The sequence below is a fragment of the Mustelus asterias genome, chromosome 16, assembly GCF_964213995.1.
Source record: "Mustelus asterias chromosome 16, sMusAst1.hap1.1, whole genome shotgun sequence".
Taxonomy (NCBI): Eukaryota; Metazoa; Chordata; class Chondrichthyes; order Carcharhiniformes; family Triakidae; genus Mustelus; species Mustelus asterias.
The window spans coordinates 64,884,129-65,028,307 of NC_135816.1; the positions used below are offsets into that span (position 1 = coordinate 64,884,129).

Here is a 144,179-nt window from a genome sequence, read left to right on the forward strand (position 1 = left end):
CACATCTCAATCTCCCCTGGAAATATTTCAATGTTTCTATTTAAAACATAGATACTTTGGTTAGATTTAAGTTTTTTTCTAATTCACAATTAACAGATTTTTGAGTGAGAAAATTACAAAACATACAACATCCCCAGTTCCAGACACAATTCATAAGCTGTGCAACCTTTTCAAACACCATGAACCTATTTCATATTGAGAGGTCACACCACACCAGGTGTCTGTCAAAAACCTGTTGGACAGGTTTTTTCAAATAAACCAGTCCAACAGGTTTATTTGAAATCTCAAGCTTTTGGAGCGCTGCCCCTTTTTTCCTGTCAGGTGAAGTGGAGTGAGGTGCGTAGGCACAGAATATATAGGCAGAGTGACGACAGCCTGACACTAGTGTATTTTTTTCCCCATCCAAGCTCCTTAGTTTAATATATGATCTTTCAACTTCACCACATTTTGTGCCGACACTTAGTCGTAGAGTTTCACAGCACAGGAAGAGGTCCTTCAGCTCTTTGTGTGTGCCGGCCATCAAACACCTGTCTATGCTAATCTCATTTTCCATCAATTGTCCATAGTCTTGTATGCTCTGGCGTTTCAAGTCATCTAAATGCTTCTTAAATGTTGTGAGGGTTCCCGCCTCTACCATCCTTTTCAGGCAGAGAGTTCCAGATGCCCACCACCCTCTGGCGAAAAAGCTTTTCCTCAACCGAATGGCCTCTTTCTGTACTGTAGGGTTTCTATGATTTCAAATCCCCTCTAAATCTCCTGCTCGTTACGTTAAATCTATGTCCCCTGGTTATTGACCCCTCTGCTGAGGGGAAAGATTTCTTCCTTTCTACCCTGGTTATATCCCTCATAATTTTGTGCACCGTAAAGCGATCTCCACTCAACCTTCTCTGCTCTAAGGAAAACAACCCCAGCCTATCCAGCCACTCTTCATAGCTGAAACGCTCCAGCCCAGGCAACGTCCTGGGGAATCTCCTCCTCGCACTTTCTAGTGCAAACACACCCTTCCCATAGTGTGGTGACTGGAACTGCACACAATACACTGCTGTGCTTTCTCTGCTTTGTTTTGGCTTAGTGGCAGGAGGCAGAGGGTGATGGTCGAAAGTTGTTTTTGTGACTAGAAGTCTGTGTCCAGTGGTATACCACAGCGATCGGTGCTGGATCCCTGCTGTGCAGATGAGTAGTAAATGGAATTTAACCCTGAAATTTGTGAGGTGATGCATTTTGGAGGACTAACAATTTATCAAATTGCGCTGGATCCCATGGGCTCTTACCTTCTTGATCAGTCTCCCATGTGGGATCTTGTCAAAAGCCTTACTGAAATCCATGAAGACTATATCAACTGCACTGCCTCTCCTACACTGCATTCTTCCCCAGTTCATACCCAGACTTGCTTTCCTTATCTTAGTTAATACTGAACCAGCCCAATCTCTGTCTTTGTTCTTACTTCTGAAAGGATACTTCCATTCCCAGCCATCTCGAGCATTTTATACACCTCCATAATAACTTCTCTGTTCTTATATTCTATGCTTCGGCAAATCAAAGCAAGTATCCCATATACCTTCTTAACCACCTCATCTATCTGTCCTTCAGGGATCTTTGGACCTACATCCCAAGGTCATCCTGGTCCTCTGTACTTCCTCGCGTCCTACCATTCATTGTGTATTCTCTTGCCTTGTTACTCCTCCAAAATGCATCACCTCACACATTTCAGGGTTAAATTCCATTTACCACTGTTCTGCCCATCTGACCAGCCTATCTGTATCATCCTGTAATCTAAGGCTTTCCTCCTCACTATTTACCACACCACCAATTTTTGTGTCATCTGCAAACTTACCGATCATACCCCCCACATTCATGTCTAGATCATTAATGTACACTACAAACAGCAAGGGATCCAACTCCAATCGCTGTGGTACACCACTGGACACAGACTTCCAGTCACAAAAACAACTTTCGACCATCACTCCCTGCCTCCTGCCACTAAGCCAATTTTAGATCCAATTTGCCAAATTGCACTGGATCCCATAGGCTCTCACCTTCTTGATCAATCTCCCATGTGGGATCTTGTCAAAAGCCTTACTGAAATCCATGAAGACTATATCAACTGCACTGCCCCTCCTACACTGCATTCTTCCCCAGTTCATACCCAGACTTGCTTTCCCTATCTTAGTTAATACTGAACGAGCCCAATCTCTGTCTTTGTTCATGATTGAACTCTTACTTCTGAAAGGCTAATTCCAGTCCCAGCCAACCCTCATCCTGCTAAAGCACCACTCCCAACTTGTGTAACCTCTCTTCTCCCTTCCTTCCCTCCTTTGTTTCTGTCTTCTTTTGTCCTTGCCTATCTTTGTAATCTCTTCCAGCCCCACAAAACTCCGAGATATCAACGCTTCTCTAATCCTGGCCTTTAGCACAAATACCTTGAGCCAAGACACATATGTTTCAAGTTGACCATCCTGGATATAAAACAACAGGTGATGTGTAAACTGCATTTTTTCTGGTTTTAAAAGAGTCACCTCATTTATTAAGTAAACAATGAAAATTCTTGGGAGAATTCCTTTATCTATCTCCTTGAAGGAAAATTAACAACATTTTTAAAATTAATGTCAACCTGCTATGGGACTCAGTTTGAAAATAAAGGCTTTAGCTCCCACGTAAGATAGAGATGTGGAGGAATTACTTCTCTCAGAGGGTTGTTTCTTATTGGAGTTCTCTTTCGCAGAGAGCAGTAGAGGTTGGACCATTGGATATATTAAAAACTGAGTTAGATTGCTGATCGACAAGTCAAGGGTTATGGAGGATAGGCGGAAAACTGGAGTTAGAACCACAATCAGATCAGCAATGATCTTACCGAATGGCAGAGCAGCTTGAGCTGCTGAATAGCGTATCCCTGTGCCTGTTTCTCATGATCTTATAACCTGCTTTTCTACAAATAATTAATAGAAAGTGGCACAATGAAAATAACACAATAGGGGCAAGAATAGGCCATTCAGCCCTTTGACTCCACTTTACCATTCAATGCAATAATGGCTAACCTACTACTTCAACATCATTTTCCTACACTATACCCACATCCCCTGATGTTTTTAATATATAGACATCTATTCATCACTGTCTTGAAAAGATCCAACAACTGAACATCCACAGACCTCTGGGGCAGAACATTCCAAAGATCCACCACCCCCTGAGTGAAGCCATTCCTCCTCATTTCAGTTCTACATGGTTTACCCCCTTATTCTGAGCCTGTGTCCCCGGTTCTTGATCCCTGTCCAGCCAGGGAAACATCCTTCCTCAACCTACCCTTTCCAGCCTCATAATTAAAATGCCTGGCGCTGGAACTGCGCATGCGCTGATTGCAGAGCCGAGGCGGGCAGCCTCTGGGTGAAGGAGCCGTGGAACCCGCGCAGCCGCAGAAGTCATCCCTTTTTGCCCGAACAAAATATGGCGGCGCTGGAAACAGTCACAGCCTGGCGGCGCGCATGCGGAGTGAGGTCACTGGTACGTGGATGGCGATTGGAAGGTGTTCGCGGCGCGCTATTTGAAAGCGGGGAGTCGTTAGTGAGCGGCGCGGGTGTATTTGTGAATTGAGGCAGTCTCGAGTAATCCTCAATTCAGAGCAGACAGGAGAGGCTGCGGCTACAGGTTAGTGCGGATACCCCGGGGGGAGCGGGTAGCTGTCGTTAACCGGACTAGATCGCACTCCCCTCCCCTCACGCACAGACACACAATGTACCCCGATTACTGCCAGAGGCTTTACTGTTTGAGCTACCAGGCTGGGCCCGGTCCCTGGTGCAGCACCCACCTTCCCATAGCAGTCAGTGTTGCTGCAGGTTCACATGATGGTCTATCACAGCATTCCTCCCCCAACCCCCACACCACCATTTCTCCTGAGGAGAAAAATAAATGACCTTCCTGGAAAAGAGCAGCTTGATCAACACCCGCAGAAAGAACAAGCTGCATTTGTTTATTTTCGGAAGGGATGGGGGTTTGCCCTCGCCCAACCTGGCATGTTTGCCCATTCGACATTGGGGATCATCATACAGACTCTGCACAGATAGTGACCCCAAGCTGGAAATTGAACCTGGGTCCCTGGTGCTGTGAGGCAGCAGTGCTTGCCACTCTGCTGCCTGATGTGTTCAAGGCTGGCATTTATGCCCATGCCTATTATCCATCATTATTTTCTGAGGTGGCAGTGGATCTGAATGAGCCATGAGGGGGGTGTTTTGATTTGATTGGGTGCCAGGCTAGTCCCTTTGGAGAGTAATTAACAACCAAAAGTGTTGTTGCTTTGGGACTGGAAGCATGTATAAGCCAGATAAGGTGAGGGCAGCAGGTTTCCTAAAAGGCAGCTGACAATCTGATTGCTTATTTTGTTTCCACTTTTTGAAAACAAGTCAAATCTTAATGTGGCATGGTGGGATCACTGATTGCATCCTGCTGATCAGCTGTCTTGCTCTCTTGTTCACCAGTTCAGTAATATAACTACTGTGTTGTTTGATAAGTTGCCTAACCGTTTGGTGATTTTGGGGTATATTTAAAATTTATTTTATCACTGTAGGTGATACTTCCAGGGATTCTAGTTTTTAAAACCTTCAAAATTAGTAACTGCAAGCCCCCAGTGGAGGTGATCTTGCACAGTATAGGCAAACAATTTAATGAAGAGGGGCCACCACAGGAAAAAGGGAAGGAAGTAATCTATAATAGAATTCATTTGACTTTAACCACTCTGCCCTGAGGCAGTGTTTTTATTTGTGCTAAGATATAAAGAGGCACTTGAGCTGGTTTTCTGAATTTGTGTTCCTCAGGATTCGCCAGCAGGCAAGACTCTCTATCAGCAAATCTTGGGCATGCTGCCTATGTTTTTTCTGAATGTTCATTGTAATTGTGTTGAAAATTATGGGCAGCATGCCTAAAATTTTCTGCTATATACAAATTGATGGTTTACACTTGTAATGTTGACTCTTAAATAATGAAATTTTGCTCCTTTTTGTGCCTGGCCACACTGCAAAATAGCTTTAGTTTTGGCATCCAAAAGATGCTTTTACAGATGAGGACTTTGGGTGACTACAGGACCTGCAGAGCAAATCAACTAATATGCTGTTAAGTGAAGACCCCCCCCCCCCAGCTAGTACATGGTGTGTGTGGGTGTGTCAGCATGATGAGACTGGCATCTGATGCCCATCTTTAAAAATAAAGGACAGGATGGCACATGAGGTCAATCTCCTGACACTTCTGAAAGGAAAATGAAGTGCAACAGTTTCTAAAATCCAATATTGCTTAGTTTTGGTCTGAATTAATTAGTTTTAAGTAATAAAATTATGCAATTTTTTGGTGTTTGGTTGTTTGAGATTAATCAAAACAAGTATGTATGGTCCCTTGGTGTTCCTAGCATGTTTGCAATTTGTGATTTAAAGTTACCTTTTCCTGGTTTAAATCTATGGTATCTTTTCAAACTTTTATAACTGAAGAGTTCACCAGATATTTCAGATTTTGTGTACAGCAATTATTATTGAATGAAGATCATTCACATACAAATTCTTTTATGTACATAGTTTTGTTTTCAAGAATGCAAGCCATCTACCAGGAATGAACTTTGTCAGCATTTATTTTGTGTGCAAATCCAGTTTATGTGCTGCTAATGTAGCTTCAGAATATAGCTGATTTATGCAATCTGATATCCTTTGTGGAATTTTGTATTTTCCTGCTGTGCCTTTCATGCTGTCTGGTGGAGATGTGCAATCTTGCAGCAACTTTTGCCAAGAAGAGGGTGATCGAAAGGCAGCTTACAAATGGTGGTAATACATTCAGTAACTACCAAGACACACATTTTGCTTTTGAAGGAAAGAAGAAAGACTAGCTTCCTGTTTTTCCCCCCCTACGAACTGATGATTTTTGATGGTTTAATTTGATAATTATTAGCTTGGATCTATTATTAAATATTAACGCTGTTAAATTGGCTCAGTGATCAGCTGAGCGATGCAGTCCAGGAACATCCCAAGTCAGAGTTGGCTAACATCAGCTGGGGGTGACCGTACAGGCCTGTAATTGGCTTCAGTGTCCCTAGTTTATGAGGGGGATTCCCTCTCCTGGTTGCTATCTTTTGTGGATTTGGGTGTCTTTATTTGGGGGCGGAGGGGGGAGGCATTTAGTCCCTTGAACTTTTCCACCATTTTAATTAAACTGTTCTGTATTTTGACTCAATTTGCCTGAAGTTCCATTTTCCTAAAAACTCTGATTTTGGAGGAGAAAGTTTGAGATTTCTGCTACATTTCAAAGGATCAGAATGCCTTCATTTTTGAATTTTTTTTTACGCCATCCTTAAAGCCAATGCTCAGAATGGACTGGACAAACCCAAATCCATTCCATGCTTACTCCGAAAAGCAAATTCAAAATCCAATCCAAGATCCCCACATGTGAGACAAACCAGATCCAAGCTAACAAGTTGAGGCATTGCACCACATCTTGGGCTTGATCTCAGCCAAAAGGCTGAGAGTGCCTTCATTGTTAGTTTGGTTCGCCTGACTTGAGTTGAGTTATAGAACTGTAGCTCAACCTAGGCAATCAGTGTTGTCAGTTGAGACTTGGAGACTGTTAGTTTTGGTAGCTCAGCTGAATGTAAAATATCACATTTGAATGGCACTATTTAAAGATGAGCAAGAAATTTCTTGTCTTTGTCACCATTCCTCCCTAAAGCAACATACAAAACGCGTTATCTGATTAGTCAGTTCATTAGTCAGTAGGGCGGCACGGTAGCACAGTGGTTAGCACTGCTGCTTCACAGCTCCAGGGTCCTGGGTTCGATTCCCGGCTCGGGTCACTGTCTGTGTGGAGTTTGCACATTCTCCTCGTGTCTGCGTGGGTTTCCTCCGGGTGCTCCGGTTTCCTCCCACAGTCCAAAGATGTGCGGGTTAGGTTGATTGGCCAGGTTATAAATTGCCCCTTAGAGTCCTGAGATGCGTAGGTTAGAGGGATTAGTGGGTAAATATGTGGGGGTAGGGCCTGGGTGGGATTGTGGTCGGTGCAGACTCGATGGGCCGAATGGCCTCCTTCTGCACTGTAGGGTTTCTATGATTTCTATGATCTATTATTTTGACAATTCGTCATCAACCTGGAACATTAACCTTACTTTTCTCCTCCACAGATGCTACCTGACCTTGAGCATTTACTATTTTTGAATTTGTGTTGTTTGTGAGGTCTTGCCTGTGATAACTAGCTACTCAATAGTGGTTGTGTTTTGGAAAAATAATACATTGCTTGTAAAGCATGGGATATTGAGGAGGAGGCAGCTCACATATCTTTGGGTATAAATAAAGCTTACGATGAGAAAATGTTAAAATATTAAAAACTAATCGTGTGATTAAATGTAAACTAAACTAATGTAGATAAATAGGGATAATGGTGATTTGGATAATGAAAGTCCACTGGATTTTGAAAGCCCTGAAGGATGTTTTTGTAATCTTTGTTTTTACTTCATATGTCATTTGTATTTTCAGTTGTAGCTGAGAAAACGAGCAGTAATTTTGTCAATTGTGAATGGTTTGTTTTCCTGTGGCAGCATATTTCTGTGCTGTAGCTTTGGCATGAGTTAAAACCAGTGTCAAAGTCGATGTTTGCTCGTTAGCTGGGGCAGCCCTTTACTGCACTGGAGAGATCATTAGCTGGAAGTTAATGACTACCTTACACTGTGGACAAGGGGCAAAAAACTTCAAACGTCCAAAGCTTTTTTTTGTGTGCAGTCACAGCAGGCAGTGTTAGAGGCCCTAGTGATAGAATTCTCCTAACGATCACTTCGCACGACATCAAATTACTGCTTCCTCTTTGAAACCTTTTCATTGTGTGGATAAAGTGAAATTTGTGATGGGGGCTGTTTGCTGGAGTAGTGTTCAGTATGTCAGCTATTGTCTGCCGCCTGCTCCTTTTCACAGTAAATGTAAATCTACTTGTGACTAATAAATAAACTTTAACTTTTAATCCCTTGCATTGTGTGATGGTTGATGTAAACAAACCAAACAACATCTGGTTTCGCTCCAAAGAAGTCACTATGTTTAACATCTGGAGTAAATGAGAGCATTCTTTATGTGGGTCGGAATTTGAATTTGGTTGTTTGGATCACTGGCAAATGGGAAGCCTGGTCCAGCCCACTGAAATCCAATGAGTCGGTTAAACGTGTTTATGAAGAATGCAGATCAGTTCCATCGTTTCCCTTTGTCTCATTCTGGCTGAGAACTGTAAAATTTTTACAAACATATCTGAAAATCATTTGGAAATTATTCTGCTGACCCCAGTAGCCTCTTGCACTTTAATGTTAATGTATCTCTACTTTTTGCGATAATTGTCATTTAAATAGAGTTCAGTATATCTGGAATGATGAGTGAAGCAGGACCTGAGATTGAGAGGGTTTAGACTTTGCTTAACCCTTGCAATTCATTGGTATTATCCAGTCCCTGGAAGTGTTCTTTGTTAACAATGCACATCAGTCTGATTTCCAGTTTTATCCCCCTGGCATTTTTCCAGCCTCTCTAAAGAACAAAGAGCAGAACAGTACTTTGCTGAGATTTGAACTCATGTTCTTGGGATTATCAGTCTAGGCTTCTGGTAACATAGTCACAGTGCCACAGTAGCACCTATGGGATTACAATTCCACAGATGCCAGCAGTCCTCTGGTAACTCACTATTTTTCTTGTGAATCAGACAGTGGATGATCAATACCATAGCCAAACTCCATCCAGTGTTTACAGCAGTTAATATCATAGCATCTTACAGCATTCAGCCAGTTGTGCCCGTATTACCTCTAAAGAGCTGCTTAGTTTAGTTCTCCAGATGCACCATCGAAAGCATTCTTTCTGGTTGTATCACAGCTTGGTATGGCTTCTGCTCGGTCCAAGACCGCAAGAAACTACAAAGGGTCATGAATGAAGCCCAGTCCATCACTCAAACAAGCCTCCTGTCCATTGACTGTCTACAGTTCCCGCTGCCTCGGAAAAGCAGCCAGCATAATCAAGGGCCCCACGCACCCCGGACATTCTCTGTTCTGTCAGGGAAAAAGATACAAAAGTCTCAGATCACGTACCACTTGACTCAAAAATAGCTTCTTCCCTGCTGCCATCAGACTTTTTAATAGACCTACCTCGCATGAAGTTGATCTTTCTCTACACCCTAGCTATGACTGTAACACTACATTCTGCACTCTCTCCTTTCCTTCTCTATGTATGGTATGCTTTGTCTGTATAGCGCGCAAGATACAATACTTTTAAATGTATACTAATTAATGTGACAAATCAAATCAAAACATTCCTGCTTTCTCCCTCAGCCCTGCCTTTTGAAAGTTCCTGTGTAATTTGCTTCCATTATCATTTCAGACAGTCTGTCCCATTTCTTAACTGTCTGTGAAAAATACCATTTCTCCTTCTCGCTTTATTTTTTGGCCAATTACTTTAAATCTCTCTATGACAGCTGGGTACTGACCCACTTGCCCGAGGAAACTGGTTTTCTACTTGCTCCATCATAATCCTGAATACCTCTATTTGGATCTCCCCTTAACCTTCTCTGTTATTAAAAAGAAAAAAAATCCTGATGTCTCCAGTCTCTGCATTCCTGCAGTCTCTCATCCTGGTAAACTGTCTCTATACCTTCTCCTTCCTAAAGTGTGTTGCCTATGGTTGTATACAGTATTCCAGCTGAGGTTCAGTCTGTGATTTGTAAAGGTTAGAATGACTTGTTTTTGTATTTGAAGCCCAAATATCTGGTAACATTTCCTTAGCCACTTCATTAATTTGCTCTGCCACCTTCAAACATTTATGAATGTTTCCCTCTGCTCTCTCAAAATTGTTATACTACCTTGCTACGAATTACATTTTTATTGTATTGAGTGTGTCTGCCCATTTCACCAGTCTGTCTTCCCAAGATCTGCTACAAAGCTCCTCTATATTTATTTTATTGCCATTTGTTATATCTTCCTGAAACTTCAAAATTGTACTCCCTAAGCCCAAGTCAAGGTCATTTAGAACAATGAAGTAGTAATCTTAGGGGGAACAGTCATGTATTTTTCTCTTTGGTCAAGGCAAGCTTCTGTTCACCAGTCCTCTCCACCTCCTGTTCCTTAGTCAATTCCATACTCAATTCACTTCAGTGCCTTTCATCACGTGAGTAGTGTTTTAATCGGGTTAGTCAGATGCAATGTCTTTAACAGTTCTGTCCGGTTTGCATCTTATTAATTCATGCTCTTCCAAGTGAGAATTAATCTTGTCCTTGACAATAGCCGTACGTGATTATCCCACCCCTGGCATTAGGTTGAATGGCCTGTAGTCACCAGGTTTATCCCCTCATTATTTTATTTAATGGGGATATAACCAGTCCTCCTGCACTCTGGCACTACCCCCATATCCACTGATATCAGATTGAAAGATTGTGATCAAAAGTTTCTGCTATCACCACCCTTGCTTTTTTTAAAAACAATTTAGGATGCATTCCATCTTGACTCAATGATTTGTTAACTATGAGCAATGCCAAGCTATTCCTCACCACCTCTTAGCTATTTTTATCCTATCAAATCTGCTCTTCCCTGCTGTGGTATTAACTTCATCCTTTTCTTTGGTGAAGGCTGGTGCAAAGTACTTATTCAATACCTCTCATAACGATAGTCAGCATGGTTTTGTGAGAGGGAGGTCATGCCTCACTAACCTGGTGGAGTTTTTTGAAGAAGTGACTAGAATGGTTGACGAGGGAAGGGCCGTGGATGTCGTCTATATGGACTTTAGTAAAGCGTTTGACAAAGTCCCTCATGGTAGGCTGGTGAAAAAGGTTGGATCTCGTGGGATAAAGGGGGAGGTGGCTAGATGGCTTGGTCACAGAAGACAGAGGGTGGTAGTGGAAGGGTCTTTTTCCGGCTGGAGGCCTGTGACTAGTGGTGTTCCGCAGGGCTCTGTATTGGGACCTCTGCTATTTGTGATTCATATAAGATCTGGAAGAAGGTGTAACTGGGGTGATCAGTAAGTTTGCGGACGACACAAAATTGGCAGGACTTGCAGATAGTGAGGAGCATTGTCAGAGGCTACAGAAGGATATAGATAGGCTGGAAATTTGGGCAAAGAAATGGCAGATGGAGTTCAATCCTGATAAATGCGAAGTGATGCATTTTGGTAGAAATAATGTAGGGAGGAGCTATACGATAAATGGCAGAACCATAAAGGGTGTAGATACGCAGAGGGACCTGGGTGTGCAAGACCACAGATCCCTGAAGGTGACGTCACAGGTGGAGAAGGTGGTGAAGAAGGCATATGGCATGCTTGCCTTTATAGGACGGGGCATAGAGTATAAAAGTTGGGGTCTGATGTTGCAGATGTATAGAACGTTGGTTCGGCCCCATTTGAAATACTGCATCCAGTTCTGGTCGCCACACTACCAGAAAGACGTGGAGGCTTTGGAGAGAGTACAGAGGAGGTTTACCAGGATGTTGCCTGGTATGGAGGGGCTTAGTTATGAGGAGAGATTGGGTAAACTGGGGTTGTTCTCCCTGGAAAGACGGAGGATGAGGGGAGACTTAATAGAGGTGTATAAAATTATGAAAGGCATAGATAGGGTGAACGGTGGGAAGCTTTTCCCCAGGTCGGTGGTGACGTTCACGAGGGGTCATAGGTTCAAGGTGAAGGGGGGAGGTTTACCACAGATATCAGAAGGACATATTTTACACAGAGAGTGGTGGGGGCCTGGAATGCGCTGCCAGGCAAGGTGGTGGAGGCGGACACACTGGGAACGTTTAAGACTTATCTAGATAGCCATATGAACGGAGTGGGAATGGAGGGATACAAAAGAATGGTCTAGTTTGGACCAGGGAGCGGCGAGGGCCGAAGGGCCTGTTCCTGTGCTGTATTGTTCTTTGTTCCTCTCCCTTATCAGGATTTTTGGGAATATGGAAGTGTAATGGTTATGCTACTGAGCTATTAATCTTGAGGTCTGGACTAATGCTCCAGAAAGGCGAGTTTAAATATCACCATGGCAGCTGAGGATTTTACATTTGATTTGATTTATTGTCACATGTGTTAACATACAGTGAAAAGCACACCATTCATAGAGAAGGAAACGAGAGAGTGCAGAATGTAGTGTTACAGACATAGCTAGGGTTCAGAGAAAGATCAACTTAATGCAAGGTAAGTCCATTTAAAGTCTGACAGCAGCAGAGAAGAAGCTGTTCTTGAATCTGGTACGTGACTCCAGACTTTTGCATCTTTTTCCCGATGGAAGAAGGTGGAAGAGAGAATGTCCAGGGTGCGTGGGGTCCTTAATTATGCTAGCTGCTTTGCCGAGGCAGCGGGAAGTGTAGACAGAGTCAATGGATGGGAGGCTGGTTTGCGTGATGGATTGGGTTACATTCATGACCTTTTGTCGTTCCTTGCGGTCTTGGGCAGAGCAGGATCCATACCAGGCTGTGATACAACCAGAAAGAATGCTCTCTGTAAAAGTTGGTGAGAGTCGTAGCTGACATGCCAAATTTCCTTTAGTCTTCTGAGAAAGTAGTTGGTGGGCTTTCTTAACTATAGTGTCAGCCCGGGGGGGACCAGGACTGGTTGTTGTTGATCTGGACACCTAAAAACTTGAAGCTCTTGACCCTTTCTACTTCGTCCCTGTTGATGTAGACAGAGGCATGTTCTCCTTTACGCTTCCTGAAGTTGATGACAATCTCCTTCGTTTTGTTGACATTGAGGGAGAGATTATTGTTGTCACACCAGTTCACCCGATTCTCTATCTCATTCCTGTACTCTCTCATCACTGTTTGAGACCTGACCCACTACGGTGGTGTCGTCAGCAAACTTGAAAATCGCATTGGAGGGGAATTTGGCCACAGTCATAGGTATATAAGGAGTATATTCGGGGGCTGAGAACACAACCTTGTGGGACATCGGTGTTGAGGATGATTGTGGAGGAGCTGTTGTTGCCTATCCTTACTGATTGTGGTCTGTGAGTTCGGAAGTTCAGGATCTAGTCGCAGAGGGAGGTTCCGAGGCCCAGGTCACGGAGTTTGGAGATGAGTTTCGTGGGAATAATAGTGTTGAAGGCTGAGCTGTAGTCAATAAATAGGAGTCTGACATAGGTGGCAAATTAAATAAATATAGAATAAAAAAGAAACTAATAATGACAAATGGTGACTGAAACTCACAGGTTGTTGTTAAAATTCACCTGGTTCATTAGTGTCGCTCTGGGGAAGACTATCTGCTATGTTTGCCTGCTTTGACCAAAGGTGACTCTAGACTTCAGCAATGTTGTTGACATTTCACCATGGTCTGGATAGCCACTCAGTTGTACAGTGATGGGCAATTGATCCTGGCTTTGCCAGTGACATCCACATCCTTTGAATGAATATAATATTGTACAAAGCTACTTTATAATCCATCATTCATGGATTACGGTTAAATTTTCCAAAGCTATTTTCTGCACCTTCGAACTTGCTAAGAAAAAGCATGAAATGTTGTGAGGCAGGATTTTGATTGTACTATTTATATTTCAGTGCAGGGACAAAGCTGTAAAAGAAATGGCTACAGGACTGATTTCTCCAAATGGACTCTCCGATGATGAGGAGGTTGGTGTTTGGGAATCGACTGCTGTCGATGCAGTGAACGTTGTGAACAAGCAATTGTTGCCAGAACTCTCTGTCATCTCACCAGGAACCAACACACCAAATTGCCATGATGCGGGGAAAAACCCTGTGGAGACGTCTCCAGAAGATAGAGTGAAGGTTTACCTTCGGGTTAGACCATTCACTGAGAACGAGCTTGAGAAAGGAGAATCACAGGTCAGTGGTAGACTACAGAAAGGTTTCATTTTATAGCATTCTTTTCGATTCCATTCAATGATCACAGCTTTAATTTCATTAGATGAGACATTAAACTGAGGCCCCATCTACCTTCTCAGGTAGACATAAAGAATAAAGTCCAAAGATGTGTGGGTTAGGTTGATTGGCCATGCTAAAATTGCCCCTTAGTGTCCTGGGATGCGTAGGTTAGAGGGATTAGTGGGTAAAATATGTAGGGATATGGGGGTAGGGCCTGGGTAGGATTGTGGTCAGTGCAGACTCGATGGGCCGAATGGCCTCTTTCTGTACTGTACGGTTTCTATGATCCCATACCAGTACTTTAAGATGAACACGAGTGTATTGGTCAACATTTATCCCTGAAAGAACGCCATTAAAACTGACCGTCTAGTCATTTGCATTGATCTTTGTGGGACCTTGCTGTGTGCAATATGGCTGTTGCATTTCCTACATTACAACAGTAGCAACACATCAAATGTACTTTATTAGCTGTAAAGCTAATTGCTGGTTGGCTTGTGGTTGTGAATATGTAAGTTTTTCCCAATATAATTTCCTCTGTCAATCTTTCCTATATCTCTTTTTCAAATTAGAAATACTGTAACTATTTTCTTCCAATCTGTTTTTAAGACTCCGTTTCACGTGAACTTAGTACAGTCTGTTTCTGTCTTGTGACTTCTATTTGGCCAATTGGGCAGTATCGGCATTAATCCTCTACACGAGAAAATAGTTGTGATCACATTTTGCCTACCCTGTTTTCACCTATTACTTCAGCTCCTTTTGTCTAATCATCTACCCTCTACCCATCCAACCTAATCTGGGAACATGAGTTAAAATGGTGGAATTTAAATTCCATTAATAAATGTGAACTATAAAGCTAGTAATGGTGACCATTAAACTATCATCAATTGTCAGAAAAGCCCATGTGGTTCACTAATGTCCTTTAAGGAAGGGAATCTACTGTCCTTCCCCTGTCTGGCCTACATGTGACTTCAGACCCACAGCAATGTAATTGACTCTTAACTGCACTCTGAAATGGACTCTCAAGCCACGCCGTTCAAGGGTGATTAGGGATGGGCAATAAATGCTGCCATTGTCGGCGATCCCATGAGTTTTTTTAAAAAAACAAGAAACTGCATTTTTCCTGTAGTATCCAGATATTGTGCAGCCATGTACAACATCTACCCCCCAAATAGTCTTGGAAGCTCCTTCAAGAAGCAAATAACCTGAAGCCAATTCAGGAAACAATGCTGGGAAATTTCACTCAGTTGTGCATGGCCTGTTCATCTGAATGTTGTAACTAATATTTGTGTGCAATCATGCAAACATAGTAATTTGAAGGGGACAACTCGAGTGGCCTGCTTGGTACATCTTGGTTGCTGTGCTATCATGTATGTAGCTTGCAGAGAATAATGATGTTAACCCCCAAGTCAATCTAGCTTTGGGAGACCACCAGAATATCTTACTATTCTTATCTGAAAAGAAATCCCTGTAGGCATTTAACAATTCATATGTATTCTCCCTGCTTCTCCCATAGAATCAAATTCTATCGTCATTTTAAAAATGTCTTATTTTCTCCTTTTTTTATTTTTCTAATAAGATATCCCTAACTTAATGATCACATCTGGACAGTTTTAAAAACCACAAGCCTCTATATGCTTTTAGTTATCTAGCTCTGCATCATTTCTAGAGCCTTGATTATCCCATTCCATGCCTGGGGGTGAGCACTGAACTTTATTTACTTAATGATGAATATATGCTTTGTGATGAAATGATTGAAGCACTTTGTATTCGATCAATGTGGCCTTATACAAGGAAGCTAATGTGGAACATGAACATCAACAGTTGTCAAATGGCCTGTTTCTATGCTATAAAGTTCTTTATAATATTCCAAGTGTGGCTGTAGAAGGTTCTTGTGCAGCGTGAGTATAGTGTTTTAAGTCATTGTCTTAGCAGTGTAACCTCAAACTCTATTTGTTTTTGGATAGATTCGTCATACTCATTGTGCACCTCGAATTATTTACTTGGCTCTGACTTTCCGGTTGCTTTCCTGCTCTGTATCCTCCTGCAGGAGCCTCTGCATTACATTTTCCAGAAACAAGTCTGTGTTGATGGGCCCTCTGCCATGTATGGGCTCATTCTCCCAATTTATCTAAATGAACTTGGAACCTGTTTGATCTAAAATCCCAACTCCCATGCACACCTTTTGTCATCTGTAAGTTTGTGAATGGATCAGTTTAATGTCTTCCTCAAAATCGATCGCCATCGGTAACCACCCTCTAGTGCTTGCCACTAAATAAGAGGATTCAATATAAATTAAGTCTGGGGCTATCACTAGTCAGGTACTTGGGGAAGTAACCTTACAGAATGCACCTAGCTATATTTTGACAATCCAGAGGACAGTTTGTCTTATTGGCCCATAATTAATTGTTCCCTTTATACAAAGTTTTGGGTTTAGTCCCTGCAAGTTGTATATTTCATTCATTGTACTGTTAATGAGGTTCTGTTTGTGCACAGTAGCATTTCTTTGAGTGCCATGCTATCTGGCATTACTAAATTATTTCATCAAATGTGAAGCATGAAGGTCAGTGCTTACCATAGCACCAAGCCATTTAAATGAGGCATTGTTATCCCAAGGGAAACCAACTGGAACTGTTTTCTTCCTACCCTTTCACATTTGCCCTGAATGTCAGTTGTGCTGAGATATTGAAGCATTACAATTAGTGAGCCCAATCTAATTGAATCTCTAATACTCCTAGCTTTAAATTCTGGAAACAGTTGATTAATTATGAATATTTCTGAATTCTCCACAGGGTTGTATTCACATTGAGGATTCTGAAACACTTGTGCTGCAAGCTCCAAAGGACTCATTTGCCATGCGGAGCTCTGAGCGGGGGATTGGCCAGGCTGTGCATAAATTCACCTTCTCTCAGGTTTGAAATAGAAATTAGATATTTTAATCAGCTGCGCCAAAGTCATCGGAAGTGAGCCAAGTTTTCAGTATTTTGTTACATTTAAATTGTAATTAACTCGCATGTTCTCTTTTTCCCTGTCCTCTGTTTTTGACACAAGGGAACCTCATTTAAAAGACAGCGCGGGGGGGGGGGGGAAGAGAGAAACTGTATCCAGTATATTCATTAATGCGGATTATCATCTGTATCATTCACTGTGTTCTGACCTCCCCGGAGTCAGCAAATTACCAACGACATTTTGATAGAATTAGTGTCTTTCCAGTTGTCGAGTGACAAAGAGCCGGCATCCCTAATGCAACTGCCATTCGTCCCAACCCAAAAGCCAAGCAAGAGTTCATGCTCTGAGGTTTCCCTACGGTAAATCCCACCAACAGAGTCAATCACTTTGCAGAGGGTTAATTTTCAAGCTTGTTCAAACGCTCCATCTCTATTTTTATTTCAAAACGTCTCCACTCCATGCTTCTTGCCAATTGTTTGAAGGCCAGCGGAACTTCCAGATCTTCAATTTGTTAAGTTCCAGGTGCAATACCCCAAATTGTTATGCCCCTGGTGAGGTGGGATGAACTGGTTCCCTTTCTTCATTCAACCCCCCTTGGTCACAACAAGATAGCTTCAACAGGATCCCTTCCTTTGTGGACACAGTGCCAATACATTTTTGTCTTAAAAGAAGGCAATTTAAACAGGCTTTCTTGAGTTAAAACATGAGTTTATTAGCTACTAAATATGGAAAATATTAAAACACAAGGATATACGTTCACACAGATTACAAATGAGGAGTGAGTCCAAAAGTAAATTTAAAAGAAATACAAATCTGTCTTTGACTTGTCCATGAGTAGACGGTGAAACATTTCACTGTTTGAGATTTGTGATTTCAGTAGCACTGACTTCAACAGTTGAATAGTTAGCTTTGAGATTCCAGGGTTCTACAGTCTAGCTGAGAAATTGTCCTGCTTCCTTTTCAGCAGTGACTTCGCAGACTTGACTTGTTTCAACAATCAGAGAGAGCAAGATCTTTTTTTTAAATCTGCCAAAGTTGCTGTTGCATTTCTTCTTTCTATGTCACACACTCTGACACACCCAGCACTGGTCCACAGACCAAGTTTTTCAGCTGGCTTTTTATTCCAGATCTTGTGTATTTCTGGAAGGGGAAAACCCACAAAACAGGGACATAATTTGCAGAATGTAATTCCTGCTGAGATCATAATTAGCTTTCATTATCATCACAGGTGATGGCAGTTCACTTTTGCGTGGGTTCTTCCTTTGAAATGCCTGTCGGAGAAGGAGTGTGACATTCCATTGGGTCTCTCCCACACACAAGTCTCAGACAGTCCCTGAATTTTACATTCTCAGAATTTACATCCTCAGCCACCCTTGGCTTCCATGTCCATTTTAAAAAATGTGTGTCTTATTTAAAAGTCCAATATGTCTTTATGTAATTTGGGGTTTGGTCCATCATTATGACTGTATAAGGCAAGGGCGGGGGTGGAAACCTTAGTATATTTGAATTTTCCAAGTTTGATAAGGTATGAGACGAGTACGACAATGGGACTAATAGCATGGATTGATTGGTTAACTGGCAGAAAATAGCATAAGAATAAAGAGTACTGATGAAAAGTCATATTGGACTTGAAAAGTTAACTCTGTTACCGTCTCCACATGTGCTACCAGATCTACTTTGTTTTTCCAACATTTTTTTTTATTTCAAAAATTTAAGGATTATTTTTGGGGTGGCAGGGCATAATTAATGGGACATCGTGAAGGGCCTCAGCTATGTGACCTTATCGATGACCTGGATGAAGAGATCAAGTGTTTTCTAAAGATACAAAGTTGGGTTGGAAAGTAAGCTTGTGAAGAGGTTGCAGATAAGTGACTTGGGCAAGGTGCCAAATAGAATATAATGTGGGTAAGTGTGAAATTGCCCACTTCAGTAGAAATGTTTTTTTTATAAAAGGTAACGAGCTCAAAAATGTGCTCAGGTGCCCTTGTACATGAATCACGAAGTTAACATGCAGGTACAGCTGAGATTAGGAAGACCTATGGAATAGTAACCTTTGTTGGAAGCGCTGTGATTATATAGTACTTTGGTGAGACCACTATTACAGTTTTAGTTTCCTTACCTAAGGAAGGATATATTTCTCTTAGAGAGGATGTAACAAAGATTCAATTTATTGACTGATTGATTCCTGGGATAAAAGGCTTGTGTTATGAGAAGTGATTGAATAGAATGGGCCTATATTCTCTGGAGTTTAGAAGAATAAAGGGTAATTTAATTGAAACCTATGAAATTCCTGAATGTTTGAAAGGGTAGATGCTGAATGGCTGTTTCTCATTTCTATTTAGAATTAGGAATAAGTGGTCGGTCATTTAGTGATGATATTTCACCTCAGCCCTAAGGGCTGTGAATCTCTGGGGATAGGTCTATACTCGATTGAAAATGGCCATTTCCAACTGGCTCATCTTCCTTCTGATACTTAGCCCTGTCTATCAAGCACTTGTACCTTTATGACACTATTAACATTTAATAATTTCTTCTGCTTCATGTTACTTTGCTTCAAGTTAAGCATAGGAACAGGATTTAGGCCAGTCAGCCTATTGAACTTGTTCCACTATCCATGGCTGATCATCCACTTCAATGCCTTGCCCACAGTATCCCTATATCCTTTTGTCATTGGTATTTGGAAATCTTGTCAATCTCTACTTTAAGCACATTCAGTCACTGAGCTTCCGCATTCTCTTGGAACGGAGAATCCAAAGATTCACAACTTTAGAGTAAAAAGCAAAAATCTCCTCGTCTAAGTCCTCAGTGGCTTCCCCTTTTGAAATTGTGTCCTGTGGTTCTAGACGTTCCAACCAGAGGAAACATCTTGCCTGCATCTACCCTTTTAATTATTTTGTGCATTTCAATCAGATCACATCTCATTCTTCAAAACTCTCGACAGTTACCCCAATTTCTCTTCATAGGACAGTCCTGCCATCCTGGGAATCAGTCCAATGAATCTTCACTGCATTCCCTCTATGTCAATAATATCCTTCCTCCGGTAAGGGGATCAAAACTGCACACACTACGACAAGTGCAGTCTAACTAAGGTTCTGAAACAAGACTTTGCTATTTCTGCTCTCAAATCCTCTTGCGTAAAGGCTAATTGCTTGTGTCCATATTTATCATGAGTTCACTTTTTTTTTTCATTAGAAGTATGTCCTTTCGCCCTGAAGAATTTTTTTTTGAGGTTGAAGGTCCATTAGGAGTGTCCATACATCACTTATTATAAATTACATCACATTTTTGCCTTTCACTAGTCCAGTAGTAAAACTCTCATAATTGGCAATTCCAAGAATGCTGTCAAAGTGCCTGAATTTTTTCACCACCTCATTTTTAAAGGCCATGAAAATACTTGTGTGTGTATATGTTAGATCTCATTAACTACTTTGCTCTTCAAAGCCCGATGCCTTTCGGGGAAGGCATGAGGGGCATAAATTGCTAGATTCCTCCGAGTGAGGTGGGGAGCCTTGAAAACCATAAATTCACAATCTCATGTTCCTCTAAAGCATGCTATACCATCTGTGTATCATGTCTCATATTCTGTGTCTCATGTACTGTATTTTAAAATATTACCTAATGAAGGGAATCTAATGCAAACTAAGAAATTCTGATGTAATAAGGTACTATCAACACAAGCTGTACATTTTTATTATTTTCACAGGGGTGCTTAATACAACATTCACTGTTAAAATTAAACCATTCATAACCATGAATCATTTGAAACAAAATCTTGCTGTTGTTCTGATTAACATATAATTCCATATAACATCTATTTTGTTTGTTCCTTCAGATATTTGGCCCTGAGACAAGCCAGAAAGTGGTCTTTGATGTTGGTATGAAGAACTTAGTAAAGGATGCATTGGAGGGACAGAATTGCTTAGTTTATACCTATGGTGTCTCAAACTCTGGAAAAACCTATACCATTCAAGGTCAAATACAATTAGTCTGCTTTTATATACTTGGTTTATCACACTAACATGCTTGGGTGCGCTGCACAAAGGGTATGATTTATTGGATCCTTTTTCATTTGTAGGCAGCAGGCGTGATAATGGAATTCTCCCTCGATCATTGGCAGTGGTATTCAGCAGCATCCAGGGAAAACTATATCCCAGGATGGACCTGAAGCCTCACCTCTGTAACGATGTAATTAAGCTGGATAACAAAATGGTGAGACAAGAGGAACTGAAGAAACTCTCATTACTGGGTGTTGTCAGAGAGGTCAGTGCTGAATTTCTACTGAAAGCATGTGATTATGGTGCCTAAGGTATGAATATGCCAATAGTATGGCCTTGTATGTGAGCTGTTTGGTATTCCATGTTAAACACAATATGCAGACTCATTATCAATCATGTTCTATGATTATATAAATGCAGAAAATCTTGTACAAGAAACTGTATTTTGGGTTTTCATGATGTTTGTCACCATCAAAACATCTAAAGCATTGAATGTGTTTATTACGCTGAATCTACATTCGCTTCTTTTGTAGCACAATATATTGCTTGTAATTATATGAAGTAGTTTGAACTGGCCTTTGTATTTGTGAAACTTCTAAAATAGGATTTACCTGTCTGTCGATGTCTATTCTCCATATGAGCAATAGTCCCATTCCCATGTGTCTTCTCTGACTGTATATCCTATTCTCCTTTTATCCAAGCACCTATGCAACCTAATCTGAAATGTATGGTCAATTTTGTTCGGTGTAAAGAGATGTTAAATTTTGAGGCTTTTTAATAATTGTTACTTAGGTCACAGATTTATTGAACAATGAAGTTTGATGGAGGAAAATTAGTTTTTAATGGTTTGTAAAAACTAACTGACTTCTAGTAGAATGTGTGTTAAAAGATACTGACATTGAATGCACATCTGTCATGTCCTATTCATAACTTCAAACAAGGACTGTGCTCCTGTGGAAGCTACTGAAACTGTCTGTTTTAAAATGGACACGGCTGGATTTTACTATCGCTTTGCACCCATTTCGGGTGCAAAAAATAACCGCGCCCGAAACAGACACGACAACCATTTAAATGCATTTAAATTGACTTAATGGGCTACACGCCCAACTTTGCCAGCACTTCCCCCTTTACCACCGCGTTTGCCCATCGGAATCGGCGCGAAACAGACATGCTCCATAGAAGTCTGATTCGGCTCCATCAGTGAGGAGGTGGGGGAGGGGGGGGGCGGTAAATGAAAGGGGGTCCAATGCCACTCTGCCTGTGATCAGTGGAGGGGGGAAAGGGATCAGCCATCACTCTGCCTGAGCGGTGGAGGGGAGGAGGGGGAGGGTGAATCACTTTGCCTGAGATCAGTGGGGAAGAAGGGAGATCCGCTTGCACTCTGCCTGAGATCGGTGGGGGGGAAGGGGGAGGGACCTGTGATTGGACTGGATGGCTGGAATGTGGGGAGATAAGGGGGTCAGTAATGTTGTGGGGGTGGGGCAATCTGTGTGGGCGTGAGGGGGGGGGCATTATCCGGCCTGGGAGGGATGTGGCAGTGGAGCAACTGCATGTGCGCAGCTGGAGGTGCCGATCAGAACTGCAAGGTTTTGGGCGTGTTAAGCACCACCCACAGGCTTGTGCAGCACAATTCAGACTCGCTGATATTTTTGCAGGCAGAGTGTGTATGGGGGCGCCTGAGAACGGGTCGAAAAGTCAGATCTGAAACACTCCCAGTTTCAAGTTCGCCCAGCACTAAGAATCAAAATGGTAAAATAGGACCCTCAAAGCGACTAAGGTAGCCGCCAAGAGTTAGATGACCATTGCTTACTCTACACAGACTTTCATAAGTTTCCAGGAGGCTAAGTCACCTGGGTGAATCATAGAATCCCTACAGTGCAGAAGGAGGCCATTCACCCAACTGGAGAGGCCAACAACTTAATGCTGAGTGGGTCACTGAGCATGCACCGAGCTGTCAGTGGGGAGATTGGCACATGCGCCCAGGCCCCCCATCGCCGACCACCCGATTGCTGACCTTCCTGATTGTTTTCCCCTTCCCCACCAATCCAAATGCAGAATGCTCCGCAGGCCCCTGTTTTGCCCACCACTCCAATCGGCCCCCAGCAGTGCCCAAGGAGGGCCTCATTGGGCTCTGTCCCCACCAACGGGGTGAACGTGCCTGGTCCCCGTTGGTGGGGAGCAGTTGTCAACCCAGGGTTTTTTTTGGGGCGGGGGGGGGGGGGGGGGGTGGGGGGTGTGGATAGACAATAGCGGACCTGGAGACTACCGTCCCAGGCTCACTGATCATATGGAAGTGGCAATTTCCATATAAGACTAAGACATAGGAGCAGAGCTAGGCCACTCGGCCCATCGAGTCTGCTCCGCCATCCAATCATGGCTGATATTTTTCTCATATGGTGATCAGCCCTATGCCGATTTCTGGTGTAAGGCTGGTTATGAGGGGGGGAAAGAGCCTGGGAGACTCGATCAGCAGGATGCCAGTCGCTGATGTGTCTTGGTCCACTGTGCTACTCGAGCAGCGCTGGGAGAATCCTGGCCATTGTGTAGAATAGCAGAAATAATGTTGATTACAGTTCCAAAAGGCTAACCTTTAATCCACCTTCTAGAGGCTGGTTACAGTGACAATAAGTGGATTGTTTATATCCCTGCAGCTGAAGATTCACAATGGAATAATTTTGGACTTGAATACAGATATGCATTGCACCTTTGGTTTCTCTCTCTCCCCTGCTTGTGCATGCATTATGTTGCAATGTTTTGCCCATACATGGGATGCTGATGTTGTTAACAAGGGTAGCATTTATTGCTCAACCCTATCTGTCCTTAAGTGTTGGTGAGCCTCCATCTTGAATTCCTGCAATCTCTGATTAATCTGATTTCAATGTATTGTGTAAGCTTTCCTTAAACCGGGTGAAATTTGGCTCACTTTTTTTGTTTCTTTTATAATGTACTAGGACTGAAATGGCTTAAATGTTTGTGCCGAACTGAACATTTTATTTGTGATATTATTCTTATTCCTCTATTATTGACTTTAATTAGGAGGATCTGCAAACTCCATTGAAGAAAAACATCAGCACAGAATTTACACCTAGGGCAGGTCTTAGCTGTGATTCTGATAGTGGCCTTGGGGGCATGTCCTCTGTCAGTAACCTGGAAGGTAAGATGGTCATTCATTTGGGTGTTGGGCTCAAATTGAGATTTGTGATCAGTGTTCAGTTCTGGAGCAATTTCACCTATTTTTATCTTTTGTAAAGTGGTCATGTGGGCAATCTATGTGTAAAGTAACAAAGGAGCTTGCAGCATGCAGTGTCTTTTATATCCTTGTGGACTTTGCAAAATGCTTCACAGCTTAAATAACTACCTTTTTGAAGTGTAGTCACATTTTTGTGGTATCCAATTTAAAACCACAGAACAATGACATAAAAGACTGATTAATTGGATTTGATGGTACAGGGATAAATATTGACCAGTACACTGGGGAGCCTTTCCCAGTTACCAAATCAGGCCTCTGTATTTAGTCTCCAGAACAGATCCATTAAATGGAGACAACATAGATGAATATTTTGTGTTGCTTAAAATGTCTGCATACTTGAAATTACTTGTGTGTAATGCTATGCAATTGAAACTTCCATGATTGTTTGCTTAAGATTTCACTGGTTTCTGCCATCTTTTTCTCTCCTTTGCCCGCTCAGAATCTGCATCCCGCTGGGCTGAAAATGATACAGTTATTCTCCGCCAGGAACAGCGCACACATTACTCCATTTGGGTCTCCTTCTTTGAGATTTACAACGAACTCACCTATGACTTGCTGGACATTGCTCCTGCGGTAAATCGCAAACGACAAACCTTAAAACTGTGTGAGGATAAGAATGGAAATTCCTATGTGAAAGGTACTAGCCCTAATCTGCAAATGGCTCTTTGCTTGCATTTTTGAAAGAATAATGTGTTGATTTGGGTATTTTTGTGTTTTGCATTATGAAAATAGATTGTGCTATAATTTACTAAAAGCTGAAAATGTAGCTTGATGAGAGAGCAAATGAGTGCCATGTGCAGATCAGTTCATATGTCCATATAATTCTGTCCTTGGCTTTGAGATTGACTTGTTTATTGAAAGTTCCTCTGAGTCTTTAACATTGATCCCAGACCCCACGGTATCAGGTCAAGTGTGCCCTCCCTCAGCTGATGAATCAATATACTTCCATTTTGAAAACCAATTGCATGATGCATTTGAGGGCACAGAATGTACTCTGGGGTGGGGGTTTCAATGTCCATCAGTAAGAGTAGCTCAGTAGTACCACTATTGACTGAACTGGCTGAGCCCTGAAGGCTAGACTAGGCCTGTGACAGATGATTCAACCAACAAGAGGGAAAAGCCTGCCTGCCATCGTCCTCACCGATCCACCTGTCACAGATGCATCTGTCCATGGCAGTATTGGTCGGAATAATCACCACGTGGCCTTAATGGTGACAAATTCACATCGAAGATATCTCCATCGTGTTGTGTGGCACTTCCACTGTTCCAAATGGAATTTATTTAGAACAGATCTAGGAACTCAAAAAAACTGGACATCTGAAGCATTGTGGGCCATCAGCAGTAGCAGAATTGCATTGGACCTTATCGTTTGACATATTCTTCATTCTATCATTTTCATCAAACTGGGGGACCAACCCATGATTCAGAGTGCAGGAAACCCAGGAGAAGCACTAGGCATATCTAAAATTGAGGTGTCAACCTGTTGAAGCTACAGTACTGGACTACAAATGATTGCGCAACCAACCAATCCAATGAAAGCTCTGGTTAATGGTCCACCGCCCTTCATAGTGGATGTGGCAAGACTGCAGAGGAGGAGGCTACACAACTATCCCATCCTCAATGAGGGGAGAGCCCAGCACATCAATGCAAAAGGAGCATTTGCAACCATCTTCAGCTTGAATACCGAGTGAATGATCCATTCTGACCTCTTTCTGAGGACCCCTGGATAATTAATGCCAGTCTTCAGCAAATTGATTCAGTCCACATGACACCAAGAAATGGCTGAAGGCACTGGATATTGCAAAGGTTATGGGTCCTGGTGACATTCCAGCAGACATATGCTCCAGAACTAGCCACATCCCTAACCAAACTGTCCGGTACAGCTCCAACTCTAGTTTCTACCTCTCAATGTTGCCCATGTATGTCCTGTTCACAAAAGGCTGGACAAATCAAACCACCTACCGCCCCATCAGTTTACTTTTGATCGTCAGTAAGTGGTGGGAGGCATTGTTGACAGTGCTATCAAATGGCATTTAATTCAGCAATAACATGCTCACTAGTTCTAAGTTTGGGTTCGCCAGAGCCACTTGGCTTCTTACCTCATTACAGCCTTGGTTCAAGCATGGATAAAAGAGCTAAATGCAAGATGAGGTGAGAGTGAATGCCCTTGACATCAAGGCAGCATTTCACCTAGTGTGGCAGCAAGGAGCCCTGATAAAACTGAAGTCAATGTGGGTCAGGGGAAAGGTCTCCAATGGTTGGTGTTGAACCTAGCACAAAGGAAGATGATTGTGGTTATTGGAGTTCAGTCATCTCGGTCGCAGGACATTGCTGCTGGAATTCCTCACCCTGTGCCTAACTTTTTTCAGTTGCTTCATCAATAAATTCAAGTAATATTCACGCTACACAAGTGACAGGCAACGACCATCTCCAACAAGAGAGAATCTAATCATTGCCCCATGACATCGAATGACATCACCATCCCTAAAACCTGCGCTATCAACATCCTGGAGGTTACCATCTACTGGGAATTCTGCAGTAAATAACTCAACTCCCCAAAGCTTGCCCACCATCTATAAGGTGATTTGATTTGAATCAAGGTGCAAGTCAGAAGTGTGATGGAATATTCTCCATTTGCTGCAATGCAGCTCCAAAAACACTCCAGTTCAACACCATCCAGGAAAAAGCAGTCTACTTGATTGACACCCCATCCATCACCGATGTACAGTGGCAACAGTGTATATCATGTACAAGATGCACTGCATCAACTCACCAAGGCTTCTTCAACAGCACTTTCCAAACCCATGACCTCTCCCATCTAGAAGGATGAAGGCAACAGATGCGTGGCAATACCACAGGTTCCCCTCCAAATCGTGCACCATCCTAACTTGGAACCATATCGCAGTTCCTTCACTGTTGCTGGGTCAAAATCCTGTGTATCCTCACTGTGGTGTCCCTATACCACAAGTATTGTAGCAGCTCAAGAAACTTTTTTGAGTGCAACTGGCCAACAAATGTTGGCCGAGCCAGTGATGCCCACACCCTGTTAAAGAAGTTTTAAAAAATTGTGCTTCATTATTGACTACAGCATTCCTTTATTACTGGAACAAAGCTTGTGTAAACGTGTTCTTTGACCAATTCCAAATTTGTTTTTTGCTTCATTTCAGACCTGACCTGGATCAATGTGATTGATGCAGAAGAAGCCTGGAAAATTTTGAAAATTGGCCGTAAAAACCAAAGCATGGCCAGCACGCACATAAACCAAAACTCCAGCAGGAGGTAATTTATTTTCATTTTAGATTTTGCGCCTTCTCCCACTAATGGGTGATCATTGGAGTCCAGCTCATTAGACCAGAGGCCGTAGGGTGAAGAACACATACCCGAGATCATGAAGTATAATTTTCCCATAATAAAAACATTCATTCATTATTGTTCAAAAGCATTGGATTGACCATCCCTTCCCTCTCCACCCCTAATCCTTTCTCTCTCATTTATTTTGCATAGAGCTGGATATTTGTGGTAACAAATTATACCATGGAAGTTTTTAGGCCCAATTTGAATGAGTTAAAATGATGCCCTTAATCTTGATTGTTAAAATTCCAAGAGCTGTTCATAGATCCTCCTCAGATTTTTAATCTGAGTTCCTGTCTTTGTTTTAAAAAAAAACTAATTGTGTTTTAAATGAAGTAAAAGTCTGAAATTTGTTTAAAAGTGAAAGTAACTGTTTCCTGTATGATCAAGCTACTTCAAAACGCATTCGCCTATAATGTTCCTGTTGTGTTCGAATAGACTGATTATTGTTCAGAAGAAACTAAATGTTCACTCTGCTCACTCTTTCCTTTTGTTTATAGTCACAGTATCTTCTCTATTCGGATCCTGCATGTATCAGAAGACTGGAAGTCTGTTCTCAAAACAAGCGAGTAAGTATTGATCTAAGTAAGTATTATTATGCTTTTATCCTGACTATCCGTTGCAGTGTTTAACAGAAACATAGGATTTCCAGTACCACCTGCCTTGGGACCAGAAATTCCCAGCTGAGGTCAACAAACCTTTTCAGTGATCCATCAAATTGTCTGCCTGCCCCCATGACAATTCCTGCAATGGGTGAAACTGGAACATTTACACAGTAGAAAATGAATGGCCATTCAGACCACTACTATTATTGTCTGCACTGATGAGCAGCTAGATGTCAAACTTGAATTCCTTCAGTCAGTTGGTAGCCTCCCCATCAGCCTGGTGTAGGGCACTGAGACCGCCCCTGAAGTACAGGTTGCCCCCACCGCCCCACCTAATCTTTCTTTAAACTCTGCTTATCTTCACATCATAAACCCATCAATTACAAGAGAAATCGAGAATTAAACTTAATGCTTTATCTTGTTTCTAATACCTGCAAATACAAATATATATTGTTTCAAACTAATTCCAATTCCTGATAAGAGAAAGAGTTGAGTCGGTATGACTCTTCAGAGCTCAAGAGTCATATGGACTTGAAAAGTTAACACTTTCTCATTTGTTAACACAAATGCTGCCAGACCTGCTGAATTTTCCCAGCATTTTATTTTTATTGTAATCCTCCACACTTGCTGGGAGCAGCCCTAAATGAGTCAGTGTAAGTACTGGGCAATCAGCCCAGGTTTACACACTGATCAGTCCCAGTGGGCTTGGGCCATCAGCATGGCCTGTTGTGGAGCCCTTTTAAGATGAACTACAACTCCCAGATTCAAGCATTAGTGAAGTTATTACGTCCTTCTGCTATTGGGACTACAGTAGGCCATTGTTCCGGTTGTGAATTTATTTACTCCTAGTTACATTGTGATAATGTCAATGGGCTATTAATCCAGAAGTCTAGGCTATTGCTCTGGGGTCACGGGTGCAATTCCCATTGTAGCAACAGGCGGGATTCAATTAATTAATAAAAATCTGGAGTTCGATCCATCTGTTTCACATTAACTTTCTAAGTTTTGTTGATGGGAATACCCATCCATTTTTTAAAGATTTGCTTCCTCTAATCCAAAATTTGCTCTAACCTGGGCAAAGTCAATAACTGATTTTTTTTTTTTCTTTACTCCAGACTAAGTTTGTGTGACCTGGCGGGGTCGGAACGCTGCAAAGAACAGAAGTCTGGTGAAAGGATGAAGGAGGCAACTAACATCAACACCTCCCTGCACACATTAGGCAGGTGCATCAGTGTCCTGCGCCAGAACCAGCAGATCAAGTACGTGCGACATGATCTTGTTCTTTCATCAGCTCATTCCATACACTTCATTTCAATGCTCCGTAGTCACTGCAACAGCAGTGGGTTGGCTAAACATAGGAAGTGGGAAATTAGAATAGTGCCACCCAATCTTGCGTATATGCAGTGAATTATTTTATAAGTGGACAGCCATAACAACAAAGAATATAGAGATTGAAGGAAAAAAGTCCAATTTTCATACTTGCTCCAGAAGGTTGCCTCCCTTTCTATTACTAAGTAATGCACTGTTTGGCTATGTAATAAGTGTCTCTGATTCAGCTCGGTGATTTGAATACTCGGGTGCCCTGCAACTAATCCATAAGTACCACCGCTGGCACTCCTTGTCATTCAAGTTTGTTTTGAGTGATCAAATTCCTGAAGTTTCTATGCTGTTTCCAGGTCAAAGCCTAATGTGGTGCCCTTCAGGGACAGCAAATTGACTCGTGTGTTCCAAGGGTTTTTCTCCAACCATGGGAAGTCCTGTATGATCGTAAACATTAATCAGTGTGCGTCCATGTATGATGAAACATTGCAGGTCATGAAATTCTCTGCTATTGCCAGCCAGGTAAGAAATCTACAGCTCATTTTGAAGTTAGTGAATGGTACAAGATAAGAATCCCATTAATCATGGCTAGGATTTGTGCACGTTTGGTTTTGCTCTAGCAATTGTGCAATAAGCCACTTTGACAAAGCTGGCAAAGCATGATGGTTAGAATATTGCTTAATATAATCAATGATATTTTGTGCTTCACATAAATCTAATTTAATGGGAGATATCTGATTGCCATACTATTTATTGAAGCTGATACAGGCACCATCATCAAAGCTGTTTCCTACTTTCCGGTCACTACTTCGAGAGCACGATGGTTGGAACAACTGCAATGCTCAAGAACCTCTTGAAGAACAGGAAGAATTTGTTGATGAGGATGATGGTGAAGATGAGACTGATATCAGTATGCTGGATAAAGAGGTGAGTTCATTGCATTAGCACACAGCAATTAATATTTATCGTGTGGTCCTTTGGCTTTTGGTGTCTCTTGAATCTTCCCACGTGTGCTAAGGTTATAGTGCCTGTACAGCTCTGGTTTACATAGTGGGAAACTAAGCAAGGAAGGTATGTGATTCTAGGTCAGCAGTGCTACTAAACTTACTTGGCCCAATTTTTTTTTTGTTGGTATCTAACCGGGCCTACTGTGAGTAAGACTTTCCTTTGTGTTTAGACTTTTTTGCTAAGTTTTTTTTGAAAAGTTAATAAAGTTACAGAACCTTGGACAGAACAGAGAGAAACATGAAATCTGGCACCTGAGAAAGGAGGTCAAGCAGCAAATCAAATAGAAGAATTGTAAAATAAATAGCCCAAAGGCTGTAAATAAATTGGGTGAATTTAATGCCAAATCGGTACAGAAAAAGAAACCGGGAAGGAAAGAAAGATTAGAAAAAGAGGCACAAAAAGTTAAATATTTTAAATTTTACTTTTTAAATCTCCAACACTTGGTTATCTGGAGTAATTGAATTTCAGTGCCAGAGAAATTGACTAGCAGACTAGCGAAGAGTTCAATATGTGTTCGACAGTGCAAATATAGCATCTTCATACCATTCAATAGATTTCTATGGTGAAGTAGAGAGCAAGATGTTGCTTTCGCAAAGCTAACTTTGGAGCAGCATAACAGAGCAGCACTCAGTAATGTTTAGATGTTCTTGTTTAACTATACATCTGAAGTTTCTGTAACATTTTATGCAAAAAAAAATTACAGGAAGTGCTATTAATCTTGGGCATTTTGACAGGGGCAACTTAGCCCAATTTCTTTTTAATACACTTGTAACAAGTTGGAGTCCATGTGCCAAAATTGTGGTTTCCCATGGAAGCTGTAAACGCTCTGGTTGAAATAAAAACAGAACGTGCTAGAAATACTCCGCATCTATGGAGAGAAATTTAACATTTCAGGTCAATGACCCTTTTGTCAGAACACTTGCTAAAATACGCTTGCACAGATTTATTATTTGTTAGTGGGTGGCCTTCAAGCAATGTTCATTTACTGCTAATTAATTGATTTTATAAAGCTTTTATTGCCCTAGTCTTAAATGGGGTGACTTGTTCTTCAAGAAGCTGACTTGATTTCTGATTTACCTTTTGTCTATCTCGTGTTTTTATTATTTAACTGACCACAAGTTTATTCCTCAGTCATTACAGAAAATTATTGACGGCCTGCAGCGATACCTGATTAAGGAGAAGCAAGAGAAGTTATTAATGGAAAGTGAGATCAGGCAAAATGTTGTCAATGAGATGGTGGAACAATACAACATCATGGAGAGACACTGGAGGTAGATGTTGCTAGGTATAGAGGTGTGACATTATTGCCTGTTGTCATTAAGACTGGCTAATCCTTGATATTTTACAATGTATGAAATATTTTACTCAACTCAATTTGGGCAAAACTGCCAATTGGAGAATCATACCTGTGTCAAAGAATTGTTTATGAAGCACATTTTCCACATCTGGACAGCTCAGTGTGATTTTAAAATCACAAGTGTAACAAGTTCCCACAAACAAAAATTGAGTGAAAGACTGATGTTGGCCAGGACGCTGGATAAGCTCATTGATGTTCTTTGGATAAGTGTCGCAGGAAATCTTGCACTCCAATGTAACAGGCTTTGGTTTAACATGTCATCTATAAGATGCAACAATTCCTCAATAGTGCACTGAAGTGTGGGCTAAATTATGTCACCAGTGCTGGAGTGGAACTTGAACATTCAACCCAACTTGGAGGTAATCATGGAGCCACGTTAATGCACAAAATGAGGTTTTCTATATTCTGAATTTGGATATGTAGACTGCTGTATTTTAGCTACTTTTTTGTTACTGCAGATGGTTCAAATTCAAGGTTGAATCTACCCAACGTTTTTGGAGATTCTTGAAATAGTTGCATAATAATATAAAGCTTGAATATTGCTGAAAAGAGAGACATGTTGCCAAAGCTTTTCATCTTGCACTCATCAGGACAAACACACTGCCAAATTTTAAATGATCACTATTTGTACTACAGGAGAAAAGTGTGGTGATTGGCAGGTCAACTCTGACTGAGGCATTGCTCTGAAGAGTGTTCAGCAAGTGTTGCCCAATCGCAGAATTCCATCTAACAATAGACATTTAGTTTTGGGTTTTGCAAGCTGGTTGAATACAGTTTGTGCTCTGCATATTATGCATAATCAAAGGAATATGCTGTTAATTGGATCAACCAATCATGAGGTACGGCCTATGTGCCTTGCTCTGCATTGGGACTAAAATTCATGAACAACATTGCTGAATAGTATGATGGGCTTAATAGTGTGATGGATTGGACTGGTGGCAGCCTCCTGGTGGTGGAAAATACTATTTGCATAGCTGCACATTGGAGCAGCCTGAAACAACTTGCTTAACCTGCTTTGAGATACTTTGCCTTTCCATAGTGATTTGAGGTAGACCGGACACTTTATCAGTTCGAAGTAGCAGCCTTTAGCCCATTTGCACAATAAACAATGATCTGATCAGGATAACTTTGCCCCACAGAATAGCTTTGATGAACTCTCTTTCTATCAGACTTGCAAATTGAGCAAATGGCTAGGGCTCTATTTACAAGACTGAGGCCAATGCTACAGCATGTGGCGCTCTACGAATCCCACACGTATATTGACCGGTGAAGATAGACTAAGATCGTTTCTCAGCTTGCACATAGGCGGTACGTTCCAGCTCACTGGAGTGCTGTATGGAGTGGCTGCAGATTCAAATATGTCGAACATATCATCTACATATTGGAGATATGCACTGCGTAGGTGGTAAAGTCTCATTCCAACAAAAACATGTTTCTTAGACTGTTCTTGGGGATCCCATGGCTATATCATCTATTTGTGCATATGTGGTGTCACTAAAACTGAACTCGACTGTGAGTTGCTAAGTTCAGCGCATTCGGGAAAGGCTGCACCTAAATTGGCATGATGTAGCAAAGCGATGTAAATTGCTCTTTCTCTACACCCTAGCTGTGACTGTTAACATTATATTCTGAACTCTCTTCTTTCCTCCTATGTACGGTATGCTTTGTATAGTGGCAAGAAACAATACTTTTCTTTGATTTATTGCCACACGTATTAGTATACAAAGTAAATGTTGATTTCATTGCTGGTTTGATGCCAGATATGTAGGCTGTATGTCCGAGTCAAGATTGTACTCAGCCAAAACAAAATGTCTACTGTTAGATGTGATCCTGTGATTGGTGAACTATCCTGAATGTGCATATGCCAGAAGCAAAATACCTTCTTTTGCAGGGACCTATTCTCTGCAAAGAAAAGGAATCTGTTTAAGTGCTGTGCCATTTTGAATTACCAGAGATGTTGAGAGCCTATAGTTCCCCACTGCTTTCTTCTTGTGTTTGTCCTGATGAGCACAAGATGCAAAGCTTCAGCCATCTACCTCTCTCTTCAACAATATTCCTGAAGTACTAAGGATTTCATTCTTAAATTTTACATACTATTTAACATGCACATTAATTCCTTCCCCTATTTTTGGTTATTATGCAAGTGTGTATGTGTGTTTTTTCTACCCTTTGCAGTAGCTTTTATTGAGATGGATTTTGAGCACTGTTTTAGCATTCCAATCATCTATTTTTTTTTTCCAAGCAGCCCTTAAACAGCTGACTTGCATTTTTGCAATGAATACCCCTTTCACCCTGACTATCCAAATGCATATTGCGGAGGGGAAAAAATGTTAGTTTTCAGTTTATGCTCTGATTTCTGGGGAGGGAAGGCAGTGTCCTTGTGGGAATGGGGTAAAATTCAACTGTTTACCCCTCAGAGAGCAACTTGAGGAACAAAAGGATCGTCTAGAAGATGCCTTTGAAGCAAAGATGAAAAACTACCAATCGTATGTGAAAACCTATTATCAACTATCCTCTGAAGAGGAGGATTCCGATGATTCTGGTGATGAAATGTGTGATGGTAAACCAATGGTAAGAAAAAGCTCTCTTTTAATTCCTAATATTGGGATGTTTAGAATAATCCTGAGGAGCAAAATATCTCATTGGTTTGTGGAGCAATGAGGAAACAGTCAAAGTAAAGAAACAAATGTTTAGAACTGGAATTGATAGTTGTTTACATGGCTTAGAATCAGAATATTTTCAATTGGTGGCAAGTTATGTAATATCAATGTATTGGTACTTTTTATGGGGAGATTTCCCTTGGGAAGCACGTGAATTGGAGCATCCTTTGTGTAGCTATATTTCCTTTATAGGCGATAATGTAGAAAGGTTCCACTTGTGCGAATAGATAGCACTTAAGGAACTAGAAATTTGAATTAATCTGTTTCTACAAGTATTTAAACAGAAAGACTAGATAAGAGTGTTTGGTCCTCTAAAGAATGAAAATGGAGAGTTGATAGATAATAAGGAAATGAACAATTTTTTTTGCTTCTGTCTTCAAGAGGATACAAAATAATAGTGATAAATCAGAGGGAGAGGGTAGAGAGGAACTTGGTTAAAATTTACAATCACTAAGGAAGGGATACTGAGCAAACTGATGAAACTCTAAGCTAACATGTCTCCAGGCCCAGATGGACTCCATTCTTTGGTCTTAAAAAAAAACGGAATTCATTTCCAAAATTCCCTAGATTCCGGAAAGTAGCAAATATAATCCCTGCATTTAAGGTGGGAAGGATGCAGAAAACGGGACATGGTCGGCCAGTTAGCTTGACATCTGTTGTGGGGAAGGTGGAGTCCTATCATTAAAAGAGGTCATAGCTAGGCATATTCAACCAGTAAGAATCAGCATTGCTTTGTGAAAGGGAATTCCTGTTTAACCAGTTTATTAGAGTTCTTTAAAGGAATAACATGTGTTGTGATAAAGGGGAGCATGTAGACATGCTGTACTTGGATTTCCATGAGGCATTTGATAAGGTTCCACATCAAAGGTTATTGCTGAAATAAAAAAAAACTAATTGTAGGGTGTAACATATTAAGCTGCATAGAAGATTGGCTGACATGAAACAAGAGTATGCATAAATAGGTCTTTGGCAGGATGTGACTAATGGAGTCCTACAAGGGTCTGTTCTGGGGCATCAACTTTTTGCAGTTTATATTGATGACTTGGATGAGGGGAGCAAATGCATGATAGCTAAATTTGTCGATGGCACAAAATAGGTAGGAAAGTGTGTTGTGAAGTAGATGTAAGAAGTTTCTGGATGGATATAGATAGGTTGAGTGGATGGGCAAGAAATCTGGCAGGTGGAGTATAATGTGAAAAAGCAGAGTATTACGTCAAAGGAGAATGACTGACTGCAGAATTCTGAGGTACAGGGGGATCTAGGTGTTCGTGTGCATGAGTCACAATGTTAGCATGCAGGTGCAGCATGTAATCAAAAACGCTAATGGAATGCTATCCTTTACTCCGAGAGGAATTGAACAGAAAAGTAAGGATGTTGTGATTCAGTTATAGAGGATTGGTTGGACAGGCTGGGCTTGTTTCCACTGAATTTTAGAAGTGTGAGGGGTGACCTGATTAAAGTATAAAAGGTATTGACAAGGTGGATGTGGAAAGGATGCTTTCTCTTGTAGGTGAGTCCAGAACTAAGGGGCGCTCTTAAAATTAGGGGTTGCTTTCTTCAGACAGATGGGGCAGCACGGTGACACAGTGGTTAGCACTGCTGCCTCACAGCTCCAGGGACATGAGTTCGATTCCCGGCTTGGGTCACCGTCTGTTTGGAGTTTGCATGTTCTCCCTGTGTCTGTGTGGGTTTCCTCTAGATGCTCCGGTTTCGTCCCACAGTCCAAAGATGTGTGGGTTAGGTGCATTGGCCATGCTAAATTGCCCCTGTGTGTCCTGGGATGCGTAGGTAAGGGGGATTAGCAGGGCAAATATATGGGGTTACAGGGATAGGGCGAAGGTGGGATTGCTTTTAGTGCAGACTCAATGGGCCGAATGGCCCCTTCTGCATCCTAAGGTGAGGAGAACTTTTTTTTAAGAGCGTTGTGGAACTTTAGAACTCTTTGCATCAAAGGGCAGTGAAAATGGGGTCACTGAATATGTTTAAATAGATTTTTGTTTGGCAAGGAAGTCCAAGGTTTTTGAGGGTAGATGGGAATGTAGGAATCAACCCAAATGATCAAGCATGTTCTTATTGAATGATGGAATAGGCCTGTGGGGCTGAATGGCCTACTTCCCCTATTGAGAAGTTTGTATTTGACTCTGATCAGGATAGCAACTGAAACTAATGGGCAGATTTTAACTCGTTGGTTGATAGGAGATACGGTCTGTTTTGAGATGGGGTGGGGTGGGGGGTGGCGCAGGCGCACACTCGTGGGCTGCTCCGAGGAAGACCCCAGTAACTGTGGCAACTAGACTGTATGTTCCCACAGCTATTTTTATTTTTCCACCGCTCCATAGTTTTCATTGAAACGGCCCCATTGGAAGCTGCCCAAGTTTCCTTATACCCTTGTCCCTTCCTCTCTATCATCACTATCCTTTGTAAAGTGCCACCCAAGATTTTGGAATTGTGCCTGAGCGGGCTATATTTTCCTCTCAACTTCACTCTTTCCATAAAAATGGGTAGAAATATAATTGTTGACAAATGAATATTTTTATAACTTCAAGAAATTCTATTATGAAATTAATATCAAGGACAATTAAGCTTCTTCATGAGAGGCGGGAGATTTCTTAACTAATTCCACATTTTCAGTTGGGATGCTTGTTTTTTATACTCTTACGAGTATTTTGAGAGATTTATTTTTTCCCCACTCCAAGTCTCACAAAATCAGAGAACTAGAAGCAACTATTCAGCAGTTAAAGGCAGAGAGAAAGTCCACTTGCCAGTCAACAAGGCGATCTGCTCGCTTGGCCAATACAAAACTCGGCGATGAACTGCACAATCTGAAACTGGAGCTGGTAAATGTAAAAACTGAGCTGGAGCAAAGCAAAGCAGAAGCAGCGACCAATGCAGAAGGTGAGTGCTCCTCAGGAATAGCATTAGTGCTTGCTAATCTCGGCAAACAATAGATTGGGAGAAATTAAGGGAGACGGACCCAAAATATGTTTTATTTGTGGCTATTGCTATTTCTTCTGTTCAAAAATATAGTTTTGAGATGGGGGGCATTTTAATTAAGACTTTGTTAATTGACAGTTTTTTAGCTCCTCAAGGTGGACTTAAATTGTAATTGTAGTTAATTATAAAATTGTCACTTCTTTATTGCACCAACATTAAATCCCTTTTGAAAACTTGCTATAATTTCCTTGCAATTTACAAAAGCATGTTTTTCTGTATATTTTGAAAAACTAATGCTAACTTATTAAACATGTGGTTTGTCACTTTTTTTTGTTTTATATCTGCCCCTCCTGGAAATGTCTTGTTGCCTGATTACATAAAACCTGTTGAACTATTGATAGAGGTTTTGTAAAGCATATCCAATTCCAACAGGGCTGGAAAGACTGAATGCAGGATTGCTGGCTGGGTAGTGGTCCTATAACAAGGTGTCTCAGTTCCAGGATATAGGGTAGGCCATTTGGGACTGAGAGGAGGAGAAATTTCTTCACTTGAGGGTGGTGAACCTTTGGCATTCTCTACCACATCAGACTGTGGTGGCCAAGTCACTGAAAATATTTATGAAATAGATTTCTCGACACTAAAAGCAGCAAGGGGTATGGGGAGAGATCATGAATATGGTATTGAGACAGAGAATCAGCCATGATTACATTGAATGTCAGAGCAGGGCTGGAAAGCCTACTCCTGTTCCGATTTTGTTAACTATAGGCTTCAATGTAATGAACATTCCTGGTTTTAATTCCTATTTTTCCTCGCATAATAATTTTGCTGGGAATAGATCCTGCTTACTGCGAACTCCATTCCACAGTTCAGGGGATTATGACTCCTATGGCAGTGTATGCAACTAACAGCAATTGAAGTTCTGCTCCAATTTTTGCACTCATTCTTCTGTACCTGAAAGTTGCGATTAATTGCTTTTGTGATTTAAAAAAAAAAAAAATTTTTGGTGACTACAGTCTCCCTATTCTACGTACCCATTAAATGTCACTATTTCTCCTATTAATAATGTCCTAATTTGAATGCTTGGCGCACAGACTTGTGGAATTTTTTTCAATGGATATTTCCCTGGGACATGTGCCTTTGGAATTTACTGGCAGATTTAAAAATAATCTGTCATGGATTCTTTCCCTGCTGTGTTGCAGAATTGAAGCGATACAGGGACACAGTCGAGCTTCCAGCTGGAATGAAGTATCTCACAGTTGATGCAGATCGGAAACTAGAGGCAGGACAGAAGGTGAGACATGTATTTCCTTCATGGTTTAATCTAATATAATGGGATTTACCTTTGACATTCTATAGCCAATAGGTTGCTTGGAAGGACTGAGTTACCATTCAGGTGCATTATGGCACCACAGAGGCACTATGATGCATCCATCTGAGCAATGCTTTCAGGTCCAGAGTTTAGCTGGAATGTGACACTGTATGTAACGGTTAAGGATTGCCAAAGGAACAAATTATTGGGAAACCTCTGGATGAGACGGTGTCTCCCAATCAGTTAGCACAGTTTGCACACCTGATCTGTATCTGAGTGTAATATCCTGGTGACCTTGAAACGTGACCTGACCTCTGTGCTAAAGGAGCTACAACAAATAGAACGGGAATTGTTTAATTAAGAAGGCCATTCAGTCCATCTAGTTCTCTGGAAGGGTTGACCACTTATTTCCACCCTTATTCTTCCTCAGCTTTGCTGACTTTTCTTCAAATATATTTTTTAAAAATTGTGTTTATATTGTGCTTTTCTCAACCAACAGACATCTCAAAGCTCTTCACGGCTAATGAAATACTTTGAAGTGTAGTCAATGTTTGAAAAGTGGCAGCCAATTTACACGCAGCAAACTCCCACAGACTGACCAGGATAACTCCCCTGTTCTTCGAAATAGTGCCATGCGATCTTTACATCCACTCAAGCAGGCAGATTGAAAATGCACCTCCTCTGCACTCTCTCTGTGTGTGCTATAGTGTAGGCCTTGATTGTGCTAAGTTAAAGGCAAAACTGTAAAATTGTAGCAAAAATTTATTAAGGATAAAATATGATTTAATAAATTGGGCAGTAATTATAGGTTATACTTCCCGTTTCAGCAATGAGCAACAGAGCATGTAAAAACCCAGACTGCACTCATTTTGTAGACTTCTGTAGTTTCTTCAGACCCTGGAAATCTGCTCTCAAGGTCCTGGGTAGGGGCAATCCTTTCCCTTTGCAGCAAACAAGGTTCCTGTTGCCCTAAGCAGTTAATTCGTCAGCTCCTGTTGCGGGCTTTGATGTCAGCCTTTTTAATTGATCACAACTTTACCTTTCGAGTAACCACACAAGTAGCAGAGTTTTCTTAAAACAGCTGTTTTAATACAAGCAATAACAAGGACGCTGGAAAGCTACAGTTCACCTCCCTGTAGCTAGCCAGAGTGGCGCATTCCAAGATAAAAAGGCAATTAAAGTTTTCAAAATCGATTACAAGTGATTAGCATAAACCAATCATTTTACGCTTGCTTCATTATAATAGCCAATCAGTGAGAACTCCATAGGACAACTCGTTACTGTATCTGTGGATCATTTCTACTTTCCAGTTACAGATGTCTGATTTATGTGCTTTGCCAAATTAATGGCCTTGGTGTCTGTCTGTGAAGGCCCTTATAAGACCTTTGTTTCTCAGCCTGTCATTTTTAAGCATGCGACTATTAACCCTTTCATCTCCTTTAAAAACCATTTGAGCCAATTGACCAATTACTAGAGTACAGAACTGATTTTTAATTGGTACCTACATTAAAACATTTCTAATTAAGAAAATTAAGAAAAAGCAGAGACATCTGTGGTTTCACATCCTCCAATTCATTTGACTGTGGTAAGACAAGTTGATGAGGCTTTCTAAATGGAGCATGGAGTACAAAGGTTGGGTAGTTGTGATAAGCCTTTATAAATCACTGGTGGGGTTAGAATTTGACTAAAGTATTGTGTGCAATTCTGGGCACTCCACTTTGAAGACAGTAAATCTAAGTCATGGAAAGCATGCAGAGGAGATTTCCCAGAATGGTACCTGGAAGGAGGCAATTCAGTGATGCAGAGAGATGAGAGAGACTGGGATTGTCTTTCTTTTTAAAGCAGTGAAGGTTTAAAGAGATACAATAGGGGCATTCAAAATTATCAGGGGTTTTGAGAGAGTACGTGAGAAGTTGTTTCCAATGATGGGTTCACTAATTTGAACAGACAGTAAGATAATTGGCTGGAAGGAGATGAGAATTTTTTTACGTAGAATGCGCTGCCTGAAGGAGTGATGGAAGGGATTCAATAATAATTTCTGAATGAGATTAGAAATCTTATGAAATAAAACTGCAGTCCATGTTGGGGTGAGAAGCCAGTGTACAACACTAATTATTGCAATCAAATTTAGCGCTAACACAATGGGCCAAATGATTACCTGTGCTATATAATTCTAATTTATTGGCTTCTTCTTTAAAAGCTATTGTAGATTCTTCTTGAGCTCTTGCTTCTGCTGGGACAGAAATTTTAACGGAAATTCCCTGAACCCTTCTCTTTTGGTGGTAATCTCCATTAATTTTCAGAATGCGAAGGCCCTGCAGAAAGAGCTACAGAAAATAGGGGAGGCTCTGCAAGCGTCAGAAAGGGCATGTTGCCATAACACTGGAGCAGAAAACCTTCGGCGTACTCTAGCCAAATGTGAAGACCTCATGGTAAAACAGGTATGTTGTCACTTGTTCTTTAACTACAGGGATCCAAGGAAATTTGGAAAATTGGATCCAGAATTGGCTGAGTGGCAGGAAGCAGAAGGTGAGGTCGAGGGGTGTTTTTCGGACTGGAAGACTGTCCAGACTGCAGGGATCCGTGTTGGAGCCCTTGCTGTTTGTGGTTATATAAATAATTTTAAACTTGAATGCAGGAGGATTGATCAGTTAAGGTCATGGATGATACGAAAATTGGTAGGGTGGTAAATAGTGGGGAGGAAGCTTTAGATTACAGGAGGATATAGATGGGTTGATCAGCGGCAAATGGAATTCAATCCAAATAAGCGTGAGGTAATGCACTTGGGCAGGACAGACAAGACAAGGGATGATGAAAAAGCAGGACCCTGAGAAGCACCAAGGATCAGAGAGACCTTGGTGTACATTCACAGATGTTAGATAAAGTAATTATGAATTTTTTTGGTATACTTGCCTTTATTAGCCACGGCATGGAGTTTTAAGAGCAGGGAAGTTCTACTGAAACTATGTAAAATGTTGGCTAGGCCACAGCTAGGGTAGTGTGTGCAGTTCTGGAATCCACATTAGAGGAGGCATGTTAGGATGCAGAGGACATTTACCAAGATGATGCCTGGGCTGTTAAGTTTTGGTTATAAAGAGAGATTAAATAGATTGGGGTTGTTTTTCTTTGAGCAGAGGAGACTGAGGGGGGGGGGACATCATTGTAATGCATAAAATTATGAGCAATACAGGTAGCATAGACACGAAGATACCTTTCCCCTTGGTGGAGGGATCAATGAGTAGGGGGCCTGGATTTGAGTTAAGGGACAGGAGGTTTAGAGGGGATGTGAGGAAAAACCTGTTCACCCAAAGGGTGGTGGGAGTCTGGAATTCACTGCCTGAAAGGTGGTGGTGGCAAAGACTCTCATAACATTTTAATAAGTATTTAGATGTGCCAAGGCATACAAGACTATGGGCCAAGTGCTGGAAAATGGGATTAGAATACTTGGGTGGTTTGCCTTTGACTGGCATAGGCACGATGGACCAAAGGGCCCTTTTCTGTGATGTCGACCTCTATGACAGTCCTCAGCCATGTTGGTCTTGATTCCGTGCATAGATTTTAAAAACAATGAGAAGTGGGAAAACTTGCAACCTCGGATAACTTTTCAACTTTTTTTTCAGGCATAATTCTGGTGAGTAAGAGGTTGAAATTTGAGAGTAGGCATTGTAGAACTGGAAAGGCTAATTTTATTTGCTGCTTAATTTTTTATGTTAGAAGAAAACATACCTGTTTTCTAAGCTTTTAAGTTTGAGATGGTACATCAAATTGATCCATCAGGTGCTAGAATCTTGTTGAGACCACACAACTATTACAAAACTACAGGTGTAATATTTGCATTGTGATGATACTGTGCTATTGATGTATTTTATGTTTAAAGGAACTGTTTTAAAATTCAGGTTTTGTACAGGCAGTAGGTATGTCTGGAAGGAATACAGCTCAGATACTGGGAAAGCAGGATAATTATTCATTTTAGCCATATAGTGTTTACTTTGGAAAGGGCTAATGGAGTCTTGTTTATAGATGGAAAGGTCCCCTAAAGTTTTTTTTTTGATAAAGGGAATAGAAGCTGGGGTTTTTGTTTGGGCATACAGGGTCATGTGATGCGAATGGGAAGTGGAGCAAAGATTTTTCTGCTGGTTTAGTTTCAGTTTAGAGTTCAGAGCTGGCTGGAGTTACAGCAACTACACCTGGGTTTGCTAGCTATATTTAAAGTAGGTTTAAGTCTATAGGAATAATGTTTGCTTATTTAGATCTGAAATAGTGAAAAGTTGGAAATTAGAGTTGTTTCCTTTCATTTATTAACTATTGTTCAACTGTTAAAAGTTAAACTGCTTCATTTTGTTAGTTATATTTAAACTGTTATGAACAAAACTTGTTTTGATAAAAGATCCTTAATTTGTCAGCAGCTTTACTTTGGAGCAAAGCATCCCATCCTCGTACTTATGCCAATGTAGAAAAATTGTTGGGGTCTAGTCTGGTTTCATAATATACTTTTGGGTTTGGGACCAGGACCCTAACAACATATAGTATGCATTTGTATTATCTGCCTGCATTTGAATATATAATCATGTTTCAAATTTAATTGGTGAAACTGATTAAGTTTCCCTCCCTGTCTCGCTGTCTTTCTACTTAATCTGGATTGGGAATTGCTTGATTTGATTTCAACTTACTTATAGCCACCCTTTCTAGGCCTACTTCTATAGGTGGCAAACCCTAATTTTCGGTGGTTCAGCCAGAAGGATTGAGAATAAAGCTGATTAATGTGTTGGAGGGACCTACCTACCCTCATGTTTAGTTTTCTACTCAACATAAGTGTTGTGGCAATTCCATTGAATATTTCAACTGCTTAATGGGGCCTTGCCGGGATATACAGCACACTGTCTTGCATGAAACACACATGTTATGGAGGAATCAGACTTCACTTCTAGACTGTAGGAGGCTATCTTCAAAAGGTGTTGATTCTAACTGGTATAATTCAGTGCAACCAGGCCGCTGCTACTTCAATGAAAAGGCCACTCTTAATTTCAGCAAGTTATCTGATCATTAGTAGGCATCACCTGCCAGCCCATCCAGTCGTTGCTTCAAATCTATACTTGTTCCTTTTGCCAGCAGGAGTCACTGGTTAATGTCGGGGCTTGCAAATGACTTTTCTCTCCAAGCGTGCTGAGTCTAAGTGTGCTTCAATTGCTGTCTGAGATGAAATGAATTAAGTCAGCACAGTCGAAAAATCAAAATTAGTCTGCTTGTCTGAAAGGTTTAGTATTATGCCTGACCATGCTTTTTACCAACTAGACATTCCATTTGTTGAGTTTCTTGTGGGTGAGTCCACTTAGGGGTCACCCTTTTAGGACAGAGGTGAGGAGAATTTTTTCCCGTGGGTTGTACGATTTTGGAACTCTCTGCATCAGAAGACAGTGGAGGTGAGGTCATTGAATATTTTTTCATTGAATATTTTTCAGATGGAGGTTAATGGATTCTTGTTAGGCAATGGAATCAAAGGTTATCGGGGCAGATAGGAATGTAGAACTTGAAACACAAGCACATTAGCTATGATAATGCATGGCGGAGCAGGCTTGTGGGGCCTAGTGGCCTACATCTCCTTTTCATATGTTTGTATGTCCTCCTCCTAACCACATTGCAGTGGGATGCTGTTAAACAAAGACTAAATACTTCCACAGTTAGCAGAGAGTTATCCCTGTGCCGACGGTGCATATTGTAATTTTAGAATGGATCTGATAGGAGACTGAATAGGTTTTCTATGCTTGTAGCTGAGAATGTGTATAGCGAGAAGGCAATTTTCAAAATACTTGCATTTGGTGCGAGTACATTTACAGCTGTAATGTTTTCAAATAAAGTCTTTTTTTTCTGACAGGATCAAACGTTGGAAGATCTCCAGAAACTGATGATCGTGATAAAATTGGACCTGAAGAAAAAAAATACCTGCATCGCAGAGCAGTATCAAACAGTCCGTCAGCTTCAGGCAGGTCCAGGCTGCAATAAACGTCGCTGTGCTGGCAATATTGAAAATCAACCACCCCCGGGGAAAAGACCATTCCTAACTGGTCTCCTGACCCCACTGAGGCTTGTCCAGCAGCAGCGCAGTAACACTCCTTCCAGCTGTATTCTACGATCTAGGGCCAGAGTGGACAAGACATCACAACTCTCAAAGGCACACTATCAAGTAAAATATTAGGGAAGTCATGGGAGGGGGTTGTAGACTGTTACTTTTTTAATTTTAAAAGCATTTTATTTGGAAATTAGGTCCAATTAAAAGTATTTACATGGTAATGATTTCTACAATAACGGTGTTTGCTCCTTTTTTTAATAACCTTTGTTTATTTTAATTTTTGGCAAAGATTTGTATGGAATTGGGAATGGTATGCTGGGAGATTTGTGCCAGAAGTTATATGATCACTGTTTACTTTGTAAATATTTTGTGTATTATGCTGCTCGAAGAATCCACTCTTCAACCTGTATTTTTTTTGTATCCGGCCAGTATTTGTACAAATGTTGTTTGGAGTTCTACTCCGAGTCAACCAACAAAGAATTAAGAAACAGGGGACTATTAGTGCATTAGATGTTTTAATAGTTTGTAAGTGTAAGTATAGGTAGATTATCGTCAATATCCTGGCAGATTTTAAGTTGAAAACGAACAATATTAGGATTTAGAATTTCCTTTCAGTTGGCCTGATGTAGAAGAATTGGGAAGGTACTGTTTGGGATCTTGTTGTTTTTGCATCTGTTGATGTGAAAATAGGCAAGCTCTTTGGCCATTAACACTTTTTTAAGATGTACCTAGCCCATGAATATAATTAGACAAGTTTCAAGTAAGCCATATTTGTGTGTGGTATGCATTCTGTATATTCCAAAGATGTTCATTTGAGGGGAAAGTGTTAAACCAAAAGAATGTAAATCCAGTCTACGTACTTTTTTTTGTGAGCTTCCAGTTTATCTGGAAATTTATGCAATTGTCAGTGCCTTATATATTGCTGAATGCATTGCAAAATGCTTTGCTTCTCCATGTATGATTTAATGATTAAACATGAGTGATGTTCAGACTAATGCAACCAGTAGAGCTTTTACAGAGAAATGATGTAGTGTGCCACAAAACTAGCTTTGAAAATACAGTAATGGTGCTATTGTTAAAGCTCACTTGATCATCGTTGTTTTTAAAATGATCAGAAACATTCAATTGCAAGAAATTTTAGAACAGTACAGTACTTGCTGTGTATACCATCATTCTGCTTGGAAATATTTTTCCCAGTTTTGATTTAAGCAGCCTCTCAAAAGGATTTGTACTGCATATCTAATGATGTAACAGGTAGCATGGTGGTACAGTGGTTAGCGCTGCTGCCTCACAGGACCCGGGTTCAATTTGCCTTGGGTGACTGTGTGGAGTTTGCACATTCTCCCCATGTCTGTGTGGGTTTCCTCCCCTCACACTCCAAAGATGTGCAGGTTAGGTGGATTGGTCATGCTAAATTGCCCATTAGTGTCCAAAGATGTGTAGGTTAGATGGATTAGCCATAGGAAACGTGTGGGTTTAAGGGGATGGAAGCTCTGTCAGAGAGTCGATGCAGATTCCATAGGCCGAATGGCCTCTTCTGCACTGTAGGGATTATAGTCAACAAAAAAATGAAATGTTTGCTTAAATGTTATTCCTTCACCCTCGGTTATATCATTAACAAGTTGCTTGCTCCGTATCATTAGTATGTAGGCTTTAGTTGACTTAAAAGTTTATTTGGCTTATTCCATAAAGTTAAACGTGCCTTTTATTAATGTAAAAAAAATCACTCTTGTACTTTGCACACCATTGTATTGGTATAATTATTCAAATCTTTCTATTGAAATATTTACTCTTACACTCTTGTATCTTGATGTGTGCCTGAGAAATGAGGGAAATTAAAATTGAATTTCAACGACAAAATTTGTAATAGTTTTATGAAAAAATCCATTAACTGACATACATACTTTGCCCTTACTATACTACACACACAGTAAACATCAGTAGTCCTGATGTCAAACGTTGAGTAGAGTCGCTGCTCATTAGTAAATAGAGTTCACATTGCCAATATCTTTACCAGCTTTTACCGATGTTCAAAACCATTTATTTTATTTATTGCCCATCTCTAATTGTCTGTGACAAGGTGGTGCTGAGCTGCTGCCTTGGATCGCTGCAGTCTAAGGTACACCCACAGTGCTATTAGGGAAGGAGTTCCAGGATTTTGACCCAGTGACAAAGAATGGCAATATATTTGAGTCAGGCAGGTGAGTGACACGGAGGGGAACTTCCAGGTGGTGGTGTTCTCGTGTGTCTTGTACTTCTAGATGGTAGCTGCCGTGAGCCTTGGAAAGTTCCTGTGGTGCCTCTTGTAGATGGCACACACTGCTGCCAATCAAGCAGGCATTCATGGAATTTATATTTTTTAAGGAGCTGCACTCAAGTGTATTCCATCTCACTCCTAACTTGTGCCTTATAGATTATGGAGAGGCTTTGGAGAATCAGGAAGCAAGTTACTTGCCACCACTTATGTTGTTCTCTACACTTTTATGGATAATCGCTATAATATTTAAGCATTTATGTATTTTTTAAACTGTGTTGGCGTTGCACACCAAGTTGAGGCAATTGTTTGAAGGCCTGCCCCTTGTAGATGTTCACTGGCCAAGTGAAATTGAAAGATGACTCTAGTTCTGTAGGATTGATTAGTGTCAGTTAATTCAATCCTTGGGCAAAGGGGAAATGTGGGGTCGGTGGAGACAAAGTTAACTGGGTTGAGTGCTTTTTGGTTACAAAAATTGTAGTAATTATGACCTCTTCATTGAAGGATATTCTCTATCAAGAAGGTAGAAGTGCACTTTTTATAAACATATTTAATATTTACACATGCAGAAATTACACTTCCCATGAAATACAAAATCCAACTATTAGTGACTGAGTAGTTACAGCTATTGAGGTTGTAATAGGGACAGAGCCACTAGAGTCACATTGCTTTCAGATAGCAGCACCAGCATTTTCATGGTGTGATGGAAGATAAGTTGAGTGGCGGCAGTTTTGCAGAGGGAGTGTTGACTCCAGGGACAAAAGTCCGTGATACATCAGCAGCCATGGGTGTTGTTGTCACGTCACCCTGGCTACGAAGCTGTGATATCTGTCTAAGCAGAGCTTTTCCTTCTTCTCTCGTCTGGGGGGGAAAAAAAAATCAAAATATTTAAAGTCCAAAAGAATCAAATCAAAGCAGTAGTACAAAGGTCAGCTCAGCTCATTTATATTGAGAAACTTACAATATTTATTCTACTTTGGGACATTTCAAATCATTTTATAATGGGGGTAGGGCCTGGGTGGGATTGTGGTCGGTGCAGACTCGATGGGCCGAATGGCCTCCTTCTGCACTGTAGGGTTTCTATGTTTCTAATGCAATACTTGATATTTTTAAGATACTTTTAAAACAAGTTACACAGCAATGAAATAAATGATCAGAGATCATCTATTTAGCTGTTGGATGAGGGATAAATGTCAGCCTTGATAAGGGAATTCCCTTGCCTTTTTTCTTAAGTTAGTGCCCTTGATTGAGATCAGATGAACACAAAGGGCTCTGAGCATCCTTGCACTCAACAGCATACATGAAGTGCAGAACTGACAAATAATATGGCTTGCTCCTGTCCATGAACTGTATCAGCTTGATGTTTTGGTAGCTAAGGACACCAGATTACAATTAGCATATACAAGCAATCCACCAACACAGACCAGCTGGCTGATGCCATTCTACTTTAAGATGGCGTTGGACAAATTGCAGAAATTAGGTAGCATTTCACTTGTCAGAACTGGATTGGCTAGAATGGTTTACCATTCTAAAATCCAAATCTTAATACCGATCAGCTTCCAAATGAGTTCATAGGCTCTTTCTCAAAGTCTATCAAAATGAGTTATTCTTGAGGGGAAAATAGAGACTTAGTAATTCCTAGAGCAAGGCTAAAACTAGTAAAGCTTGGATTACTGAAAACAAAAAAGCAAGTTGTTCCGTCATGCCAGCAACTTATACCAAAGGTATTTGGTTAAGACTTACATCATTGTAATCACAACATTTCTGTGCACAGACGGATGCCTCATCCCACCGCTTACATTTAAAATAATACTGTGCCAGGGCTCGAAATGCAGTGCTCATTTCGTGATGCTCCAGAATCTCCTAAAGAGTCAAACAACAAAAATTACTTGGTTCATGGAATGGCCATGATAAATCTACACATTTTCATTTGTATGCCTTTTTGTGCAGCTCTCAAATGTGAAGTTACAATGCAAAACAAATAAATGTATAAGTATTCACTTCAATAGTTGCTCTTCTGTTCTTTCTCCCTTCATGTCTCCAGACACTTTACCCACCACACACACCGATAAGATTATTCTACATTGCATTTTACATGCACAGGAATGTATTTCTGTAATTTGAACTCAAGGCTGTATCTGTGTGATTACCCCAAATCCAAGGCAGCAGGGGCCAACTTTACATTAAAAAGCTATAGGAGTTTGTAGACAGCAGGATTGTACTGTGTGCACATCTGCATTAGTTGTCTCTGGCTCAGCATAACTGGAGGAGTGGGAAGAGGTATTTGTATTCAGTTCACTCCATGCTTTGATTGCTGCCTCAAGTTCAGATTCTGCATAGATATTGGTCACACCTACCATCTTCTGAGTACACGAAACACACAGGAGATGGAGAACCAGGATCTTTAGAAACTGACCCAAAAAATAAAATACTACCTAAAAGATTGTTTGAAAGATAGCCAGATGCAGACTATGGAATCTTGGAGCAATAATGGGCTGAGGAGGATGTTTAATAGGGGTCAGATTTATAAGCAGGATAGAATCCCACAGGATATCTGGGGTGAGAGTGAGAAACAGCATGAATTGAGATCACATGAAATTGGAGGGAAAAGTTTAAGTCAGTGATCCATGTTTGGACTGACAACATAAAGACCAAAGGAACCAAGTCCTAAATTAAAGCACTCTGGCTTATTCAACCATGTGCAAATTTGTGTAGGAATAAACCGATTAGGTAGGTGCTATGGGAAAGGGATTCAATTTCATGGGATACTGGCAGTGAGAAACTGGGGCAGGCTATCTGATTTGGACTGGGACCAGGATTCTAGCAGTTAATAAAGAGGGTAGTCACAAGGACTAAGTGCAAGAGGAGGAGAGCTCAGGTGGAAAAGATAGAGATAACAGTTGAAAACAAAAGGGAAAAGTACTACAGGGATCAAAAGTTTGCCAAATACTTAAGGATAGGTGACAATGTTAGTGCAGTTGAAGGGTGAGATTGAAGAGATATTAATAAATAAAATTGAGTGGACAGAAGTGGTTAATAGATTTCAATGCAGGCAAAAGAAAGCAGAATGTGACTGAAAAGAACAGTACAGTATAGGTCCAAAGAGACTTAATGGTCCAGGTATATCAAACCATTATTTGCTGACCCATTCATGACATCTTAATCAGAAGACTAAAATAATGCTAGTCTTTATATCTAGAGGAGTAGAATACAAGGGAGTAGAAGTCATGCTTCAAGTATATAAAACCCTGGTTAGACCACACAGTGCAGTGTAGATTTACTAGAACAATACCTGGGCTCCTTGGGTTAAATGACTAGGACAGATTACAAAATCATAGGGTTGTATTCCCTGGAATTTAGTTAAGGGGTGATTTGATCAGAGTTTAAGAAAGTAAAGGAAACAGATAATAACAATTTTTGCAGTGGGGAAGTCTAGGAACATAGGACATGGTCTAAAAATCAGATGTGGAGATGCCGGCGTTGGACTGGGGTAAACACAGTAAGAAGTTTAACAACACCAGGTTAAAGTCCAACAGGTTTATTTGGTAGCAAAAGCCACACAAGCTTTCGAAGCTCTAAGCCCCTTCTTCAGGGGAGTGGGAATTCTGTTCACAAACAGAGCTTATAAAGACACAGACTCAAATTACATGAATAATGGTTGGAATGCGAATACTTACAACTAATCCAGTCTTTAAAAAACAAAACAATGGGAGTGGAGAGAGCATCAAGACAGGCTAAAAAGATGTGTATTGTCTCTAGACAAGACAGCCAGTGAAACAGTTTCACTGGCTGTCTTGTCTGGAGACAATACACATCTTTTTAGCCTGTCTTGATGCTCTCTCCACTCCCATTGTTTTGTTTCTTAAAGACTGGATTAGTTGTAAGTATTCGCATTCCAACCATTATTCATGTAATTTGAGTCTGTGTCTTTATAAGCTCTGTTTGTGAACAGAATTCCCACTCACCTGAAGAAGGGGCTTAGAGCTTCGAAAGCTTGTGTGGCTTTTGCTACCAAATAAACCTGTTGGACTTTAACCTGGTGTTGTTAAACTTCTTACTAAAAATCAGAGCCAGATCTTTCATTAATGAAGTTAAGTACATGTCTACATGCAAAGGGGTGGTAGAAGTTTGGTTCTTCCGCAACCAGCAATTTGTGCTGGATTAGTTGTTAATTTTGAATGACGGACTTTTATTAGTCAAAAATACTTGGGATTTGGGGTAAAGGGGGTAAATTGAGTTAGGTCACAGATTAGCCATGATCCTATTCAATGGCTGAACAGAGTCATGGGAAAAAATGGCCTACTCCTGTCCTATGTTCACTAAACAACTAATGCTTGTTTCAACTCTTGAGCCTTAAAATGCTGCAAAGGCAGAGCTGATTGTGGATCCAAGGCAGCAGAAACAATATCTGTGCTGGTTTGTTCTCGCCTGTGCCAGAGACTTACCCCACAGTCACAGATGTCTTGGACATATTTGATGTAGCACTGTGCTGCTTGATCTGATTCACCTAACTGCTCATGAATTCTGCAACATGGAAGGAAACAGACATTAAGTGAGCATGAATGTACAAAGCTCTGGGTCCTGCACTCACAATGCTAGATACTTTGCAGGCTACACCACATAAAACTTCAAATAACTGAAGGTTCTTCACAGTAAACTATCGGTTTCCAATTTATTTCCCACCCCCAGTTCCACAACTGTGTAATTTCTGTTTGACCATAAACAGATTAAAATACCTTGTAAGAAAGAACTTGCAACATAGCAAGATATCGTTGCGATCTTGGACTTGGTGAGATAAAAGTATTGCTTAATGTTTCCTGGTATCTGATCCTCTATTTGAACCCTGTCAGGAGCAGTGTATAGGTACAGTGTAAAGGAACATAGTGACATGAGAAATCAATCCTGAGTTCCAATCTTAGCCCTGTCTTCCTCTTAATTCACTTCAGTCCATCCCTCAGCAACTCAAGCTCGCAATGGAATTAGCAGTTGAGGACAAGTCAGTGAGTTATAAATGGTGTAGGGAGACATTGGTTTAAAAAAACTGCTGCAAGTCTGGATGAAACGTGTACCTGTTTTGCAGGATTTTACCATGTCATCCTCAATGGGATTAAAGCTCTCCAAAGCACTTACTTTGCTAGTTTCACCAAAGCCATTTTCTCCACATCACCAACAGAAAATGCTCTCCAGTAACACTGCCAATGGAAAACAGAAAGGAAGACAAGTAATTAGTTCCATTGCAGGAGTCTCTGGTGAATTGGCTGGAGAGCTCTAAGTGTTACAGCTGGGAGATGGGCCTCTTAAACACGCTGGTGAGTGCGTGGTTAGGTGGTTAAACACAAACAGGGATTGTCACAATTGCGTCTACTGATCTGAACTGAATAAATGCCTGGAATATGAAAAACCTCACCTTAGCGTCAACACATCTTACAGTAAATTGGGAATAATCAGCGATATTACGCTGACATGATAGTTTGAGATCATACAGGCGTTTCTAATGATTCATTTTTTAAAAATGAAATAAAAATGACAATGTTCACTTTTACCAGGGAGACTTTTATCAGCGAACAAAATTGCAGTTGCAGTGTCTGAGGTTTATATTTTGGCTTCACTGTAATCAACATCATCCTTTTGATCAGTTAACAGATTTCAAACCTCTGCTTCTCACATTGCTCCAGTAAAGGTGTAATATGCTGCTACTGCTTGGAGTACTATTTGCAAAGTAAGTAAGAACAAGGCTGTAAAATACCTTCTTGGCTTCAGACAACTGATTCAGCTTTTCATAACATTCACCTAAGGCAATGAGCATTCGAGAGTCATTGGGTCTGTGGGGGAAAAGTCACATTAAGTCCAAATCTTTTCAAATTACAGACGGCAAATGCTAATAAAAGTCCAGATGCAGCCTTGTTCCCTTCAGTGACTTACCTGAGCTGATGGGCTCGTCGGTAATAATACAAACAGTAAAATGGCATCTTGAGGATCTCGTAGGTCTGTCCCAGTCCATACCAAGCTCTGTAATCTCGTTTGTTCACCTCAATGGCATGCCTGCAGAAACACAAAGAATAATTGGTGCACACTGCTCCTTGGTGGGCAACGCAGCAACTTAAAGATACTTTTTCCAGAACTTAGGCCAGGCTCCATCTGGAGTACAGTGTCAGCTTTGGGCTCAGGAAGGATGTACTAGCCTTACAGCAGGTACAGGTTCATCAGAATTATAAGACTGCTTAAAAGGGTTAAATTGTGACAACTGGTTGCATAAACTTGGTTTGTTCTCAACTAAATTTAGGTTGATGGAGTGATTTAATTAAGGATTTTAAAAAGGATTTCATTCAGTAGGTACAGAGAAGCTATTTAAGAATAAGAATATTTAAGAATAAGGTGACAAGATCTTCAAATTAAAGCTAGGCTACTCAGGAGTGAAATCAGGAAGCACTTTTTTCTCAGAAAGGGTAGTGAAAATGTGGAATCTATTCCACAAATGGCTGTGGATGCTGAATTAATTTAAATTTTTAAGACTTCGATTGACAGATTATCAGATAGGGTATCAAGGGATATAAAATAAATTGAGGCAAATATCAGCCTGCATTTAAATGAATGTTGGATTAGGTTCTAAGGGGCTGAATGACCCATTCTTGTTCCTATAGTACTAAGGATTCAGTATTTACTTCAGCACTCTGGTTTAAGACACTGTCAGGACCTGATGCGCCAACTAACCTGATGCATCTGCACAATAACGACCCTTATAATCATAAGACTGCCTCCAGTCTGTAGTGTAATAATACCTCTATTGCTTCTTATCTCTAACTAAATATATTCTACCCTTGAACCCTCGAGGACATTCGCTGTCCAGCACATATTCTCCTTAATCAATACCCCCATTCATCCTCCTCTCTTTCTTTCCCTATCTTTTCTGAACACCTTGCATCCAGGAATATTTAGTCCTCAGTCCTGCTCTTTTTTTGAGCCAAGTCTCCATTATCGCCACAAAATCATATTCTTAAAATAGCTCCAGTGCTTGCAGTTCACCAACCTTATTTACAGCACTCCATGCATTCACACGCATGCACAGTAAACCTGGTTTAAGCCTTACTACACTCCCTCATACATCACCGGGTGAATTCCATGCGCCACCAACTGGTGGGAACAAGAAAGACAAATCTGCAAGGAAATTACAAAGAAAAGTACAGCACAGGAACAGGCCCTTCGGCCCTCCAAGCCTGTGCCGATCATGATGCCTTAACTAAACTAAAAAACCTTTCTGCCCTTGCTCGGTCCGTATCTCTCTATTCCCTCCCAATTCATGTACCCATCCAGATGCCTCTTAAATGTTGCTAATGTGCCTGCTTCCACCACCTCCTCTGGCAGCGCAGTCCAGACACCCACCACTCTGTGTGAAAAACGTCCCCCGCACATCTCCCTTAAACTTTCCTCCTCTCACCTTGAACCTGTGCCCCCTTATATTTGACACTTACACCCTAGGAAAAAGCCTCTGACTATCCACTCTGTCTATGCCTCTCATAATTTTGCAGACCTCTATCAGGTCTCCCCTCAACCTCCATCTTTCCAGTGAAAACAATCCTAGTTTATTCAACCTCTCCTCATGGCCAACACCCTCGAAACCAGCCAACATCCTGGTGAGCCTTCTTGCACTCTCTCCAAAGCTTCCACGTCCTTCTGGTAGTGTGGCGATCAGAACTGAACGCTATACTCCAAATGTGGCCTAACCAAGGCTGCAACATGATTTCCCAACTCTTGTACTCCCCTGCTGATGAAGGCAAGCATGCCATATGCTTTCTTAACCACCTTGGCCACCCGTGTTGCCACTTTTAGGAAACAGTGGACCTGCACGCCCAGATCCCTCTGTGTGTTAATGTTCCTAAGAGTTCTGTCATATAATTCACACCTAAATTAGAGAGAGATCCAAAAAAATACAAGTACTTATAATGGGGCACTTGAATCATCCTAATGTAGACTGCGATAGTAATACTGTAAAAGGCAAAGAGAGGGAAGAGTTTATGAACTATGTTCAGGAGAATTTCAACATCAGCATCTTCACAGTTCACCAGAAAAGGAAAGATTGCTCGAACTGGGTCTTGAGGGGTGAGATGGTGAAGTGGATCAAGTGACAACAGGAGAACATTTATAGGACAACGATCATGGTATCTCAAAGTATAAATTGGCTCCGGAAAGGGCAAAGAGCAATCCAGAGTAAAACTAATTAATTGGGGGAAGGCCAATTTCAGTGGGCTGAGAGTGGATCTTGTCCAGATAAACTGGAATCAAGGACTGTCAGGCAAAGCTGCAATTGAACAATGGGCTGCCTTTAAAGAAGTGATGGTTCAGGTATAGTAGAGGTACGTTCCCACAAAGGGGAAAGGTCAGGCAACCAAAGTCAGAGCTCTCTGGATGGTGAGGGAAAGAGAGTAAGATGAAGCAGACCCAGGGTGTGTATGACATTTCAGGTTGATTATAAGAGTGAGAACCAAGCAGAAGATGGAAAGTTTGAAAGGAGAATTGTAAAATAACAGCAGCAAAGAGAAGTGGGACTAACTGAATTGATCTCAGACAGCCGGCGAGGCCACAGTGTGTAAACAGCCTCCTTCTATGATATAATCAATCTATGATACCAAGGACATGTCAATGCAAAAGCTAATGGATGCTGAGATGCTGCCAATGACGCGTGTAACCTTCAAGCAAAGGCAGGTACTAGATCTTACATTAGCTCAATTAGACCAAATCTATTCTACAGAATGGGAACTGATGCATTATTCAATGGTGTTTTTTTGTTAATGAATGGCAAAGGGTTGCAGGGCACTGAAATCCAGTGCAGATCTGTATCAGTTTAAAGAGGTTTTCTGTGTGAACAGTCAATTGGTTTGTATACCTGTAGGCCTGAATAGCTGCCGATATGTTCTTCATTTCCATGTACTCGTGACCCATTAATGTCCAGGCACCAAGGTAGCGAGGATTTAACTTCAGTGCTCGTTGGAAGTACAGGGCTGCTTTCTCGTGTTGAGACCTTAAACTGTAGTAATTGCCTTGATGAGATGAGAAAGAACATTGGATTCACAATTCAGATACAGCAGTTCTAAATCATACAGATTTGAAGAGCCTAGGGTTAAATACTGATCTACACTTAGCTAGGTGTCCTCAACAACACAGCGATGGGGGTGTTACAATTAGTTTTAGGATCCCTGGCCAGGGAAGTGGACAATGTTACATTTCCATTGACCACAACTAGAAAATGCATAATATTCTTCACATGTGAAGGGCCTACTTGGCTCAAGTTCTACCACTTGTGGAGCCACATCTGAACAAAAGGAGGCAATAAAATGTAAGCAACGTGTAAAATCACTGTTAAATTTTTCAACTCCGGTAGAGATGAGTGACCTCAATAGTTTGCACTTCTGCATTGCTCCATTCAGCTATGTTGTGCATCACAGAATCAACGACTGCCCAAGACCGCAAGGAACTACAAAATGTCGTGAATGTAGCCCAATCCATCACGCAAACCAGCCTCCCATCCACTGACTCTGTCTACGCTTCCTGCTGCCTCGGCAAAGCAGCCAGCATAATTAAGGATCCCACGCACCCCAGACATTCTCTCTTTCACCTTCTTCCGTCGGGAAAAAGATACAAAACTCTGAGGTCATGTACCAACTGAATCAAGAACAGCTTCTTCCCTGCTGCTGTCAGACTTTCGAATGGACTTACCTTGCATTAAGTTGATCTTTCTCTACACTCTAGCTATGACTGTAACACTACATTCTGTACTCTCTCGTTTCCTTCTCTATGAACGGTATGTTTTGTCTGTATTACGCACAAGAAACAATACTTTTCACTGTATGTTAACACGTGACAATAATAAATCAAATCAAATCAACACCTCACACTACAAGGTAGAAGAATGAATCTGTGCACTTGCAATTCCTCACACAGTAAACCCATTGTTACATCCAATTCCTGTTGATCTTGTGATGGCAACAGATCTGAATTCCATTCAACTCCCTGGTAGTTAATAGAACATTTTTCTCTGATTTCTCTACTATGTTGGGGAGAAGGAGTTTGGCTGGGAGATAGAGAAAGAATGTAGCTGTTCCATTGCGAACCTTCAGCTGACTTCAATGCAACCCTTCTAAAGAACTGAATGCCAAGTAGCAGAATGGAGCCCTAATGTGCAGCGCCACTGGACGACGGACAATGCAGTTGACTTGTGATCCTTTACATAGATTTCTCAATTTCGGCTATAGGAGAGATCAAGCACAGGCAAGTTCCATAGGGAGAGGAAGAAGGGGAGACGGACAAATATCGAAGAATTAACTTGGTTTCAGAGAGGCAATGGAAAAAGCAGCTAGTGCAGACGACTGAGAACATCGAAGAAAACAGGAGCTAAAAATATAACGCAGAAATCTCACTGGGTGCACCAATTAATAATGGGTTAAATGGACAGGGACTGCAAACCAGAGGTGCTTGAAATCAACTTGAAGTTGATCGATTGAAAAGGCAGTCTGCTGTTGAAAATGAATAGGACTCACCAATCACACAGCAGGTTTCTACTCGATACTTGTCGATTTCACAGAGGTTGTGAGCCAGGTAGCTCAGTTCAGGCTTCATGTTCTAACAGAGAAATAAAAACACAAATTTCCACAACTACTGCAAAGAAAATTGTTCAACTGGAATAACAGTTTACTCTTCTTAACTCAAAGTTACTTAAATAAAACAGTCTGATGAATCAACAGGAGATGACCACGAGCAGGCTCTGTATGTGTATTTCAAAGGGAATTTAAAAAGAATAATCTGATGCACTCGGGTTGGAAAAATAATTGTCCTCATTTTGTACCTTCATGGGTGAAAGGAACATTTCCAAAAAGCTCATAATTTATCCTTCAAGTGAATGTGCATCTTGTCTGCTGAAAACATAGACAAGCTTAAGCAGTGCACAGAGACACATTTTCTCTTCCCTTCCCAAACCTTCTGTAACATTAGCACTTATTATCCTTTAGCAGCTGACATTATTTTGCAAATCAGAACGGAAGTCAATGATTGCCGTGTGGCCCCTATATATGTTTGAAAATTCCCCGTATAACAGGTCCAGTGACAATACAAGTTCTTCTGATTTAAACAAGTTTCTTCTGATTTAACTCTCATCAAATCCTGATCCTATTTACCTCCATCTCCTGCTTTCTTTCAATTTCCCTGACAAGTTCTACTCCGACATCCAAACCCAAGGAGGAGTTTTCTCGTTGAAGGCCTTACTGCTTGCTTTAACTCAGTCTTCAACTTCTCACCTCCCAGGTCTAAAAATCTCTCTCCCTCACATCACCACAGTGTCTTTTATTCATCTAACTTGAATAAATCCCAAGCCAAATAAAATCTATCAACTATGCTTTAAAGTGGACATCAGCACCAGATGTTAGTGGATCCAGTATCACAGCAGAATCCAGGGAGTATTCTCTATTATTTTCATTAAGCATTTATAATCTTCCAAGGGGCAACACAGTGGTTAGCCCTGCAGCCTCACAGCGCCAGGGGACCCGGGTTCAATTCCAGCCTTGGGTCACTGTCTGTGTGGAGTTTGCACATTCTCCCCGTGTCTGCGTGGGTTTGCTCCGGTTTCCTCCCACAGTCCAAAAATGTGCTGGTTAGGTTAATTGGCCATGATAAATTGCTCCTTAATGTTAGGAGGACGTCAGGGGGATTAGCAGGGCTTGGGTGGGATTGTTGTCGGTGACGGCTCGATGAGCAAATGGCCTCCTTCTGCACTGTAGGTATTCTATGCATTGTACAAGAATGACTTCCGACCATCTCTCACATAAATTACTAGGCAAGCCAGCAGTCAAAGATAACCAACTCTCAGCTTTTCTCTCTCTCTTGTACAGAAGTTCAGCACTTCCCTACAGTAGCACAGCAAGGCCAGAAACTTGAGCCTTTTCGTTATCAATCATTGTAAGCAATCGATGGATTAATACTTTCTGCAATGCGGTAAGGGTTGTTCCTCACCTCTGTGCAACTGACTGGTCGTCTAATTAATGGACCACTGCTCCTACAATACAGTCAGAAAAACCAATACCTAACTCCTCCAAAATTTAACTTTTCCTATCTGCCAAACAAAAAGCCTCCACTTCAACTTTGCAAGTGTTTGGAACCAAACAGGAATAAATTATTATAAAAATAGAGAAAGACATGACTGGGTGCAATGGAGACTGGAGGCTAGCGATGAGGAAAAGATATGTGTCAGATAAGAAGCTTTTCTATTATCTTGACCAGAAGTGAAATGTACTGAAGGGCCCCTCCTGCTATATGAACATATGAATTAGGAGCAGGCCATTCGGCTCCTCAAACCTGCTCCACCATTCAAAAAGATCATAGTTGATTTGATTATGGCCTCAACTCAATATTCTGACTACCTCGGATAACCTTTGACTTCTTTGTCGGTCGAGAATCTATCTACCTCTGCCTTAGCAATATTCACTGCCACTGTCTCCACTGCTCTCTGTGGAAGAAAGAGTTCTGCAAATTCACGACCCTCAGGGGAAAAATATTCTTCTCATCTCCACCTTAAATGGAAGACCGCTTATTTTTAAACTGTGGCCCCTAGTTCCAGCCTCTCCCACAAGGGGAAAGTGACTTTCAGCATCCACCCTGTCGAGTCCCCTCAGGACCTTACATGTTTCAATAAAACCACCTCTCAATCTTCTAAACTCCAATGGATACGGGCCCAGCCTGTCCAACCTTTCCTCCTAAGATAATAAAGCCTTGGTCCCCAAGTCCCAGCATTCCAAGTATCAGTTGTGTTTTTGCTGCATCAGAGGCAGCGATCAGTCTTGCATAGACTTGCAGTTGAGAGAAAAACAAGTGTTTGACACAAGGTAAGAAACTGAGCTCCGAGTGAGCCCTTCTGGTGAAGATATGGGAGGTCCAACCAACAAGTATGTCAATAGATGAAGGATGACTCAAGATGCAGGAGTGTCATGAAGGCAAGAGATGGTTATTGTTGAATAGGGTTGCGCGAGAAATTATAAAAAAGTGAACTGAAAGAAAATGTCATTGTATTTTGACAGTCACGGGGAAGATCAAGATGGGGGAGTACTGGAAACTGAAAATTGCAGACATCCAATATATCAAATTTTACAAACAGAACATGCAATAAAGTTAGACAGCTTTGAATGATGTGAGGAAGTCATAGTTGGTATAAGGCCTTGTTTAATGGACAAAGTGATGTGGATCAATCCTCAACTATAGCTCAGAGATTTGAGAGGAATCTAGATAGCTATGAACATATCTTTGGTGAAAGGCTATTTAACAGTAATTTGTTAGAAATATGCACAAGGATGCCAGTCAATGGCTTTAGAAATGTGTTCAAGGGCAGAATCCAAGAGTTGTGGAATGTAACCAAGATGACAGCTAGTGAAATAGTTATGTGAAAACCAGACTGATAAACATGGAATACATGCAAGAATAAAATATTACACTGGAGCAGGAACAGTTTATCTGAAAGGATTTATTATACTCTATATAATAATTACGCAACAATGAGTCATAGAGTCATTACGGCACAGGAGGCCATTCAGTCCATTGAGTCCATGCTGGCTCTGTGGAGCAATCCAGTTAGCTCTATTCCCACACTCTCTCCCTAAAACTCTGCAGGAGTTTTCTCACAGGAGCCCATCCAATTTCCTTTTGAACCTTGATTATCTCCGCCTCCACCATCATCATAGATAGTGAATTCCAGGTCATTACTATTTGCTGCATAAAACGTTTTCCCTCACATTCCCTCCCACATCTATGGTTCAAAACATTAAATTTGTGCCCCCTAGTCCTTGTACCTTCAGCCAATGGGACCAGCTTTTCTTGATCCAACCTATCTAAAGTTATGGTAATCTTCTACATCTCCATTAGATCTCCCATCAACTTCCTTTGCCACAAGGGGAACAATCTCAGCTTCTCCGGCCTAACATTGTAGCTAAAATTCCTGGAATCATTCTGCTAAATGACAGAGGTTTGTTAGATTTGTAGAATGAAAATAAATGTGACAGGTATGAGTTTTTTTTAACCTTTCAGGAAGGCAGTAACTCTGAGTGGGATATGAGTACAGAACTGCCTCTGGTATCTCTTGACAAAACAATGTACGTTGGAGACTAATGTGAGGGATTCACAGCCAATCACACTCAAACCCTCGCCCAGCATTCACACATGCACTTTCCAGCAGGGTCCACTGAAGAGTAATCAGATAATCCAGAGACAAATTAGACAGATTAATTATAATTATTAATTATAATCACACAAATTATTTTGCCAGGACTGAAACCCAATTAACTCAGAACAAACCTAGAATGTAACCCAGGATTCCCTTTTCTAAATAGCTTGTTGCTGTACCGCAAGTGTCTTTAGTATAGAATGGCAGGGGAGCTGGAGGGTACAATTTTACATAACTGATATCAATAACTAAATACAATAGGTCTCAGACATTGTCACAGAGGACACCTTGGTTTTAGTCACAAAATTGTTAACGGAATGTATCACTGATTGAAATACTGTGGAATAAATGAAAACTTAAATCAAAAATAGAAAGCATAACTAGATTAATATTGAGTTTATTGGAACAGACATCAGTCCCATGCGTCCTTAGACCCGTGAACCAGATTAGCCAGCCTTACCCGAACATACAGTAGATTAGATAATGTGTCCATATTCTCTATCCTGTATGGGTCTTGATTCCGTAACTCATTGAAAAGGGTTAAAGCTCTATCAATGTCTAAATATCAGGGAGCAAAAAAAAAGGAAAAGTAGCTCAACGTTTCCTGAATACATGACACAGATAACTACAAACAATCACAATAAATCAAAAGTACCCTTTGTCTTCTAAACACAGGATAACACACACTAGCATATATCATTCAGCAATAACACACTCGCTGCTTAAGATAATCTCACAACTCACAAAAGTAGACATGGAAAGATATATAAAATCTTATTTTTAAAACACACACTAGTGCGCTGCAGAAATAAAAAAAATAGACTTTTATTCAAAAGTTAATATAAAGGCACCCCTTGCCTAATCAGGTGGTTTTATTTGTACAACAAGTAAAATTTAATGATATTGTATGAGGCAGCCATTGATAGAATAGAATCATTGAACCCTTACAGTGCAGACGGAGGCCATTCAGCCTTACGAGTCTGCACTGGACCACAATCCCAGCCAGGCCCTATTCCCATAACCCCTCATGTTTACCCTGAAACTAAGGTCAATTTAGCATGGCCAATCAACCTAACCCACACATCTCTGGACTTTGGGAGGAAACCCATGCAGATACGGGGAGAAAGTGCAAACTCCACACAGACAGTGGGTGACCCAAGCCAGGAATCGAACCTGGGTCCCTGGCACTGTGGGGCAGCAGTGCTAACCACCGTGCCACCCCTCTCTCAGCTTCCCTCACAGACAAGACCATTAAAACATTATTTTTCAATGCACAATGGGGAAATCCTCCAATTTTATTGGGTGACCAAAAATAATGATTTCTACAAATTCAGATTTATAATTTGTAAAAGTCCAAACTTAAAGTCCACAGAACTGCAGCGTGAAGCAGGGACCCCCAAAGTGCAACTGAACAAATGTTCTGCAGCAACAAAAACTGTGTTGATCAAGAGACATGTTGAACTTAAACTTAGCAAGAGAAACACTGTTACGGATCCCACTTCAAGTGTTACACGCGTTTGGCAAGCTCTATTTAAGCCCGATTTCCTCTCTTACAGAAGTTAAAATGGAGATTGGGAAGGAGGCTTTGGTCTGGATTTTCGACTTGATTTGCTCCAGATTTTTCAGCGTAATTCACCTGAACTTGGCACAAAATAAAAATCGCAGAATCTTTAATGCAAATTGTGTTTAGCCAAGTTGCATTTCCATGATGTTTTGTGCCAGTTTTAAATCATTCCACAAGCAGATCTCATCCTGTACAAAACTGGCTACCCCTAAGGGTGAAACTGATCACCATTAGGAGTTTCTGCTGATTGTATTTGCTTGCAGGCTTTCAAGGAGAATCTAGAAATTGAGTTGAGTCTTTTGGGCGTGAGGACACTAATAGGTATATTTTAAAAGATTTATAATGCAATTTATTTATTTTATTTACTAAGGAACTGGCTAAATAGAAATTTTAAAAATAAATAAACCAATCTAAATAGAAAACAGCTTTGTATTTTTAATAAAGTCATTTCCAACAAGCAAAATATTTTCTGAACCATGTTTTTGTTAAAGTTGTTTAAAACATTTGCCAGTCGATGATAGATTATACATTTACCGATAAGAGTTTGAGCAGGGTGTAATTTGTGCTGTAATTGTCAATTGTACACAAAGTTAAAACACTAGACCTTTCTCTTTAATCAATTGACCAAGCTGAAATCCACATTTACTCTCATCCCTAGCCCAGCACCAAGCTGCAGTCTCTCTTCAGAGAGGTCTTCGGGCATAAAGTGATATGCAGCAACCAAAATCTGCCGCATTGTCGTACAGGGTTATTGGATCAGAAGGTATTCATTATCCCGGCACCAGGACCACACCTACTGTGATGCCACGTTAAGTGGGCACAGTAAGCAGTCTCACAAGACGAGGTTAAAGTCCAACAGGTTTATTTGGAATCGCGAGCTTTCGGAGCGCTGCTCATCAGGTGATGAAGGAGCAGTGCTCTGAAAGCTCGTGATTCAAATAAACCTGTTGGACTTTAACCTGGTGTTGTGAGACCTCTTGCTGTGCCCACTCCAATCCAACGCCGGCATCTCCACCTCATCACATGTAAGTGGAGACAGAGACACATGTTGGTATCTGGCTTACATTTTTAGAAAATATCCAGATGCCAAGGACTGTTGAGTGGCAACTCCAACGACACAATGGACAAGTCTTGCCTCTAATTTTGTCATCTACAAAATTATATCAGGCAAACAAGTGAAGGATTTGGTGGATAAGAACAGAAAATGTTGGAAAAGCTCAGCAAACCCGGCAGCATCTGTGGAGAGACAAACAGGTAACGTTTCCAGTCCACGTGCCTCCTCTTCAGAGCTCTGTAGCCATCACAGACTCAAAACGTTAACTTTGTTTCTCTCCACAGATGCTGCCAGACCTTCTGAACTTTTCTGTTTTTATTTCAGATTTTCAGCATCCTCAATATTTTGCTTTTATTTTAAGGATTTGGTGGAACTGGGTTGGATCAAGGCCAGGTTCCAGCTATACTGAGGAGTCACTGCTGAGACAAAGCGTTTACTACAAGCATTCCTAAGCTTCCGAAAAGGTTGACAGGCAGGAAAGGAGGCCGAAGGATTGAATTCTAAAAAACAAATTACACACAAAATTTGAGACCATCCCAATTTGATTTTAAAATAGTAAAATGAAAAGACCTCAAACTGACCTCGAACATTGTGATAAGCCACAGCAATTTGGGAGATTATATAAGTGCTTTTGGAGAAGCCAGCATCAATTAGGTTCTGGTATTTTTGCAGCGCCTCCTCAATCAGCTGCAGTTCCGTGTAGATGTGAGCCAGGAAGAACTCTTTCATCCATGTACTGGGTAGTACCATGGGCTTGAGCTGGAAGAAGAATGCAAAGGACATCAGGTATCAGTAGTGTATACAAACCAAGCTTGAAGTCACTGCCATCAGAGTCCAAGTGCCTGGGGAGATCCTTGAACTTCCATAAAACAGTCGAGGCAGAGACCCTGGAATCATTTAAGAAACAATACTGCAATAGGTGAGGCTGGATTACAGATTAATGATTAAACCAGGTTTCCTCATCTGCAAGTATCACGATCTCCTCTCATGTTGGATCCATTAACGCATCCTACATAAAGGATCTCCAAACTGGCTTTAAATGAGCCAGAACAAGGGGCTTTAAAATGAGTGATCCAGACGTTAGCGAATGCCTGGCTTGAAAAACCAGACTCAAATTAAAAATCAGGGATAGGCCCAACTTTTACAGCAGAATGATCATACAGCAAGTGAACAAAGCCCGTTGAGATCTCATGGGAGTGTGAATTAAGCTAATGTACCCTCCTGCTTCAGGTTTTATTCAGCACAAAGCTTGCACCATAATTAGAAGGGACTTGTATTTATAGTGTCCTATTGTACATTGCAAAGATTCCACAGTACTTCATAGTGTTTGGTTTGAAGTGCAGTCACTCTAAAGCAGGCAAACGTGGCTCAGTAAGGTCTCACTGACAGCAATGAGGTTCAGTAACTAGTTAATCCATTGTTTGTGGAGGAATATTGGCCAAGACACAAAGAACTCCTTGCTCTTCTTCAACTGCTGCCAGTGCATCTTTAATATCTTTCTGAATGGGCAAATAAGTCGGCACCTCTAGCGACTTAACATTTCCTCAGCAATGAAATAAAGTTTACTTATTAGTCACAAGTAAGGTTTACATTAACACTGCAATGAAGTTACTGTGAAATTCCCCTAGTCGTCACACTCCGGCACCTGTTCAGTTCAATTCACCTAACCAGCATGTCTTGTAGACTGGGGTAGACTGAGGAAACCGGAGCTCTTGGAGGAAACCCATGCAGACACGGGGAGAACATGCAAACTCCACAGTGACCCAAGCTGGGAATTGAACCCGGATCCGTGGCGCTGTGAGGCAGCAGTGCTAACCACTGTGCCGTGTCGCCCATTATGAACTCCCCTTAGGGTGTCACCACTATTAACTGCGCTCCTCATTTAACAAGAGGTGCTATGGGAGAGTAAAGTCTCTCTCTCTCTCAGTCAACCCTTTCCAGAACAGTGGATAAGCTCAGGGTCAGAAAATTGTTGGACAAGATCTGTTACCGCAAATTGATAACTTGATATTTGAACTTATGGTTTTCTTTTTTCTTATTACAGAACTACACTAAAGAAGAACTTCAACCATTAGTATGTCCAGTGTCAGGGTTTTATTCCATTTTCATTCACTTTTGAAAGTGCAGCACTCTTAAGAGCCCGATTTTACCATTTTCATTCTAAGTGCTAAATCTGGGCGCAATTCAGATCCGACTTGGAAACCTGCTCTCAGGTGCCCCCATACGCACTTAGCCTGAAAAAAAAATTGTGGGTCTGAATCGCGCTGTGGGTGGGGCTTATTGCGCCCAAAAAGCTGCTGCTCCGATCGGAAATCTGAACTGCACATGTGCAGTGAGAAAAGAATTTGAAAAAACGCGCTCCTATCACACCGCTCCCAGGCCACAGAAAGCGGATAAAGCAGCCCAGGAGCGATGGCCCCCACAGACATCGCCCCACTGCCATAATATAACTGTCCCCCTTATCCAACCCACCCCCCCCACCAATCGCAATCCTCTGCCCCCTATCCCCCCTACCAGAGATACATGCGGCCCCCTTCCCCCCCCCCCAATTAGGGATACATCTTACACGCCTCCCTCCCTCCCCCCACCACCAAAGAATGATCCCCCCCTCCCCCCGAAGAGAATGATCAGGCCCCCCCCCCCAAAACCCACCAGAGAATGATCAGGCCCGCCTCCCTCCCCCCCACCACCGATCTGAGTCAGAGAGCTTTTGGAAGCTCTGAACTCACCTCTTCAGAAGCTGAAGTGCTCGAAACAGACCTTTGCCGAGCATGTCTGTTTAGCGCCGAATCTGGACGGGCGAACGTGATGGTAAAGGGGGAAGTGCTGGTAAAGTTGGGCGTGCAGCCCATTCATTCAATTTAAATGCATGCAAATGCAATTAAATTGCCGTTGCACCCGTTTCGGGCGTGGTTCGGATCGTGGCCATTTTTGGGCCTTGGTAAAGTGAGCATCTGCATGGACGTGGGGGTGGATCACGTTAATGGCCTCACGCCTGACTTTACCCATTTTTCGCACCCGCAATGGTAAAATCGGGCCCCAAGTCTCTGTTGTCCAATAACATTTCATGATTATTATGTTCTTACAATGAAATTAAAAGTTCTGTTTTGAGTTGCCACACAGTTGAAGAGAAACAAATGCACTCACTAAGTTACGAGCCATGAGAGAAACTCCCAGAAAAGGAATAAACTAGTCACATACCATCTCCTTGTCAGTAATGAGGTTGCAGAGTTCAAGCCAAGCTCCCCAATGCAGAGGTAGACTGTGCGTGGCTTCCACAAACACATCAATAGCTTCTTTAACTAGGTCTAGTTTCCGCAGGACCACTCCGTACCTAATATACAAACCCTGAATGAATTTCAGCTTACATGGATATAAATATATTAAACTGATCGATATTTTGATAATTCAATGTTAAACTCACAATGCAATGCAAAAACAGGCAGGCAGCTAGTTACAAAGCTGTGCGAGGATAGTAAATGCTATAAATGTAATTGAGGTTGAAATAGCTTGTGCCCCGAGAAACAATGGTGGGCCAGTTTAAGTCATCTAATTCCTGGGCACTCACTGCAAGCGATGACATCTCTTTAAAAAAATAAATACATGCCGCCGTCATCCAGTGTTGGTTTTTTTGCAGTCAGCCTGGCCTAATGCAGAACTCCTGAATGCATCCAACAAAACCCAGGGCTCCATGGAACCCAGTTTTGGAAACGTTGTCTTAACACAATTCTGAAATGAATTGTAATTTGGCTCACTAAATCATCCATCCAAAAACAACCCACAGCTCAACTCCTGTTTCTTTGATAATTCTGGACTTTTCACTCAATTCCCTACCTCGAAATCCATTTCCGAGGATTACTCTGAGAATATTTGAGACCCTTTGCTCGACCATTATGATTCAATCTGAAGTAGCGTTTAGATTTCCTTCTTCTATAGCATTTACTCTCCTCATACAGCTTTACAAAGTCACCTTTCAAAGCTGAAACCCCACAAGTGCCCCCAGTCTTTCCTCATAACTCACTCCCCTGGCACCCCTGTATTGTGAGTCATCTGTCCATCACCCCAAGGTCCTGAATGCTTTGGCATTCCTGAATGCTTTGGCATTTGAGCCCAGTCCTCAAAATCGACAAAAACAAAATATTGCAGATGCTGGGAATCTGAAATAGAAACAGTGAAGGCTGGAGAGCCGGCAGCATCTGTGAAAATAAAAACAGTTAATGTTTCAGGTCAATGACCAGAACCAGTTCTGACGAAAGGTCATCTATCTGAAACATTAACTCTGTTTCTCTCTCCACAGACGCTGCCAGCTCTGCTGAACATTCCTCATGGTGCAGCCTGATCAAAAGACTGAAGGTTGGAGGCAGGGCTCCCTGAGGCTGGCAATTGTTCGTTTAAACTAAGTTCTGCACTTTAGAGAGCCACCTTCTAACTTTGGGAAATTGTGAAGACAACAGGAATGTGAAATATTGCGATAGCTCATTATCCCTGATCACAACGTCACTGAGTACAGCTTCACAATGCAATGCATTCCATCCAAGTGGTTAGTTTCCAGGCTGTCTTTTACCAATTCTGAAGTACAACACATGGCAACAAACAATGACTGAAATATGGAGCAGTGCACAGATAATACCCATTGCTCTCCCCACCATCGCCTCTTCCCAAATACAAGTTGTGGGGAAATTCGGTAAAATCGGCTTCCCAGGATTGTCACCTATCTTATTCAGTATATACTGGGGAAAACAAGGCAGTTAAATAATCACATTAGCTGGTACATACAAGTATAGTCCAAAACCATCCAGTTCCCTGGCTTTGTGTTTTTTGCTCAGTTCAACTCGCAATTCCCTCAGAGACTCATTCTTCACTTGTCCTTTCTCCAAGGGTCCTGCCAAGCAAATAGAAAATAAACCTTCACACATATTGGCCTAGAGCAATGCTGACGTGGCTTGGGGTCACAGATCACAGTCTAGCAGACCAACAATCCTCTTTCTTCCTTTTCAAAGGACCTATAGTTACGTCAATAAAAGCTGTGCACAGCCATGGTCTTTCAATATGAAAATGTAACGCTGCTATAAGTCTTTATAAACTTAATAGTTAAATGAAATGTATTAAAGCATCTTCTCTTCAACAGTTCAGCACATCCATTGAGGTTAGTTTAACCTCCCTTAACAGATTCTAGCACATTTAATAAAACATATATGCCACTAATAATGCAGGTCAATAAAGAAAATTGTAGTCATCACCTCTTTCTTCAACACACATTAATGAATTAAAACTTCCAAATACAAAATAATGCATGATATTAATTTTGATCTGTCAAAGGAGGCTAAACTGTTTAATATGTTTAAGGAAGTCAAAATAACTAAAAGATGATGGATACATTTGTGCGGCCCTCCAACAGGCCAGATCCAGAGTCTATAAGGACAACAGACATCAAATACTAAAAGCAGGCTGCAGAGAAATACAGTATAAAATAAGAAGGCTATTTTCAATTACCACACCATATGTTCAATAATATTGTATTTAATTAGCTTTAAATCTCTCTGGCAACTCCCCATATCGTTTAGGTCCTCATTAGGTCAACTGGCTAAGTCACATAGGTCAGAAAGGGTTTGATCACTGGCCTAAACTGAGTTCAGTAAGGAGTCTCACAACACCAGGTTAAAGTCCAATAGGTTTATTTGGTAGCACAAGCTTTCGGAGCATCGCTCCTTCTTCAGGTGAGTGAAGAGTTGTGTTTACGAACAGGCCCTGTTTGTGTTAGCAACGGAGTTAGGAACGGAGAGTAGGAAGAACATATCATCTCAGAAGGTTCTGGCTGATATTTGGCCAATGACTCCCCTGTCCTCCACCCCCAACTTTGCTGAACACATAAATGTGGCAGTAAAATGAGAATAGGATTGCACTTAACATCTATGATTCCCATCACAGTCAAATATCGTGTTTCTCACACAGCTCAGGGTTATACAAGAATAATAGGTAGGGGGAACAGAGTGTGACCAGTGCATGTACTACCATAGCCCAGTAAGAATCAACATCTCAGTTAACAAATACAAAACAAAAATTAAAAATATTAATCTTTTCATTGCTATTTTAAACAAGAAACTCAATTGTGAAGTTTCATGCAATGGACAAAATCACAGCTCATTGCTATGGTAACTAGTTATCGATGGAAGACAAGCTTACCCAAACTGTCTACTGTTTCATCATCCTTCTTCTTTTCCCCAGACTAGAATACCAAAAAACAGTTACTAAACATTTAAATAACTTCATCACATTAGAATCAGAGCATGACAGCATAGATTTAGAAATACAACGTAACAGAGTCAGTAACTGGGATGATCTTTCCATTATCCATATTCCTTTCTGGATTATTAGCCCAGGGCCTTCAGATGACAATTTCCAGAGCCATGGTACTTCTGTGGCAGAATGCAAATTTACATTCCAAAGTTACTGAACTCTGCCCTGTATATTTGACCAGCTGATCCATTGAACCATGCTGTACACAAAGAGAAAAATAAAAACTAATTGTTACAAGATGTTTGTAAGGATTAATTTCATCTGCTTTCCATCTTAACAACTTATTTGAAGAATAAACTTGCATTTATAAAATACTTTTCACATTTAAGTGCATGGGAATCTTGTCCAGGGACCTGGGTTCGATTCCCGGCTTGGGTCACTGTCTGTGTGGAGTTTGCACATTCTCCTCGTGTCTGCGTGGGTTTCCTCCGGGTGCTCCGGTTTCCTCCCACAGTCCAGAGATGTGCGGGTTAGGTTGATTGGCCATGCTAAAAATTGCCCCTTAGTGTCCTGAGATGCGTAGGTTAGAGGGATTAGTGGGTACAATATGTAGGATATGGGGGTAGGGCCTGGTGGGATTGTGGTCGGTGCAGACTCGATGGGCCGAATGGCCTTTTTCTGTACTGTAGGGTTTCTATGATTTCTTCTATGATATTATCAGAAGTACTGGCATTATAGCCAACAGGCACTTGTGAAATGTGGTTATTGCTGTTTTCTTTCCCATAAAGTATGAGAAGTCTAACAATTGAGAGCAGGGCAAGGACATTAAAAAATATTTGTGCAACTGAACAACAAGAAAGATTTGCATTTATATATACCACTTTACAAAACCACCGGATGTCTCAAAGTGCATTACAATCAATGAAGTACTTTTGAAGAGTATTCACTGTTGTAATGTAGGAAATGCAGCTGCCAGTTTGTGCACAGCAAGCAGCAATATGATAATGATCAGACAATCTATTCTTTGTGATGTTGTTTGAAAGATAAATACTGGCTCAAGACACTGGGATATCTTCTTTCCTTCGAAACAGTGCCATGGGATCTTTCTCATCACCTGAGCGGGCAGATGGGTCCTTGTTTTAACATCTTATCCCAAAGACAAGAACCTAAACAGTGCAGCACTCCCGCAGCACTGCACGAAAGTGTCAGCCTCGAATTTGGTGCTCAAGTCCTGGATTGGGACCTTCTGATTTAGAGGCGAGAATGCTATCAACTGATCCAGGGCCGCCATTCCAAAAGCTGGGAAATATAGTTGCCAATGAGGAGGACAGTAACAGAATGCAAGAGGGCATGGAATAATGAAATTGGCAGATGGAATTTGGAGATTCTTGATTATTGCCTACTTTTGTTGTTCACGGGGTAGGAGGAGTGTTCCTCACAACAGATAATGAAGCTTCTATCAGACCGTAGAAAATGGTGTATAGTATGACTCTGTCTAAGAAAAAATGCCAGAAGATGAATTTCATCCCATTTGTCAAGGTTGGATTAAAAATAGGCTCCAGGGTGAAAGGGCACCATCCAGAAATGCATCTGACGGATCACTGCAAGTTTACTATTAATGACTGTTGCCTTACCAGATATCTGGAGTACATATACAGGAAATAAGCCTTCTGACTCTGACAACCTTTGAGAAAATATGCTGCTCGGTCATATTCCTTTAAGTCAAAGTATGATTTGGCCAAAGTGTAAGCATCCAAATCCACCAGGTCTTCCTAAATAGAAACACATTTTTACAAAAAAAAAATCAGTTACTCAAAAAGAAACCTCTTGTGAAATGTAGACATAGCCCCTACTCTGGAGATTGCACTGAAATGCAGCTGATTTTCTCTGCCACAAAGTTACCAGGATTTTGTTAATGCCAGAACAGAATGAAAAGGGATTTCAATGCTTCGCTTCATTCATTCCCCAACCACCCCCATCAAAACAAGTACCAGGATACAGATGTAATTATAGCCTAATGTATTATTAGTTTACCCAAGCAAGTCCTGCTCTACTAAAGCTGTGTCCCCTCTCTAACAGTAACAATGGAGAAGAGGATCAATGCAACACTCCTTTTAAATACATTTTCTAATCTCGAGCTAGCAGAAGACTGAAAAAAACCTTCAGTTCCAATGGTTTCAGACCTTTTAAAACTGTGGCATCTTCAATTCTGAGCTGCATCTAAAGCTGCCTGTTCGAAATGAGTGGAATCTGTGTACTGTTTAAAAGAACTGTTGTACCTCTGTTAGCGTAGGGGCAGGTGGCAGCTCGTCTTTGGGAAGAGGATCCAGAGAGAAGGCCAACTCTGAAGCCCTGTGTGTAAAAGAAAGAGTCAACCTTAATCAGGGCGTGAGAAATCCAGACCTCTCCCCAAGTTCCGTGTAACACGGGCAAACCCATCTGAATAGCTGCTTACTTTCCACTATCAAAAGAACAAGAGAACATCATTCATTTTGTCACTGTCCAGGGTTGCATAAACTTGTTAAATGTTAAGATTTTAGAAAGATATTTCTTTCCTGTCCAGATCTAAGGTCCACTGCCAGCTCCGTGCCTAACTCCCTATAATGTATGACATATTAGGCACAATAGTTGGTAATGTTGTTCTACCCAGTCATTACCATGATCAGCTCTCTAGAATTCACACCAGCCTTTTCAGTCTTTGGATAGCAGAAGAATAAACACTCAGTTCGACCAGACTGTGCTACAGACAGATAGTCAAGTTCAGTGCAAATAAAAGACCTAACTTGATTCCAGATCCAAAGGCGCAGCCAGGAATGAAAAACAAAAGATTTAATTTGATCTGAACCCCTGAATAACGATGAAAGTGGGGGACAGACGAGTAGATGGTCTTCTGCTACATCATTTTTATGCAATTATTTTTGTGACATAAAGGATTCTGCTAAATTTGCAAATAGATTTTTTTCCAATGACAGCATATAATCCACATCATTCAACAATGATGCACATGGATTTGTACACTGAAGAAATAATGGTCAAGATTATCACTGCAACCTTATAAAGGTAATAATCACTAAAGTCTATAAATTGATTACTTTATAAAGTTAACTGTTCAGAGTTGAAAAAAGTCATCTGTAAATAAAAACAAGTAACAACTACAGTCAGTTTAACCTCAGTGATCTCACCGTGTCTCAAATCCACCTCCCCACCTGTTCCCCATATCCCTTTATCCCTTTTTGTTATTCAAAATATGGCTATCTCCTCTTGAAACCATTCAACGATTCAGACTCCACCGCGCTATGGGGCAGTGAGTTCCACAAATTCACCACCATCTGTGAGAAGTAGTTCCTCCTCATTTCAGTTTTAAATCTACCGCCATGATCTGACTGAATGGCTTGAAGGGCAGAATTTGCCTACTTCTGCTCCTAATTCCGATGTTCCTATGTCCCTTTTCCTTGGAGAAAGAAAGGCTGGGGGGGGGGAATCTGACAGAAGTATTCAAAATCATGAGGTGTCTGGACAGAATAGATAGGGAGAAACTATTCCCACTCGTGAAAGGATCAACAGTGTACAGATTTAAAGTATTTGGCAAGAACTGCAAAAGTGACGAGAAAATGTATTTTTACACAGCGAGCAGATATGTTCTTTAATGCACTGCCTCAGTGTGTGATGAAGACAATTTCAATTGAAGCATTCAAAAGGGAATTAGACTGTTATTTGAAAAGGAGCAACGTGCAGAGTCATGGGGAGAAGGCAGGAGAATGACATTAAGTAAATCGCTCCTTCGGAGAGCCAGTGCAGACACAATGGACCCAATGGCCTCATCTGTGCTGTAATTCTGAGGTATTTCTAACTTTACCCTCATATTTAACCAGATGACATTTAGAATATCCATTCATAGTAAACCACTCTGCGACCCATTTGTACACATTAGCATCAGGCTGAGGTAAGCTGCTCTGACAGATCCTGATTGAACTGATGGGCGGTGTGACTTCAACCTTGTAGCATTATTGAGGAGTAGATTACAGGAGGGGATAACAGATTAAAGTGTAGAGTGGGGGATGTTTGAAACGAGCTTTACATTATTTAAACAGTGAGAATGATGGAAACACATTTAAACACAGTGTGTGTTGCATTTGCAATGCTGCAAAGTGGAAATGCAGAGTTTCAGCTGGTCCTGGTGCTGACCCAGTCTCCGCACTCGCCCGTCGGCTCTCTCACTCACCACTTGGCGCTCTGCAGCAGGCCGCGCTCCCGGCACAGGCCGCTCACCGCCATCAGGCCCCGCTTCACCTCCTTCAGCTCCGGGAACTCACTCAACGCCGCCATCTTCCTCCCGCTCACCCTCACTGCCAATCACAGCGCTGCTGCCCTCACAGCCAATCACAGCGCTGCTGCCCTCACAGCCAATCACAGCGCTGCTTCCCTCACGGCCAATCACAGCACTGCTGCCCTCACAGCCAATCACAGTGCTGCTTCCATCACAGTCAATCACAGCGCTGCTGCCCTCACAGCCAATCACAGCGCTGCTGCCCTCACAGCCAATCACAGGGCTGCTTCCCTCACAGCCAATCACAGCGGGGCTGCCCTCACAGCCAATCACAGGGCTGCTTCCCTCACAGCCAATCACAGCGCTGCTGCCCTCGCAGCCAATCACAGGGCTGCTTCCCTCACAGCCAATCACAGCGCTGCTGCCCTCACAACCAATCATAGCGCTGCATCCTTCACAGCCAATCATTGCGGTGCTTCCCTCACAACCAATCACAGCGCTGCTTCCCCACCACCAATCACAGCGCTGCGTCTGTCACAGCCACTTAGCAACGCCTCACCCGCCAATATCCGCTCACCAGATTGGCCAGGGTGCTTGCAGCCCAGCTGTCCATCATCTAAATGATGTTTTATTGTGGGAAGTTATGAAGAAGGAATCAGAATCCCTACAGTGCAGAAGGAGGCCATTTGGCCCATCAAGTCTTCATCCCCCCAGTTAATTATTCCTAATCTAAATTGGTCTTTGTCCTTTTGTATAGCTAGCATAAACCCTATGATACATATGATCACAGTCTCCTCAGTGTTCTCTCTGATACTTGACCCACTTGGCTCACCGCATTGCCAGGAACCAGGACCAGCAACACTTCCCCAATTAGAAAAAAAAGATAAAGGCGTCACTGCAGAGCCCCACCAATACGTTGTGTTCTTAGTTCAAAGGGAACTCTGGGACCATGAGTGCGCACCATTCATATTTTTTTTAGATCATTTTACTATTTATTGTCAATTTATGTACATCTGTGCTTTAAATCCTTGATGGATACAGCATCACACGAATCCTGTGCCCAATAGCCTTAGCGGGCAGGTTACTCCTGAACTTGGCACGCACCATGCCACTGTTTCCATGAGCACGGGTCACTTTACCCCATTTGAGACGAGGGAGAAATGTGAGCTGAGGAGTAATTGCTGAGGGTTGTGAATCTTTGGGTTGAGGGTTGAGGATGCTCCACCATTGAATACATTTAAAGCTAGGATGGACAGATTTTTGGCCTCTCAGGGAATTAAGAGCGGGTAGGAAAATGGAGTTGAAGTCCAATGTCAGTCATGAATGTATTGAATGATGGAGCATCCTCGACGGGCCATTTGGTCTACTCCTACTCCTGCTTCTTGTGTCCTCGTGACTAGCTTGTCTGCTATTTTCAACCAGGAAAATTGTATTTGGTGTGCTCACAACAGTAAAGGACAGTTTGGAAAACATGGACCTGTGTAAACAGAAGCCACAGTGCATCCATGGAAGAAAACGCTATGTTCATCCTGGCTGATGTGGAGAGGAACAAGGAAGAAAGGCATGGGTGCTGAGCTAGAAATAAACAGAAATTCCACTCAACGTTTGAAAAATACAATGTTCGTCTTTGTGTAGCTATTGCTAAGATTGGAGTTTGACCAGAAAACTCATGACTGAAGTTTGCTTCTCAATAGAAATGCAATTTTCCTGGTTGAAAATAGCAAACAAGCTAGTCACAAGGACACAAGAAATAGGAGCAGGAGTAGACCATATGGCCTGTTGCTTTCTCTTGATGTTTAACAGCGTTTTATAATTTGTGCTCCAGATGTCAGAACAGCCCTGGAATGTCTCTCACACTCTCGCTGATGAGATACGTTGAACTGAAGCTCAGATTTTCAGGAGTATCAACAATAAGATGCTGGAAATACTCAGCAAGTTTGGCAGCATCTTTGGGGAGAGAAGTAATTAGCATTTTTGGCTGATGACCTTTCATCAGAACTTACAGGTTTTTGTAGATCTTCTACAGGTGCATATACACCTATATCAGGTATAATCACTGAACAAAGGTGGAAGAATGTGAAATTTCAAAGACGGTGCCCTGCAACGGGATATTGTTTGTTGGACTGTGAAGTGACATTCTATTGAGAAGCAAACCTCGGTCATGAATTTTCTAGGCAAATTCCAATCATAGCAAAAACTACACAAGACGAACATTGTATTTTTCAAACTTTGAATGGAATTTCTGTTTATTTCTAGCTCAGCACCCACGCCTTTCTTCCTTATTCTTTTCCACCTCTGCAAGGACTTTAGCAAATGAGCAGCAGTGTTGTTTGTAGAACGAGGCTTCTCCGGCTGAATCCATGTTTCTGACTATTAGCTCTGGGTCAGTATGAGAATCCAAGCTGTCACTCCAATCCATTGTCCAGTACAGGTTGTCTGGCAGAAATACTTAACCCAAAGGAAATGTAAAAGATCCTACAGCACGATTTGAAGGTGCGGTGACAATAATCTCTCTCTCAATGTCAACAAAATGAAGGAGATTGTCATCAACTTCAGGAAGCGTAAAGGAGAACATACCCCTGTCTACATCAATGGGGACGAAGTAGAAATGGTCGAGAGCTTCAAGTTTTTAGGTGTTCCGATCATCAACAACCTGTTCTGGTCCTCCAATGCTGACACTATAGTTAAGAAAGCCCACCAATGCCTCTACTTTCTCAGAAGACTATGGAAATTTGACATGCCAACTACAACTCTCACCAACTTTTACAGATGCACCATAGAAAGCATTCTTTCTGGTTGTATCACAGCTTGGTATGGCTCCTGCTCTGCCTAAGACCGCAAGAAACTACAAAAGGTCGTGAATGTAACCCAATCCATCACGCAAACCAGCCTCCCATCCATTGACTCTGTTTACACTTCCTGCTGCCTCGGCAAAGCAGCCAGCATAATTAAGGACCCCATGCATCCCAGACATTCTCACTTCCACCTTCTTCCGTCGGGAAATAGATACAAAAGTCTGAGGTCACGTACCAACCGACTCAAGAACAGCTTCTTCCCTGCTGCCATCAGACTTTTGAATGGATTTACTTTGCATTAAGTTGATCTTTCTCTACACCCTAGCTATGACTGTAACACCACATTCTGCACTCCCTCGTTTCCTTCTCTATGAATGGTATGCCTTGTCTGTAGTGTGTGCAAGAAACAATACTTTTCACTGTATGTTAATGCATGTGACAATAACAAATCAAATCAAAATCCTTGTGTCATGGCCAAAGTCCCATTCTCAACCAACACAATGACAGATTAAATCCAGATAATCATGAGTGGATGCAGTCATGTAATTCAGCGCCTCAAAAGTCTGGAACTCCTCCCCTGCCTTGTGGAATCAAAATGTTTCAAACAGCATCAGCAACTGACTGTCCAGTCCAGGTTTGTCTGAGAACATGATGGAAGACTTTTTTCCTGGATACAATTGCTAGACCATCAGAGTTAGCTTGAGACTAGAGTCACATATAAACCACACCGGATAATGTGACAGATCACTTTAATGGACACTTTTTACTTCTCTTAAAATTGACCTCCAGTTCTCAGACTGCCATGGTGGCATTTAAGCTCACATTTTTCTGGGCTATTAGCACAAATCTCTAGCATACTAGTCCAGTAACATAGCATTGGCACTATCATACAATCTGTCTGCAGGATAACTTTCCTCACACTATCACTCATTCAGAGTCAACCTATGTTAGATCCATTTATCCCACTGCCCCATTGAATATGATATAAATGTGACACTTCATGATTTATGTACCCCTATTCCTCAGTGTTCACTGGTAATCATTTGCCGACCTGTTTCTGTGCACTCATTTCTACGTAATTGCATGAGGTACACCTGGCAATCAGGATACTAAGTTGATGGATTTTCACAGTAACTTCATTGCAGTGTTAATGTTGTGACTAATAAATAAAACTTTAAAAAACTTAAACTAATATGGGAGATCAAAGTGCAAAACCATGTCCCACCACTGGATGGCAGAAGGTGTTCATTAACCAGTGAACCAGCTCTTCTACCAACGTTTCGAGTCTGGATGACCCTTCATCAGAGCTCTGACAAAGGGTCATCCAGACTTGAAAGGTTGGCTCTATTCTCTTTCCACAGATGCTGTCAGACCTGCTGAGATTTTCCTGCATTGTTTTTGTTTCAGATTCCAGCATCTGCAGTAATTTGCCTTTGACCTTCTGGTTATTTTTTTAAATAAAAGAAACAGCTCAAATGCAGGTATGGCAGTGCCAACTACAATCTTGGAGTTTTCATAGGCTGTTCAGAGTAGCCCAAGGAACAAAGCCTTTCAGGATCCAGTTATACAGTCGCTTTATCAATATTCATAGGTACGCTCTCCAACCTGACACAAGAATGTCAACACAATCAGTGAAGTCGAGGTGTCATCAGAATCCATAGAATAAGGGTGCTGACTCCCACAGCCAGGCTGGTCTGATGCTGCTTGGGGCTTATTACTGCCCCAGCTCTCAAAACTGTGCAGGTGACCCACTGAGCCTCGTGAGCACTTTCTAAACTCACTGTGTCCTCCTTTATTGTCGCTTTAAGAAAAACCCTCCCAATGCTGATCTCCAACTATTAAAGGCTGCATCACCAGCACAGATGTGCAATGTTTCTGCTGACAGGCTGTGTCACAGCCATAACGTGCCAGGGACCTTGCCCTTTCTGCTTTGAATGCTGCAGTTATCGGGTTCTACAACCTAAATAGCTGCAGGTTCTCGAATCCTCTGTAAAAAAAACAAAAATATGGAAAGTATTGCACTGTTAACAGTTAATGTAGTGTTGTTGATCAAGAATAAAAAGCTGCCTAAGGCACAACCTTGATTGAGGCCTCTGCATTCCCCACACATTTTGGACAGATTTTCCAATCCTGCCGAAGGCGACCCTCCTCCCACGGCGGGCTCCCCAACGGACGGATGAGTCGCGTAAAATGGCGTAAACATTGGTGGGACTGGAAGATCTTGTCACAAATGGTGAGTTGCGTCTGCTGCCAGAAAAGACGCCACAGAAAGTCCCACATTTGGTTTCTGGGGTTGTAGGGGGCATTGTAACGAAGGAAAGCTTTGAACACAAGCCCTGTAGGAAGGCAGGAATAATCAGTTAAAGAGGAAACCTACATTTCTATAACGCCTTTCACAGTCTCAGGGCATCCTGAAGCATTCTACAGCCAACTAAGTATCATTCTTTTGAAGCCAGGTCATGTAGGAGAACAAGGCAACCGATTTGCACACAGCAAGCTCTAAGGCAGTGTGATAAATGACCAGATAATGTGTTTTAGCCATGCTGGTTGAGGATAAATATTGGCAGATCATCAGAAAGGACTCCACTGCTCTTCTTCGAATAGTGACATGAGATCTTTGATGCCCACCTGAGAGGACAAACAGGGCTTCATGAACTTCAATATCCCAACCAATAAGTGGCACCCCTGACAGTGCAGCTCACCCTCAGTACTGCGGGAGACTGGGGAACAGCACATGTGACCATCCATTATATGAAGGTATGGAAACACGGTGGGGGTGGGACTGGAGGGTGGTCTTAAAAAAGGGGCCAACTGAGGCATTGTAGTTGAGGAGGAGTATTTGAGGTGAAATATCGGATGATATAAATAAACCTGGGGAGGAAATATGAAGGGGTTTCGATTCTTTGAAATCAATAATCACCAGGCCAGGATGATACCTCAGGTTGCTAAAAGGAGGCAAACACAGTAAGAAGTTTTACAACACCAGGTTAAAGTCCAACAGGTTTATTTGGTAGCAAAAGCCACACAAGCTTTCAGAGCCTTAAGCCCCTTCTTCAGGTGAGTGGGAATTCTGTTCACAAACAGGGCCTATAAAGACACAGACTCAATTTACATGAATAATGGTTGGAATAATGGTTGGAAAAGGAGGCAATGACAGAGCTCTGAGCATCATTTTCCAATCCCCTCTGTGGCTGCAGGTGTGGTGCCAAAGGACTGGAGGATCACTAATGTTGTATCACGGTTTAAAAGGGAAAAAAGGGAATTATTTAAGGAAGGAAATAAATGTATTGGAGGTGGTTCAGAGGAGGTTAACCAGATTGATCCCCGGGTTGTGCTATGAAGATACATTGGAAAGGCTGGGCTTGTTTCCACGGGGGTTTAGAAGAGTGAGGGCTTGAAGTATATAAGATCCTGAATGGTCTCAACAAGTTGGACTTGAGCCAAAACCGGAAAATACCGCCCGAGGTCTACGGACCTTTGCACGGTCCATGTCCCGTCCACTACGATTCAGGTGACAGGTGGGACGGGAAGATTCCACACTCTGTCTCAGAAGACAGTGAAGGTGGGATCACTGAATATTTTTAAGTCAGAGGTAGTCAGATTCTTGCTAGACAAGGGAATCAAAGACTATTGGGGGTAGATGGGGAATGTGGAATTCAGCACAAACAAATCAGCCATGATCTAGGGGCCGAATGGCCTACTTCTGCTCCTATTTTGTATGTTTTTATGCGACAACAGCACAGCAGGGTCAATGAGCTTTGTGGCCCAGTCTCTATCCGTATGTGAAAGACTTTGGGCTCTTTGCATGTGATGTTAATCGACATGGCACGGTGGCACAGTGGTTAGCACTGCTGTCTCACAGTGCCAGGGACCGGGTTCAATTCTGGTCTCGGGTCACTGTCTGTGTGGAGTTGCACATTCTCCCCGTGTCTGCGTGGGTTTCCTCCGGGTGCTCCGGTTTCCTCCCACAATCCGGAGATGTGCAGGTTAGGTTGATTGGTCATGCTAAATTGCCCCTTAGTGTTCAGGGATTAGGAGGGTGAATATGTGGGGTTACAGGGATGGGACTTAAGTGGGATTGTTGTCGGTGCAGGCTTGATGGGTCAAATGGCCTCCTTCTGCACTATAGATTCTATGTTGCTTCTCTGCTTTTGCTACCAAATAAACCTGTTGGACTTTAACCTGGTGTTGTGAGACTTCTTACTGTGCTTCTCTGTCCATGATGTGGAGATGCCGGTGTTGGATTGGGGTAAACACAATAAGGAGTCTAACAACACCAGGTTAAAGTCCAACAGGTTTATTTGGTAGCAAAAGCCACTAGCTTTTGGAGCGCTGCTCCTTCGTCAGGTGAGTGGAAGATCTGCCACTCCAAAGATGTGCGGGTTAGGTTGATTGGCCAGGTTAAAAATTGTCCCTTAGAATCCTGAGATGTGTAGGTTAGAGGGATTAGCGGGTAAATATGTGGGGGTAGGGCCTGGGTGGGATTGTGGTCGGTGCAGACTCGATGGGCCGAATGGCCTCCTTCTGCACTGTAGGGTTTCTATGTTTCTTACTTCTCTGTCCAGCCAGGGACTGAGAGTTTACGTGCACCTTCTGTAAACACCAGCAGAGGATGCTACAAGCTTCCTCTTGGCATGTCTCAACTTCGCCACTCAAGCAACTGGCACCACGGTCGCCTTGGCAACCAAGTGCAGCGGACCAGTTAATTTACTAAAAGGTTTTTCAACCAGATGATTTTTTTTTTAATTTCTGCAAAATGATCTGACACCCAGGTGCTCCTGTATTTGACAATGGGTTCCTAGGAAAATGATTTATATCTCCCCGTTTACTGATGTTTACAAAGGTCTGTCGATAACTGCGGCAGCTGCTGAGGTAAACAGATGGATAATCTAAGTATTGTTTACAGGGCCTCAACAGGTGCACATTGGGTTCAAAGTTTCATTTTCTCATTGTCGGAAAGGTTACTCTGACAGACGGAAAGATTTCTGCCTGATTATAATCACAGTACTTATCTTCTGTCGTGTTGCAGAGGGAAAAAGGGGCTCTTGTTTGATTGACCAACTGGACTGACACTAGTCTGCAGTGAGGTCTCATTATACAGGCCCTGATACCCTATCATAGAAACATCGAAACATAGAAAATAGGAGCAGGAGGAGGCCATTCGGCCCTTGGAGCCCACTCCGCCATTCATTATGATCATGACTGATCATCCAATTCAATAGCCTGATCCCGCCTTCCCCCATATTCTTTGATCCCTTTTGCCCCAAGAGTTATATCTAAATTCTTCCTAAAAAGATACAGGCCAGAGTTTTACCGCCCCGCCTGCCACAGGAATCGCAATGGGCCAGGGGTGGACAATGGGAAGGTCTGTTGACCTCAGGTGGGATTTTACAGTTTTGGGATGAGCTTGTAAAATCCCACTCACAATGTTTCGACCTCAACTACTTTCTGTGATAGTGAATTCCATGGGCTTACCACCCGCTGGGTGAAGAAATTTCTCCTCATCTCAGACCTAAAAGGTTCACTCCGTATCCTTAGACTGTAACCCCTGGTTCTGGACACCCTCACCATTAGGAACATCCTTCCTGCATCCACCCTGTCTAGTCCTGTTAGAATTTTATAGGTTTCTAAAATCCAGTGAATATAATCCTAACCAACTCGATCTCTCCTCATATGTCAGTCCCATCAGCCCAGGAATCAGTCTGGTAAACCTTTGCTGCATTCCCTCTATAGCAAGAACATCCTTCCTCAGATAAGGAGATCAAAATTGAACACAATATGTCGCATTGACATAGTCACCATAGTGAAATCTGGCGAGGCCAATCTAATTTTCATTGGATGTCTTAGTCTCACACTCAATCAGTGACAGTTCCCCTATTCGGTGTGATATTAGGAACAGCATCACTGTCCTGTGCAAGTACAATTAAAATAATAGACAGGAATTTCATGCAAACTTCTTAGTGCTTTGCTGCTAACATCATACAGCATCAGTTCTGTCTCTCAGTCTTGAAAACTTTGATATACTCCTCGCTGGAAGAATTGCCTGACCTCAAAGGCTCAATCAATGAAGAAGTTATTTTATTGCAGTGTACCTTCGAGACTGTCCTTGATATCATTCGTGAGCTGATATTTAAAAAATAAATCAATTCTGATAGATTGAAAACTGTACTTTAATTACAATGGTGACTCTGTCAGGCACTGTCTCAGTGACATATTATGGCAATAAAAAGACTGTGGATAGTTTGTTGTGTTTACAAAAGGTTCGTTGTCAAATCTCTTCCATAATCCTGGCTGTAAATTTGTTGGGGTACATTTCCGATTCCACACTCCAGATTTTCATTATTGTGCCCCGCCTTCATGTAATGCTAATTAAACTTGCAGTGAGGCCCGATCACACTCTATAACCACACCTGTGCATGCTTCTCGCAGTTTGCTCCTGCAACCTGGCCCTCAGGTTGGTTGCAAAATCGAGCTCAGCACAATGAGGAGTCCTATAGAATCCTCATTGTCAAGTTCAAATACTGGTTCCAGGATCTTGCTCCTAACTCTCCAACCCTCCCAGAACTCAGCATTCCTCCAACCCGGACATCCCCAATTTCCTTTGTCCTGCCATTAGCCTCCAGCTCTCGAAACCTGAAGCTTCCCTCCTTAAACACCTTGACCTCTTTTAAATGTTTCTTTAAACCTACCTCTACTCTGAAGCTGTTGGCTGCCTGTTGTACTGTCTCTTCCTTTGGCAGAGTGCGACTGTCAAATTGCACGCCAATAAAATGCTTTGGGATGTTGTACAATATTATAGAATGCTATATAAATGCAGGTGGTTATGGTTGGTCTTGTAGCTTGACACCTCAGCATTGGTATCTTTTCCCTAACAACCGGCAGAGCTGCCTGAAACACACTGCTTCCCAAATTTTGTTTCCAGTTTTGTTTCAGTTACTTTTCACCCTCTGATGGTATCAGACCTGTGGTGTTGTGGGATTCCCCAGGGATCCGCTGCAGCGATGTCAGAGCAACAACAAAAATTTGCATTCTTTTTGATTTGATACGTTTTGATTTATTATTGTCAAATGTATTAGGATACAGTGAAAAGTATTGTTTCGTGTGCTATACAGACAAAACATACTGTTCATCGAGTACATGGGGAGAAAGAAATGAGAGAATGCAGAATGTAGTGTTACAGTCATAGCTAGGGAGTAGAGAAAGATCAGCTTAACGCAAGGGAGGTCCATTCAAAAGTCTGAAGGCAGCAGGGAAGAAGCTGTTCTTGAGTCGGTTGGTACATGACCTCAGACTTTTGTATCTTTTTCCCGACGGAAGAAGGTGGGAAAGAGTTCTCTGGGGTGCGTGGGGTCCTTGGTTATGCTGGCTGCTTTTCCGAGGCAGCAGCAAGTGTAGATGGAGTCAATGGATGTCAATGGATTCATATAGCATTGCTCATGTAACAAATGTTTACGGTGCTTCACCAAGGGGGTAATCAGACAAGATGGATGGCAAACCGAGGAAGTAAATATTAAGTGGGGTGACCAAAGGATTGGCCATGGAGGTGGATAAGCCATTGCTAATTGCATCACTACAGGATGCCAGCTTTCTACATATGCTTTCAGTGAATGTGAAGACAAAGACAAAAGGTAACAGTGATAACTTGGCTTGGTTTTCCATTGGGAATGATCTGCTGGAAGACACAACATTGTTTCAGTTAGGTATCACATGGCCAGTTAAAGGGGGTGAAATTCCTCTCTTAATAAAGAGTAGGAGTATGAATTCCTTCTGTATAATTTTGATCACCTACCATTGAAATTTAAAGTTTTAAAGATTATTTATTAGTGTCACAACTAGGCTTACATTCACACTGCAATGAAGTTACTGTGAAAATCCCCAAGTCGCCACACTCCGGGCCTGTTCGGGTACACTGAGAGAGAATTTAGCATAGCCAATGCACCCAACCAACACGTCTTTCGAACGGTGGGAGGAAACTGGAGCATTCGGAGGAAACCCATGCAGACACGCAGAGAACGTGCAGACTCTACACAGACAATGACCCAATACGGGAATTGAACCCAGGTCCCTGGCGCTGTGAGGCAGCAGTGCTAACCACTGTGCCACCGTGCCGCCGATGAAATTGAAGAAGCACGCACTTTAAACATTTGATTATTAGATATGTTGTTTTGATTGCCTGGTCCTTCTGGGGATAGACAGGGCTGGACATGATGAAGAGGGTGTTACCCCTCATGGTGCTTTCCAAAACATAGAGAGAACAGTTTCAAAATAATCCTTTAAGATGGTTGTGAAGAGGAATTTCTTCTCTCAGAAGGTCTTTGGAATTCTCTACCCCAGCAAGCAGTGGAGGTTGGGTCATTGAACATACTCAAGGCTGAGTTAGGCAAATTTTTGATCTACAAGGGAATCAGTGGCTATGGAGGAAATTTGAAGCCACAATCAGATTGGTCAATGTGATGGTGTGGACCCTTAAAGAGGCTCATGGGTCACATGATCCTCTAGGGACCTATCAGAACGGGGCGTATGAAACTCAGCCTATTGAGTGTTAGGGTGCAGGGCCGGGTAGGAGGGGACTTGTAGGGTGAGCCTGTGAGTCAGTGGGACTAGACTTGTATCTGTACCTTTTTTTTGTATATAGTTATAACTGTTATTCAATAATCATCATATTACCTCGTGCTACAATAGCCATGATCTTATTGAATGGCATCGTGGGGTCAGGTGGCCTGCTCCTGCTCCTATTTTTTTATGATCCTATTTTCTAATTTAGGAGAAATTAGTTTCAAGCTATTGAGATTTTGACTCAGCATTACATGGCTTCATGCTCCATATATTGTATGTTGCTGGTAAGACCCATGCTTTCAAAGTACCTCAGTCACTTCCCCATTTATGGACCTCCTTGAAGTGAAAGTTGCTGAAGTCCCGGAGGAGCATGGGCTTTGAGAGAGAGAGCTGACTGGTGGTGATTTAACTTGAGTTGTCAGTCACTGAGCTAAACTGACCCCCTGGACTTCCTTACAGCTCTGGTCAAGAAGAGTTGGGCGAATTGCTCCCGGAAGACCTCATGTTTCCAGAAATTCTGGCCTTTGGAGGATCCATGGTATATGGAAGCAAAGTGCAAGTAAGGTTGGTGCTTGGCTGAGGGTAGAATCTGTGTGGTAAAGGATGCGGCACCAATTACCTGTTCACACAGGGGAGCAAGCACTTGATGTCATCAGTGAAACCAATGAACGCTGACATTCCATGTGTCGGTCCTAGCTCAGCTGCGAGTACTGAGTCAGAGGGTCATGGGTTCTAGAGGCTTGAGCAGAAAAATCTGGACACTGGAGCAGTAATGAGGGAGTGCTGCACTGTCAGAGGTGCCATCCTTCGAATGAAATGACCCCACTTGCCTTGGCAGTGGATGTAAATGAGCACGATGTTGAAGAAATGCAGGGGAATTCTGGCCAAGATTTCTCTCTCAATCACCTGAAAAGAAATCAGGTGCGAGTTCACGCTGTGCAAATGGCTGCCATGTTTCCTACAACAGTGACTACACTCCAAAAGAACAGAATTGGCTGTTAAGGTGCGTTGGGACTTCCTGAGGTCGTGAGTGACCCTGAGTAGATGCAAGTTGTTTTTTATTATTTCATAGCACGTTGAACTGTGTCTTCAGTGACATCACAGTCATTCCTACTGCTGCCCTGAACAACTCGTCCACAAGAGTATAGCTTCAGGAAAATATTGAATGGTTTATTTTATAATGAACGAGGGGACTGCAGATTGTTCGACAGGCGATGTTTCCTATAAATCATAAAAGCAGAATGCTCATAGCTGCCGAGAATTTTTAATGTGAAAAAAGTGAGGCAGGTAGTTCTGGAGGATTCTTTCTGCTGTGCAGGGGGAATTCTAAAAGCGCCAATAAATGTCTCACGAATCAGAATTGTTTATTACACACACGCAGGGAGGGCAATCTACACTTTAAGGTGGGTTAATTCACATTGTTCACAGGCTAACATGGGGCCAACCTGCAACCTTTTATTCGACATCTTTTTTTACTGAAATTATCTGAGACTCTACACAAGACTGACATTAAGCCTGGCCAATCTTAAAAGCACTGTGCATTTTTTTGGTCCCCATATTATATAAGAAAAGGATATAAATTTAGACAACAAAAAGAATGCTCCCAATTCTAAGTTTTTAAAGTTTATTTATGAGTGTCACAAGTAGGCTTACATCAACACATTAAAGCTACAGTGAATATACCCTAGTTGCCACACTCCGGCACCTGTTCGGGTACACTGAGGGAGAATTTATCATGAACAATGCACCTAACCAGCATGTCTTTCAGACTGTGGGAGGAAACTGGAGCACCTGGAGAAAACCCATGCAGACACGGGGAGCAGACCCTACACAGACAGTGACCCAAGCCGGTAATCGAACCCAGGCCCCTGGTGCTGTGAGGCAGCAGTGCTAACCACTGTGCCACCGCGTTGCCCCCATTCTAAAACTAAAGGTCATTGTTTTTAATAGTCACTCATGAATCCAATAAGGGGTTCCTGGGGGAACTTTACTCAGTGAGTGGTCAGAATGTTAATCTTGCTGCCACAGCTGAGATGATCAGCAGAAATGCAGAAAGCTAGATAATCACATGAGGAAGAAAGGAATGAATGGGATAGAAATTTTACTTGGATGGTGGCTGTAAAACGGGCAATATTGGATTGGCAACCCATCATTCCAGTGCCTGATATTCAGTCCATTACAGTCCATGGAATTCAATCTTAGGCACTGTGCATAATGTGCAAGTATCTATAGTGAACAATCGTCCAAGACAAGTTTTTACAGCCAGTTGCGTTGATGGGATTAAATGTAGAGGGAAAAGGCTCATGTGCAGCATAAACCAGCTGGGCCAACGAGGACAGTTTCTCTGCTGTAAAATTCTACATGAACACATGAAAAATTGTAACTTTATAAATCACTTAGTTTATTTTGGGCTCTGTCAGTGCTCAGGCCCAATGATCAGCTCCATTCCCCTCACTGACTACTGACTACTTTGAAACAAAATCAAATGTGGTCTGCCCAACAATACACTCTTATGGGCCTGACAGTGAGGTTAACTGCTGCCCGGTGAAGTGAACAGCTCAGGTCTGAAGGACAGTGTTGCACTTTGGTCCTCATCAAATCTTTTAGTTGTTTCTTAAAATGCTTCTCACAATATTAGTGAGTGTAGGCAAATCACTGATACTGCACAATTTATATGTGTGTTTTTGTGTACATGTATATGTGCATATCCATGTGTGTGTATGGGTGTGTATGTGTGTTTGTATATATATATATATATGTGTGTGTATCTGTGTGTATGTGTATATATGTGTGTGTATGTGTGTGTGTGTGTGTATATATATGTGCGTGTGTGTGTGTGATATACGTGTGTGTGTGTGTGTATATATGTGTGTGTGATATACGTGTGTGTGTGTTGCAGTGTCACTCATGTATATGTGCAATGTACAGCATGTAAAAAGGAAGAAGTTGCTCCTCTCTGGTTCTGTATGGTTCCTATAAGCTCCTGTATTTGTGCTGCAATTTGTGTGAAAGCAGAGGGAACACACCTCCAGATAGATATAGTGTGCTGCTGAGGAAAGAAATGCTACTCATTCATCTGACACTGCAGCAGATGCATCAATAATGTGCAGCTCCTATTTGAACGGTATCAGCCATTCCATACCGCAGGATCCTCTGCGACATTGTCTGTTTGTGTTACATTCCTCCTGTTCCAATGCACCCCATGGTTTGAGATTTGGTAGCCTCAGGTTAATGGTCAGGCTGATGGATCGAGCTGCCCTGGCTGCCATTTGCTGATGAAAAGCCTGTTTGAAAATGTCATTCATTAATGATGCGCTCAATTAATCTCTGCAGGAGTGTTATCAATTACCATCAGACAAAGACAATTACATACTTAGTCAATCCATACTGTAAAAGGATCGCCTGCCCAGTATCTGAAATGGAATCATTCCATATTCAGAGAAAGCTTTCCAAACCATTCGAAAAGGAAGTTAGCTCCAAACTTAAAGTAAAGTTTAAAGTTTTTTTAAAAAGTTTATTTATTCGTCACAAGTAAGGCTTCCATTAACACTGCAATGAAGTTACTGTGAAAATCCCCTAGTCGCCACACTCCGGCGCCTGTTCGGGTCAATGCATCCTAACCAGCATGTCTTTCAGACTGTGGGAGGAAACCGGAGCACCCGGAGGAAACCCACACAGACATGGGGAGAATGTGCAGACTCCGCACAGACAGTGACCCAAGCTGGGAATTGAACCCGGGTCCCTGGCGCTGTGGGGCAGCAGTGCTAACCATGATTTTCTCCCTAGTTTCCTCTTATTGCTCAGGTTGGAGTTTGCATTTTATATAGTGCTTTCAAAACCTTAGACAGTTCCAAAATGCCTTTGAAGTGTAGTCACTATTGTGAAGTCGGAAATACAATAACCAAGTTGCACACAAACTCGCGGAACCATCAACTCAATAATGACCAGAGAACCTGGTTTTAGGTTTTGCTGGAGAGATATTTGACTCGACAATGTACAGAAATTCACTGCTCTTCAAACCAATGTTTATTTTTAGCATTTGCTTGAGAGAGCAGATAGGGCCTCAGATTAAAGTTCCATCTGGTTCTCGCCCAGTGCAGCACTTCCCAATATTGCACTGGAGCATCAGCTTAGATTTGTGCTCAGGTCCCTGGAGTGAGATTTGAACCAAAAATCTTTGGACTCAGAGGTCAGAGTGCCAACCACTGTACCAACAATGACTGGAAATGAATAAGAATAGTGGCGGCACGGTGGCACAGTGGATAGCACTGCTGCCTCACAGCAGTGCTATCCGGTTTCGAATCCCGGCTTGGGTCTATGTGGAGTATGCACATTCTCCCCGTGTCTGCATGGGTTTTCTCCAGGTGCTCCAGTTTCCTCCTACAGCCTGAAAGACACACTGGTTAGGTGTGTTGGCCATGCTAAATTCTCCCTCAGTGTACCCAAACAGGCATTGGATTTTCACAGTGATTTCATTGCAGTGTTACTTATGACACTAATAAATAAACCTAAAGAGCAAAGCTTATCGATGGGAACGAATGGGTCCGACTGTTTCTATCTCATTCAGAAGCAGATGATCAACCCTCACCTAAGGGCTTCATTAAGAAACTCTGAGACTCAACATTCCTATGGGCATTTGACACTGGCTGGAGAACGCCACTGAACTCGGGATCAGAAACGCACCATATTCATGAAAAGGATATTGAAGAATCCTGCTTCTGACACCATGAAATGGAGATGCCAGTGTTGGACTGGGGTCAACAAGATGAGAGATCACACGACACCAGATTATAGTCCAACAGGTTTATTTGAAATCACAAGCTTTCGGAGCACTGCTCCTTCATCAGGTGAAGTCTTCATCTTCATCTGACAAAGGAGCAGCGCTCCAAAAGCTTATGATTTCATATAAACCTGTCGTCGTGTGACGTCTCATCCTGACACCATGAAGTAGGTTTCATAGTCTTGAATATATTAACAGCAAATCTTAAATACCAGGCAATAACCATCTCCTAAAAGAGAGAATCTAACCATCACCCCTTGACATTCAATGGCATTATCATCGCTGAATTCCCCACGATCAACATTCTGAGGTGTTACCATTGACCAGAAACTGAACAGGACTAACCATATAAATACCATGGCTACAAGAGCAGGTCAGGACCTAGGAATCTTGCAGCGAGTAACTCACCTCCAGACTCCCCAAAGACTGTCCACCATCTACAAGGCACAAGTCAGGAGTGTGATGGAATACTCCCCACTTGCCTGGATGAGTGCAGCACCAACAACACTCAAGAAGCTCAACACCATCCAGGACAAAGCAGCCACTTGATTGCTACCCCCCCACCACTGAAGAATAATGGTAGCCGTGCACACCATCTACAAGATGCACTACAGAAACTCACCAATACTCATTAGACAGCACCTTCCAAACCCACAACCACTACCATCTAGAAGGACAAGGACAGCAGACACATGGGAACACCATCCCTCTGAAGTTTCCCTTCAGTTTACTCATCATGCTGACATGGAAATATATCACCATTCCTTCACTATTGCTAGGTCAAATTCCTGTAACTCCCTTCCTAACAGCACTGTGAGTTTGCCTACACACAGGGACTGCAGCAGTTCAAGCAAATAGCTCACCACCACCTTCTCAAGGGCAATTAGGTTTGGGCATTAATGCTGGCCTAGCCAGTGATGCGCACATCCCATGAATGAATAAAACAAACACACATAACTACGTACATAAAAAAGTGGTGGGTACAGGTATAGTGCTGACTCCATCCTAGGTCTTCACACATCTTTGTCCTCCTCCAGACTGACCCTTGCTCTGGGTCATGTGTCTTCTTACATCACTGTGTGGGAGGTACTGTACTCAGTGCCACATTAACCCTCTATGTACCAGACCCTACTACTGCACCTCCCCCCAAGTACTTATCCCATGGATATCGTTTACTTTAGTTTACTTCAAGTCTTACATTGTTACAAGTCTTGTGCATTTACTTTATTCATACAACCCTAATGCTATTTTAATATTATTGCGAATACCGTAGCAACATTCTCACTACACCATCTCTTCCCTTCAGGTCCTTGAAGTTAGAGATTCAGCTGCTACGGAGGCTTTATAACCCTTCCACATCTCACTCGCCATTCTGTCAGGAGAGTGGCAGGCTCTGGTGGTTCTGATTCTTGTTGTTGGCTTGGAGGCTGGATTGGCATCTGGACATCATCATCAATATTCCTCCATCGTGCAATGGAGGGAGGCTGTCAAGAAAAGAGTGGAGGCTCCTCCTGTTGGGTCTGATTGTTCCCACTGGCATACCAATTTGGTAGGAGCGGGATTGGTCCTTGTTCTGATGAAGGACTGTCCCTTGTCTCCCATGGTCTAGGATCCTGACATTGTTACTCTGCTGCAGCTGTGGCAAGTGTCTGCTGTGGAGCTGGTTTTTGGAGACAGATGCTTGCTTCTATCAATAGGACTGCTCTTGCTTGTACAGTTTTGTAGTCCATGGCTACCAAGCCTGGCAGGAGTTTCTCCGGCTGGATCGGGAGTTGTGTACAAAGTTTCCTGCCAATCCAAAGCTCAGATGAGGACAGGGCTCACTGTAAGGAGGTGGGTGGACCTGGAGGTGAGAGTAACGCGGTGAGGAAGTCCTAATTATTCTGCAGGAGAACTTTCACCATATGGACTCTTGTTTCACTTCATCTTTTGACTGCAGGGGTATCTTGAAGAGCTGGTGATGGAAGCCGGCTATAGCGGCAAAGTGTACAAAGTATTCATTAGAGAACTGAGAACTGTTATCTGGTATGATCTCATCAAGGATGCCATAGTTTGCAAACATCTCCTTGAGTGCTTTGATGACTATCTCCCTGGTTAAAGTTGTTTTACCTTCACCCGTCTGGAGAAGGAGTCTGTGCAAAGAGAAAGAACCTGCGAATGTGGACAAACAGGTCGCATTGTACCACCCAGTTGCTCCTGAAAGAGAAACACCCCAAGGCCTGTGGCCGAAGCATCAACCACTATAGTGGTCAGCAGGGCCGGGGCATAATAGGCCACAGTGTCAGTGGAGAGCAACATCTCTTTGATACATGCGAATGCATCTTTGATACGTGTGACTGCATACTCTTTCTGGGAATCCCCGCACCACGCTTGGTTTTTTTTGAGCTGGTGTCTCAATGGTTTCATGACTTGTGCTAAGTGAGGCAAAAAAGCTGGACAGCTGGTTGGCCATCCCTAGGAGATGCTGGAGGTCTGGACAGAGGAATGAGTGGTAATCAATGATCCCCTTGGTTTTCTGTGGGTCTTTTCTGCTAACAACGTGACCCAGGAACTGTACGGAGGTTTTGGTAAACTCATATTTATTGTGCAGTATCAGCCTGCCTCTTGTCTCCATTCCAAGGCAGCTGTGAGCCTTTCATCGTGCTCTTCCTGTGAACCAGGATGTTGTCCATGTGGCAAGTGACTCCCTGAAGGCCCTGTAAGGTGTCCAATATTGGGAGTTGGAATATCTCTGGCACCGACGTAACCTCAAAAGGCAGACAGATGAAGCAGAATCTGTCAAAGGGGGTAATAAATGTAGTTAGGGTGTCCTCATCGAGAGGGAGTTGCCAGAAACTGCCGTTAATGTCTAGTTTAGAAAATATCGTGCTCCTTGAAAGCTTGGTCGGACTCTTGTCCACTGAGGACATGGGATAGACATCCTTGGCCATGTTAAGTCATGTGAGGTCTATAGGGATGAGGAGAAATCCATTTGTTTTTGGACTGGGACCATCATATTGTTTGACTGGGGAAATGGCTCCCATATTGATCATGTCACCCAGCTGTCACTGTGATTCCTCCTTGGGGAGGGTGGTGAGGGACGGTGCATGGAGACACAGCTGAGCACCATCCTGCTGCCATTTTTCAGGCAGCCCAGTCCTGGGAAGAGCTTCGGAAACACTTGTCTTTATTTGGAGACAGGCACTTGTTGGTTGACTTCACCAATCCATCGCAGGAGGTTAAACTCAATACAGTACTGTTGCTTAACAGAGAGAAATCCAGATTGTGGACCATTTTGTTCTTGTCCTGCAGAACGGCCTGGAAGGAAGAGTCCTCCCGCTGCCTGAGGAAGCGTCATTTGAAGTTTGAGGTTCCTCGCCTGACAGGAGTGTCCCACTGGCTCCTGAATCTAGTTTAAAATTTGTTTGATAACCATTTACCAGGATGTCAGTATTCCCCAAAATGAGGAACCACATTCTCTGATCGCAGCCCAGAAGCATGGCTATGCATCTTTAGCGTTTTCAGCCTCAACCTCGTGGGTTACTTTAGGGCTGTCTGTGCGGTGCAGGGGTTTGGACTTGCACAGTTCACCAAAATGTCCCTGTTAGTAACAGTGGAAGCTTTGGGCAGTTCACAGGACACTGATCTCTCCTTTGCACTGCAGCACTGGCCAGGTCGCTCTGCTGGATGGTTCAGGAATGGCTTTCCCTGACTTGGATTGCTTTTGTGTCTTTACGACTTGATGAACTGGGTTGAGGGATGGTTTCTGTCCCCTTAGGATTGTCCTGTTCATGTGGCTCGGACAGTCTAACTAGATGGATTGCTTTGTCCAGGGTAAGATAGGCTCCTGTTTGCAAACCTGCAGAAATTTTACTCAAACCTGGAACAAGTCTGTTTCATGGAAAGATTTCCCTCCGGGGACTCCAATGCTGTGTCTGATGAGGGCCAGAATGCCAGTGGAGCTGGAAGTGTGGAATTGTGATTATTACGGTGATTTTTGGAAGTGTAGGCCTTGCTCCCCAGCTCCCTGGCCCTCAGCCCTGCCACTCGGTTCCCCAGGCCCCGGACTCATTGCTGCTGGCGTTCGGGGCTCCTTCAATCACAGGTTGTTCCTCTCTAGCATGTGCTGCTCATTGGCTCACCAGCGAGGCTGATAGTGAGCCTATCAGGGGTAAACATGGGAAAGAAATGTCCTGTGATCGAAGGAGCAGCTCATGCAGAATCTTTCATTCAAACATACCCGTTTGACCAGCATCTTGAAAACTGGCTCCAGGGGGCTGCATAGAGGGGCTTGAGGGTCACAGCCAGCCCTCGGGACACACATTCGACAAGTCTGATTCTATGTGCCACACAACTGGTTCCTAATCAGGGATGTTCTAAAGGATCCCAATAATTTGGTTGTCGCAGGAGCCATGTTATTTACTGAATGATGTCTAATGATTAAATAAAGATCTCTTCCCTAATGTCATAAGTCTACTGGTCTATTTTATCATATTGTTCACATGGGTGTCACTAGCTGGCCAGCATTTATTGCCCGTCCCTAGTTGCCCCTGAGAAGGTGCCTTCTAGAATCACTGCAGTCCACGTGCTGTGGGTTGACCCACAATGCCCTCAGGGAGTGAATTCTAGGATTTTGAACCAGCGACTGCAAAGCTTCAGCGATATATTTCCAAGTCAGGACGGTGAGTGGTTTGGAGGGGAAATTGCAGCTGGTGGTGTTCCCGTGTATCTGCTGCCCTTGTCCTTCTAGATGGAAGTGGTCGTGGGTTTGGAAAGTGCTGTCTAAGGAGCTTTGGTGAATTGCTGCAGTGCATCTTGTAGATGGTACACACTGCTGCTACTGAGTGTGGCTGGTGGAAGGAGTGGATGTTTGTGGATGTGGCGCCAATCGAGCGGACTGCTTTATCCTGAATGGTGTCAACTTCTTGAGTGTTGTTGGAGCTGCACTGTTTCAGACAAGGGGAGAGTATTCTATCACACTCCTGACTTATGCCTTGTAGATGGTGGACAGGCTTTGGGGGGTCAGGTGGTGAAAGATTGCCCATCCCTCAAAGAAAACAGGAACGAGCTGAGAAACACTGCTTTGATGCCACCCTGAGAGAAATACAAAACTGGGCAAGAAAACGGGGCATTTATTGTGCTTAATCAACACTCAGTGAGACAAATTCAATCGCGTTGTATTTATAAGGCATTGCATTAGCCAGCTCCAGCTGTGGCAAAGGGCAGCAATCCTGGTTGTAAATATTGTAAATACATCAATGGAGACGAAGTAGAAATGGTCGAGAGCTTCAAGTTTTTAAGTGTCCAGATCACCAACAACCTGTCTTGGTCCTCCCCATGCTGACACTATAGTTAAGAAAGCCCACCAATGCCTCTACTTTCTCAGAAGACTAAGGAAATTTGGCATGTCAGCTACAACTCTCACCAATTTTTACTGATGCACCATAGAAAGCATTCCTTCTGGTTGTATCACAGATTGGTATGGCTCCTGCCATGAATGTAGCCCAATCCATCACGCAAACTAGCCTCCCATCCATTGACTCTGTCTACATTTCCCACTGCCTTGGAAAAGCAGCCAGCTTTAATAATTAAGGACGCCACACACCCTGGACATTCTCTCTTCCACGTTCTGCCGTTGGGAAAAAGATACAAGTCTGAAGTCACGTACCAACCGACTCAAGAACAGCTTCTTCCCTGCTGCCCTCAGACTTTTGAATGGACCTACTTCGTATTAAGTTGATCTTTCTCTACACCCCAGCCAAGACTGGAACATTATATTCTGCACTCCCTTCTTTCCTTCTCTATGAATGGTATGCTTTGTCTGTATAGCATGCAAGAAACAATACTTTTCACTGTATGCTAATACATGTGACAATAATAAATCAAACCAAATCAAATGAAATCAAAAAGATGGTGGGGCTGGACAGCAGGTTGGTGAAGATGGTGGCAAGGGACTGGGGATTGTGGAAAGGATTTGTTTGTGTCGAGTACACAGAAACCTCACTAAATCAGCCACCTGAAGGCATTTTAAAGCGAAAGATTTGAGTTCTTGTTACTTTATTGAAACCTGCAGGGAGTGGAGGGAACCACACTGTGACTCAACAGAGCAGCTTTTAATTCTAAAAGCCAATTAAATGCTTCCAGCAGTCTTTAATCAAAGAAATAACATTTATGTTTGCAGTAAGTAAACGAATGCAATTATTAATATTCTTCTGATTAGGGTCTTCCATTACCACAGGCTGCCCAGAGGTAATTATTCAATCCTCTCAATGCACTTACCTCTGAGTAACATTCCAGATGGATTTGTAATTATTTCCTATTTAGGACAAGAAAAATTAATGAATTTTTGCTTGGTTGCCACTATCAAAGAAAAGGAGAAGCTACCTTTTTTCCTATTCTCTCTCTGCCTCATGTTTAAGTATATCAAAGTGAAACATGCTCAGACTGAAAGCACGTTTCAAAGATGTCCCTCCTGTTTCTAAAACAGAAGAAGTTTTTTTTAAAAATGCTGAGCTACGACCCACGGGTGCAGTTGTGACTTTGGAATGCAGGACGGCCAGAGTAGGAAGTTTTTCATTCCCATCGAAAAACTAGCACCTGTAAAAAGGACAGTAACATGTAAAGACATGAAAAGGAGGACATTTTATAGAACCTTTCACAATCTCAAGACGCAGAATACTATTCTTAAACAGTGAAGTGCTTTGCCACCAAGTCAGCAGATTGTAGATTCAAGTTTAATTTCGGTACTATGGGCAACGTTTACAGTGGCACAATGTTCAGCACTGCTGCCTCACAGCGCAGGGGACCCAGGTTTGATTCCTGGCTTGGGTCACTGTCCGTATGGAGTCTGCACATTCTCCCCGTGTCTGTGTGAGTTTCCACCGGGTACTCCAGTTTCCTCTCACAGTCCAAAAGACGTGCTGGTTAGGTGCATTGGCCATGCTAAATTCTCCCTCAGTGTACGCAAACAGGCTTTGGAGTGTGGGGATTAGGGGATTTTCTTGGTAACTTCATTACAGTGTTAATGTAAGCCTACTTGTGACACTACCAAAATAAACATTCCCACTGATTTGTCTTTGTTTTGTGGCCAATTTGTTTGTGTGTGGGCCTTTAAATTTTAAGTTGTGGCTGCGGTACGCTTGGTCACTTAAAGGAGCCGATTTGTGCTTGGCAAACACATGAATTTCCAGGTTGCTGCACACCTTCGAGGAAACATTCGACATTGAGGGCAAAATCTAACTGACACACTCCCTGCAGTATTGAGGGAGTGCTGCAGTGTTGATGGTGCTGCTTTTTAGATGTCTGTCCTCTCAGATTGACATGAAAGATCCAATGAAGAAATGCAGGGGAGTACTGCCCAGTACTGGCATCTATGTCCAGGGCAATTAGAGATGGGAAATAAATGCCGGCCTTGCCAGCGACACTCACATCCAATGACCAGATAGAAATAAAATTGCATTGCTCAACAAAAATCTCAGATTTAAACATGTAACTTTCAAACAATATGACTACAACACCTGGCCATATATCAGCTTTGACAAAGGGTCGTCCGGACTCAAAATGTCAGCTCTTTTCTCTCCTTACAGATGCTGCCAGACCTGCTGAGATTTTCCAGTATTTTCCCATTTGGCCATATATCACATTGCTTTCTTGTGTGGGAGCTTGCTGTGCACAAATTAGCTGCTTTGTTCCCTACATGGCAATAGTAATTACAGTTCAAAAGTACTAACTTTTTTTTGTAAAGTGCTTTAAAGGATTCCGAATTTATGCACAGTGTTATGTATATAGATGTCTTTCATTTGTTGAAGTGTTGTAACCAGCAGCCATGGTCTATGAAAAAGGACAAGAATGGGCCAAAGGCCATTTGGTCCTTCAATCCTGTTCTGTCATTCAATGAGCTCAGGACTAATCTATGACCTCACTCCATGCCCCCCACCTGTGCTCCAAACCATTTAATCCCTTACTCTCCATTTGCCTGAATGACTGTAGCTCCCAAAACACTCAAGAAGCTCAGCACTACCCAGCTCAAAGCGACCTATCCACCAACTTAACTATTCCCTTTCTCCACCACCAACAAACAATGACAACAGTACGTCCCATCTACAAGATGAAACCAGCAATTCGCCAAAAGTCCTTTAGCAGCACATTCCAAACTTGTGACCTCTCCCAACAGGGGCAGCAGATGTACGGGAACACCACCACCTGCAGATTCCCCTCCAAGCTGCACACCATCCTGACTTGGAAATATATCGCCATTCCTTCACTGTCGCTGGGTCAAAATCCTGGAACTCTCTCCCTAACAGCATTGTGGCTTCACCGGATGGACTGCTGCAGCTTAAAAATGTGACTCACAAATACCTTCTTAAGGGCAATGAGAGATGGGAAATAAATGTCAGCCTTGCCAGTGACACTCACATCCAAAGATGTGATAGAAATAAAATTCCATTGGTCAACAAAAATCTCAGATAAATCAATCTCAGATTTAAAACCAATGATTGATCGAGAATCATTTGCTTGTGGAAGGAGGCTCCAAATTTTTATCAGCCTTAGGGTGGAATTCTGCCATCCTGGGACTAAATCCCGGGGCCGGAGTGGGAATGTGGAATGTTTCCCGTTGCGGAAGACAGCAGGAAAACACGCCATGTTCTCCTGCACTGATGTAATTAATGATGTAACTGTGTATTTTGCACCCTATTATGTGGTGGAGCAGGTCTGATTGCATATAGTCCGCTGTTGTATTCAGATGCCATATTGAAAATGCGCCCAACATCACTGACCCACCATTGGGCGGCACGGTAGCACAGTGGTGAGCACTGCTGCTTCACAGCTCCAGGGACCTGGGTTCAAATCCTGGCTTGGGTCGCTGTCTGTGTGGAGTTTGCACATTCTCCCTGTGTCTGCGTGGGTTTCCTCCGGGTGCTCCGGTTTCCTCCCACAGTCCAAAGATGTGCGGGCTAGGTTGATTGGCATTTCTAAATTGCCCCTTAGCATCCCGGGATGCATAGGTTAGAGGGGTTAGTGGGTAAATGTGTAGGGATATGTGGATAGGGCCTGGGTGGGATTGTGGTTGGTGCAGACTCGATGGGCCGAATGGCCTCTTTCTGCACTGTAGGATTATATGAAACCAGTTTGACTGTAAAATTTCTATGAAGAAAGAAGATGAACCTTCTGAAAATGAAGATAGATCTCTGGGAGCACCCTGAGGGCGGAAGGTGAACCTTTTGAGAAAGAAGATGATTTCCAGGAACATTCGGAGGCTGGAAGTTGGGCGTGACTCCATGACACCGAATCTGGAAGATCAACATGTAGATGCTCCCCCCACCCACTGCTGCAATGTTCTAGGGTTCAGGGTTGCCAGCAGCCTCCATCCTGAACTCTGGAGGGAGTCCCGGGCATTGTTCCAGTGGGTCCTAACAGCTGCATGCCACATTGTTCCGAATGTGTTTCGCACTGGCGTGTTTTACTGCTGGCGTCACGGAGGATCGGGCGTGGGTGGAAGATAGCGGTTGGGCTTCCAGTTGCATCCCATTAGAAGGATGCGAATCAGTTTCACGTTGGCCTCCAGCAGGTTTCCCATTCGCCATGGCGTCACCAGCGGAAGATCCTGCGGGAAATCCACACATGTGTAAACCTGGCTCCCCGTATCCCAGCCTAAATACTGGGGGTGAGCCCTCCTCTACTCAGCCAGTGTGCCCCACTTGACACATGGGCGACATCGCTGGCAAGTCTTACATGACATCCAAAACGACCAACAAGCCTGGTATTCTCTATTGTAAAACAAACCAATCTCCTGTAACACACTGCAACTGGCTGATTAGTTCCTAACAGATACATCGGGGGGAATTTTCCCATCTTGCCCACCACAGGAATTGGAACGCACTGGGGTGGAGAGGGGGTCGGGGGAGGTGGAGAGGGGGTCGGGGGTGGTGGGGGGGGGGGGGGGCATGCAAAGGTCCGTTGACCTCAGGTGGGATTTTACCGGTTTTGGGGCGAGCGCAGCCGGAAAATCCCGCCCATCATGTTTATTGCCATAGTTAAGGTTCAAATTGCAGAAAAATAATTTAGTTTGAAAAAAGCATATCAAAGTCTGCTCTGCAATGGCTGATGGTTGAAGTGGTAACAGTACTATCCCAGCAACCAAGGTGATCTGGACACATTTGGCCATAAGTGCTGTAGCCCCTTTAATGGTCCCCTTGCTGACATTACCACGGCTGGAAAAACAACAACCACTAAAAGTCAGAATTCTAAACACAGCGAAGTGCCCTGATTGGAAGCCTCAAGTCAATGTTCCCCATAATGAACGTCCCTAGTGCGTCAACCTCTTCCTTGATATCCTGCCACTATCACTGAGTTTGTTTACATTTCTTCATGGATTCCTGTGTCAATGTCTTTACTGCATATAAACTCATCAACATTTCACAGAGATATTTTTGTCCTGTGAGTGACGTACACTGATATATTTATAGCACTAGTGAGTGTCTAAAAACACACTGATAAGCATGCAAAGTTGCGTTAACGGCGTGCGTGTACATTTGGCCATCAGTGTCTGTCATTTAGTTTAACTTCAGCCTGACAGATTACAGTTGTAAACAGATGTGGTCAGGTGTGAGGCCCGATGTTGTAATCCAGGCTTTGAGCTTGAGGTTGAATTTGGTCTTGTTCATGGTGAGTGCAGCTCACGCTGTAGATTTGCCCCCTGACTCTCTTTCATGGTGAACTGTGGCATTCTATAGAATAGTCTTCTGCAGAGCAGAAAAAGGAAAGGTGGCTCACGTCATTGCGGGAAGCAGTGGTGCAGTGGTATTATCACTGGACTCGTAATCCAGAAGCCCAGGACAAGATTCAGGGACCCGGGTTCAAATCCCACTATTGGTGAAATTTGAGTTCAATATAAATTTGGAATTAAAAGTCTACTGAAACCGTTGTTGATTGTCATAAAAACCTATCTGGTTTGCCAATGTCTTTTAGGGAAGGAAATCTGCCACCCTTACCCTTACAAGTGGCTCCAGGCCAGGTTGATTCTCAAATGCTCTCTGGAATGGAGGGCAGTGAGGGACAGGCGATAAGTACTGGGCCAGCCAGAGATGCTCACACGCTGTAAAAAAAATTTAAAAAGTGATTTTGGTCACCTGTGAGAGTCAAAGAGGAATTTTGCAGATATTTTTCCTTTTATTGACCCATATTTTTCCTTTATTTTGCCCCTCCCAGTGAGGTTACATGTTTACAGTGAGGGGCTGGGATGGGGGGAGGGGGGAGGTGGAGAAGGAGGTGTGGTTGAAGGTATTGTTGTTGTTCGTCCATCGTCGTCGATGAGGACCTCGACACCATTAGTCATTACGAGGCTGGATGCGGTGTGTCCGAAGATGACTGATCAGGCCAATTCGGGCACGGAATGTCCTGGCACATACTGTGTAGGCGCTGTAGTTGTTGCGCTGGTGGCTCTGGACTTGCGCAGCTCGCGCTTAAGTTGTGCTTCAGCATTGCACCTTGCTTCATAAGCTTGACATCCCTTGTGGATGAGGCAGCGCCAGGTCGGGCGGTTTTGTGCCAGCGTTTCCCAGGTGGTCGTGTCTATGTCAAACGACTTCAGGGAGGCCTTGAGTGTGTCTTTGTAACGTTTCTTCTGCCCTCCATGCGAGTGTCTTCCAGCAGAGAGTTCCCCAAAAAGGAGCTGCTTGGGTATGCGCTCGTCCGGCATACGGATGATATGACCTGCCCCCCGGGTCTGTGCTCTCATCAGCAGTGTGTGGACTGATGGTAGACTTGCTCTAGAGAGAACTTCAGTGACTGGTACTTTGTCTTGCCATCTGATGCGTAATATTCTGCGAAGACAAGTCATGTGGAAATGATTGAGCTGTCTTGCATGCCTTCGATACACAGTCCACGTTTCACAGGCATACAGGAGGGTAGTGAGTACCACGGTGCTGTAGACCTTCAGTTTTGTTGCTGGGCTGATTCCTCGACGTTCCCATACAGTGGAACGCAGTCTACTGAAAGCAGAACTTGCCTTTGCTATTCTGCAGTTAACTTCTGTATCAATAGTCACTGCTCGGGAGAGGGTGCTGCCAAGATAAGTGAACTGGTCCACTGCCTGTAGTTTCTGCCCTTTGATTGTGATTATGGGTTCTGTGTACGGTGCATGAGGAGCAGGCTGGGGCATGGGGAGCAGGCTGGGGCATGGGGAGCAGGCTGGTGCATGACTTCAGTCTTTTTAATGTTGATGGTGAGTCCAAAGTTGTCACAAGCCGTGGAAAATTTGTCCATACCGACTTGCATCTCTGGCTCTGAGCCAGTATACAAGGCGCAGTCATCGGCAAAGAGGAAGTCTCTCAGAACAGTCTCCTTCACTTTGGTAATAGCTTGAAGTCTCCTCAGGTTGAAGAGCTTCCCATCCACTCTGTACTTAAGGCTGATTCCAGCAACACTGTCCTGGAAGGCATCATTCAGCATGGCAGTAAACATCATGCTGAACAGTGTGGGTGTGAGCACACAGCCCTGTTTGACACCATTGGTGACTGGGAATGCCTCAGAGGATTCTCCGCCGTCCAGTACTCTGGCCATCATGGAACTGGCGTACCATCTGAATGAATTTGGGGGGGCAGCCAAACTTTGACATGATCCTCCACAGGCCCTGTCTGCTGACAGTGTCGAAGGCTTTCGTGAGGTCAACAAAGATTGTGTAGAGCTCACGATTCTGCTCCTGACACTTCTCCTGAAGTTGGCACGCGGCAAAAATCATGTCAATAGTCCCTCGACCTTTGCGGAAGCCACACTGTGACTCTGGAAGCAGGCCCAGCTTCAGATGAGTGACCAGACAATTCAGCAGGACTCTTGCGAGAGTTTTTCCTGCGATGGAGAGCAGTGAGATTCCTCGATGGTTGTCGCATAGTTGCCGATTGCCCTTCCTCTTGTAGAGGTATACGATGGAAGCATCTTTAAGTTCCTGAGGAATGGATCCTTGCTTCCAAAAGAACTGGAACAACTCAGTGAGCTTCTCGATAAGTACAGGACCAGCAGCTTTGTAGATCTCTGCGGCTATGGCGTCAGCCCCTGGGGCTTTGCCACTAGATAGCTGACTAACAGCTTTCGTGACTTCAGCTACTACCGGTGGGTCATCCATGGCGCTGTTGATATCGACCTGGGAAATCCTGTCTATCGCCTCATCGTTAATAGATAATGGTCAGTTGAGGACGACTTCAAAGTGTTCAGCCCATCTCTGCAGGATCTGAGCCCTCTCTGTAATGAGAGTTGTACCATCTGTACTCAGGAGGGGGGAACTCCCGAGAGATTGAGGTCCGTAGAGAGTGTTGAGGACTTCATAGAACCGTTTCAAGTCATTCATGTTATCGTATCCCTGTATTTCATCTGCCTTGGCGCTCAGCCAGGCATCCTGCATTTTACGCAGTTTATTCTGGACTGTCCTGCGAGCACTGGTAAAAGCGTTTTTCTTGGCAGCTGATGATGGGTCGTTCTGACAGGCACGATGAAGACGGTGCTTTTCAACAAGTAGAGCCTGTATCTCCACATTGTTCTCATCGAACCAGTCAAGCTGCTTGCGGGTAGAGGGCCCGAGCATCTTCAGTGCAGATGAATGGACAGCATCCCTGAGGCGTTCCCAGTCGTCCTCAGCGCTGCCTGCGAGGTGTAGGTCAGCAAGCTTGGTTTCTAAGTCTTCAGCCAGTGCTGAAGCTGTGCCGGAGTTCTTTAGCTTGGCCACATTGATTCTTTTTATAACCTTGCTTCCTTGTAGTCGCCTCTTGGGTCTGATGTGGAGCCTCATTTTGGAGACAATGAGCCTGTGATCTGTCCAACAGTCAGCACCACACTTGGCCCTTGGTCACTCTGACATCCTGCCTGTCTTTTCTCCTGACAATGACATAGTCGATAAGATGCCAGTGCTTAGAGCGGGGGTGCATCCAGGAGGTCTTGTTACGGATAGGCAGACGGAAGGTTGTGTTGGTGATTGATGCGCGATTAAATCACTCGGGTGGCTGGATCGTACCCGGGAAATAAAGGCTTTTATTAGTAACAAGAATGGAGCATACTATATAACAATACAATCCCAGACTAAAGGGTCACCAGGCAGTGCAGTGACCTTTATACTCATACAGGTAGGCGGAGCCAACCAGAGTGTACCACAGAACAATACCAACAGGTAGAACACCCCAACCCTAACCCTAACCCCAACAGTGACAACAGTAACATATGTACAAGTACCCATAGTGCTAACCATCTATGGTTCAGTATCCATAGTGGTAACCATCTATGGTTCACCACAGTGATAAGGTGGGCATGTGCTGCACAGGCCTTCATTAAGAGTAGGCCGTTACTGTTACACTTGCCTACTCCATGCCCCCCAACGCCTCCCGGCCAGAATACAGAGTCACACCCTACTCTTGCATTGAAGTCGCCAAGCAAGATCAGCTATTCGGTACTACTCACTGATGATAGTAGGGCATCTAGTTCTTCATAGAACTTGTCTTTCATCTCGTCCGGGTTGTTCATTGTGGGGGCATAAGCGCTGATCAGGGTGGCTTGACTTCTGTTCTGTAGCGGAAGCTGTAATGTCATAAGCCGGTCGTTCACACCCATGGGGAGATTAGCAAGTTTCCGAACAAGGTGATTCCTGACGGCAAATCCAACTCCAGCATCACGACGCTCATCGCTGCCGCGACCGCTCCAGAAAAAAGTGTTGAAGGTAAGTAATGAAAGAAAGACAAGGACTTGCATTTTTGTGGTGCATTGAACAATCTCACACCTTCCCACAGCACATTACCAAGATTGAAGTGCCTTAGAAATGGCATCAATACTGAGTATCTCATCCTGGCCTCCTCACCATCATCACTGTGGGGCAGGATATGTATTTTTCAGCCTGTCATATCTTGCGGGTTTAATCCCTCCTGTTGGCTCAGCACGTTTATCTAGTTATCCAGCAAATAGCATAAAGACTAGGAAAGTCCAAATTTTGATTCTCCCCCTTCCCCCTCCCCCCCACCTCAACTACCCTTGTGCTGAGTTGAACGATGTATGGTGGCCATACAGTGCAGAAAGAGGCCATTCAGCCCGTTGAGTCTACGCCGACTCTCCGAAAGAGCATCCCACCCAGGCCCTCCCCTCCACCCTATCCCCATAACCCTGCGCATTTACCATGGTTAATCCCCCTAACCTACACACCAGTGGACACTAAAGGGCAATTTAGCATGGCCAATCCACCTAACCTGCATATTATTGGCCAACATCACATGTAAATCCTGTAAGTTAGGGGGACTGGCAGAAACGACTTACATGTTGCGCGTTGATATACTCTCATGGGTACCTGGGCACTTGTGCGATGTTGACCGTACTTTTCCACATTTCATCATATGAGAGGCATGGGAATGTGGATTCACGCTATCCATGAATCTTGGGTTGTTTAGGCCAGATTTTTTTGTGGAGGAGGCAAGAAGGTTGAGCTGGGAAACTCCCCGAAGCAGCAGACTCACCTCCTTTAAAAAGGCTCCCACCTACCATATTTCCATCCCAGGGGATGGAGACAGGATGGAGTTTGTCTGTTGCCTCAGAGGTAGGCCCGCAGTGGCAATGGAGGTGGACAGAGAGCTATGCTGGCAAGCTGGGACCCTGCCTCCCTTTACTGAGACTCATTTTAATTATGAATATGCGGCCCCCCAAGCTTCATCCCCACCTTTCGCCCTCCCCATTACCGACCTCATTTGCACTCCAGGCCTCTCCATGTCCCTTCATATTCCCTATGGCCCCCCAACACCCTGCATGCCCCCCCCTCCATGCCCACCATAACCACTCACCCAGTATCCACTATGGACAGACCTCAGGAGCCCAGTCTTTGAAATGGAAATTTAAGAAAAATAAACTTCTAGCAAATTAGCAGAGCTCTCACTTAAACACACTTCCTACAGCTAAAACTCTGATTCAAAAACCTACCCAATAAGTTAAATCTCCTCGGGTCAATCTGTAAAAACAAACAATGATTTAATTAACTACAGCAAAGACAGATCAAAACACTTGCCTTCCTAACTGCTTGCTGTACCTCCCTGCTTGCTTTCAGTGACCTGTGTACTAGGACACCCAGGTCCCTTTGTACATCAACACTTCCCAATCTATCGCCAGTTAAATAATACTCTGTCCTTCTGTTTTTCCTACCAAAGTGGATAACTTCACACTTATCCGCGTTATACTGCATCTGCCATGTCTTTGCCCACTCACTCAATCTGTCTAAATCATCTTGAACCCTCCTTACACCCTCCTCACCACTCACATTCCCATCTACTCCTGCTCCTGTTTTCTCTGTTCCTATGAATTTGTTCCCTACAAACTTCTTGGATTTAAAGTTTAAAGTTTATTTATTAGTGTCACAAGTAGGCTTATATTAACACTGCAATGAAGTTACTGTGAAAATCGTCGGGTCGTCACACTCCGAAGCCTGTTTGGGTACACTGAGGGAGAATTTAGCATGGCCCAATCCACCTAACCAACACGTCTTTCAGGCTGTGGAAGGAAACTGGGGCACCTTGGAGGAAACCCATGCAGACACGGGGAGAAAGTGCAAACTCCCCACAGACAGTGACCCAAGCCTGGAATCGAACCCAGATCCCTGGCACTGTGAGGCAGCAATGCTAACCACAGTGCCACCATGCCAACCCCACTGTGCCACCGTGCCGCCCCCAAAATGTTTCTGCCCAGGATCGAACTGGGAACCTTTCGCGTGCAAGGTGAACATCATAACCACTACACTACAGAAACACTGCAGTGGGTCCAGAAATCCTGCCATCTGTAAATTGCTACTCTGATGTCCATATTTAAAGGTAGAAGAGAAGCTGGAACAGGGAAGCAGTTGCCAACAAAAGGTACAATCAAGTGTTATTACCTCTGAATTCCATATAACGGAAGCCCCTTAAGATTCTGGGACAAGGGATCATCGAAGGACTGGGGGTGATTTAGGTTGTACACCCATCCATCCATTCCTCCTAAGCTCAGGTCCAGCAATACTCTTTGGTAATTATTCTTTCTCCCATCTTTTGCTCACTCACTTATTCCTTCACATCGTTGAAACACAGCATTCTTATGTTGTGGGGCTCAGTTAGCTCAGTTGGCTGGATGGCTGGTTTGTGATGTGGAAGGATGCCAACAGCGCAGGTTCAATTCCTGTACCGGCACAGCCGGAAGAGCATGGCGGACACTTTCTACCCGAGCAATGTGGTGCCCCAGAATCCTAATTTAAATTAAAATGTCTGGAACAATCTTGAGAAGTATTGTCGATGAAGGATTGCCAGCATTGTAATTTATAATATAAAAACAGGAAAATGTTGGAAATACTCAGCTGGCCGAGGGAGAAACGGAGTTAATGGGTGGAATTTTCCTGCCCCTGTGCAGGAATATTGAATGCAGTGAGCTACTTAAAGTTCCAGTGACCTCAGTAGGAACAGAAGATCCCAAAGGCAGGATGGGCAGGAAAATTCCACCCAATGTTTCAGGCCAATCACTCTTCATCAGAACTGAGGAGCCAATAACAATTGGCTTTGTGGGGAAGTTTTGTCTCAGTGGCGTTTTCTGGTGCACCATTCATTAAGTGAGGCGGATATCCACATTAAGAGGTGGATATAAAAGATCCCATGGCGCCGTTTCAAAGAAGATCAGGGGAGTTATTCTCAATAAAAGTGAAATACAGCAAGATCTGGAATAAAAATCAAACACTGGAAATACACAGCGGGTATGGCGGCATCTGTGGAGAGAGAAACTGAGTTAAACTTTTGAGTCTTCTTTCGAACCAATGTTAAACTCTGCTTCTCTCTCTACAGATGCTGTCAGACCTGCTGAGTGTTTCCAGAGTTATTCTCAATGTTGTGCTCAGTACTGACCCACTGAAGCCGGGACATCTGGCCATTCACCTCGCTGTTTGTGGGAGCTTGCTGTGCACAAATTGGCTGCTGCAGTTCCCACGTTGTATCAGTGACTACGCTTCAGAAAAATACTTCATTGGCTGTAAAATGCTTGGACATGCATTGTGGTTGAGAAAGGTGCTATATCAATACAATTCCTTCCATTCTGGATTGCAACATGTCCTTTTACTGTCTGTGTTTGTGCTGAAATTACAGACATGAAAACGGGGGGTGGGGGGGGAGGGGGGGCGGGGGGGTGGGGGTGGGGGGTGGGGGGGGGGGTGGTGGCACGCTTATTTCAAGCGTCTTGCCCCCTCACCCCCCCAGTAGGTTAGATGGTCCCTCGCCACTCATTTGGTAAATTTGCTCCATGCTGTAATTTGAAATGGTGCAGCCCTTATTCTAAACGCACATGAGGAACATAGGAGGCTGTGATTAAACTGAAACCCTGGAAACATTTTGACTTCACCGAACATAAATAACTAAAGGTTAACTCCAGTCAGACTTCAAAACTGCTGTAGTTAGGAGCCTATGACATCATGGATGAAGAGTGCTACCCTGAGCTCATGCTTCCTATTCAGGAGGTCACTGAGGTGGGACTTAATGATATCAATGGAGAAGTTCAACCCAAAAGGTCTACTCCCATGCTGGCTCTAACTTAGTGTTTTAAAGCATAAAATTTATTGCCAAGGGGCAACTAAGAGTCATTAAGTATCATGTGCGGTTTTTTTACCAGCACTGATGCTTAAACAACTGTCCAGCACAATGTGTTTTCTCCTCCAATTCATTAAGTTTGTATTTTTTCAATACAATAAGGGGTATTAATGTTTGGAAATGGAATACTTTCCATCTCAAGCACCCAGTGGTGGGTAACCTACAGCCTGGGGGCGAGGTGCAACCCACCCGGGCAGAGCGTGGTCCACGGGACAGTTTTATTGACCCATTGGCAGGGTTGCCACATTCCGCTGATTGCCATCTGGGTAGTTGTTTTCCCACTTGAATGACTGAAGTGATAAATACGTAAAACAACGGCACGTGAAGTGAGGTGCATGCTGATTACTCATAACATTGACTGTGAGAGCCGTGAACTCCCTCTGTGTCCAAAGTTTAAATATTTCTTTGTTGTCATCATTTGAAGTTGATGAGAGTTCGATTAATATATAAATAAGCACTTTCTATAACTCGTTATGAAATATTTGGCGTGTATTCGATGTATTTGATCTTACTCATGGGGTCATGAACAAGCCTGATTTCAATCTTGTGGTTCAACGAGATGAAGGAGGACTGCTGATACTACTGAGGCCCACTCACTAGCCTAGGTTGCCCATCACTGTGCCAGATAATCCGAGATCAAGTAGAATAATTCAGATGCAAAGTGGAGCTTCTTCTACTCAACTCCGTGCAATGAGAACAAATTGATACATAACTTGTTTGTGATTTAGCCAGTTATTGGCTTCTTTATTTCTGTTAGAGAATGGGAATGGGACTAATTGGTTAGCCCCGAACAAAGAGCTGGTACAGGGATGAGAGGCAAGGTGACCTCCTTTTGTATCATTCTATGGTTCTGCAAGGGGTTAAACATCAGATTTATTCATGGAAACTATTCTCCTGATACTTTGTGGCAACAGTTGATCAGCTTTTCTGAAGATGGGTGTTTGATGGAGAAAGCTTGAAAGAGGCGGCACGGTGGCACAGTGGTTAGCACTGCTACCTCACAGCGTCAGGGACCCGGGTTCAATTACTGACTTGGGTCACTGTCTGTGTGGAGTCTGCACGTTCTCCCCTTGTCTGCGTGAGTTTCCTCCGGGTGCTCCGGTTTCCTCTCACACTCCAAAGATATGCTGGTTAGATTGATTAGCCACGATAACTTGATCCTAGTATCAGGGCATTAGCAGGGTAGATATGTGGGGTTATGGGAAGAGAGCCTGGGTGGGATTGTGGGCAGCAGCAGGCTTGATGGGCTGAATGGCCTCCTTCTGCAATGTGCGTATTCTGTGATCAAATTCAAATATTGTGTGCAATTTATTCATTTTTTTTGTTTTGATTTCCAACTTTTTTCTGAATTTCTTGTTTAAATTCTGATTGAGTGCAATCACTGTTTTTGTACATATTTATCAACCTACCTCTTTTCAATCAGGAAGACTTATTCTGGAATTTTGAAAGGTGGGTGTGGCAGAGAGGGGTGTAAGAATCTAACTAGAATTAAGTAATTGAAAAGTAATTAGTCAAACCAGATAGCTTCCATAGAGAGAGAGAAAAACTATAAATAAATTACTTATAACTTAGCTAAGCATAGGCGTGCACAGGGTAGAACCGGGAGTCAACATCATCTCTTAAAAAAAGGTTCATTGCCCAGGTAAAAGCAAATTACTGTGGCTGCTGGAATCTGAAACACAAACAGAAAAATGCTGGAAATGCTCAGCAGGTCTGACAACATCTGTGGAGAGAGAATACAGCCCATGTTCCGAGTCAGGATGACCCTTCATCAGAGCTGAGAATAAAGAATATCAGACAAGATTTATACTGTGAGGGTAATTGGACAAAGGGAATGTAAATAGTGATGATGGAGGCTGAGAAAGGTGCTAAAATTGTTCATTAAGTGATCAGAATGTATTAAAGGCCAAACAGAGGTACAGATTGTTCGGGGACTACCTGAGGAATGTGGCAGTTGCCCTGAATGGTTGGGGGTAGGGGTCATTGACCAAATGTGGTCATACAGCCATTGTCATTGTACATGTTACAGATTTCTACCTGGAAATGATTCTTAGAGACATTGTGTGGTGAACCATAGTTGGTTACCACTATGAGTACTGAACCATAAATGGTCAGCACTATGGGTACTTGTACATATGTTACTGTTGTCACTGTTGGGGTTAGGGTTGGGGTGTTCTACCTGTTGATATTGTTCTGTGGTACACTCCAGTTGGCTCCGCCTACCTGGAGGAGTATAAAGGTCACTGCACTGCCTGGTGACCCTTTAGTCTGGGATTGTATTGTATATAGTGTGCTCCATTATTGTTAGTAATAAAAGCCTTTATTTCCCGGGTACGATCTAGCCTCCCGAGTGATTTAATCGCGCATCACATTGTGTTCATCTATGCGAGTGAAATATCTAGAGTAACGATAGATGAAAGAGGCTAAAAACTATCATGTGCCATGGCCCCCAAACCTTCAAGAAAAATCTCGCTGTACCAATGCATCATTTTCCATTGAGAACATGAGACATCTCGAGACTTTCCTATGTGAGTCTGTTAATTAGTGGCAAATCACAGGCCAACCTGCCAGGCTCACACTGGAGCCCTATAAGCTTACAATTAATCTCCTGAAGCCCTATTAATTGTAAGCCCTATAAGCTTACAATTAATCTCCTGAACAGGTACAAGGACAGGTACAATGTAGCAGGAAAGAAAAAGCATATCTTCCTTGTTTTTCTAATTTATTTTAACTCTTTCATTTGCTACTCTCAAAATACTGGAGCTGGATATAGTGCTGTTTGACTGGATAGAGCACAGGGAGTTAGGAGCTCTTGTGGTGACACCTCCAAGGATACTTCACATTAACCTTTGTAACCATGGACTGAATTTTATGGGCTACCGCCACTTTTCAAGCCTCAACAGCACTCTCCTGCCTGCCACCAGCAACCACACCCCCACATCTGTTTGCAATTTTACAGGGACGCCCAGATGAAAAAAACAGTAAGATTTGGAAATGGCTGGTACTGGTCTGAACTTGATTCCATTTTAAGGTTCACATGGCCAGTTCAAATCAGTATCAGTGATTACTGGACTTTCCTTCAGGCGAGGTCAAGGGCAGCCTACTCATCCTCATTGAGGCCCTTACGTGGCCAATTAGTGGGCCGTTTCCCGCCCAGTCTCAATCTTGAGGGCAGCTGGGGACGTTAGAGCCCAGGTGAAAGCCCGGCAAGTTAGGATACTCAGGTCACAGAGGGGAAAGGTTGAGAACGTGGTGGACGTGGGGGCGGGGGGGGGGGAGTTGTGGGGGGAAGGTGAGGGGGAGCATCCTTGGCCCCCCCTTTCCAAATTGGGGGGGGGGGGGGGGAGCCCCACCTCAAAGCCTGTCTCTTTCAGGTGCTCCCTCCTCTCAAGCCTCTCCATCAAGATATTCCCCCACCTTGCGGCATCCTGCCCTATCCCCACTTTGACAACTTCTGCCCGCCATCTAATTCCCTTTATTTCCAGCCTCCCCCCGCCTCCTCCTCCCCACCCCCCCCCCTCCCCCCCACCCCCACTGGGTTGTCATCCGTCCTCCTGCCTAAACATTGAGGCTGAGTGGGAAGAGGCCCTGAAATAATCATTAATTGACCGCTTATGCACCTTAACTGGGGCAAGTGCAGGCTTCCCCTCTGAGGTTCTGCCACCCCAGCGAAAAATCACTGTTAGGTCGGGACAAGCAGGAACCCAGAGGGAGTCCCATGCAATTTCACAGCCCCTCCTTCCAGCACCTCAGAAACCACTGGGGGGAGTGTAAAATTCTGGGCATTGTGTGTAGCTACGTAGAAACTCCTGACTAAAACAGGAGCACTGAGCACTCATATGAACAGTAAATTGGATATTGTTCAGAGGGTGTCTTTCTATTTCAAATTCCCCATCTCATCGTGCGCCATCATGTGCATGAAGTGATTGAAGTTTTGAAAACAAAACTCTGCATTAAGTCAACTGTGAGGTGCTCAAGGGCGCTGAACTCTGTCTTTTCCAGATAGGTGCCTTGGTTCAAATTGAGAGAGCTACTTGAGAGATCCCTTTTGAAATAATAAAATTCCTACTTAGCTGAAGTTTTTGGAAGAATTTATTGACAGTTTCTCTGTGATATTGGCAGCAGTTTCCTGCAGGCTTAAATCCTACCAACATTTACCACTGGACAAAACATTTACACTAATAATTTGAATCTCTCAGTTAGTTTGTATGCTGTAACTCACTCACAGTATCCATTGCTCTATATTTAAACCAACTGAACCCCTCGATTAGATTCCAGCTTGTAACTCACTCTGATGTGGCCATTATTGTATAAATAAGCCATCACAGTCTGTCGATTAGATTCCAGTCTGTAACTCGCCCCGGTGTATCCATTATTATTCCATAAAAATTCTGAACCTTGCAATAAACACTTCTAAAAATAAAGGCAGGGATAATGACGTCAACTGGCTCATGCCCCTCTCTAGGGGAGTAGGCATGTCTTCAAACATCATAGCTTCAAGCCAAATAAATCACACCCATTGTTGTCCTTATGGGAGATAGTCATTGTCTCTCGTCTCATACAGGCTGCCCCAGAGAGCTATAAATTACAACAAGACAGACAGTTTATGTTCTGAGAACCTAGATAAATAATTAGTCAAAGACCCAGTGAAGTGACTATGGCCCCAGATTGAAACACTGACCCCGCAGGAAAATGAGAATGTTTCACTGGGGGGAGGCTGGACAGAAATTATTAGGAGCAAATTAAAAGGGGCAGTTAAAATGTCACCCTACTGCAATGGATGATGGTATAATTGGTGGCAGGCTAATAGATGTTTACTTAAAAATGAGGATAACTTCACGAACATTGGCGCAATGTACTTAATTATCAATAATCATTGGAGTGGTTTAAGGAGAGAAAGGAAGAACTTGCACTGATATGTCTACCATGACCTTAGGATATCCAAGATGCTTAGGAACTATGCTTGTCACACAGGCCAATGCAGCAGCCAATCTGCACACAGCAAAGTGTCACAGGCAGCAGATGAGCTGAAAGGCCGGTTATCCATATTTGAGAACGGTGGTTGAAATTTTACTCCATCAACACAGCGAGACAGTCATTCCTGCTATTGCAATAATGAAATTATCTTTCATTTCTATTTCATCTTTGCAGCTATGCTTGTGTCTGAGCCTCTTTTCCCCACTTTGTTCAACATTTAATAAGTTTCTACACATTCCAATTTTTACCTTGGTGAACCCATTCCCTTTTTCATCCCTGCAATTTTTGGCAAGGGCTTTTCCTCTTTATTTTATAACTAATTAGGCTTCATATCATTTTGGGTGATGCTTGTTCGCTCCGTGCTTTTTGATTTTGTTCATATGTTTGCTTGCAAGATCAACATGATTTCTTTGATGATGTGGGCGGCACATTGGCACAGTGGTTAGCACTTCTGCCTCACAGCATCCGGGACCCAGGGTCGATTCCCGGCTTAGGTCACTGTCTGTGTGGAGTTTGCACGTTCTCTCCGTGTCTGCGTGGGTTTCCTCCGGGCACTCCAGTTTCCTCCCACAGTCCAAAGATGTGCTGGTTAGATGGATTAGCCATGCTGAATGGCTAATTGGGGGAAAGGGCGGGGGGAGGGGGTGCTCAGTATATCAATTCTTGTTAACTGAAATAACATAATTAAAATTACAAAATATTGAATCAGTCATGTGGAAATTATTTTATCCAATCAAAAATGCACTGGAAACTATAAGCAGCATGTGTTATTGGTACCAGAGAGTCTCTGAAGAATAGTATTCCTTTAGATCTACTGAACACTATAAATACAAATTATTTATTTCCGTTTCCAAGTTTGTCAATTCTTACATTCAAAAATCACTCTTTGCCTCTGAATGATTTCATGTGAAAATATCAGATTGTACACGAAAGCCCATCTTTCAATTTATTACAAATTCAAGATGACAACTACAAAGAAATGGGGTTGTGGGGATCGGGATGGAGGGGGGTGGGGGAGCAGGTGGGGAAACAGATTTGCATTTATTTCCCAGGACATCTCATATTACTCTGCAGACAATAAAGTACCTCATAACAATCCCAGTGATCAATGTGCACAAGGCAAGCTTCAATCAACAGCAACGAGGTAAATAAATGAGAGAAAAAAGTACATAGCATCTTTCATGACCCCCACATTCTAGATCCAATGACGTGTTTTCTGAAGTGTAGTCACTGTTTCAATGTAGGAAACATGACAGCAAGGGCCGTCAAAGTGATCTCGGACAGGTAATCTATTTTTTTGGTATTAGGTTGAGGCGTCAAAGTTGGATCGTGTGCTGGGAGAATTTACAGTTCTTCTTGGAAATAGTGTCAGGAGATTTTGTACGTCCACCTTAAGGGATTGGTTCAACATCTCGCTTGAAAGAGGGCATCACTGAGAGTGCAGCACTGCTACCCAGTGAATCATGGAAAGTACCTTTAAAGAGAGAGATTTTTATCAGGGATGAGGGAATAATAATATGGGGTGGAATTTAGTGAGGGCGATGTGGGGTGGGGGGTGGGGAATAGGGGGTGGTGGCTGACTTCCATCACCAAAACTAGTGGCACCCTAATCGACCAAATCTCTGGGAACCCCTTGGGAATTAAGTCCCTAACTGGCAGAGGGAAATCTGCTGCCGGGAACCTCAGCTCCATGGGGGGCATTCAATTGCTGCACTTCCCCCCCGTCGGGTGAAAATCCCACCCTAGAGGGCAGCTGGCCAATCAGAGATTGGCAGCTCTCCATTACTGAAAACCCGTTTCTGACATAACCTGCTTGCTTTTACCCAAATTCTTACTAATCTCCAGCTCTGATCTTTCTTTCCAGGTATTTACCTTGACCAGAACCCTCTCTCTCTCATATCTACCATATCTCGCAGCCTCATTTTAATGGAGTCCACCCCAGTGGACCATCCCTTGCTTTCCCCTGTGCTTGCTGGAGCCAGTGCCCCATGAATTGAAACTAGTGCCTCCCAAACTGTTCCTTCAGCCACACACTCAACTCTTTAATAACCTACAAGCCCCCCTGCCAACTGTGACATGGCTCAACTAGTAATCCAGAAAAGATCTTTGATGTTCTGCTTTTTAATTTGTTCTCTAGCTCCTCAACCCCATTAGCAGAACAACATTTCTAGCTCTACTTATGTCATTGGTTCCCATGGACCACAGCAACTGGATGCTTCCCCTTCTTCTGCAGCCGCATGGAGGTATCCTTAATCCTGGCACCGAGCAGGCAACACAGCCTTCAGGGCTCCCCTCGGTGGCCTCAGAGAACAGTATCTACTGATGGGCAACCTCGGCTAGTGAGTGGGCTGCATGAGAGGCCCTCCTTCTTCTCAGTGGGCCACAAGATTGAAATCGAACTTGTTTACTAATCATGACCCCATGAATAAGATTAAATACACTTAACACATGCTGAATATTTCATAACCAGTTATAGAAAATGCTTAATTACTTTTATATTAATAGAACTATCACCAACTTCAACTGGTAAAAACGAAAGGAATATTTACACTTTGGACAGAGAGGGAGTGCATGGCTCTCACTCTCAACGTTGTGTACAATCAGCACATATCTCACTTCACTTGCCCTTGCTTTACACTTGCATCACTTCAGTCACATTGGGAGGAATACAACTACTTGGACAGAAATACGTACGGACAACAGTAACAAAGTGTCTCATGGGCTACACCCACAACCCAGATGGGCTACATGTGGACCCTGTGCCACAGGTTGTTCACCACTGATCTATTCCCTTGCCTAAACTGTCCCTATCAATACTACATTCCTTTTCATTACCCTCACTTAAACAGCCTCTTGTACCATCATGCCACGATTAACTTGCCCAATCTCTCTGCTGCCGTTTCCTCTCACCCACCTCATAGAGTGAGATTATTGACCAGCCAGGATCTCACTGAATGGTAGAACAGGCTTGAGGGGCTGAACGGCCTTCTCCTTTGCTCCTATATGTCAATAAATGGCAACAGCTGCAGATGAGTAAAATAAAGAGTAAATTACTGATCCTCAGGTCACTATGTAGAGGATGAACGGAAATGTTTCCAGTAAATGGTTGATCAAAATCTGCAAATCTTTCTTACAGCACTGCCGAGGAAGTTAATTTAGTTACAAAAGGGGCCTTTTCTAAAGTGCACTTAATAATCAGGATTCTCTGATCACAGATAGACATATTCCCTAATCACAGGCAATACTGCCTGTGTTTGAATGGCACTCTCAACAGTCCTCTGTGTACAGAACTCCCGTGTTGGAATAGACAGTCTGAGAGGGGAGGGTGAAGATCTTGCTGCATAAATGCTGTGGATATATATAGCCTGGGTTTGTATTTCGAGGTATTGATACAACCTCCCGCTTCACGCTTCAACGTGTGTACACAGGCAGGAGCTGAAATCAGTCCCAGTGTCACCAAGAAGCTCCACATGACACCAAAAGAGGCGAGAAAGAGAGAAACAGTGAGGCCTGAATCTCTGCTCCCGTGACTCTTGAGCAACCCTAGCTCCACAAACATGAGTCCTGAGAAACAGCCCCAGCGGTTCTGATTTTCATTTGGGGGGAAGGAGAGGGTGAGTTATAATGGGAGATGTGCCTGCTGCCCCTTGGAAACAGTTTGCAGGCAACACAGAGGCTAATTGGTGTGGTGGCAATCTGGGTGAAAGGTCAGCCTTGGTGATTCACCACTTTGTCCAAGATTGAACAAAACAATAAAACTGAAAAGAGCCATCTAGCCCTCATGTCCTCACAGTCCCTCAACCTCAAACACTACCCATGCCCTATCCATGCCAATGCATGCCTCCACTAATCCCCATGGTACCTCATACCTTCCATGTCCATCTAGGCCCTTCCATACCAATCTATGGCCCCACCATGGTCCATCACATCCTCAATGCCTTCTCACGCCTCTCCACCAATCCCCATGGCTCTTAATAACACATGCCAACTTAGTGCCAACTCATGTCAACCCATGCTTCCCACGCACTACCCTTTGCCCTTACAAATTATATACCAACTCATCTAGCATCCAGCGTGGGCAGCCTGCAGGACTCATGCTGAGAGGAAACAAAATAAAGTTCTAAGTGTTTATTGATGGCTTCACTTTTATGTTAAATTGATAAAATCCATTCATTACATTTAAGTTCCTTCAACTACTTAATCCCTTATAAGAACAAGCATTTGTCTTCATTACTCTACCTCAAAGATTTCATAAGCACTGGTGCTGCAAATCAAACTGTGAACTAACAGATACCCCTGTGTGACAATAATAGATTATGAAACTAGTCTTGTAGAACAAATTCTCATAACGACAACCCTCAGGCTTATGTCAACAGGATGGAATAACAAGCATTGTTTTTCTAATTGCTGTATAATTCTGTAGAAGGGTCATATGGACTTAAAACGTTTACTCTGTTTCTCTCCATAAACGTTACCAGACCTGTTGAGTTTATTTAGCATTTGTTATTTTAATTTAAATTCTTCAACTACTTGACAGTTCCTGTGATAGTTTGAATGTTTCCTTGATTGCTTGACAGATCCAATGGGTTTGATGGTTACAATGAGTCACACATTTGACACACACATTCATGTCTACTTTTAATAATCACAAAAGGCACTGTGACCCCTTTCAAAGCATATATCACCTCTTCTGTAGGACATCTGTTCTCTACCATTGCTCACCTCACCTTTCCTAAAGGGGTCTCTGGACTTGTCCAAAATTGTACCTCTCCAAAGAACTCTGCTAAACTTATACTTTCTCCTGATAGGTCTAAATACGACGTATTTTGCATATCCCACTGAGAAGAATGTGATCTGACCAAAGGCAAGTGCACTTTAAAATGTTTAGTTGTCTCCATGGACCACAGATGTGCAAAGTACAATATGTCTCTGCTCCTCCTGCACTGGTGAAAATGTCTAGTGTGGTGGCATTTTATCCTGAATTGGGCCTCTGGCACCAGTTTGGATAAGCTGGAAACGCACGCCAGCATTGCAAAAATTCAGACCAAAGAAATCTGTAATGAACATGGAAAGATTCACAGAACATAACAGAGAAAAGTAAGGCCACTATTGCACTTAGGACCATTGAAATGATCACAGAATCCCTACAGTGCAGAAGGAGGCTGTTCTGCGTTTCGTGTCTGTGCCACCCCCAGTCCCACCAAGGCCCTATTCCTGTAACCCCATGTATTTGTCCTCTTAATCCCCCTGACTCTGGGGTCAATTTAGAACGGCCAATCCACCTAACCCGCACATCTTTGGAGTGTGGGAGGAAACCAGAGCACCTGAAGGAAACCCACGCAGATACAGGGAGAATGTGCAAAGTCCACACAGACAGTGACCCGAGGCCGGAATTGAACCCGGGTCCCTGGTGCTGTGAGGCAGCAGTGCTAACCACTGTGCCACCGTGCATCATTAGTTCCGTTTTGAGACCAAGGAATTAGCACAGGGAACCGGGGTGGATCAAAGTCAAAACTTACTTTGTATGATCCCTATTCCATCGTTTAACCCCATTGTTCTGGATTGACATCACAGTCTCTTACCTGCTTATGGGCTGAGGGTAAATTTGGTTGCAAGATTACTAACTCCTGCTTGAGGAGTTGGATGTATGACACCGAAGACAAAGGATAAGAAGAGGCCTGTTGATTTGGTGGGGGTGAGGGAATCGGAAAGGCTATCAGGAGTAGTGGGGGGCGGAGGGGGGGGGCGGTGTGGGGGTGGGGTTGGTGCTCAGGACAAAGAACCTAATGAACACAGAGTGCTTGTGAGCATCAGCCCTTTCCCCCAGAGACCAGGGTAATTCAGTAAATTGCAGGCACTCGGCTCCGTTTAATTAATCCTTTGGTAAATAATTTACGAGGTGTAAACAACTCAATAATCTGATGTTGGAGGCTGTTCATTAAAGTCTCCTGATGATTGAGGACAAGACAGAAAATGATTTTTTCCTTGTTCCTGTTAAGGTGAGTGATGGAAGTCGTGTCAAAACTACCCTTTAGGAAAAGGCCATCGAAGGATCATTGTCCGGTGACTCCAATACCACAGAATTATGGACAATTTCCACATCCAGATTTATTCCTGTGCAAATGCACTGGCGCCCTTCAGGATACCCAGAGAGAAAAAACATAAATTTATTTACCATGTGGTTTCGTAGACAATTAATTACTTTTGAAGTGTAGGCAACGTAATAATTGTGAAGACAAACCTTCATCCCTGGCTGGTATTGGTCAATGGGGCACTGGGAGAAGTTACTTTTCTTACCCACTGAACAGGAAAACCTTTAAAAATTCTTTCATGGGTTCATTCCAGCATTTGTTGCCCATCCATAATTGCCCTTGGTCTGAGTAGCTTGCTAGGCCATTTCAGGGGGCAGTTAAGAGTCAACCACATTGCTGTGGGTCTGGAGTCACATATCGGTCAGACCAGGTATGGACGGCAGATTTCTTTCCCAAAACTTAAGTTTATTTATTATTGTCACATGAAGGCTTACATTAACACTGCGCTGAAGTTACTGTGAAAATCCCCAAGTTACCACACTCGGGTACACTGAGGGAGAATTTAGCATGGCCAATGCACCTAACCAGCACATCTTTGGGACTGTAGGAGGAAACCAGTGCGCCCGGAGGAAACCCAGCAGACTTGGGGAGAATGTGCAAACTCCACACAGACAGTTACCCAGGAATCGAACCCGGTCCTTGGAGCTGTGAGGCAGCAGTGCTAACCACTGTACCACCGTAGTGAACCACAAGGGTCTTTACAATAATTGACATTGGTTTCTTGTTCACCATTACTGAAACTAGATTTCAATTCCAGATTATATTAATTGAATTTAACTGTCAGCTGCCATGGTGGGATTTCAACCCATGTCCTCAGAACATTGGCCAGAGCTCTGGGATTCCAGTTCAGTGACATTGCAGCTGCACCACCATCACCTCCGAACTCAGTTTAACATCTCATCCAAAAGATGCCATGTTGAACAGTGCAACACTGCCTTGGTACTGCACTGAAGGTTTAACCCATTTAACAGATAAAAATCCTGATGTGATATTTATCAGTATTCTAATTCCATAGTGGGACATGACCAACTGAATTAATCTGGTATGAAATGTTAAATTAATTTTAATTATCAGCTTAATCGTCGATGGGGATGGACGTTGTTTTGGGTCATTCTCCATGGCAAGGCAGACTTGATGGCATGTGCCCCGCTATCATATCCGGGCACCATATTTAAATCCAGAATCCTCACTATCAGCACTTTTCCTTTGAAAGATGTCAGGAAGAGAAGGTGAACACCCAGCACCCAGGTTTAGTGATGCCTCCCTGCGTGTCCTCCTTGACCATGTCCAGTCAGGAGGGATATTCTCTATCCGGTTGACTGGAGGAGGCCCAACAGAGAAACCAATGCGGCACGGATGCAGGTGGCCGATGGCGTAAGTGCCCGGGAATACACAGGAGGTTGGCAACCCAGTGCCACAAAAGGATGAATGAACTTATTTGCTCCGCCAGGGTAAATCTCATCCACGGTCGCAGAATCCACAAAGACTCTAATATGTCAGGATCCAAGGACCAGTAGCCATAGCAAATCCTGCCTCACAGCCCCAACAGGAAGAGAGGGAGACCTGGTGTAGCTGCAAAGGAAACTAGCAGCCTGCACAAATCACCTGCGTTAATGAGCCTTCCCCATGCATGTAAGTGTGCTCAGCGCTCTGGAGGGAGCTGGTCCACAACCCCCTCTGCCCCATTCGCACCAGTGATGACCTACGATGACAGGAGTGGGTGGTCTTATGAGGGGAGGAATGAGGAACGAACCAAATTGAAATCATCCCCTCTCAAGCGTTCCCCTCTTTGAGCAGGAGAAGCTCAATTGAGGGTAAGAGGAGAAGACTGGCGTAGCGGGGCAGGATGTTGGGGGGTGGGTGGGGGGAGGGGGGGGGGCAGCCATACCTGAGGTCTTCCACAGGAGTTGAGCAGGAAAGAGCCATCAGAAATAGGGAGCTTGGCTTTGGCATTCCACGAATAAGGATTCGTCCATTCAACGCGAACCTGAGGGTCGAATGTACCTTCATGTTGGAGGCAGCTGGTGCTGTCACTGCACTGTCTTTATCTCACTTACAGGTGCCTCCAGGAAAAGAGCAGGGACAGGAGGCGGAGGTGGAGGCAGAGGAGGAGGCGGAGGTGGAGGCAGAGGAGGAGGCGGAGGTGGAGGAGGACTCCCTTTCCAGCCCCAGCTGCAGCTGGGAGGGAGCTGATGGGGAGAGCTTCATCCTGTTTGCCACACCGTTTGAGGGCACACAGCGCTCATTTGCACCCTCGACCAGCTCAGGTACACACACCTTGGTGGGTGTTAGTGTTAATTCGGGAAGGGTTTCACAACGCGGTAGTCACCAATTAGATACGTGTCTGCAGCAAGAGGGGGAAAGTTCAGCCAAGCTCCCGGGCTCTCAGGGGACTGCCAGGGGGAAGGCAACTTTGAGGTCTGGGTTCGATGATGAGCTCTTGGAATTGACCTTCCAACTTATGGTGGAGAGTCAGCAAGAGGCTGAGAGAATCAGACAAAGTTATTGGAAGCTCTCGAAAGAATTACAAGTGAGTCAGAGGAGTCCCTCTGATGAAGTGGTGCCGACAGTGCGGGCATCGAGGTCTCCATAAGGAGGCTGGTAGATGCCATGGAGACCATCGTCCTGGTCAGCAGACATCGATTTCTGCCAGTGATGTGTACTGACCTGCACTCCATCGCCATTGCCATGAGTGAGTTGATGCAGTTCCACATCACTCCAGGTGCTCTTTCCCCCCCCCCCGAGGATAAGGCCGGGAGGAGCACCGGAAGGGAGGGGCAGCAGCAGCTGGACACCCCTGGGGCATCCACTCAGAACTCTCAGACGTTGTGTTTTCTCTCAAAATCCACTCAACCTGTGATCCTTCAACCTTGTCCTCCATCACCGCAGAGGGAGCAGCTGGCTCACTGGGGGAAAGCCAAAGTCAGCCAGGCCTCGGCTCTCCAGAGGACAGCTACCCAGGTCATTAAAGACAGCTGGGCTGACAACTCCACAGACTATCTCCACCCCTGCTTGACTGTCACAGCAACACTGCGATGACAGATATGGTAGTGGTAGGCTGAGAAGACTTAATAAATTTGATTTGATTTGATTTATTATTGTCACATGTATTAACATACAATGAAAAGTATTGTTTCTTACGCGCTATACAAAGCATACCGTACATAGAGAAGGAAAGGAGAGAGTGCAGAATGTTGCATTACAGTCATAGCTAGGGTGTAGAGAAAGATCAACTTAATTCAAAAGTCTTATGGCAGCAGGGAAGAAGCTGTTCTTGAGTCGGTTGGTACGTGACCTCAAACTTTTGTATCTTTTTCCGATGGAAGAAGGTGGAAGAGAGAATGTCTGGGGTGCGTGGGATCCTTGATTATGCTGGCTGCTTTTCCAAGGCAGCGGGAAGTGTAGACAGAGTCAATGGATGGGAGGCTGGTTTGTAAGATGGACTGGGCTTCATTCACGGCCCTTTGTAGTTTCTTGCGATCTTGGATAGGGCAGGAGTCATACCAAACTGTGATACAACCAGAAAGAATGTTTTCTATGGTGCATCTGTAAAAGGTGATGAGAGTCGTAACAGACAAGCCAAATTTCCTTAGTCTCCTGAGAAAGTAGAGGCATTGGTGGGCTTTCTTAACAATAGCGTTGGCATGGGGGGACCAGGACAGGTTGTTGGTGATCTGGACACCTAAAAACTTGAAGCTCTCGACCATTTCCACTTCATCCCCATTGATGTGGACAGGGGCATGTCTTCCACAATGCTTCCTGAAGTCGATGACAATCTCCTTCATTTTACTGACATTGAGGGAGAGGTTATTGTTGCCGCACCAGTTCACCAGATTCTCTATCTCATTCCTGTATTCTGTCTCATCATTGTTTGAGTTCTGACCCACTACGGTGGTGTCATCAACAAATTTGAAAATCGAGTTAGAGGGGAATTTAGCCACACAGTCAAAGGTTTGTAAGGGGTATAGTAAGAGGTTGAGGATACCACCTTGTGGGGCACCGGTGTTGACTAATTGCAGTCTATGGGTTAGGAAGTCTAGGATCTAGTCGCAGAGGGAGGAACCAAGCTCCAGGCCATGGAGCTTGGAGATGACGTTTGTAGTAATAATGGTGTTGAAGGCTGAGCTGTCGTCAATAAATCGGAGTCTGACATAGGTGTCTTTGTTATCTTGGTGTTCCAGGATTGAGTGTAGGACCAGGGAGGTGGCATCTGCTGTGGACCTGTTTGGCGATAGACGAACTGTAGTGGATCCAGGCAGTCTGGGAGGCAGGAATTGATGTGTGCCATGACTAACCTTTCGAAGTACTTCATAACGATGGATGTCAGAGCCACTGGGCGATAGTTATTAAGGAACGCTGCTTGGCTTTTCTTTGGTACAGGGATGATGGTCGACGTCTTGAAGCAGATACGGACCTCAGATGTGTGCGAATACCCCTTCCAGCTGGTCCACGCAGGATCTGAGTGCCTGTCCAGGTATCCCATCTGGACCAGTCGCTTTCCGTGAGTTGATTTTCGAGAAAACTGCTCTGACGTCTGTGATGGTGACCTCGGATACAGGTTAGTCCAAGGCTTCCAGGGTGGAGGGCATGCTCTCACCGACCTCTTGCTCAAAACGGCATAGAATGAATTGAGCTAATTGGGGAGGGGTGCATTGGTGCTGGTGATTCTACATGCCTTCATCTTGTAGCCTGTTATGTCTTGCAGACCTTGCCATAGTCGGCGGGAGTCCGTGTGGCTAGCCTGGGACTCTAGCTTGGTCCGGTACTGTCGTTTGGCATCTTTGATGGATCTCCACAGATTGTATCTGGATTTCTTGTATAGGTCAGGGTCGCCTGACTTGAACGCCTCAGACCTGGACTTCAGCAAGCAGAATTTTGAACACAAGTGGTTGCATGTGTGATATGTAAATATATTTACATTGTCACTAAATAATGTGTCTAATGTTGTCTTTCAGCTTCATGAGGCCTCCCTGCTCCCCTCAACACTCACAGCTCAGCTTCATGCAGCCCACACCATGAGTGATTCTGGAGGGGGGAGTGTGTGTGGGGCAGTCCCTTTCACAGTCTTGTGCAAGCAATCCCCACACATATGGATCCTCCATCCATCACACTCATCAGACAGTCCCGCGCCTTTCCAATAATGTCTTCTTGGGCTCTCTTTCAGTTGTCCATCTGAGTAAACCAGCGTCTCTGCTCACCCACTCCCATGCAGCCACTGTGTCTGTCTAACATGAGGCTCCGTTCACTCCATTCAATTTGCTACCGTGGTGGTTGTACGCTCTTTTCTCAGCGCCCAATTCCTTCCCCCACCATCCAATTCCTTTCTCCCATCACCATAACCCATACCCCCCTCCAACATCACCTCCAACCTCCCCACTGAACATCCCACCCCAATCCACATTGTCTTCCTGAAAATCTTCCTTCACACTTCAAGTCCCCATCCGACTGCTGCCGACACATCCACATCCCCTTCACGCCAGGAATCTGCCCTGTGAAATGGCCTCAGTACAAGGGCAATTAGGGATGGACAACAAATGCTGGCCTTGCCATTGTCATCCATATCCCAGGAAAGAATAAAGAAAAAAAGACCTCTGAATAAATTCAGCACCTACAAGTACCTGATTTTATCAAGTTTGACCAGCATCATCAGTTTAACAGACATACTGCAGAGCAGTGACTGAGGGTGGAATTCTCCCATTTTGAAACTAAGGGCAGAATTTTATGAGATTGATTGCAAGTGTCCAGCTAGTATGAAAATGGGAGAGTTCCCAATCCATTTTTTGGGTGAGTTTTCACACCCAATCTTATGCACTTAGTCATTGAAAAAATGGGCTAGACTGTTTCTAGCTGCTGCAGGCAGTGGGCTCGGCTTAATTTGCCAACCAGCCTGTAGAGGGAGCTACTGCACATGTGCAGACCTCTGATGCTGCACATGCTCAATAGCAGCAGCAGGAGTCTGACAGACAGAGAGGGTGCTGTCAGGTCCCTGCTACTGCAGGCAGCCTGAACACAGCACCCCTCCCTCTCCCCCGTGAGGCCCATGGCTGATCACGAGCCCCACAATGCATGAGCATCTAGCCCCCACTGCCCAGACAGATCATACCCCCTTCCCTTGATCCGATCCCTTTGCAGAATGGCAGTGGGCCCCCTCCCCCAAATTGGGCCGCCCCCTTCATCCCACACCCCCTTCATGCCCTGCCCTGTCTCCATAGGTCGTGCCCCCCATAGGTCCCACCTCCTGGCACTGCCAGGCTGTCAGTGCCAAGGTGCCTAATGAGCATTGCCCAGGGTCCAGGCTGGCAGTGCCAAGGTGCCAGTGTGGCATTGCCAGGCTGGCACTGCCCAAGGGGGCACCCCACCTTGCCCTCAGCCTCCCTGGGAGGCTTCAATGGCCTTCAGTTCTACCAGTGAGGCCAACACGACTGTCCCCCATTCATGGGGATCAGGTGTTTCCTTGCCAGTGATAAAGTTTCCTGGCGAGGCCATAAAGGCAAGTGAGCCTGGACGATTGAGCGCCGAGCTCACTAAACATATGTAAATAAAGATTAGAATGTTTTAAAATAATTTATTCAGCATCTCGCCATTTCCAGTGAGAGGCTGATCTCGCTGGAAATCCAGCGCTTTGTAAAATCGCAAGAACTGAGACATTGGGCGTGATCCTGATTTCTCAGCTCCTGCGCGATTTTACCAGTTCACTGCGCCCCTCAATAGGCAGGGCGAGCCGCTACAATTCCACCCTACATGCGGTGGTGGGTGACTCCAATAGCACCTTTCCTACTGGCCAGAATGGTAAGAACCCGCACCGGAGTCTAGGCTTCGAACCTCATTGATTAATCACAGCTGGGTTCCCCTCCGAGACACTTGGCGGCCGGTAGCTGAAAGTGCAGAGAAGGTTCACCAGGTTGATACCAGAGATGAGGGGTGTTGATTATGAGGAGAGACTGAGCAGATTGGGTTTGTACTCGTTGGAATTTAGAAGGCTGAGGGGGGATCTTATAGAGACCTATAAGATAATGAAGGCAGTGCCAAGGTGCTGGATAGGGTAGAAGTGGAGAGATTCTTTCCACTTAGAAAGGAAGCTAGAACTAGAGGGCACAGCCTCAAAATAAAGGGGGGTCAGTTTAGGACAGAGTTGAGGAGGAACTTCTTCTCTCAGAGGGTGGTGAGTCTCTGGAATTCTCTGCCTGCTGAAGTGGTGGAGGCTGCCTCGTTGAATATGTTTAAATCACGGATAGATGGATTCCTGATCGGTAAGAGAATTAGGTGTTATGGGGATCAGGCGGGTAAGTGGAACTGATCCACTTTAGATCAGCCATGATCTTATTGAACGGCGAGGCAGGCTCGAGGGGCTAGATGGCCTACTCCTGCTCCTATTTCTTATGTTCTTATGTCTGCCCGCCATCAACTGGTGGGTTCAAAGGTCCCGGCGCCATATTTAAACACCAATCCAACACATTCATATCACTCTCCCCAGCCCGCCTGTCTTCACCAGACCATGCAGGATGTCAGCAGCAAGTCTCACAACACCAGGTTAAAGTCCAGCAGGTTTATTTGATAGCAAACGCCACTAGCTTTCGGAAGCGTGTTGTGAGGCTTCTTACTGTGTTTACCCCAGTCCAACGCCGGCATCTCCACAAGAAGGAGCAGCGCTCCGAAAGCTAGTGACTTTTTCTACCAAATAAACCTGTTGGACTTTAACCTGGTGTTTTGAGACTTCTTACTGTGTTTACCCCAGTCCAACGCCGGCATCGCCACATCATGGATGTCAGCAACCCAGAGGGAAAGGCTAGCCGCCTCAAGAAGAAGTCTGTTCCTTTGACCCTCTTGTTTGTGAGCTTTTTGGGGGAATCCAGTTCCCCTCGGCCTTCCCTCTGCCTTCCGTTTTTCGTCTTCTTCATCCACCTCCTTGCCCCTGTGCCTGCCATCATGAGCCCTTGTCCTTACCCATCTCCACTTTCACAGCCCTCCTTCCACATTCCCCCCTTGTTTTCATCAGACCACGCGCCCCCGTAAAACCCTGGCCTCACCTTTCACTCCACCACTCCCTCATGCTCCCCCATGCCATGAATCCCACAGCACAGACCTGAACATACTGACACTAGTGTGTGGCACCGGGGGGGGGGAGATCCGTGGATTCCCCAATCTCAGGCGCTGTACTGATCCAAGATGGTGATACTGAAGGACCCATGGGTCCATGAAAAACAGCCCAGCATGGAGATGAAGGGCAGGAACCAATCTGCAGAGTGGTGAACAATGCATCAGGAGCAGTGCAGCACTATGGCAGAAAGTTGTTGCACTTACCTCGAAGTCTCTGGTGAATGGAAGTGCGCCTTGTGCATGCCACTCTTCAGCAATTCAGTTTTAGACCAATGTGATTTCCTGTTGGCGTGATGCAAGATTGGAAGGTCTAACAGGATGCCGATAGGCAACTTTTTTAATGAGCATTCATGAGATGCAAATGAATGCAAATGAAATTCATGCCATCAGCCAGTGGGTGGACTGACCCACCATTTGGAGAATTGCAACATGATTTTACGTTGGCGGGTTTCCGAATTTTTGGCTCCTCCTGGATTCTCCGCTCCCGCCTGCCACCAAACCGACCATGGGGCAGGGGATTGGGGTAATTCCACCCTAAATATGAGCAAGGAAGCTCTACTATTAGAAAAAAACATTTCAGGATCAATTCTTTAACTGGAGTCCAAAATGGCTTACACACCAGCGTGTACTCTTGTTGACAAAATGGCAGCTCAATCTCAGCATATTGCATGGCGTTAGTGATTTACATAATCTGAATAAATTGAGGTGCATTTTCCCATGTGCTGTGAGTGTTGAGTCACATGTGGATGATACTCAGCCATGGAGAAGGTCCTAAAGAGTTGCTACACCAAGGAGGCAGCAGATTCTGTTGGGGGTCTCCTTTATTGAGCAATGTGAAGGTAGAATTCCAGAACTGCTCCTGCATCAATGACAGCCTGGAGGCTTTATTGAAGGAGCGCACCCACTGAGGAGAGTGGCTGGTAAAAAGCATGCATGGAAGAGGGTGGCCAATTGTCCCCTATGTGCAGTGCTCTTGGAACAAACAGTCTGTTTTCTAGGCAGAAAAAAGCAGTCCATTCAAAAGTATAGGATTTTACCTCATAACCTTTGGCCTGCTGTATATCTGTAGTGAAACCTGAAAGTTACTGGCGTTTGCCACCTATCACTTTGTAAACCTTGAACTATCTTGAAAGTGCTGCCAATGGGATACGATTTCCATCATATAGTGGCACAGTGGTTAGCACAGCTTCCTCACAGCACCAGGGACCCAAGTTCAATTCTCAGCATGGGTCACTGTCTGTGCGGAGTTTGCACATTTTCTTTGTGTCTGCGTGGGTTTCCTTTGGGTGTCCCGGTTTCCTCCCACAGTCCAAAAGACGTGCTGGTTAAACACATTGGCCATACTAAATTCTCCCTCAGTGTACCCGAACAGACACCAGAGTGTGGCGACTAGGGGGTTTTCACAGTAACTTCATTGCAGTGTTAATGTAAGTCTACTTGTGACACAAATAAATAAATAAACTAAACCAGATTTTCTCAAAACGTCACACAATTAGCTGCTATGATTTCTGCCTTCCTTTCACACCAGGTGGAATGTGAGTTTCTCATTGGATTATCCCTGGTGATAACCTCCAAATGTTGTGCGCACCCACCAGGACAGAAGCAGCACTGGTGGTGTTACAATCAAGCTTACTGAATACAGGTCATCCAAAATGGAGTACACTGAGGGGGATGGCAATGGAGAGCTGGGTGTCATTGCGTTCGGACCTGCCTTACAGAAAGTAACAAGCTCTGAGCTTAAGCAGATTTAATGTGGAAGTTGTGTGGACATTTATAAATAACCTGCCTTCAACCTACCGGCATGACCAGAAATGTGGGATTGAATTACAACACTGCAACTCACTGCCAGACAACTGGTTTGTCATCTGATACGAACCGCACATTGCAAAATATAAAAACAATAAAGTTTAATGTTGATAAATGGAAATGATCTGTAAACAAGATTTACACATCAGAAACAAATGTATTAGCTTTCCAGCAGTATGTAACATCTGACCAAAAATTGAAAACGTACAGAATGCTAAATGAGTTACTGGTTGTTATTAGCCAATATAGACAGAACATTAGGTACTGGAAGACAAAAGACATATTATACACAAAGGAACATTATACCTGGTAACGCATTATCAATAAATGCAGGAGTTTTATCTCCTGTAACACACAATATAGTAAGACATACCAGATCCTGTAAGCAAATGTGAGTGTGTTCAGTCAGAAGGTAAATTTAAAAGGTCCTCCTTATGCTCTTCCACCCACTCCCCATGGCCCCTCATGCCCCCTCACGCCAATTTCTGCCCTTTTCACCCACCCGAGGTTTCTCATGCCAAGTTCTGACCTTCCACCCACCTCCCCATGGCCCCTTATGCCTCTCACGCCAAATTCTGCCCTTTCACCCACTCCCCATGGTCCCTCATGCTCCCCATGCCATGATCTGCCCTTTCACCAATTCCGCATGACCCCTCATGCTCCCAGTGCTTAGCTGTGCCCTTCCTTGGTAAGTAGATTGGCCTTGCCATGAAATTAACTGAAGCACCTGAATAAGTAGAGAGGGGAGCATAATTTTGAGGCAAAATGGAGTTAACAGACAAATATAGTTGACGGCCAACTTATCTGTCATGGCCCCCTCAAGGTCCATGGGGAATCACTCCCAATTGATCTCTCTGTGGGGCTCGTTAAGTTTGAGTCCCACTGGTAACAGGCAGTAGCCTGCCCAGCTGGAACTCACATCCTGAGCCTTTTATATGGCAGGGCCAGTACTGGGCCTGCTGAACTGTAGTCTCAGGCAGGGAATAGTGTGTGTACAGCACGGTAGTGGTTTTACTAGGCATTCTGTAATAAAATATGTTCCTTTCCAGACTAGTCAGGCTTCCTGAGTCATTACAATATCTCTCTCCATTCTGCTTCCTGTACCGTGTCCACTGCTTATTCTCCTCAAGATAAAGTGTTTTGAATCTTCTTCCTGGACTGTGGGGTGCCAATGGCATAGTGGCACTGTCGCTGGCCTACTAATCCAGAGACCCATGGTAATGTTCTGGAGACCTGGGTTTGAATCCTGGCAGATGGTGGCATTTGAATTCAATAAAAATTTGGAATTGTAATCCCTAGCTGGTTCATGAATGACCTTTAAGGAAGAAAATCCGTCATCCTTACCTGGTCTGGCCTATATGTGACTCCAGATCCCACAGCAATGCCAAGGATAACTAATTGGCCCAGCTAGTGATGCCCATGTCCGATGAACAAAGTTTAAAACAAACTTAGAATCATAGAATCTTTACAGTGCAGAAGGAGGCCATTCGGCCCATCAAGCCTGCACTGACCACAATCCTACCCAGGCCCTATCCCCGTAACTTTACATATTTACCGTGCTAATCCCACCCCCCTGCTAAACTAGTTTGGGAGGGGGGTGGGATCCAAAGCAGTAGGGAGACAGAAGAGAAGTTTGAGGACAGCTCGGAAGTTAAAGAGAGCACATTAATTAGTAAAGGCAGTGTCAGTAAGCCTAGTACCAGACAGATCAGACAGAAGCAAGACAGAGAGCAAGGGAAGTCCAGATTAAACTGCATTTATTTCAATGCAAGAGGCCTGACGGGCAAGGCAAATGAACTCAGGGCATTGATGGGTACGTGGGACTGGGATATTATAGCAATTACTGAAACATGGCTAAGGGAGGGACAGGACTGGCAGCTCAATGTTCCAGGGTACAGATACTATAGAAAAGATAAAACAGGAGGTAAGAGAGGAGGGGGAGTTGCACTTTTGATTAGGGAAAGCATCACGGCCGTACTGAGAGGGGATATATCCGAGGGTTCGGCCACTGAGCCTATACGGGTAGAACTGAGAAATAAGAAGGGGGAAATCACTTTGATAGGGTTGTACTATAGGCCCCCAAATAGTCAGCGGGAAATTGAGGAGCAAATATGTAAGGAGATTACAGATAGCTCCAAGAAAAATAGGGTGGTAATAATGGGAGATTTTAATTTTCCCAACATTGACTGGGACAGCAATAGTATTAGAGGGTTGGATGGAGAGAAATTTGTTGAGTGTATTCAGGAGGAATTTCTCATTCAGTATGTGGATGGCCCGACGAGAGAGGGGGCAAAACTTGACCTCCTCTTGGGAAATAAGGAAGTGTTAGTGAGGGATCACTTTGGGACCAGTGACCATAATTCTATTGGTTTTAAGATAGCTATGGAGAATGATAGGTCTGTCCCAAAAGTTAATATTCTAAATTGGGGCAAGGCCAATTTTGATGGTATCAGGCAGGAACTTTCAAAAGTTAATTGGGGGAGTCTGTGGGAAGGCAAAGGGACGTCTGGTAAGTGGGAGGCTTTCAAAAGTGTGTTAACCAGGGTTCAGGGTAAACACATTCCTCTTAGAGTGAAGGGCAAGGCTGGCAGAAGTCGGGAACCCTGGATGACTTGGGATATTGAGGCCCTGGTCAAGAAGAAGAAAGAGGCACATGACATGCATAGGCAGCTGGGATCAAGTGAATCTCTTGAAGAGTATAGGGGGTGTAAGAGTAGAGTTAAGAGAGAAATCAGGAGGGCAAAAAGGGGACACAAAATTATTTTGGCAGATAAGGCAAAGCAGAATCCAAAGACCTTCTACAAATACATAAAGGGCAAAAGGGTAACAAGGGAGAGAGTAGGCCTTCTTAAGGATCAACAAGGTCATCTATGTGCGGATCCACAAGAGATAGGTGAGATCCTAAATGAATATTTCATAGAAATCATAGAGTGCAGAAGGAGGCCATTCGGCCCATCAAGTCTGCACCGACCACAATCCCACCCAGGCCCTACCCCCACATATTTTACCCGCTAATCCCTCTAACCTACACATCCCAGGACTCTAAGGGGCAATTTTTTAACCTGGCCAATCAACCTAACCCGCACATCTTTGGACTGTGGGAGGAAACCGGAGCACCTGGAGGAAACCCACACAGACAGTGACCCGAGCCGGGAATCGAACCCTGGAGCTGTGAAGCAGCAGTGCTAACCACTGTGCTACCGTGCCGCCCAGTATTTACTGTTGAGAAATGCATGGATGTTAGGGAACTTGATGAAATAAATATTGATGTCTTGAGGAGTGTACATATTACAGAGAAGGAGGTGCTGGAAGTCTTAAAGCGCATCAAGGTAGATAAATCTGTGGGACCTGATGAGGTATATCCCAGGACGTCGTGGGAGGATAGGGAGGAAATTGCGGGTCCCCTAGCTGAGATATTTGAATCATCGATAGTCACGGGTGAGGTGCCTGAAGATTGGAGAGTGGCAAATGTTGTGCCTTTGTTTAAAAAGGGCTGCAGGGAAAAGCCTGGGAACTACAGGCCAGTGAGCCTCACATCTGTGGTGGGTAAATTGTTGGAAGGTATTTTGAGAGAGAGGATCTACAGGCATTTAGAGATGCAAGGACTGATTAGGGACAGTCAGCATGGCTTTGTGAGTGGAAAATCATGTCTCACAAATTTAATTGAGTTTTTGAAGGGGTAACCAAGAAGGTAGATGAGGGCAGTGCAGTTGATGTTGTCTACATGGGCTTTAGCAAGGCCTTTGACAAGGTACCGCATGGTAGGTTGTTGCATAAAGTTAAATCTCACGGGATCCAGGGTGAGGTATCTAAATGGATACAAAATTGGCTTCTTGACTGAAGCCAGAGGGTGGTTGTAGAGAGTTGTTTTTCAAACTGGAGGCCTGTGACCAGCGGTGTGCCTCAGGGATCAGTGCTGGGCCCACCTGTTATTTGTCATTTATATTAATGATTTGGATGAGAATATAGGGGGCATGGTTAGTAAGTTTGTAGATGACACCAAGATTGGTGGCATAGTGGACAGTGAGGAAGGTTATCTCCAATTGCAGCGGGATCTTGATCAATTGGGCCAGTGGGCTGATGAATGGCAGATGGAGTTTAATTTAGACAAATGCGAGGTAATGCATTTTGGTAGATTGAACCAGGGCAGGACTTACTCTGTTAATGGTAGGGCGTTGGGGAGAGTTACAGAACAAAGAGATCTAGGGTTACATGTTCATTGCTCCTTGAAAGTGGAGTCACAGGTGGACAGAATGGTGAAGAAGGCATTTGGCCTGCTTGGTTTCATCGGTCAGAACATTGAATACAGGAGTGGGGACGTCTTGTTGAAGTTGTATGGCCACATTTGTAAGGCTACACTTAGAATACTGTGTGCAATTCTGGTCACCCGATTATAGAAAGGATATTAGTTATAAGGAGAGGCTGAATAGACTGGGACTTCTTTCTCTGGAGTGCAGGAGGCTGAGGGGTGACCTTATAGAGATCTATAAAATAATGAGGGACATAGATAAGGTAGATAGTCAATATCTTTTCCCAAAGGTCCTATAAACCTTGCCCCTTGCACCTTAAACCTATGCCCCCTAGTAATTGAAGCACCTTGGTAAATTCACTCAGCATTCTGAATTTAGACATCTTATTGTGTCTCCGAGTGCCTTCACATGACAATGTTACTCTTTGATGGCGTGACTCACTTATGATAGTTCACATGCCCCGTATGGAATCCAGAGTTTTCAGTGAAGCTTCTCATTTTCAAACAGCACCTTGAAGGGAGGAAACCGAAGCACCCAGAGGAAACCCACGCAGACACGGGGAGAATGTACAAATTCCACACAGACAGTCACCTGAAGCTGGAATTTAACCCTGGGGCTATGAGGCAGCCTGGACATACTCTGTTTCACTTTCTTCCATTGGGAAAAAGATACAAAAGTCTGAGTCACGTACCAACTGACTCAAGAACAGCTTCTTCCCTGCTGCCATCAGACTTTTGAATGGATCTACCTCGCATTAAGTTGATCTTTCCCTACACCCTCGCTATGACTATAACATTACATTCTGCACTCTCTCCTTTCCTTCTCTATGAACGGTATGCTTTGTCTGTATAGCGCGCAAGAAACAATACTTTTCACTGTATACTAATACATGTGACAATAATAAATCAAATCAAAATCAAATCACTATCCACTGTGCCGCCCTTGAGCAGCACATCTGAAAATGTGACAAAGGAAGGGAAAAATCGTTGGGGGAGGTGATGGTCAAATCTTCTCTGCTCTCACAATTGGTGAGCTGTGCTGTCAGCTGCCTGCTCCCAGAGCTCTGGAATTCTCCCCTCAAACCTCACCAATTCTATCCTCTTTTATGACGCTCTTTAAAACCTCTCTCTCTCTCTGATCAAGCATTTGGTCACCTTATGGGCGGGATTTTATGGCAGCATTCACCCCTAAACCGGAAAATCCCGCTTGAGGTCAACGGACCTTTCCATGGTCCGCCCCTCGCCCGCTCCGATTCCCGTGATGGGCGGGCGGGACAGTAAATTCGGCCCCATATCTCCTTCTTTGACTCGGCGCCAATCTATTTGTGTGGTTACAGGTCTGTGAGGCAGCATGGGATGTTTCACTACATTAAGGGTGCTCTATAAATGCAATTTGCTGTTGTCATAAATCAATGACTGTTTGAAAATGAGAAGCTTCACTGAAAACTCTGGATTCCATACGGGGCATGTGAACTATCATTAGTGAGTCACGCCATCAGAGAGCAACATTGTTATGTGAAGGCACTCGGAGACACAATAAGATATCTAAATTCAGAATGCTGAGTAAATTTACCAAGGTCTTTATCATACTGATCACTGTGTTGATATTGATCAGTTAGCAATCGAATCCACTGTAACACACACTGGGATGTAGACTCTAACTGTAATGAGTGTTTAATGATTCTAATAGCTGTAATAGGTTAGAGGACTGAGTCATTTCCCTGTCAGTACAGAGATGGTACACAGCAATGAATGATGGAATTAATAACACATTGAAACGAATAATTTAGCAAACTGACCAATCCAAGTTGTCTACAATTAAATGAAAAAGATCTGAGTGATTATCTATCCCTTCTGCAATGAACCAGCTCCCTCATTACTGACCAGACTACTCAGCTTTAGTGGAATTTTTATTTTAATTTAAAGAGTCACATGAGAAAAAATATTTGAAAAAAAAGAGCAGTATTGTGCACTTATTTTGCACTTTTCACAACTTAGGATGCGGAATTTTCCCATCCTGCCCGCCATGGGAATTGTAGCGGGTGGGGGGAACGGACCATTGGAAAGGTTTGTTTTCCTCGGGTGGAATTTTCCAGCCTTGGGGCAAGTGTAGCTGAAAAATCCCACCCAGGATGTCCCAAAGTGTTTTACAGTCTATGAGGTTAAAGTTTATTTATTAGTGTCACAAGTAGGCTTACATTAACATTGCAATGAAGTTACAGTGAAAATCCCCTAGTCGCCATACTCCGGCGCCTGTTCGTGTACACTGAGGGAGAATCTTGCACGGCCAATGCACCTAGCCAGCACGTCTTTCGGACTGTGGGCGGCACGGTAGCACAGTGGTTAGCACTGCTGCTTCACAGCTCCAGGGTCCCGGGTTCAATTCCCGGCTCGGGTCACTGTCTGTGTGGAGTTTGCACATTCTCCTTGTGTTTGTGTGGGTTTCCTCCGGGTGCTCCGGTTTCCTCCCACAGTCCAAAGATGTGCGGGTTAGGTTGATTGGCCAGGTTAAGAATTGCCCCTTAAGAGTCCTGAGATGCGTAGGTTACAGGGATTAGCAGGTAAATATGTGGGGGTAGGGCCTGGGTGGGATTGTGGTCGGTGCAGACTCGATGGGCCGAATGGCCTCCTTCTGCACTGTAGGGTTTCTATGATTTCTATGATTTCAGAGCACCCGGAGGAAACCCACGCAGACACAGAGTGAGCATGCAGACTCCGCATAGACAGTGGTGACCCAAGCCGGAAATCGAACCCGGGTCGTGTAGTTACTGTTGGAATACAAAAAACATGGCAGACAATTTGCACACAGCAAGCTCCCACTAACAACAATGAGATAATGACCTGATAATCAGTAGCGATTGCCATGGTTGGGACTACATGCGGAGCAGCCCAGCTAAGATTCTGTGGCTGCAGTGAGGCTACTGAGAGGGGTGAGGGACCAAGTTCCATGAGCAGGAGGAAGGGATTAAAATGGGGGGATGAGGGGGGGGATAATCATGGTTGGAGGCAGGAGTGCCTCTGATGGACCCAGGAAGTCCTGAAAAGTAGGTTCCCCTTCCTCTTGCCCGAAACCTGACTGCACAGCTAAAGCTGCATGCCAGGTTTGTGTGGCAAGGGCCTCCGCCCACGGGGGATAAAATATTGGCCGGGAAGGGGGGGTGGGGTGCGATGAGGCCCTTAAGTGCCATTAGTTGAGCACTTAATGGCCTCAATAAACCCAAAGACAGGCGGGCTGTACCGTGCCTCCCCAACTCTATAAAATGTCAGACAGGTCGAGGCTGGGCAGGGAGATGGCCCTCCTCCCCACCTTCAAACCTGCTGGTGGGGGAGCGTAAAATACAGCTCTGTGTATCCACATCCTCATTTCCCCAGCACATGGAAGTACTTTACGTGTATCTACCCTATCAAATCCTTTCAAGATGTGAAATATCTTGATCAGATCACCTCTCAATCTCTTATTCGCAAAGACAGTATAAAACATGTTAATGCAACCTGCCCACATAACTTAGCCACCTGTGGTGCACAGCTAAAGACTATCATTTGTGGCACCCAAGGTAGAGTGCACTTATAGCTTTTTTGGCGACCCAGACTGTCTTTTCAACCCTGGCTAATGATACTCTAATGTCCGCCAAAGACTGAAGCAGGACATACTAGGCCCATAGTCAGTCAGGCAAAATGGAAGGCAATGTAGAGAATGGCATCAGCAGAAGATCTGAGTTTCGGACGGTTGCCTGCCAATACATCATTGACAGTGCAGCTTGTACACTATCGACAGCAGTATGGTATTGCAAACAGTTTACTTAAATATTTTCCATCTGTGTATTCAGGGAGAGCTGGTGTATTGGACAGAGCTCAGTATCAACACAATTCACAGCAAAATACATAGTTACCTACTGACAGACAGCTGTGTAGCACGTCCGAGTATAATTCCAGCTAGTCAATAAATCAAGATTCCAGTCCAATATTGTACAGCATTCTATTGCTCAGGAATCATTAAAAGGAGTCCCAGCTTCTCCAATTTACCATTCCTGCTTTATCACCCCCCCCCCCCCCCCCCCCCAATGAGATCTTCAAAAAAGCAATTTCCAATCTCCCATTTTCATTTCCAAGCAAGTATTTTTGTGGCATCAGAGTCTGCTGGCCAATTCAGTGATAAAACATGGCCACTTTTTATTTATTTATTAGTCACAAGTAGGCTTACATTCACACTGCAATGAAGTTACTGTGAAAATCTCCTAGTCGCCACACTCTGACATCTGTTCAGGTACACTGAGGGAGAATTTAGCGCGGCCAATATACCTAACTAGCACGTCTTTCAGACTGTGGGAGGAAACCAGAGCACCTGGAGGAAACCCATAGGTTCAGTCACCCAAGGTGGAACTGAACCCAGGTCCCTGGCTCTGTGAGGCAGCAGTGCTAACCACTGTGCCACCATGAGCTTTATTGTAAGCTCATGCCCACTAGGAACAGAAGTGGGACTTACAACCAGCAGGGACAGTCAAGGCTAGTCTGAACCTAAATGATGGCTGGAATTTTAACGGCACGCCCACCCTGGAATCGGCTCACAGAACGGCATTCTCTGTTGGCCTCAGGTGGGATCTTATGAGCCTCAGGCGGGAGAGGCGGTAAAATTCTGGCAGACATCTTTACTTTATGGATGTTATGCATTTTATGATAGTCTTCAGTTTATTATTTGTTCTCAGGGTCTGATCTTAAAGAGTTATCAATGGGTGTTTTATTTCTAAGCAGTTTCATATCTGTCTTTGTTACTAAAGGATCCATTGGTTCTGTACATAGTGTATACTTGGTGAATGAGCAAGGAACATCTATGCATTGCCATGGATGTTATCAGTGGCCAGGGGGGTGGGTGGATCATGATTGGCATGGATGGGGCACAAGGGGCCAAGAGTAAGAATTTTTGAACTCATCATTCAAAGGGTTCCCAAATCCAAACTATAGTTCACGACACTTTTGAGATCCATATAACACAAGTCATGGAGAAGCGGAGCTGCCTCCACAAAAATGATGGGAGGCTATGAGATGTCTACCCTGCAATGGAGTCAGGCAAAGTACAGGCTTGCTACTCACACCTTATCCCACACTTCGAAAATTGGGAGCACCAGGAATGGAGAGGGAATCCTGGAACTGGGTCCCATTCACCATTTTGCCATTCTTAACCCCCCCACCGCTCTCAACCCTCATCCCAGCACCCTCGGCATCTGTTCCCACACAGTTAAAGGCATGAAGATCCATGCCATTCAATTTGTGGTGGTGGGATTATGAACTCATAACCTCTGGGGTATTAGACCAGGACTAAAATCACTAGACACTGCTGTACAGTGTTGGCGCCTCAGATCAAACTCTCAGATCAAAATTAACACATTGCTTTTATTAATCCACAGAACACTCTTAGTATCCAAGGAAAGCAGAAATGGCAGCGTGGAATCATTTTTTTGAGTGATTTAAAACGTTAATAGGGTGGAAAAGTAAGCAAGGAGTATTTATTTATCACCTAGCCTTTAAATTACCATTCTCTACACAATGATTTACTGACAACAGTCAATTAAGCCACCAAATCAAATGTAATCTATACTAATGCAAATGAAACAATTGGACCATGTTCAACTGATCGTTAGTGATGTCTTAGTTTTGTTCTGTTTGGGTGTTACCTTCCTCCCTCCCAAAAATATCAGCAAAATCACCATGAGTTTCGCAATGATTCATAGGGGAGCAGAAACTGTAGTGAAATAAATTATAGAATTGGAAAGTTGGTTGCCCACAGATCTGAGGCAATTAGAAACATCACATGCAGATGCTCGACTAGATAGATTCTTGATTAACAAGGGGATGAAAGGTTATTGAGGGTAAGGAGAAATGGGGGGTTGAGATTACAGTGAGATCAGCCATGATCTTATTGAATGGTGCAGCAGGCCTGAGGGGCCGAATGGCCTACTCCTGCTCCTAAATCCATATGAACTCAGATGACACTGGAATTTTACCAAAGCCACTGTGCCGCCCATAAAGAGCACGAACAGAGAAAGTGTGATCAATGCAGAGACGCTGATCATATTCCATTCTCCGCCAGGATTCTGACAGGAACCAGCCCATACCATTTAAAGGCATGCCCAGAAATCACACAGCCTGAGAATGGGTCAGGCATCCAAGAATGGGACACCCCCGCTGTTGTGTGCCATCCAACTCTTTACCCTCTGATAGAGTCACTCTCTTCTCATCCAACTCCACTAATAGATGATAGCTCATTTATCCAACCCCCCTCAAGTTTGAGCTGTGAATTCTTCTCCCCATGCAGTCATTCTTCTCCTCCTTTAAGCTGTTATCAGCTTCCCTCCCCTCTGTTCATGATGGCCTTGTTTCCCATCATTAAGTTGAAATTGCCACTTTCTCCCTCAGTTCCCAAATCTGCTAATGATGGCACTCAGGAAGGAACATAACAACCATAGTGGGAGTGAGGAGGGGGAGAACTCCCCCAACACCTTCACATATGGGATCCTGGTCTTCATGGATTGTGGCATAGGGGACAAAAGCCAGGAAGTTTGGCTCCACCGAGTGTTGCTTTGAGTGCACAGGGTGTCAGGCTGGGAGTTGGGTGAGTGAGGGAGTTCAGTGAAGAGGGAAACAATAAATTAAGAAAAATAAATGTATTTAATTAACACAATAAAAATGTCAGGAAAGGTGATGTATCACGGCTGCAGCATGCTGGAGCTCCTGGACGCCACTATAATCAGTAAGTGTCTCGAGAAGCTTTGGCTCAGAATTAATGAGCTGGAGGATGAGCTGCAGACATTGCAGAATTTTCCCGTCCCGCCCGCCATGGGAATCGTAGCAGGCGGGACACGGACCATGCAAAGATCCGTTGACCTCGGGCAGGATGTTCTGGCCTTGGGGGGAACACAGCCGGAAAATCCCGCCCATTAAGGAGAGGCAATGGCCAAGTGGTTTTATCACTAGACTATTAATCAAGAAACTCAGCTAATGTTCTGTGGTCCGGGTTTGAATCCCACCACAGCAGGTGGTGGAATTTGAATTCAATACAAAATATCGAATTAAAAATCTACTGATGACCATGAAACCATTGTCGATTATCAGAAAAACCCATTTGGTTCACTAATGTCCTTTAGGGAAGGAAATCTGCTGTTCTTACCTGATCTGGCCTACATGTGACCCCAGAGCGATAGCAATGTGGCTGACTCTCAACTGCCCTCTGAACAAGGGCAACGAGGGATGGGAAATAAATGCTGGCCAGCCAGTGACACCCATGTCCCATGAATGAGTAAAAAAAATGTGGCATATCAGGGAAGGGAAATGTTATCTGGACATTTTGTACCATAAGGTTAGGTTAGCATCATCGGATTTGGTCAATGGTTAGGGACAGGAGGGTGTGACTGTGAGTCAGGCAGGGAAAGGGATCAAGAAGATAAGAGTGGAAGACCCTTAGCCCTTGCAACTGATCAACAATAGCCTTCAAAAGGGAATTGGACAAATACTTGAAGGAGAAAGAAAATTGTAGAGATATGGAGATAGAGCATGGGTATGCTCCTTGATTGCTCTTTGAAAGACCAACACAGATCCAATGGGCTGAATCACCCCCATTGGCACTAAAACACTCTAAAATATCCTATTCTAGAATTGTAGAATAATACTGTTCTATGATTCCAATCAGTCATACTGATTCTGCTCACGTGGAATACTTTCCGCATTCCATACAATCCACTGTCCACCTTTCACCATATGTTTTGGTGAATTTGGAAATACATTCATGAAGAATGCATTTAGAACATCTTTAAAACAAACATGAAATATCTCCTCGTGTGCGGTATGTATTAGAACCTAAAAAGGAGTCACAATATAATGGGTGAGAGAGAGAAAAGGAGAGGAAGGGCAATGGAAAGAAAGAGAAGAAAGAAGAACCAAGACAACAGACCAACATCACCAGAAGAGGAAAAGACATGAAGAAACAAAGTTGTATTGATGTAGTACATTTCGTAACCACGGAAACAACAATGTGATAATGACCTGCTAATTTATTTTTAAGATGTTGGTTGAGTGATAAATATTGGCCTGCAAGGACTTACCAGTTCTTCTTCAAAATATTGGCATGGGATCTTTCATGTCCACTTAAGAGGGTAGTCACAGCTTTAGCTTAATGTCACACCTGAATGACAATGCAACATTTCCCAAGTATCGGCCTAGATAATGTGCTAATGTCTTCGGAGTGGAACTTGAACCCACAACTTTCTGACTCAGTGGCAAGAGTGCCAAGGCTGACACATTGTTTAAATGTAATTCCATTAGCAGTATTAATTGCTAATGTACAAGCAACTGGTGGTGAAGTCACTGACAGTCAATGTTTCTATAAATATCCCTTTCATATCTGAGTAGACCAACACGTTCCGATCATCACGGTTATACTTTCATCATCAACAGGACTCGATGCCTGCCTCCAAAGTTTCCTAGCAGCATAAATGATCTCAAGACTACAGACTGGGTTTCATAGATTTACAGAACAGAATCATAAAATCACTACAGTGTATAAGGAGGCCATTTGGCCCATCGATCCCACACCGACAACAATCCCACCCAGGCCTTATCCCCATATCACCGTTTTTACCCTGCTAATCCCCCTGACACTAAGGGGCAATTTAGTATGACCTAACCCACACATTTTTGCATTGTGGGAGGAAACCGGAATACCTGGAGGAAACCCATGCAGACACGGGAAGAAAGTGCAAACTCCACATAGACAATCAACCAAGGCAGAATTGAACCCAGGCCCCTGACACTTGTGAGGCAGCAGTGCTAACCACTATGCTACCATGCCGCCCATGTACTCTCTGTCCATAATGGGCAGCATTTTCTGCCCTTAGATGATGAGTGTGAGTCGGGACCATTTGTGGGTCGTGGCCACGCTCTGAGTGTCAGCATGCCTAAATACTCCGTGATTACTTGGTGCCCAATTCACCCAATTACTCAGTTTTTCTCTCCCGCCTCAGCACTAACCTGGGTTGATTTTTCTCAAGCCAATTCAACATTAAATCCATTTAAAGTGTTCGAGTCTTTACTTGCGGATACCTGCTGCCACCATGTTACTTCCCTTGGTTTCCAGAATTCGAAATAATCACACTTCTTGATTAAAAATGCTGGAACTTCATCAAGTGTATTTCTTGCATCTTTGCTTATGATGCAAGATACATCTGGACTGATACAGTGTTGTTCAAAACCTTATTGTAGTGCAGCAGTAAATGTAACATCACCGATGCATATTTGGGTAAAAATTATTCCAAACTCTTTGCAAACAATATAACTATATGACTCCCAATATGAAAATGGCCATTAATTGACGTGTCAAAAGTCTAAATTGCCAGCCCATCGAACAAGGAGAGTGGGTCACTGATTCCACTCATAACCTACCCCTTGGAGCACATTGCCGGGCTAACTTGAAGGGTTGTGTTCTAAATGTCTTGGCTCACCCCACTGCTCCCAAAGTTTCTTCCGTGGGGCTGGGAAAATTAAGCTAAAGTCTCCCACAAACTCACTTGCCAACCACTGAACTGCCATCTTCAGCCCAGTGAATCTCACTGAATATAAAGTCAAAAAAACTGCCTGTCCGCCTAACAAAAACTGCATGCACTTACAGAACGAAGCATCCCAAAGTGCTTCTCAGAAGAGTTATTAAACAACATTTGGCACTGCGCCACGTAAGACAGATGACCAAAAGTTTGGACAAAGGCATAACTTTTAAAGTGTGTCTTAGAGAGAGGCAGCGAGGTGGAGATTCTTTGGAGGGAATTACAGAGATTAAGTCCTTGGCAGCTGAAGTGCGTCACGGTAGAACGATGAAAATCGGGGATGCACTAGAGGCTGGGATTGGAATAACCCAGCTGGGTGCTGCTGAAATCATGGCTGTTTGGAATTGGGCTGCTGCTGCTGAGACTGAAACAGGGGACCAGAATATCCCGGGAAAAGTGTTTTCAGCACTTTGTTTGTTCAGCCCCAGGCTTGTCTTATTAACAAATGGAGACTGA

General features: G+C 43.5%; 2 protein-coding genes and 1 non-coding gene across 4 annotated transcripts; 1 reads left to right on the forward strand and 2 right to left on the reverse strand.

Annotated features, from left to right (window-relative positions):
- Positions 1-3,548: 3,548 nt before the first annotated feature.
- Positions 3,549-46,483, forward strand: kif20a (kinesin family member 20A). Its single transcript, XM_078231205.1, has 18 exons — positions 3,549-3,642; positions 13,502-13,786; positions 16,615-16,734; positions 20,604-20,742; positions 20,847-21,031; positions 23,803-23,920; positions 24,456-24,653; positions 27,184-27,295; positions 27,868-27,936; positions 29,088-29,231; positions 29,649-29,814; positions 30,052-30,219; positions 31,432-31,571; positions 34,075-34,228; positions 37,014-37,212; positions 38,451-38,542; positions 40,864-41,001; positions 44,433-46,483. The coding sequence occupies exons 2-18, from the start codon at positions 13,526-13,528 to the stop codon at positions 44,751-44,753; spliced, it is 2,724 nt and encodes a 907-aa protein (XP_078087331.1). The 5' UTR covers positions 3,549-3,642; positions 13,502-13,525; the 3' UTR covers positions 44,754-46,483.
- cdc23 (CDC23 (cell division cycle 23, yeast, homolog)) lies at positions 46,316-74,296 on the reverse strand. 2 transcript variants are annotated; one of them, XM_078231206.1, is made up of 16 exons: positions 74,153-74,296; positions 72,210-72,282; positions 71,565-71,702; positions 69,877-69,919; positions 68,470-68,575; positions 66,895-67,027; positions 64,275-64,452; positions 61,536-61,633; positions 57,414-57,495; positions 55,763-55,916; positions 52,804-52,923; positions 52,628-52,703; positions 52,012-52,073; positions 51,327-51,405; positions 48,625-48,744; positions 46,316-47,742 (listed from the first exon to the last, which is right to left on the reverse strand). In XM_078231206.1, the coding sequence occupies exons 1-16, from the start codon at positions 74,254-74,256 to the stop codon at positions 47,575-47,577; spliced, it is 1,734 nt and encodes a 577-aa protein (XP_078087332.1). In that variant the 5' UTR covers positions 74,257-74,296; the 3' UTR covers positions 46,316-47,574. The 2 variants fall into 2 exon arrangements, with proteins under 2 accessions (XP_078087332.1, XP_078087333.1); XM_078231207.1 differs by having other exon boundaries at positions 46,485-47,742; positions 72,114-72,282; positions 74,153-74,278.
- A 32,696-nt stretch (positions 74,297-106,992) lies between these two features.
- Positions 106,993-107,065, reverse strand: trnaa-ugc (transfer RNA alanine (anticodon UGC)). The gene has a single exon. It is a non-coding gene; the product is annotated as a tRNA-Ala (tRNA).
- Positions 107,066-144,179: the final 37,114 nt, after the last annotated feature.

Coding starts and splice junctions, on each gene's coding strand:
- cdc23 (XM_078231206.1), bottom strand. CDS start 74,256: ATGGCGGCGTTGAGTGAGTTCCCGGAGCTGAAGGAGGTGAAGCGGGGC. Junction 71,703..72,209: donor CTGCCCCTACGCTAACAGAG/GTACAACAGTTC, acceptor GTTTCTATTTAG/GAAGACCTGGTGGATTTGGA. Junction 48,745..51,326: donor AAGACATCTGTGACTGTGGG/GTAAGTCTCTGG, acceptor TTGACTCTTTAG/GAGATTCTGGAGCATCACGA.
- kif20a (XM_078231205.1), top strand. CDS start 13,526: ATGGCTACAGGACTGATTTCTCCAAATGGACTCTCCGATGATGAGGAG. Junction 27,296..27,867: donor AACCAAAACTCCAGCAGGAG/GTAATTTATTTT, acceptor TTTTGTTTATAG/TCACAGTATCTTCTCTATTC. Junction 29,815..30,051: donor TCTCTGCTATTGCCAGCCAG/GTAAGAAATCTA, acceptor TATTTATTGAAG/CTGATACAGGCACCATCATC.